The sequence below is a fragment of the Ricinus communis genome, chromosome 10 (genome assembly GCF_019578655.1).
Source record: "Ricinus communis isolate WT05 ecotype wild-type chromosome 10, ASM1957865v1, whole genome shotgun sequence".
Lineage (NCBI taxonomy): Eukaryota > Viridiplantae > Streptophyta > Magnoliopsida > Malpighiales > Euphorbiaceae > Ricinus > Ricinus communis.
In genome coordinates, this window is record NC_063265.1 from 8,996,297 (window position 1) to 9,115,409 (window position 119,113).

General features: G+C 32.8%; 24 protein-coding genes and 1 non-coding gene across 36 annotated transcripts; 12 read left to right on the plus strand and 13 right to left on the minus strand.

The window, feature by feature from the left end:
* Nucleotides 1-505: 505 nt before the first annotated feature.
* On the minus strand, nucleotides 506-4,001 carry LOC8284264 (RING-H2 finger protein ATL52). 4 transcript variants are annotated; one of them, XM_048370301.1, is made up of 2 exons: nucleotides 2,032-2,168; nucleotides 506-1,873 (listed from the first exon to the last, which is right to left on the minus strand). In XM_048370301.1, the coding sequence occupies exons 1-2, from the start codon at nucleotides 2,091-2,093 to the stop codon at nucleotides 1,264-1,266; spliced, it is 672 nt and encodes a 223-aa protein (XP_048226258.1). In that variant the 5' UTR covers nucleotides 2,094-2,168; the 3' UTR covers nucleotides 506-1,263. The 4 variants fall into 4 exon arrangements, with proteins under 4 accessions (XP_048226258.1, XP_048226257.1, XP_025013979.2 ...); XM_048370300.1 differs by adding an exon at nucleotides 3,573-4,001 and having other exon boundaries at nucleotides 980-2,137; XM_048370299.1 differs by having other exon boundaries at nucleotides 1,303-1,442; nucleotides 1,517-2,960.
* Nucleotides 4,002-4,667: 666 nt separating this feature from the next.
* LOC8284263 lies at nucleotides 4,668-15,964 on the minus strand. Of its 4 annotated transcripts, XM_025158221.2 has the most exons (20): nucleotides 15,643-15,964; nucleotides 15,297-15,331; nucleotides 14,816-15,006; nucleotides 14,595-14,643; nucleotides 14,418-14,495; nucleotides 14,257-14,316; nucleotides 14,019-14,123; nucleotides 13,248-13,358; nucleotides 12,329-12,370; nucleotides 11,232-11,339; nucleotides 11,062-11,111; nucleotides 9,769-9,878; nucleotides 9,547-9,696; nucleotides 9,314-9,405; nucleotides 8,466-8,514; nucleotides 7,621-7,691; nucleotides 7,295-7,414; nucleotides 6,571-6,656; nucleotides 5,447-5,492; nucleotides 4,668-5,049 (listed from the first exon to the last, which is right to left on the minus strand). In XM_025158221.2, exons 3-20 carry the CDS (start codon nucleotides 14,929-14,931, stop codon nucleotides 5,017-5,019), a joined length of 1,476 nt encoding a protein of 491 aa, XP_025013989.1. In that variant the 5' UTR covers nucleotides 14,932-15,006; nucleotides 15,297-15,331; nucleotides 15,643-15,964; the 3' UTR covers nucleotides 4,668-5,016. The 4 variants fall into 4 exon arrangements, with proteins under 4 accessions (XP_025013989.1, XP_015577791.1, XP_015577790.1 ...); XM_015722305.3 differs by lacking the exon at nucleotides 15,297-15,331 and having other exon boundaries at nucleotides 14,816-15,003; XM_015722304.3 differs by lacking the exon at nucleotides 15,297-15,331.
* A 4,866-nt stretch (nucleotides 15,965-20,830) lies between these two features.
* Nucleotides 20,831-33,347, plus strand: LOC8284262 (protein SCAI). Of its 3 annotated transcripts, XM_015722274.3 has the most exons (17): nucleotides 20,831-21,295; nucleotides 22,030-22,417; nucleotides 23,082-23,279; nucleotides 23,426-23,647; nucleotides 23,957-24,023; nucleotides 24,127-24,315; nucleotides 25,396-25,487; nucleotides 25,611-25,793; nucleotides 25,876-26,012; nucleotides 26,660-26,935; nucleotides 27,012-27,173; nucleotides 29,261-29,565; nucleotides 29,645-29,720; nucleotides 29,812-29,957; nucleotides 30,069-30,127; nucleotides 31,838-31,955; nucleotides 33,022-33,347. In XM_015722274.3, the coding sequence occupies exons 1-10, from the start codon at nucleotides 21,132-21,134 to the stop codon at nucleotides 26,895-26,897; spliced, it is 1,878 nt and encodes a 625-aa protein (XP_015577760.2). In that variant the 5' UTR covers nucleotides 20,831-21,131; the 3' UTR covers nucleotides 26,898-26,935; nucleotides 27,012-27,173; nucleotides 29,261-29,565; nucleotides 29,645-29,720; nucleotides 29,812-29,957; nucleotides 30,069-30,127; nucleotides 31,838-31,955; nucleotides 33,022-33,347. The 3 variants fall into 3 exon arrangements, with proteins under 3 accessions (XP_015577760.2, XP_015577759.2, XP_048236042.1); XM_015722273.3 differs by having other exon boundaries at nucleotides 26,660-27,173; XM_048380085.1 differs by having other exon boundaries at nucleotides 26,660-27,173; nucleotides 29,852-29,957.
* Nucleotides 29,375-33,347, plus strand: LOC107261640. The gene is made up of 5 exons (XM_015722275.3): nucleotides 29,375-29,565; nucleotides 29,671-29,720; nucleotides 29,852-29,957; nucleotides 30,069-30,127; nucleotides 33,022-33,347. Exons 1-5 carry the CDS (start codon nucleotides 29,476-29,478, stop codon nucleotides 33,071-33,073), a joined length of 357 nt encoding a protein of 118 aa, XP_015577761.1. The 5' UTR covers nucleotides 29,375-29,475; the 3' UTR covers nucleotides 33,074-33,347.
* A 1,257-nt stretch (nucleotides 33,348-34,604) lies between these two features.
* On the plus strand, nucleotides 34,605-39,681 carry LOC8284311 (mechanosensitive ion channel protein 10). Its single transcript, XM_002523957.4, has 5 exons — nucleotides 34,605-36,119; nucleotides 37,824-37,947; nucleotides 38,454-38,747; nucleotides 38,847-39,049; nucleotides 39,136-39,681. Exons 1-5 carry the CDS (start codon nucleotides 34,900-34,902, stop codon nucleotides 39,389-39,391), a joined length of 2,097 nt encoding a protein of 698 aa, XP_002524003.2. The 5' UTR covers nucleotides 34,605-34,899; the 3' UTR covers nucleotides 39,392-39,681.
* Nucleotides 39,682-39,743: 62 nt separating this feature from the next.
* TRNAR-UCU lies at nucleotides 39,744-39,816 on the minus strand. Its single transcript has one exon. It is a non-coding gene; the product is annotated as a tRNA-Arg (tRNA).
* Nucleotides 39,817-40,446: 630 nt separating this feature from the next.
* LOC8284260 lies at nucleotides 40,447-43,414 on the plus strand. Of its 3 annotated transcripts, XM_048369722.1 has the most exons (7): nucleotides 40,447-40,744; nucleotides 40,858-40,949; nucleotides 41,052-41,075; nucleotides 41,551-41,670; nucleotides 41,785-41,838; nucleotides 42,899-42,968; nucleotides 43,069-43,414. In XM_048369722.1, exons 4-7 carry the CDS (start codon nucleotides 41,599-41,601, stop codon nucleotides 43,116-43,118), a joined length of 246 nt encoding a protein of 81 aa, XP_048225679.1. In that variant the 5' UTR covers nucleotides 40,447-40,744; nucleotides 40,858-40,949; nucleotides 41,052-41,075; nucleotides 41,551-41,598; the 3' UTR covers nucleotides 43,119-43,414. The 3 variants fall into 3 exon arrangements, with proteins under 3 accessions (XP_048225679.1, XP_015577789.1, XP_048225680.1); XM_015722303.3 differs by having other exon boundaries at nucleotides 40,858-41,075; XM_048369723.1 differs by lacking the exon at nucleotides 41,052-41,075.
* A 348-nt stretch (nucleotides 43,415-43,762) lies between these two features.
* On the minus strand, nucleotides 43,763-45,678 carry LOC8284259. The gene is made up of 4 exons (XM_002523955.4): nucleotides 45,397-45,678; nucleotides 44,894-45,020; nucleotides 44,687-44,759; nucleotides 43,763-44,228 (listed from the first exon to the last, which is right to left on the minus strand). The coding sequence occupies exons 1-4, from the start codon at nucleotides 45,422-45,424 to the stop codon at nucleotides 43,959-43,961; spliced, it is 498 nt and encodes a 165-aa protein (XP_002524001.2). The 5' UTR covers nucleotides 45,425-45,678; the 3' UTR covers nucleotides 43,763-43,958.
* Nucleotides 45,679-48,776: 3,098 nt separating this feature from the next.
* Nucleotides 48,777-49,760, plus strand: LOC8284258 (rhoGEF domain-containing protein gxcH). The gene has a single exon (XM_002523954.4). The coding sequence runs from the start codon at nucleotides 49,129-49,131 to the stop codon at nucleotides 49,570-49,572; it is 444 nt and encodes a 147-aa protein (XP_002524000.1). The 5' UTR covers nucleotides 48,777-49,128; the 3' UTR covers nucleotides 49,573-49,760.
* A 4,428-nt stretch (nucleotides 49,761-54,188) lies between these two features.
* LOC8284257 (F-box/kelch-repeat protein SKIP25) lies at nucleotides 54,189-55,788 on the plus strand. The gene has a single exon (XM_002523953.4). The coding sequence runs from the start codon at nucleotides 54,343-54,345 to the stop codon at nucleotides 55,477-55,479; it is 1,137 nt and encodes a 378-aa protein (XP_002523999.2). The 5' UTR covers nucleotides 54,189-54,342; the 3' UTR covers nucleotides 55,480-55,788.
* Nucleotides 55,789-67,841: 12,053 nt separating this feature from the next.
* On the plus strand, nucleotides 67,842-69,117 carry LOC8284255 (probable glutathione S-transferase). Its single transcript, XM_002523951.3, has 2 exons — nucleotides 67,842-68,185; nucleotides 68,509-69,117. Exons 1-2 carry the CDS (start codon nucleotides 67,850-67,852, stop codon nucleotides 68,845-68,847), a joined length of 675 nt encoding a protein of 224 aa, XP_002523997.2. The 5' UTR covers nucleotides 67,842-67,849; the 3' UTR covers nucleotides 68,848-69,117.
* Nucleotides 69,118-71,046: 1,929 nt separating this feature from the next.
* Nucleotides 71,047-72,066, plus strand: LOC8284254 (probable glutathione S-transferase). The gene is made up of 2 exons (XM_002523950.3): nucleotides 71,047-71,387; nucleotides 71,503-72,066. Exons 1-2 carry the CDS (start codon nucleotides 71,076-71,078, stop codon nucleotides 71,848-71,850), a joined length of 660 nt encoding a protein of 219 aa, XP_002523996.2. The 5' UTR covers nucleotides 71,047-71,075; the 3' UTR covers nucleotides 71,851-72,066.
* A 28-nt stretch (nucleotides 72,067-72,094) lies between these two features.
* Nucleotides 72,095-76,113, minus strand: LOC8264375 (pentatricopeptide repeat-containing protein At3g03580). The gene is made up of 2 exons (XM_048369933.1): nucleotides 72,648-76,113; nucleotides 72,095-72,564 (listed from the first exon to the last, which is right to left on the minus strand). Exon 1 carries the CDS (start codon nucleotides 75,790-75,792, stop codon nucleotides 73,117-73,119), a length of 2,676 nt encoding a protein of 891 aa, XP_048225890.1. The 5' UTR covers nucleotides 75,793-76,113; the 3' UTR covers nucleotides 72,095-72,564; nucleotides 72,648-73,116.
* A 2,718-nt stretch (nucleotides 76,114-78,831) lies between these two features.
* Nucleotides 78,832-82,400, minus strand: LOC125371375 (pentatricopeptide repeat-containing protein At3g03580-like). The gene is made up of 7 exons (XM_048380347.1): nucleotides 81,499-82,400; nucleotides 81,168-81,395; nucleotides 80,944-81,084; nucleotides 79,442-79,664; nucleotides 79,218-79,360; nucleotides 78,945-79,017; nucleotides 78,832-78,861 (listed from the first exon to the last, which is right to left on the minus strand). Exons 1-7 carry the CDS (start codon nucleotides 82,398-82,400, stop codon nucleotides 78,832-78,834), a joined length of 1,740 nt encoding a protein of 579 aa, XP_048236304.1.
* Nucleotides 81,813-82,966, minus strand: LOC125368653 (pentatricopeptide repeat-containing protein At3g03580-like). Its single transcript, XM_048369934.1, has one exon. The coding sequence runs from the start codon at nucleotides 82,964-82,966 to the stop codon at nucleotides 82,526-82,528; it is 441 nt and encodes a 146-aa protein (XP_048225891.1). The 3' UTR covers nucleotides 81,813-82,525.
* Nucleotides 82,967-84,478: 1,512 nt separating this feature from the next.
* Nucleotides 84,479-85,916, minus strand: LOC8284251 (aspartic proteinase CDR1). The gene has a single exon (XM_002523947.3). The coding sequence runs from the start codon at nucleotides 85,877-85,879 to the stop codon at nucleotides 84,560-84,562; it is 1,320 nt and encodes a 439-aa protein (XP_002523993.2). The 5' UTR covers nucleotides 85,880-85,916; the 3' UTR covers nucleotides 84,479-84,559.
* A 1,493-nt stretch (nucleotides 85,917-87,409) lies between these two features.
* Nucleotides 87,410-89,550, minus strand: LOC8284250 (aspartic proteinase CDR1). Its single transcript, XM_002523946.3, has one exon. The coding sequence runs from the start codon at nucleotides 89,524-89,526 to the stop codon at nucleotides 88,198-88,200; it is 1,329 nt and encodes a 442-aa protein (XP_002523992.2). The 5' UTR covers nucleotides 89,527-89,550; the 3' UTR covers nucleotides 87,410-88,197.
* A 1,086-nt stretch (nucleotides 89,551-90,636) lies between these two features.
* On the minus strand, nucleotides 90,637-92,004 carry LOC8284249 (aspartic proteinase CDR1). Its single transcript, XM_002523945.4, has one exon. It carries the CDS (start codon nucleotides 92,002-92,004, stop codon nucleotides 90,637-90,639), a length of 1,368 nt encoding a protein of 455 aa, XP_002523991.2.
* A 1,330-nt stretch (nucleotides 92,005-93,334) lies between these two features.
* On the plus strand, nucleotides 93,335-93,703 carry LOC8284248 (auxin-induced protein 15A). Its single transcript, XM_002523944.2, has one exon. The coding sequence runs from the start codon at nucleotides 93,335-93,337 to the stop codon at nucleotides 93,701-93,703; it is 369 nt and encodes a 122-aa protein (XP_002523990.1).
* A 406-nt stretch (nucleotides 93,704-94,109) lies between these two features.
* Nucleotides 94,110-95,992, minus strand: LOC8284247 (aspartic proteinase CDR1). Its single transcript, XM_002523943.4, has one exon. The coding sequence runs from the start codon at nucleotides 95,538-95,540 to the stop codon at nucleotides 94,164-94,166; it is 1,377 nt and encodes a 458-aa protein (XP_002523989.3). The 5' UTR covers nucleotides 95,541-95,992; the 3' UTR covers nucleotides 94,110-94,163.
* Nucleotides 95,993-96,287: 295 nt separating this feature from the next.
* On the minus strand, nucleotides 96,288-100,018 carry LOC8284246 (AUGMIN subunit 7). The gene is made up of 9 exons (XM_002523942.4): nucleotides 99,729-100,018; nucleotides 99,291-99,376; nucleotides 99,033-99,094; nucleotides 98,547-98,638; nucleotides 98,288-98,413; nucleotides 97,848-97,938; nucleotides 97,463-97,570; nucleotides 96,970-97,068; nucleotides 96,288-96,692 (listed from the first exon to the last, which is right to left on the minus strand). The coding sequence occupies exons 1-9, from the start codon at nucleotides 99,860-99,862 to the stop codon at nucleotides 96,495-96,497; spliced, it is 996 nt and encodes a 331-aa protein (XP_002523988.1). The 5' UTR covers nucleotides 99,863-100,018; the 3' UTR covers nucleotides 96,288-96,494.
* A 4,582-nt stretch (nucleotides 100,019-104,600) lies between these two features.
* On the plus strand, nucleotides 104,601-106,167 carry LOC8284245 (xylulose 5-phosphate/phosphate translocator, chloroplastic). The gene has a single exon (XM_002523941.4). It carries the CDS (start codon nucleotides 104,746-104,748, stop codon nucleotides 106,051-106,053), a length of 1,308 nt encoding a protein of 435 aa, XP_002523987.2. The 5' UTR covers nucleotides 104,601-104,745; the 3' UTR covers nucleotides 106,054-106,167.
* A 136-nt stretch (nucleotides 106,168-106,303) lies between these two features.
* LOC8284244 (xylulose 5-phosphate/phosphate translocator, chloroplastic) lies at nucleotides 106,304-109,591 on the plus strand. 2 transcript variants are annotated; one of them, XR_007214251.1, is made up of 3 exons: nucleotides 106,304-108,421; nucleotides 108,982-109,134; nucleotides 109,201-109,591. XR_007214251.1 is itself a non-coding variant. In XM_015722254.3 (2 exons), the coding sequence occupies exons 1-2, from the start codon at nucleotides 107,161-107,163 to the stop codon at nucleotides 108,984-108,986; spliced, it is 1,266 nt and encodes a 421-aa protein (XP_015577740.1). In that variant the 5' UTR covers nucleotides 106,304-107,160; the 3' UTR covers nucleotides 108,987-109,591. The 2 variants fall into 2 exon arrangements, 1 of the variants encoding a protein (XP_015577740.1); XM_015722254.3 differs by having other exon boundaries at nucleotides 108,982-109,591.
* Nucleotides 109,592-109,951: 360 nt separating this feature from the next.
* On the minus strand, nucleotides 109,952-111,172 carry LOC8282039 (protein PHLOEM PROTEIN 2-LIKE A1). Its single transcript, XM_002523939.4, has 3 exons — nucleotides 111,020-111,172; nucleotides 110,764-110,879; nucleotides 109,952-110,506 (listed from the first exon to the last, which is right to left on the minus strand). The coding sequence occupies exons 1-3, from the start codon at nucleotides 111,071-111,073 to the stop codon at nucleotides 110,140-110,142; spliced, it is 537 nt and encodes a 178-aa protein (XP_002523985.2). The 5' UTR covers nucleotides 111,074-111,172; the 3' UTR covers nucleotides 109,952-110,139.
* Nucleotides 111,173-112,063: 891 nt separating this feature from the next.
* Nucleotides 112,064-116,962, plus strand: LOC8282038 (putative disease resistance protein RGA3). The gene is made up of 3 exons (XM_002523938.4): nucleotides 112,064-116,164; nucleotides 116,313-116,369; nucleotides 116,621-116,962. Exons 1-3 carry the CDS (start codon nucleotides 112,735-112,737, stop codon nucleotides 116,626-116,628), a joined length of 3,495 nt encoding a protein of 1,164 aa, XP_002523984.3. The 5' UTR covers nucleotides 112,064-112,734; the 3' UTR covers nucleotides 116,629-116,962.
* Nucleotides 116,963-119,113: the final 2,151 nt, after the last annotated feature.

Genomic DNA, 119,113 nt, shown 5'->3' on the forward strand with positions numbered 1-119,113 from the left:
AAAAATTCCAAAAAGACTAAAAAAAAGACACATTTTGGGCCAATGACATTAGAGTTTTGTTATTCTTTTCTACATTTTTTTTAATGATTTTTTTCTTAAAAAAAAAACTCAATCAGCAATAAATGAATCTCTTTTCCTTTAAAATAAATGTAAATGAAACCATAATTCTATGGTATGAAATTTATCACTTTATAAAAGTTATATTTATGAAATCTGTATAAATTCATAATTGATTTTTCATTCTATGGTATAGTGTAGACTAACAGTATGATTGTAGAGGATAATAATATAAAATAATTATTTAATTTTATATTTAATTTAATTTAATTTATAATTTTAATATGTTTTATTTCAATAATTCAATTTTAATTGTATTTTAATATAGTCATTTGTAAATAAAAAACTAATACTTGATAAAAAGAAAAAAGACATGACATGCCAATATCTCATCAACAATAATGATAAAAAATATAACTAAAATTAAAATTTAACAAATAAAATAAAATAAATTAAAAAATTTATGATAGAAAATAAAATGTAAAGTTGAATTATCATTTATACAATTATGGCTTGATTGTACAATTCTTCCTTCCCTAGATTCTAGTGTCTTGTACAATTTGCCAAGAAAGCTCCTCATTTTGCCATTCTTTTCTCAAAGTGTCATCTCCTTGGTGCAACTTGCTTGTCATCTTGTCGAGTATTTTTAAAGTGAAAGAGGCAAGACTCACTCCATTCTCATCATATATAAATATAGATTTTTTGTTTCTTTCTTCCTACTAGTTAGCTGGCATTGCCTTATGCTTACTATATTCCAACTCTAAATTAAAAGCAAAAGTAAAAGTGAAAATCAAAGGTAGAGAGGAATAATATAATAAAAAGAAGCTCAGTTAATACCTTTAATTGCAATCAAAAGGTACAGAATTAATTCTTCTTCTACTTTAGTATTTTACCATTAATTTTCATCCAAATGTCCTTGTAATTAACAATTGTTACTTGATCATCAAATTGAAGGCAAGACCAAAGTTTCAGGTCCCAAAAAAGATTTCCCATTTCAAGAACATAGACTGACTGACAGACCCCATTGATTAAAACTAAGGTCAGGAACAAAGTACAAGTCTCATAATCTCAATTCACTATCAATTTTATGTGCAGTATCTCTACAATGGTATTCTGTTTATGGTACAAAAGAAAAAGAAAAAGAAAAGAAAAATAATGGTTTTTCTTTCCAGAAAAGGAAAAAAAAAAAACAAAGCTAATGGCAAATCAATTAGGAATAATAGAACTCCTGCTGGCTTTATCATACCTTGAGAATATGAATCTTCCTGCTGAAATTGATCTTCTCAGAGCAAGAGGACTTCTAACCATATTCAAGATCCCTGTTCTGTTCTTATCTAAATCTCTTCTTTGGTGATTAGCATCATCATCATCATCATCGTCGTCATCTTCGCTAATTCTTAGTATGTCAGCAATTGAAACTTGGTTTTGGCAGAGAAAAGAAGAATTCAATGAAACTGACCTTCTAATTGGCTGAATTCTGCCACCACCATCACCACCCTCCTCGTCATCTCTAATTTCAATTACATTTTCACTTAATCCGAAATCTTGAATCCTTGCCTTTGGTGTATCACGGTCATCAGGATCACCGCCACCACCAACAACGACGCCAACCACAGCTTCTTCTTGACCACCACCCCTTTCTAAATCTTGAATGCCTTCATTCATCCTATATTGATGTTGAAGGGCAGACATAGAAGGGCTGTTACTGGGCTGAGGTGGTTCTTGAGTAGGCGGCGACGGCGGCGGCGGTAGCTGTTGTTGAGCTTGAGCAAGCAATATATTGGCGGATGCAATATGAGCACGGCAAAGAGGACAACTGGCATGAGATTTAAGCCAGGTATCAATACAAGGAAGATGAAATGCATGGTTACACTTGGGCAGTAACCTTAGGCTGTCATTTTCTTGAAATTCAGTTAAACAGACAGAACAGTCCATGCCTTCAATAAAGCCATCTCCTTTCTTGTATATACGTACAGTGATTGACTTGATAAGTGTCTCATCCAATCCGCCATTGCCAGCACCTTGCAGAGATTCATTACTCACTTCATACGTCATGCTATCTTCATCGTTGTTTCTCCTCCTGCAATACTTGGAGATGATAGTATAGTAACTTACCAATATGAAAGCACTTGCCAAGATACCAATAATAGCAATGATAAGAGGAGAAAAATCTGTGCCCGAATCACCACCATCATCACTACCACCAAGATTAAAAGGAGGTGGAGGTGGGAATATTATGTAGCACCATTGTGGACAATATATGCTGCAAATTCCTTGAGTACAGTCTTTATAAGTATCATATGGTGCCCATGGATTCTGGTTCCCAACAGAACCCATGTTGTATCTGTATGAATCTTTGATAAAAATCACTTGTTCTGCGACGGTTTCTTTTTTTTTTTTGTATGGTTCACTTGCCTCAATATCTACACTAGAAAGAGAGGGAGGGGCAAGTGGGTAGTACAGAAAAGAAGGAAGCAGAAAGAAAGGAGGGCTTAGATGTGAAGGGTAAGCAAAGTAGAGGAGACAGGGAGCTTGATGTGTCTCCTTCTCTCTCTGCATCCTTATGTTCTACTTTATTCTCGGGTCAGATTCAGTATGCTCGCGAGCACTGTAGGTACAAACTTACAACCGTTCGATTAAATTTAAAAATATACTTGAATTAGTTATAATATTGTCTATGGTTATACACTTTGTTTGCACTTTATCTTTATCACCACATGATTTATTTTCTTTCTAAAACAATAACAAATGTTTGAAAAGGAAAAGAGATGGGTCTGGAAAGGCTAGATTAGAAGGCTAGAATCCTAGTCATTACACTTTATTATCAAATGTTTATTATTAACAAAGTAAAACTTACCTTGTAAATAATACGATTACTATAGATTTCCCTCTATATTATAAGGAAAAAGTACAAAATAATTATTACTATAAAATTTCTTTATATTTTAAGGAAAAAGTACCACAAATAAAACTATCTTATATTTTTTTCATACATGACCTAGTAATCTTATACATTTTTCTATTTAATCTCTGTTATTTCAGGTTTTCAAATGATATCACCTTATAAAAAAAATCACATAATTCTATATAAAATTATGTGAAATTATATAATAATACTTTCTCATAGTATAAACTGCATAGAAAAGAAGAAAGGTTTTATTTAAGATGAATAGGCACCCATTTATTGCATCATTTTCTCACAAACTTGTTGGGGTCTTTTACCTTTATTTGCTTTAGTCTTTTTTTTTTTAAGAAAAAGAACAGTATATGTTATTAACATATTAGTGTGTCCCATTAGAGAAAAGAGGGAATTTTTTTATAACATAGAAAAATCACTAAATTTTAAAAAATAAAAATCTGGAACTTGACATTTTAACTTCCGGCATCTGACCACCAGACTGCTTTTAGTCTTTGTTGGTTTCCATTGAAGAAGATGGTTCGTTGACCTTATTGGGCTGTGTTTGTATTGCATTAACGAGTGAATAAGAACAAGAATAATCAAATAGGTGAAGTACCGTCCAAGCTTTTGATTGGTTTGTGGTTGGTAAAGTGTAGGTGCATCATCAGTGAGTGGCCTCTTTCTTTGCAATTCATACCTTTCAGCTAACCAAATGGGATCTTGCCACGTCTGGGGTATGAGATGAGACAATGTGGCAATTAGATTTTCTTTAAGGAAGTCTAGTCACGTGCAAGCATGTGAGTTGTCTGACGTGTACAGATCTTAGTGGGTGAAAAGGTTGCAAGGTTCTTTTCTACATTCAGATTCTTATAAAATTAGAGGGCAGGAGCAGCCGGTGAGAAATCTGTGTAAACTTGCACATTTCTCTCAACTTCAAAAACAAAAGTTTCTAACCAAATCACTGCTTTTGTATTATTTTCATGGTAATGAGATGAACAAAATTCATCAAAATTCATAGATTTTAAATCTATGAATAATAAAATCAATAGATTTTAAGAATAGAAAACTCATAATTTACTAGGGATAATTTTGGAGTAAGAGAAATTATGATAATTACTCTTCATTAAAAATGTGTGCTATTAATCTTTATAAAAGTAGTAATTTACAAAAAGTTAATTTCACTAAATTCAAAAAAGTTGAATATTTAATATGAAAAATAAAATTTAAAATAATACTATTAAATCAAGCTTCTGAGTTCTTGCGATCCTGCTTTCAAAATCACGAAAATTTTGAAATACGAGGGAGGAGCCTGATGGTCACTGCGAAACCCTAACAAAATACAAAACTCAGGTTTCTACATCACAGTTTAGAAATTGTTTTCCTAATGGCTAATAAAAGCTTCCCACGTCACACACCCTGGTTGGTAACTTGGTGGTTGACAAAAGCTTTTCTTCACAGCTACTTATGCTTCTTGAGCAAAAATAATCATATCCCATAATTAACTTCTAAGACATTTGAGATAACATTAATCATTTATTATTAATTCTCAATCAAATAATAATAATAATTTTTGCTAAGACTAATACTATTTACCTAAATCTTGACGTTATTCAATTTAATTGATATTTTTTTTTTTTGAAAAAAAATGTCAGCTCTAAACGACTACCCGAAATTGAACAACATAAAATAAACTTAGAAAGTGGGAAGAAAATAAAACAGGCAAACACATATTTCGTAATTCCTTCAAAGAACACACTGACTTAATTCGAAGGAACAAGTGTCTCAAGTTACATAGAATTGTGACAATGGTGAAATTTGGGACAAAATTGAACAAAATACACTTGTGGAATTTTTCTTATTTTGCTACCTAAAATGCTAGGTATAAGTGTGTGATCCTTTATCTACATGGACAGGAACAACAAAATTTATGATACAGATGAACAACATCAAATGAATTAGACTTACTCAAATTTATTGTCTTCTCGTCTTCGACATGACATGAATCTTAACTGAAACACTCCATATAATAAACGTACGTGTTCGAGAGGCCTGCGGTTCTTTTACGCCCTACCCTTCCTCTTATCATCCAACGCCTGTTGCATATAGTGTGTATATATATGTCATGCAGGAAGATTAGAAGAAGAGTCTTGAACAGGTATGGCTTATAGTAGCCTGTGATTCCGTAAAAGGTTTCCAAGTTTAACAACATTCATCTGATGAAGTTGGAAACCACGCCAAGCAGAGATGAGATCCATACTTCCATTTCGTACTTGGTATTATGTGTTCCCCTTTGTAAATATGTTAATAATATTCCATATGTTATTAAATAAATCGCCTTACTAATGCCGGTTCTGAGAGTATATGATATTATAATTTTGAACAAGGTAATATCACTGTGTCAAAAGGTAAATAAAACAACTTGCACAGGTACATTGTCATATTTAAAAAAAAAAAAAAAAAAAAAAGAATTTAAGAGATGAAAAAAGATACCTTGTTCTGGAACAATCTCATCGTCAAAACAAGAGTATCACGCACTCTGCAAAACAGTAAGAGTAGCATAATTTTAATTGCATTTATAAACAAAAGGAAAGACTAGTTGACTTGGGGTTAATGATTTGCTGCATGCATCAAGTTTAATAATATCTCTCACTTTTGCAAATTGCAAAAGAGAATGTTACAAATACTTGAATCAAGCAACAAAATCTCTGGTGGTAACCATCTTGATGGTATGCAATGCAATGAAAGTTAAGATACTCAGATTTAGATACCAAATAAATCATCCGAGGAGTTCCAAGTTACATTACACAATCTTGTAAAATGAAAAATTAGAGGATTGTATGATAAAGGAGATTACAACAATGCCCAACTGTTCTGGGTTTATCATTTGCCACTCATCGTAAGCTCATAATTTACCCTCAAAATCAAGATTTATTCGAAATTATTTGTTATCAGTGACATAGCGTATGCATCTTTTATAGTTAGTTTATTACATTAGTTAATTGATTGAAATGCAAGGCTGTATTATTATCATTTTTTAACCTTCATCGTGGTACCCATGTTCCCTTTTGAACCCTGTAACTCAGTTGAAAACTATTCCCCAGTAGTTGTCTAACTGTCAGGATGTTTATATTCCACCATCATGACCATACTTAAGTTTCCTCACAAATGCCACTGCCACTCAGACTCCCATTTATCCTTCCTGTCACTCTCTCAAAATTCATTTCTCTATATTTCTCCTTAAATAGACTAAACCACTTTACAGCTTTTAGATGCAAAAGAAAAGGAAAATCTAACAAGCAGTTATATGATTCTTATATCATCTATCAAGATGGCTGGACTGTATACAATTGTTTATAAGTATCACTATGAGGACACATCTTCAACATAAAGCTAACCACGCAATACAAGTGAGAGAAAAAGAGTACTGCGAAGTTCTTTTAAGCATGGGAGTCATTCTAAAAAAGGTAAGACCACCAGTAGTACAGACCCATTTGGCATGCTCCTTTACTATAAACCTATATACGACCAATCTACTTTAAAACAAGAAAAAAAGATGCTAACATGATTTCTGTTGAGAGTCCATTAGAAAAACTGAACATGTAATTAATAATTACCTAACGTTGTATGTATTGAGAGGATGAGAAGATCCACTAGAACAAGCTAACACGAATTGTGTTGAGAGTCCAGAAGGAATTTTGATCTGCAATGATAACAGTATAACATATAATACAGAATATTCTCCGAGCAAACAATTAAATATTTTATGTGCAATTGTGCAAGTATAAAAGATGCATAAATATTTCTGCAAGATTTATATAGTTCTTGTAGTGTTCTTTTGAAGACATACAAAATAAATGATCCTAAGGTGAAAATACATGCACGATAAGAATTTTTCAAGTAATAAAATTGGTGAGCAAGGAGTTTCCTTTTAACTCTGCAGTTATCTAATTAAGTGTTTTTCTTAACCAATTCAACTCACTTTTTTTAACATGCCAAATAAGTTTCATTGCTAAATTCCTACAAGCATAGGGTACTTTGGAAACACTTCAATTTTGTAAACATATTGAACAATCATAACCAAGGAATTGGATATTGGATTTGCTTGGATGTTAATAATAATGAAGGGCAGGGCCAAAACTAAAAACAAAGAAGAGGTTGAAGGTCAACCATAACCGGGAATTCTGTGATTTTATGAACTTAGCTTAGTGGAATATAATTTTTTGGTACTAAGAGATTCCATTAAAATCTAATAATAAGAAAATAGAAAGGGCAAAATTTGTTAATTTGATCTGGTACAAATTTGGGCTATGCTCAATTTCAATATAGTAACAAACGTACTGATAAGTTCTTCGAATATTTTTCTGCAATCAGCTCAATGTCATCGCTTATTGTCTTAATTTGGTAGCCTGATCGTCGCAAGATAAGAGTTGATGACTTCCATTTGTCAGAAGCGTCCGTCTATCAAAGGACATGAAATAGTTAGATCCTATAATCAGCTACAAGTCTAAAACATAATTCATATATTTTCTATTAGCTCTATCCCATATATAGGGTATAGATAAATGAGAAGTACCATTTCCAACAAAACTTTTATTTGAATAACTAACAACCACTTTTAAAAAGTTTGTCTAACATATGAGTATTGTCAAACAAGGAAAACCTACCAGCAACTGAATGCTGAATGTGGCTTCACCTTTAGAAATATACATGTCAATTGCGTGCTGCATGTCTGGGTCTGTGGAAGCAGATATTAGAAACTTGTCTAAACATCAAAACATTCAGAAGGAAAAAGCCAACGAACAAGAAGAAGAATCTTTTTATAACTAAAATGGAAATAAACACATTACAAGATTCTAAGGAAACATAGCTTTTAGCTCGATCATGATTTTATCTTTTCCTTCTTTTCTCCTTTTTGATCAATACATGAGAAAACAAGCAATGAGAATATGCTCACAGAAAGTTGTCAAGTGTCCTTTTTAGTGTTTATTTTTTTCTCTTAGTGATGGCCATACAACAGCAGGTGATCCTTCCACTTTCCATAAACAACCTCACTAAGAAGTTCCAGTGTTATATCCACAGAATATAAACATCCAATATAAGCAAAATAACATCTTAATTCTCTACAGCAGGGAATCCCAGAGCTTCCACGACTTGCTTACTAGACAGAGTGGCTGGTTACAAAATACTATCATATAAGTTTCATGTAACTGGTTTAGATAGAGAAAACTATGAACAGAAATACATACATGGTTTTCACATTATATTCACTGGAAGAGGGGACAAAGCACAGAATTATAGAAGAAAACAAAGATAAAAAGTGAACCATTCAATGTCGGTATGTTAGACAAATTGCTTAAAGCTATTCAAGCATAAACAAAAATGAAAATATACTGCTGAAATATTTTAAGAATAGTAACTAACTATTAGTTAACTTGGTCAAAGTATTTTCAATTGTTTTGAGATCCAACAAATATCTATTAGTTTCAAACACGAAAAATTAAATGCTTACCACATTTTATTTTGTTCTGATCATTTGCAAAACGTTTCACCAGTTCTCCCTGATAACAATTAAACAATTTGGCATCAATAAGAAGCAAGCTTCTCAATATTTAAATATCTAGAGCAGTTATTTATGCTTGCTGCATATATATGCAAGAAGTCAAATTTATAGAAAGTGGAAACAGAAAACCTTCAATTTGAACAAGAAAGTGGAAGAAGTACAAAGGATTATACAATGGAGCCAAAGCAAGAAATTGAGTTTTGAAGACTCTTTTCATTACTAAGGAGCATCAGATGCATATCAGGTTTAAAAGGCGTGTACAAATATTTGAAAAAAGAATTTTCTAACTGCACATCTTGGTGCATAATAAAGTGTTGGAAATCCATTGACTGACTATATTCTGTTTACAAGAGAGGGTGTACGCTAGCTTCATTCATGAGAAAACACATAGCGTTTCACCAAGACTGAGGATAATCAAGAACATATGGGAAACCAAGTCATTTCATGTCATGGTGATAGGTAAAAGGAAGCTAAATTGTTTCAAGCCAACAGAAAGAGGTCAGTACTTCTATTAAATTTTGAGTGCACTAGAGCTAGATGCTACAAGAATTGGGAAGTCAATAACATTATCCGGACTGCTTTTTGTGGTATACAAATGCATCTAGATTTTCAATGGAAAACCAGTTATATATCAATTACAGTTTGATTCCAGATTTAAATTCTCCTTTTGAAGAAATTTTTTTATTTGAAAACATTACAATTGCCTCACTAAGTATTGCCACGCCTATAGCATTAGACATTCATGCCCCAGAGAAATGCTAGGCAAGTGACCAAAGAACCACTGTTTTTTATCAAACCTGGCGGCCTTGGTCATCCATCGGTATGCACTCAACAGCAATGAGCTTATCAACATCATCAGCAGTCACAACATATTCTGGATTTGTGGCACCTGTATCAAATAATCCCACAAATACATATGTGTTATAACCTTTGAATTTAAACACTACTAATAACTTCCTTCCTCTCTACTTTGAACGAAATTTAGAAAAGCAAACAACTACCAGGTGAAAATTTTCATTTTGTTTCTCACCTTCAATGTACTGCCTAGTGCCATCCTCAAGATGACGAACCCACTGAAACATGCAGAGAGATGTTCCACGCACAGGATATCCACATCCAAGGAGTTTTCCTCCAGGTACAGCATCACCAATAATCTGAAAACCCTCTATGCCAGGGCCCTCTAAAATGCAACAAGTCATATTAGATTTTTGGACAGAGATCATGAACTTGTCTCTAGAAAGAACATCCTCACCTTCAGAAACAGAAGAAGCAATTTCATCATGTGAGCTGGAAGGATGGGGCAAGTCCATGGTCATCTCTCCTCTTCCAACTTCTCCGATACCTTTGTCAAATAATCTTTCCCTGCAAGTACAAAATCTATTGGTAATCTACAAGCTCCCGAAAAGTAAATGATGAAAAACTAAATTGTTCATTTACAAGAATAAATGTTAAAAGACTGCATTCAGATGGCTGCAAAAGAAAAGTGCGAGAAGTGTTAAAATTCCTGATAAGTTGAAAGAGTAGAACCAGACAACTATTAGGCAAGCTATGATGTTTGGCAATGAGTTCTACATGCTCAAAAAAGAGTGGAAGGATTAAGGATGTATGACAGATTTATGCAATTATATGAAAGAACTAAGATGATATTGGGTATTAACGGAAAATAAGTTAAGCGACAGGGAAACAAGAAAATCTGGCCACTTTCCAACATAGACCAGATGTATAACTACAGAAGATAGGAAATTCAGACCATATAACTAAACAAAATGAGAGGTGGACCAAAAATGGCAGGAGGCAAAGGGGTCAAAATAGACATAGCATAATTTTCCTTTCTACAATGTGTAAATCACAAATACTTCTCCTTTTCTCTTTGGAGTTTACTAAAAGAGAAAGAAACCATTTAGCCACCTGAACACAAGATGCATGAAAGGAAAAGACAACTAAAGAAAACTGTTTAACGCTCTAAGACATCTAGCCCTACATTTTACCAACAGTATAGCAAATTAAAGATGTTTTACAGTTTATAATTTGTCAAATACCATGAGCAAAGAACAATACCCATCAGAAGAAAAAGATTGTTGGACTAGATTGAATATTCCGTTGGCTCTCTCATCATTAACATACTTGGTAGATTTAAATATTAGTAGAATTATTAATCTATTAAGTTTATGGAGAATGAAAACTACAAAGTAGTATGAAACTAATGCATTCAAAGCAAGCCGTAATATATATAACTTAATATTGATAAATTATTACATAAAGAAATTTATAGTGAAGATGCAAGCTCAATACTTAATTTTCAATCAAACAAGTGATTGCTAAAAATAATATCATAATGACTATAGAAAATACAATTTTCACTTAACTTCTTTCTTTGGTTTATAAAGAATTTAAAAAAAAGAAGAATTACTATTTACTGAATAATGGGACTATTAATTACTCAATGAGGACTAAGTTGGTTCCTTAAAATTCTATTAATTAATAGAATTATTAATTTATTAACACTTAAATATAAGAGGGTTGATTGTATACAAATAGTACCAACCTAACAGGATCAAATGGGAACTCTGGGAAATTGTTGTTGCTATCTTGAATCTGCATGAGAGAAAGAGTAAAAGCAAAATGGTAAAGAAATATGTAAAATGAATGATGATGCCAAGTTTATAGCAAGAAAGAGGCGAGATAGTAAAAAGGTAGATTACGTGCCAATAGTACCTTGGATTGATGAGGAACTTGATGCATCAAGAAGCCAGGACCAGGGTTATCTTTATCTTGAGATTCACTCTCAGGGTGAACAGCCACCTCTATCTCTCTAATTCTATCCTGTGGTAAATGTAAATGCATGTTGCTAAACATTATTATTAAATACAAAAGCTATTGTCTAAGCTCGAGACAAGAACACCAATAATATAAGAGAAGCACCTCAACACTAAAATTCAAGTGAGGACACAAAAAAGCTACAATCCAGAAGCAAATAGTAAATTGTCTTCCAAGAGAGGAAAGCGATCCTTGATGCAAGGAATATGAAGGAAAGTGATGAGAAAATGTTCCATAAGATTGCAAGTAGATAGATAAATCTGCAAGTCTATTGTGCAAACACTTGAAAATATTTCAGCCCTTGGGTGGGAGAAGCATTTAACATTTTCTCAAAAGATTGTAAGAAGATAGATAAATCTGCAAGTCTATTGTGCAAACACTTGACAACATTTCAGCACTTGGGTGGGAGAAGCATTTAAAAAACTTAACCTCATGGGATGGTGAGGTACCATAGATGTATGTCTATGAAAAAAAATTAGAAGAGTTAAAGTAATATCACAGTAGGATCAAGGCAGATTGAATATATGGAAGACATGAATTACAATGATAAGATGCAAAACAAGAACAGTACAAGGAGGTATGAAAGATTGTCATTTTGCTTTTCTCTAACAGAAATTTTAATCCCCCTGACCCACAAAGAGAGTTCTTCTACCCTCTCTGGGATGCATCAACCAAAGTACCATTAAATAAAATCAAGACTCAAGTCTATCCTGCCCTAGATTTCCCTCTACTTTTATGGTGAACTTCACGCAATAGTCCATTAATAAAGCAAGGTAAACTCAGAATGAAGTGTTTCTAACAGAATGATGGCTGAACACTCTTTGTAGGACAGAACTAATATAATTTTCAGCTGAATGAACATAGACCATATAGGAAAAAAAGTTGAAGCATATGCATACAGAAAAAGTTGATATCTAATACTAAAGTCAAATATCTAATGTAAGCATATGGTGGTAGAAAGAAACATAGGCCAATATAGATTCTTGCAAGCTTACATGTGAAGTTCTGATCTTCCACTCTAGTTGATCATATAGGCCCTGCAGAATACAAAGAAAATGAAAGATAATTTAAAATTTGGTGCAACTAAAGTACTGTTGACAGAAAATTAGAACATGTGAGACATAAAACAGTCTTATATGCCTGTCTGCCAACCAACAGAGTAGTAAACAGGAGGAAAATGAAAGTCAAACTACTTAAGAATGGTAAAAAAAGAAGCAATTAAGGCTTCAATACGACCTCATGGATAAACATGGAGCATAAAACATTGCTTTTACAAAGCTTGGACCTACAAATAAATCCTAATTGCTGAGATCAATGTATATACAGATATTTCAGTTGAAAAGCTATGGTCCCTAAGGGCACAATACAGTGATTAAAACTTAGAGATCTCAGTGAGGAGATTTTAGGTCTAAACCATTAGGTTGGGGTAGGGGCAATTTATGGGATCAAGAGAGCCAACCCCATTGAGAAGGTCAGACATTGGGGAAGAAATTCCGAACAATGGGCTATTCTGCAATGTGTCTATTACCCAACAATAAAGAATATTGCCCCAACTGAATAAAAGAGACATTTATATCACACAGCAATTTAGTAATATTCCAATGAATAATTATGCATATAAATTATTTACATTCTGAAAGTTGATTGCAGATTTAAGAGAAGGCAAAGTGGATAGAGGTATAACACAGAGATGCTACTCAACACAAAAGGAAAGAGTATTTCTCATGCCTAGCAAAAGAATTAGCAAAAATGACATAAATAACCAATGTGCCAAATATAGCAGTGGGCAGGCAGAAACAGAACAAAGAGTGATGCATTAATAAACTATGTACATAGAAGCCTCAAGTTCATACCCTATACTATGAGCCTGAGTCCACTTGTCATAGACATGACCAGTGCAGTAAACAAAAATACCTTCACATTGTTGGATATGGTAGAAGCATTCATCACATGGGGCCAAACTCCATATTCAGCCAGTAAGCCAAGCATAGATGACATGAAAATATATCTCTCGTCATCTACAACCTGGACGATAAAAACACCGCATAGCACATCAATATGGAGAACAAATTTATGTACTAAATAATGGTCATTAGACATTCTATTAGGGACACAAAATACTTAACTCTTAACCATGATTGGACAAATATATTAAACCTAGATATGTAGAATGATCTTCTTTAATAAAGATCAATATCTTAGTGTACTGAATGTCCATATCCCAAAGATGTTGAATAAATCTTGTTCGTGCTCTGGCTCATAGTGACAGAGGTATTATACAGTTGAAATTTGTGAAGGGAAGGTTTCACATGCAGGCCAACTTTTTTTTCTAGAAGAGGGTATTGTGCTCTTTTCATTAAGGATAGCAAATACCAACAAGGAAGTAATAAAATAGATTGTAGTTGTGGCAATAGTCCTTCTTTCACCTAGTAAATACTAATGTAGCCTGCGGCATGGAAGAATCATCAAACCCAGTAAAGCATTGTCTTACTTTTCTCTCCTCTCTTACTCTATCTCTGTACACGCATACTTTTGTGCTCTCCAATACCACTACCCAACTCTTCTTTCCTTAGTTTTTATGGTACTACAAATGTAGCAAATTAAGGTCCATACGGCAGAGAAAATACATACAAGTTATCATAAGGGAACAGAAAGGTTAACTTGGATACAGAAACTGTAGTATACCTTCAATTCATGAGTCAATTTTAAATTATCCTCAAGATTGCCTTTTCTGCTAACCAATTCATTCAAGGCAGATGTAATGGCTTCATTTTGCTTCTCGTCAATTGCCTATCACAAAAGAAGAAATGGCATCTCAGAATTTGAGCAGCAAAAGGATAAATCAGATTCAGCAATCCAGCTAGGAACGTACAGAGGATGAGTAATGGGAAATATAAAAGTCTATATTCCAAGATAGACTAACCATTCTCAGATCAGAAAACTTCCTTTCCAAAATATATTTTTCATTCAGCAGTCGCAGCTCCTGACACCATAGAGACCCAAAACAATCCCAAACAAGTTGAACCTTAATGATACGTTTTCTATAACAATTACCCATATGAGGCTTTAAGAAACATAGCATACCCTCATACAGGCAGCTGCAATTTGTTGACGGAGAATCTGGATCTCCTCTTTCTGTGTTCTCGCTCTTGAATAAAGCTCCTACATAAACTCATACAAACGTAATGTGCAATCAATCATCACCATAAGCATAAAATCAAAATTTCTATACAGAAAGTATGAGAACTTCAGTTCCAATACCATTGCCTCTCTGTCTTCAAAATAATTGAAATTGCCATCACCTTTTAACCTACTTTGTGTAAGATGCAGTTCAACGTTATACCAATAAAACAAAACATAAAATTACTCAGAAATAAAAATATCGTAAATACCTTATAGCCAATCATAAGAATTCCAGTCTTTATCAAATTGATTAACATTCAAAGAAGAATTAATGTTTATAAATATAGTCTACATCATACCTGTTTAAAGAATCAGAGCTTGGAGTAGGAGCCCTATTATTATTAGTCCCTTGCATAGAGTTTTTAGTTGTTGAAGACACTGTTGCAGTCCTCTTCAAAACTTCCTCCGACTGCATTACTGCTCCCTTTACAATTATCAACTAATCCACGAATTGTACCTCATATTTTAATTTCACAGTCCTTGTCACCTGCTGCAGGTACAAGCACAATAATTCTTTTACAATGTTACTGCTCCCAAACGAGGTAAGATCGACTATATATGAGAAGTGCACAATCAGAAGATTCAGAACTAATATTGACAACCATTTTATCTAACAAAGAGAAGCATAATAAAGATAAGAATAGCCAAAGCTTATTTTTTATCATCACCTATGAAGCAAATAATTTACAGCAGACAATAGGCAAGAAATTTGCACATCTATAGAAAAAAAAAAAATCAAGAAAAAGAAAATGTTAAACATAAAATTAAACAAAAACGAACCAGAACTGAAAGCAATTCTCATCCCAGCTATACACCTACACACGATATATGCATTACTAGCAACAAAATCAACAAAACAAAATCAAAGTCACTCGGAATTCAAGAAAAAAAAATGCACTGCCGACAAAACAAGCTCTGGAAAAAACTTGAAAACTGCACATTCTCAAAAAAAAAAAAAAAGATAGTAGAATAGAAATTTGAAATTTTAAAAAACTTTATCACTACAGAGAATTTTAAAAGGTAAAAAGAAGAAACGACAGCAAGTACATCAAAAGACGAAATAATGTTCCGAAATACCAGAAACTGTAAAAAGAAACAAGAAGAAGAAGAAGAAGAAAGAAGATACCTGCTTATCAATTGATTGGTATTGCTGTTGAAAACGCAAACAGATAAAACTGCCACAATTTATAAGGCTCCCGATCTATTCACTAAGCACTTACGTAAGCGAGCTTAGAGAGAGAGAGAGAGAGAGAGTGAGTTTGTTATCAAGAAAGTCCTGAGAGTGAGTTCGTTGGAGGCGATTTTTGTTTTCTTTTTTCCGTTAATGGGACACACAGGGATGTTAAATTTTCAAAGCGAATGTTAAATAATTTGATTAGTCAGTTCAATTTATTATTTAGATCTGATTTAATTAGTCACAGAGTGATGAGAAAACAAGGAAGAGGAATAGAAGCAAAGAAATGCAATGTATGAAATTCAGCACTCATAAATCATTCCCACGCGTGGGCCACCTGCTTGTTGTATTCTGTTATTGAGGGACCCATTTAGTAAAATAAAATGGGAATATTTTTTTAATAAAATAATTATCTTTCAAAAAACAAAAAGTAATTAAACTGATCAGAATTATGATAAATAAATAATAAAATGAGAAGATGGCTTTAGTGCAGTAATAAACTGGTAAATCTATTCCAAACTCTTGGAACAGAATTCAATGCGCAGGCTACTCATTTATTAATTAAGCCATATCATATTTATTAATTAATAGATTTGAATTTTAAAATAAAAATAAAATAACTCAAAAGCATTTATGTAAAATGATAAAAAAATTTACTATTTTAAATTTTAAATTTTAAATATATAACGGTTTTAAACCTCTTAAGATACGACAGATAAATTATTTAGATAAATAAATAAGAATTCCATTAGGGGCAAGTGAGTGAGAGCGTGCTCATCACATGTCCACAAGCTTAAATAACGTGCAGAAAAGAGAAGAGAAAGATACTATGGGAAGAGACTTTTTGGTAGGAGACGGCGCGAATGCAGGCTAATCAATTTCCAGGTAATTGTTGTATAGCTGGCCGGCTGCGAAGTGAGGAATGATCCGACTGCTTACTCAGATAATGACGTGCGAGTGTGTTTTTCCTATTTTTCTTCTGTTTCCTTTCTTCCACTTCCAATTTCAATGTCGCATTTACATGCTCTCAAGTCAGTCAGTGCAACGTGTCTCTGCTGTGCGACTCTGCAGTTTCGCATCAGAAACTCCGTTAGCCATCAACAGTTATGCACACTGTTGCAAGACTTTCCTTTTCCACGTTGATAAATACAGTAATCTAACAGCAGTATATCGAATATATTAAAATTTTTAACATAATATTTTATTACTAGTAAAAATATTTTTTATTTATTTTAAAAAGTAATTCTATAATATGATTATTATAAATTCAGTGGTGATATATATTATTTAATAATTATTATTTACTATGAGTATTAAGATTTAATTCTAGGAATATTCTATATTTTACATTAAATAAATAAATGATAATATGTTTGATGCGACTTTGATGAATAGCAAAGAGAGAATAAAAAGGGGATTCAACTTGCAAGTATTCAGTTCCCCAAGCTGCAAGCAATTTTTACAAGGGGTCAATTATTGGAGGTTGAACTTTCATTCAAAAGGTTTTAGTTTGTATAATTTCTTTTTTTCGGATAAGTTTAATATGCATATGTTTAGAGTTAATTTATAATATGTCAAATAAGACTCTTACGAGTGGCAAAACACTTCCTCAACACTTGTAATATTTAAAGTTTGAACTCAAAATTTTAATTTATTCGCATATTTTGCACCAAGTGAAACACTAATGTATTCAATCAATCTTTGTAATAACTTCCTATGCACATTTGTATTCCCATAAATTCCGTACGTAATTGAATTGAATTTAATTAGTATTAAAGTCGTTGTCTCTAATATTATGAGATTTTAAAGTTAAATTTCATTTAGAGTTAGAAAATTTAAAATATAATTTATAATATCATCTATTCAACAACTTCAGAATTGTCTTATGCAGACTTGACAAGTATTTATTTGACTTGAACCATTTTGACAGGTGAAATCCTCTTTGTATTAAAAAACACAAATCATTATGTTCATGCATTTTGAAAAAATAAGATTGTTTATATGTGAAATCATGGAAAATCCTCTCAGAAAATAAGTAAAAAAATAAAAGTGTTGATTTTGTTGAAATTACTCAATATATTGAGCATTGACCAGAATCATTTAAAAAATTATGCAGTTGACTTGACTAAGAACTAGTTATTGTAGAAAATAAAATAAATTTAAAATTCGTATTAAATAATAAAAAGAAGAACAATCTAGATGGCTTAAAATGTAAATACAAAGAAAAATCCTCAATGAATGAAATTCTCATTGGCAAATGAGTTTGTCAAGTCATGGCATAAAACAAATAAAAATTGGCAGAAAGAGTCATAGAGTGAGATTTGGTTCCAATTTCAACAGCCTGTTTCCTATTGCACTTTGGCTGCTACATGTTTTGATTTTACTTTTGACTTTTCAAAAACCTTATCTTAATTTTAGAAAATATAAAATAAACCTTTTTATTATTATTATTATTATTATTATTATTAGCTGTCCGGTTGGTCATGTCGCAATTACACAATATATATAGCCCTCTTCTTAATGGATAGTGAATATCTTTCCTCATTTCTCATAAATAATAATACAAATAAAATTAATCTTTAATTAAATTTCTACATGTGTGTGTGATAAAATTTTATAAAGACTGCTTTATTTTTTAAGAAAAAGTTGTATGAAAATTATAAAAAATATAATTCGTTGCATTTAAGGAATTGGTTTTTCGTGATGAAAAATTACTCTGGGATCTAATTATATTTTTATTATTTTAAACTAATAATTTTTATTTTTATAATTTAATATTAATATAATATTTATTTTCAATAATAAAATTACTTATTAAATTATTTAGCATATAAATAAAATTAATATATATTTTTTAATGTTAGTAGAAATAAAATGAAGTAATTTTTAAAATAAAATTATATTATTCTCAAGAGTATATTCTGATAGTTGATTCGACGGTAAATCACCTATAAAATAATTTTATTATTTTAATTATAAATATTTAAATATATTAATTTGTAAAATAGTAAAAAAATATAAAAATATTAAATTATAATATTTCTTTATCACGAAATAATTATAGTCTTTTAAATGTAAAATCGCCTAACCGAGATACATTTTGTACTTTTCCAAAGTAATATAAACTGAATTGAACTCCTAACTTATAAGATAATAATCGTGTAAATTCTCACTCAGTTGATAGATTAACTAATTATTGTTCCTTGCTTCCTATACATGATAACGGCCCAGAGACTGGTTAGGTCCTTAAGAGCGGGCCTCATTCTGGTCCGGCCTGGCTAAAGCTTGTATCCACCAAAAAGTTATATTTTTGGATATTGTTTTATTGTTTTTCCTTTTCTTGAATCTGTTTGTAAGGGAACAATGATGAAAATACACTTTTTTTTTTTCTTTTCCTCTTCTTCTTATTATTATAAGTAAAATTTGAAAAGCTATTATGTGTTCACGCTTTTATATTTTAAGTAAATTATTTTATAAAAAAAGGTATAATTAAAATGTATAATATTTTCATCATTTATTTATAAAATAGGGTGTAAAAATCAATATTTATTTATATAAATATGTACTTAATAATTAGCATTATAATACATTATCTGAACATACATTTAAAAAAATTAACTATATATTGAATAGATAATTATTGAATAAAATCTAAATATATTTATAAATTAATAATTTAAATTAAATACATGATAAGATAATAGTTTTATCCCTCAAATATAAAGATACTGATTGACAGAAAACTTCTTATTTAACACTATAAATAAAATACAGCATACATCAATATCAATAGTATAACAATATGAGTTCCATTCAAATGCACAGTAAAAATTAAATTAATTTTAGTTTTAAAAATTATAAACCTGTCTCGCTGCCTAAGTAGCCAGCCTACCAAAACGACGTCGTTGGTAGACCATATTTTTATCTTTAACCGGAAAATGATTTAACAAATTTATGTATGTTATTGCCGGTTCACATTATAATAGATAAATCTCGCAGCATCATGCATATGACCTATTTAGTATTATTATAATTTTTATTTAGAGAGAAAAATAACTTTTAATTATTTATTATGAATTTTAATTTTTTTAAATTGAACAAAATAATTCAATTTGGTATTCAAGATATTTAAGTAGTTAAGATAAGAATACTAAATTTATTTAATTCAAAATATTTTTAATACCGTTTAATTTAAATTTCAACATTTTACTTAATTTTACTATTTATTTGTTTTCAGTTTTAATTTTGTTATGATAATGGTAGTCTTTTTCTTAACATAGATATTTATATTTTAATTATAGTAAATTTTTATATATTTTGTTACGATACTTAATTAACTAAAAGGATAAATAGAAATTCAATTCTATATATTCTTATAAACAATATAAATTTTGATACTTAAAATATAGAAAATATATATCAAAAAGTAAAATTTATCAAAGACTTTTAATGAATAATCAAATTTAGAGCTTCAAAATTTGAAAGATATTACAAATAAAATGATAATAATAATAAAAAAGCATATGAATTTATACTAGTTACAACAATAAAGATTCTATAATAAATTTGTAATAGTATAAGATATAATATTATTCTTTTCAGATAATCCAAACATAGGTAGAGTTCTTTTATAATATTTTTATATAATTTGATAAATAATAAAATATATAAGCCTAAATTAAATTATATGGTTAATAATAATTTTAATATTACAGACGTTCGATAAAAAGCTAATCTAAATAAAAACATCAATTATTCTTAAAATAGTAAAATTTACAAACATTATACTTAACTCTATTATTGTTTAAAATTTAAAATTTATTTTTTCAAATAAAAAGATAAAATATATATATTAGAACTATTTTTTTATTTTATAATATTTTATACGTATCGTTTAAGAAATAAGATTTATTTTTAAATATTAATTTTTTTATTTTTTTTATATTTCTTTCATGTACTTAAGAATTTTTCAGTTCTATCTTTTCCTCTTTAATTTTTTTCTCCTATTTTTATTTTTATATGAAATTAAATATGAAAAAACTATTTAAGAAAACAACAAATTAAGAATATTAAAATAATTTATATTCTTACAAATAAGAAACGAAAAGTAAAAATGATACGAAGCTTAAAAACTTTATTACAGTTTGTATATTTTTCTTTCTAAAAAACCCTCTTGCCTCTGCCTCAGGTAACCCTCTCAGTCCTGTTCCTCTCAAATCCACCGGAATCATTCCGTCGTCGGTCATCTTCATTTATCTCATTTCTTAATTCTGAATTCCCAACTTTTGCTTTTTTCTCTCCACTTGTGTCATTAATTAATACAATCCAACCGCTCATCGTCGATTTGATCGTATTCCAATAAACGACCGACGTAATGATTATGTGGTCTCAGGAAACAGAATTCTTGCCTCTGATTTAATTAGGGTTTCCAAAAGGAACAAATGTCACAGCAACAGCAACAGCAAGTTGTAGGTGACAACAACAACAACAACGGTAGCAGGACTGACAGTAATATTCCAGTAAGTGAAGTGTATTGGTCGCTAGTAGAGAGAGCTGATAAGAAGTTTTCTAAGATCAGAGACTTGCCTTATTATGAACGCAACAGGTTCTTTTTTTTTTCTTTTTAAATTTTATTTATTAGTTTTTCTCGTTTTTGCTGGTCTGCGTAAAACTGATGCGAAGTAGCAGTAGGATTTTACCCAAATACTAGTAGTTTTGATACTGAGTGAGAATTTATGGCGTTTTAGAGAGTTGCGGAGTCAATTAAGCTAATAATTCTTTTTTTTTATTTTTATCTTTATAGTAATTTTGGTAAGTATCGTTAATTGTATGTGGAGTTGTATATCAGTTATTATAAAGAGTGCAAATTTAGATGTTCAATTGATGTTCTAAACATATTAATTATAGAATTTTATGGAACTCATTTGTCTCAAACACAAAGTAAGCTAAGGTATGGTTTCACGGATTGAAATGAGGCTTCATAGAGTGCCATTTAAGTGGATAATTAAGTGCTTTTGGATGTATTCAACATTAACCAGGAATTCCCAGGGAAATGTATATTCACGAAAGCTATTTTGTTCTCTTTTTATCTTCATGCCAAACAAAGAATTGAGTTGTGGATAAGGAAGCAATTGCTTTTAATTTCTCGTTTTAAAAATTAAGTTATTTTCTCTTACTTCATCTTGAAATATCTATAGCTACTTTGTTATTGAGAACATGCATCATTGCTCAATGGCATGTAGCAGTTACTTGTGCTGTTTTTATCAATACCATGAGGTAGCCCAAGTGTAGGTCGTCAGCTGAGAAGTAATAATATCTTGCATTTGGTTTTGTTCTTAGGTATGATACATACTTTTACAAGGTATTCAAAGTGTATACACAATTATGGAAGTTTCAACAAGAGAATCGGCAGAAGCTTATAGAAGCTGGGCTCAAGAGATGGGAGATTGGGGAAATTGCTTCTCGAATTGCTCAACTCTATTATGGGCAATACATGCGTACAAGTGATGCAGGTTATTTATCAGAATCATACATATTCTATGAAGCAATATTAAGTCGGGAGTATTTCAAGGAGGGGTTGTTTCAAGATCTCAATCTTGCAAACAAACAGCTGAGGTTTTTTGCCAGGTTTTTAATGGTGTGCCTGGTGTTGAATAGACGAGAAATGGTTCATCAGTTGGTTAATCAACTCAAACTGTTGGTTGACGAATGCAGGAGGACATTCCAGGTCATGATTCTTGTTATTGACTTCCTATACATTATTGATTTTATACTTCATGGCTTTCTTGCTCTATCAGTGTTTTCTTTTGTTTTCAGGCTTCGTCTGGATGCTAACTAGCATCCATATGTAGTCCAGATGAAGCCCTGAAAAGATGCATATCTTGAGTAATCAATATCCATCTAGTCTTTTTATGTACCTTTTGATTTTTTTTTTTTTTAAAATTGCATTTTGATAATGAGACCTGACGATTTGAGTATTTGCTAGTTATTGTTTATGCTTTGAAAGGTTATCTTGTGAACCTTAAGTTTGCAAGGTTATCTTGTTCCCCATTTGTCATAGAGGTGACAGATCTTTATGAAAATTTTTGAGATAGTCAAAATCAATAGTAACATCACCATATAAGCAACCTTGAATTGATGATATACCACGTCCAAACTAGTTTCATTCAGCAACGAAAACAGTTGCACTTTATGAAGTTTAAAATTGATATATACCTAATATATAATGAAATTGATGATACACTATATGCTGTGGCAACTTTGCCGCATCTCTTATTTACATTTTCGGTGCTTGTCCCATCCTATGTGATGGATGTTTGATTTTCAAATAACATTTGTTTGCTCGAGACAGATTCACTGATAGTATGGCCTTGAAAAAATCTTGTCTCCAGGAAACTGACTTTAAAGAGTGGAAGCTGGTGGTTCAGGAAATAATTAGATTTTTGAAAGCTGACTCGGCTTTTATGAATATCAGGCCTTTAAGATATAGTCTCGTTCTGGACCCGCATCCAGATTCACTACTGCGTGTTGCAACAAGGAGAAACTTAAGATTACGAGATGCAATACTAACTAGCTACCATCACAATGAGGTTAGGTATTAAGGTTTTTCTTTTTCTCTTTTGTCTGTATCAACTGCAAAATCTAGCATGTGTAAATTTGGATGGAGATACTTTGGAACTATTTCCACCATATTGTTAAATGTAATGCACATTTATTAATATTTTCCCTGGATCAGGTTAAGTTTTCGGAGCTCACTCTAGACACATTCAGGATGCTTCAGTGCTTGGAGTGGGAACCTAGTGGTTCATTCTACCAATCAAATAGTATTAAATATGGTCAGAATGGGGGTCCGGGGCCTAGTCGCATTAACTACACTCATGATATAACTGATCCTACATTGCCACCAAACTCTCGAAAAGCTGTCCTGTATCGTCCATCCATTACACATCTTTTAGCAGTGAGTATGATGTGATCGTTATGTTGCAACTACTTACTTTCCTCTTTCTGAAAATGAGATCTTAAAGGAAGGTCCATATCAATATCAGATCTTGGACTAGAAGAGGTTTGGTTTGAAGGTTTAAAAATTGCTCAATATTTCTTTATTGCCATAAGATTGGAGATTTAAGTTCTGAACCCTGGATAAATCCCATGTTGGTAGTTTATTTGAATAATTTAAAAAGTGTTTAAGATTATTGTAGATAAATGAATTATTTTATTATATGACTTTGGCACCCAAGTTATATAGGCTTGTGCTTTCTCTGAGCAGGTTCTGGGTATGATTTGTGAGGAGCTGCCTGCTGATGGAGTTCTCTTAATATATCTGTCAGCTTCAGGTTGCATCTTTTGCTTTACTTTGGAGCTCATAGTTACTCAATTTTTCCTTGTATACTCAAATACAAAATTGTCATGCCTCTGACAACATCTAAATTGCTTTAGGAAGAGTTGGACAAACTATTTCATCTCCAGTTGCTGGAACTTCTATCACCACCGCAGATAATGTTGTGAGGAACTTGTACTCAGATACTGCCTCTACGTCTCCATTTAGTTCACCTAGCAATTGTCCAAACCCTTCTTCAAGGCGATGTAAAGGAGACTGCTTATATTTTGGTGCTCGTGGAAATGGAGGTAGGTACCTACTTAGAACATCATGAAGTTCCATTTTCCTGGACCTGTCTCTTTGCCTCTCCCCATTTAAATTTCTGTATGATGGACCTGTTTGTTCAAGATCCCCACATTTCCATTTCTGTTCAATTCTTTTCTTTTTTTTCCAAGTTAGTGCAGTTACATCAGTAATTCCACATTCCCTTTTTGTGGTTGCCTGTTTTCATATATTTCTGCATTTTAACTGTTCTCAACTGTAGTACCCTTAATACCAGGTTCCATTTTCGCATGTGAACTGTTATCAATTAAAGCTACTTCTGGTTCTTGTCACCCAGCTGCATCAGGTTCTGGTGGTTCTAAAGGAGTAGTATATTTTAGAGCTTATGCGAGAAAATGTGTAATTTCATTAGGAAGAAAGTAATAATATGAACAATTATTATCCCAATATTCTAATAAGAGTATCGAGAACTTTGGATTTGGAGAATCTGCAAACCAAGAAATCATATCTCTCATTGGAATTTATCTCTGATGTTGGTCAGTCCACTCCTTCAAGGCTGTATAATTTCTCACCCAAAAATCCTCATAACACAAAGCAGTACCATTGTCCATGCACAAGTAGCACCTTTTATTTGTTATCTTCACATCACTCTTTTCCAGCACACTGACAGTCTTACACCCAAACAGTGGTTTAGGCATAACCCAATGAACACAAAACAATGACTTGAACATCTGACATGCAGCTGCAAATGCAACTGAAGATGAGGACGCTGGGAATAAGATAGACTTCTATACATTTCTTTTCTTCTAGCATTGTCTTTATGCTTCTCTTCTTCTTGCTGTAATACTAGGTAATGGGTATCTAAAGAGATGTAGTTATTGGTTGATGTCCTGTGACAGGCAGACTTAATGCTTTTCTTTTGTGGATAAATGATTCCGGTTTATAGTCTCATCACTGTTATTGCTAGAATTCATGTTGTGTATTTGAATGGTCATGGACTTTCAGCTAATTTTAACATTAATGCATAGGCGTCTTGGACAGTTGTCAATTTTTTTTTTGGAGAATTGTCATTTTCTTTTTCCTAATGTTAAATTATCCTTTTCCAGGATTAAACAGCGTTTACCCCACTGATTTAGTTCCATTTACGAGAAGGCCACTTTTTATAGTTATTGACAGTGATGTTAGTGAAGCATTCAAGGCGAGTGTGTGAACTCTTTAGTCTTTGCTCTGTAATGCCCTTGTGTACTTGAATGTATGGTGCTTTCTGTTTCACAATGTGATTACCTCGTCCTCTATAATGTTGTTTTCCAAGCATTTACAGGTTATAAGCGGATCTGAAAAAGGGGAACCAGCTGCCATCCTCCTCTCTCCAAGCTGTTCAACTCCCCTCACTGCAGTCGAATCTTCTCGTCATCAGAGTGGTAGTCTATTCACTCTTTTTCTGACAACTCCATTGCAGGCTTTTTGTTTGTTGATTGGTTTGTCAGGCTCTGATATTGAAATGGTGAGAGTTAACCCCATATGTTCCTTTTGTACTTGGTAGATTTTAGTTTGCACCATATTCTAATGGCTGAAATTGGCTTCAGGATACATATAATAAGGCTGAGGCATTACTGTCTTCATCCTTGAACGACTGGGGATCAGCTTTGGCAACTTCAGACACTCTGGATCCTGTTTGGGCTCAAATTTTAGGCGATCCATTCCTTAGGCGACTATTAGTGAGGTAGCCTTTACTTGCTTCTTGCTGCTTGGTTCAGTATTTTTGGGCCTGTGCAGCGTAAAATAGTTGATATCTCAAAGTATCCACTGACAGCTATTAAATCATCCTGACTGGGAAAAGAGATGCATCAAATTTTCATATTATAAGGCAACCTGTATACAAGCTTTCTTTATTTGAACTGCAATTATTTGCTAGACTTTGCAAAAAATGAATTCCAATTTCATCTTAGGCCTATTCTTCAAATAGTGAGGCTTCCTTGTCTTCTGATTTACATACGTATGGGATTCAAAAATTAGATTTATTCCAAATGAGTGAACAACCATGTAGCAAACCACCTTTATAACAAGGTTGAGTATAGTTAGTGTTATGATTCGTAATCATACTCCTACAATTTCCAAGATCTTGTATTTCTGTATATGTACCTTGGCTTGCACTGGAATATCACGTCATACGTGGTATATTGTCTTTGTTTGTCTGTATCTCCTAGTGCTCCATGGCTCCCCATTGCTCAAGATTTTCTTTTATCTTATGCATTATATTTAGAGTTGGGCAACATTTTTTGACGACTTCTTGAGAAGTTGCATACTGTGCTTGCAGAAGTGAGCTAGAGATTTTAAATAACTAGTTGTTCATTTCCGTACCATTGTCAGGTTCTTATTCTGTCGGGCAGTATTAACACTGTTTGGACCATCCTTTGGCAAGAAGGAGTGCCATCCTGATTGTATACCTTCTCTTCCAGCATCTCTCCAGCCCACTGCTACTGCATCACAAACTGTAATTTTGCAGATGGCCAACATTTTCGGTGCAACAAAGAAATTCTTTTTCTCTGAAGGGACTGTGCTCCCTGAATATAAACACAGTGACGTAGAGATGACTTCGGTATCATGAAGCTTTATATATTATTGGAGAAATTGGATTTGAAAAATGTAAAGTTTATTACTCACCTTCTTGTTTGATTGGATTGTGATGCTCTTCAGCATTTCTCAGTAATGAATCCTGCAGAAATTCAGGCAAATGTTGCTTTGAAGTTTGTATGACGGAACAGTTTTGTGGGGGGATGGAACAAGAGCCTGACTTACTCATCCCAGTAGCCCGGGCGAGCGGCGAGCTTGTTTCTTCTCTCCTTGGGGCCTACTTCTTTGAAGTTTGTACGTTATACAAGCCGTGAGTTCTTTCTTACTTTTGAATTTCAAAGTACTAGATTGAATTTAAAATTTTAGGCTATAATCAGTAAAATAAAAGTTAGGTCAGGAAAGAAAGGGGAGTATATAAAGATTAGTGAAAGATAGAGAGCTCCCGAGGCTTATTTTTTGCAGGGTTAATAAGGTTCGGCCTGTCACCGCAGTGAGATTCGACTTTTTCATACTAATATTTTTATTAGCCTTTATTGTTAGTTAAGTACTCATAAAATTTGATCCATATAGAAAAAAAAGGAAGCTCAGCTTAGTCTTTGAAAACTTATTGTTGGGTAACAAACTCGATTGAAGTTAAACTTGTCATTTTTTTGTAATTTCAACAAATAAAAAATCTTTTGTATTGATTAAATTTTCTTTTTTATGCCCTAGACCAAAAAAAGAAAAGAAATCTAATATTCTCCTGAAAAATATGTCCTATAAACTAAAGGGAGCAGCTGCTCAGCCTTTCCACACGGTTTGTCCCCATTCTTCACCTTAGAAGTTGCATCGCATTTCAATAATGTTATGGACGTGGGATTTTGTTAAAATTTCAGTCAAGATTTCTGTCACGAAAAACAAATGAAGTACTTAATCATTATAGAACTTGGTTAGAAATGTGTTACAATAACTTTCTTGATCTCTCTAAAAATCTCTTGAAAACTCCTACACTTTGAAGCCGAATCTAGTACGAATTTTAGTGTCTAGAAAACGGAAAAGAAAAAAGAAAAAGAAGGAAATTGGTGATGGTATTGAAATTGAGTCACCAAGGATATAAGGGAATAGCGAGTTGAAGAAAACAGAGAATCAATCCCAGAGCAGTTAGTAGCAGGAGCGCAGTTTGATGCCAATAACACTATATTCATCCATGAACAAGCAAGCTAACAGGAAGGAGTCTTAAACAGAGGTGTCCTGCAACTGATTCGACCATATCATCCTACTCAAATACTTGTTACATTTACATGTGAAGCAGCAAATACATGGATAACTAGAGCAAATGCAACAGTGCAATCCTGTACTGCCCTTTTTTGGTTAAAAGGTTTTGTTAATACTGTACCACACGGATTTTTATTTGTTTATATAAGTATACTAGTTGGGCTGGATTCTTAATCCTTATATCACTACAAAGCTAACTTATATATTGAATAAAATATTAAGGATATTATTAACATCTTTTCCAATTAAAAATAATTTGATTATATTAATAATTCAGAGGTCTTTCCAAAAGAAAGAATATATTTAATTTATATTAATAATTATTTTATTCGAACAATAACAAACCTAAATCATTAATATTCACGAACGCAAATCTTACATTGTTTATTCGTACGTAATTTCCATGTAAAAAATGTTTTGGATATAGACAAAGAAAAAGTTGTGTTGTGGTGGGATGATAATTTGCTAACACGTCAGCAGCTGCAGTTGATGAGGATAGTTCTAGAGCTGTCTTCCTTTCTTCTGAATTTGGGGAAAAGGAAGTTAGCTGTTGTGAGCAGAAACAAGGGTGATGGTGGAACTAGGATAGTTGAATGTGCTCATCCAATCTGACTCTTAAAGAAGCGGACCATTCCAGGCATTATTAGCATAGTGCATTTTTGTTCCTATTGGAGTAAAACCAAACTTCTCCTTGGGAGAATTAGATGATTCTCACTGAATGTATTGTGTTCCAGACGAACTAAAAAAGCTCCTCCTATGACTATTTACCTAAAAAAATTATTCAACATAAAGTAATATTCTGTTAAAAAGAGCATTAAAGAGTCTAATTTACTCTATAACTGCAGATTTCATCAAAAGTTGAAGAACTTGTTGCAATTTGCAGCTGTCTTTTTCATTTTTTCTTAATTCAACCTGTCATGTCAGTTTGATGTGTCAATCAAAACTCACAATTTTGTTTTGGCTAAACCTAGTCCAAAGATCCAACTCAGAAGCTAAAAAGAGGAGTAAAATCATAAATTAAAAATATCATAAATACTCATATTTTTTTTATTTTTTTATTGAATTTACAGTATTTTTATTTTTATTTTTACTGTATTAAAATACTAAAAATATAATTTTTTGTACTTTTTTTTTAATTTACAGTTTTGGTTTAGAGTTCATGGCCCAAATCAAAGTAAAAACAGGCCCATCAATTGGATTCCGAAATTCCAATCCGGCTTCCAGTCAATTTCAACTGGTTCAACCTGTACAAGCACTATCCATCCACACTTTCCTCTTTCTTCTACTGTAATCTATACAGCAAAAAGAAAAAAGAAGATTTAACTGTTAATGATGTATTGATAAGCTAGTAGTAGTAAATGGCCACAAAGTATTTACTCTCAATCTGTATCTTTCATCTATTGTTAATCGCTCCTCCAGTTCTCTCCGGGTCTCGTCGCCCAATATCTGTAATTCTCTTCTCTCTCTCGCTCGCTCTCTCTCTCTTTTTTTTTTTTTGTTCTTCTTTTGATTTATATTTTAATTTAGTGTGGACTCTGTATTGAAATTTGTAGGAAACAGAAATAAGGCAAAAGAAGAACGAGTGCTATGCTGATATAGAGAGGTTAATAATACTAATTTGATTTTTTTTTTTTTTTTTGTGTTATTTACTTGTTATTATTAATTTTTGTTATTATGATTCTTGAAATGATTAGGGTTGTGTAAATTTAATAAGAATTGATGATGGTAAAACAGTGGCCTTTGGGGACAGCAATGCAAATCCTCCATGACTGCTAAAGAAAATTGTGCTTTACGCTGTCTTTCTCCTATTTGTTATCAGCTTATTTACGAGAGCGATCCGGTATTTTTCTTTAGTTCTTTTTCTTAAAATTTATATTTATGAAATTATTCATAATCACTTTGCTCTTTTTTTTCTTTTTTAATTTTTAAATACTTTTTTTTATCATTGCAGCTGGAAGAGGGAGAGAAGGATCACTCTAGAAGCCAAGAATACAAGTATTGTATGTATAAGTAAGTTCATCAACTTCTGGATTTAATAGTTATCACTGTCATTATTTTATTTTTTTTGTTGGACATTGTAAGTGTATTTGTCTATGTATGGTCAGGGTGTTTAAATTGCCAATGATGATTTTTGTTCTCATGGTCTGAGTTATTTTATAATATGGGAGTATGAATTGAACTGAAGCTATTAAGTTTGACTATGATGAAGCTTAGTGGCTTAGAGAAAATTCAGGTGAAAATGTTGTATGAATTTAGTAGTAAGTGTATGTGCCACTTATATCCCATCGACCAAGAGTTTTTAAGGGTCAGTGAAGGCTGGGTTGCAAAAACTTTAGATTACATCTGCAATATTTAAAGAATATAGTGTGATGATAAGCTGCTGGTACTGTTTTGTGGTTGGACACTATGGAATCCAAGTTATCGTTTGAAGTGGTTATGTGGGACAAAAATGCTGGGAAATTGAGAAGTAATTTGTACTTAATTTGGAATTAATTGATATTTTTGATGCTTGGGAGTGGAGGATAATAAAGGTATAGGAGGCCCAGCTAGGAAAAATAATATCTAGAAAAATGTTTTTTGATTTGTGTTGGATGGCAATTAATCATACAGGTGTCAGATAAATATCCAATTGAATCAGTCTGAGTAACTCTTTTTTGTTTATTGAGTCATACTGACTTGCAGAATCAATTTAGCATTTTAGCTGAATCAGGTGAATGAGTTCACTGTTCACCAAGCTAATGGAGAAGTGAACTGGCTATCATGTATGATCAATCATGTATCCACTGTCCACACCCTATAAACACTCAAGATTTAGAGGCTATTGGACCAACCTGGACTGATTTAAAGAGCATATAGCTTGTTAGAACTATATTAATATCCTGCTGAATAATTCACATTTTCCTCTGGAGAGTTCATGATGACATCTTCACCTTGCTAGTTATCATTATATTGGTGATAGATATTGCGGTCACATTTTTCTGTCCACTTCCCTATTCCCAACCCCATCAACAAAGGGAGAGAGAGTATCTCTAAGAAAAGTGGTAGAACTGTAATCCTGTTGGGAGTGAATGTTTGCTTTACTATATTTTGTTGTTTTCTCACAATTTATTACTGTAAGCATGCATTAATTGTATAATACTGATAGTAGGAATGGAAGTGAGTTCAGATTGCATATAGTATTTCACCCTATAAACAATCAAGATTTAAAATCTATTACCTGGAAAGAGCATATAGGTTGCTGGAACTAAACTAATATCCTGCTGAAGAATTTCCATTTTCCTTTACAGAGTTCAGGTTGACATCTTCACCTTCCTAGTCATCATGATATTAGTGATGGATACTGTGCTGTCATTATCTCTCTTCATTTCCCAATTCCCAACCCTGTTGATAGAGAGAGGGAGAGAATCTCTAGGAGAAGTGGGTAGAGCTGTATTCCTGTTGGGATGAATTTTTGCTTTATTAATGTATTACTGTTTTCTCACAATAGTTTTCACCAAGAAATAAGAATGCACTAACCATACAAGACTAATTGTCGGAATAAAAGTGAGTTCAGATTGCTTATAATGTGTAGATATCTGACAGGTAACAACCATACAAATTTTTTACTACCTTCATTTCCTACAAAAATCAATTAGTATCTTAACTCATGCTACTGTTGATGTTAATAAAGTCAGTCACAAGTGCCGTTCAACTCAAGAATAAGTTTCTTGTGGATATTAGAGACGGGTGAAAACATGATTGTTCTTTAGATGTAAGGAATGCAAGTCTTACCACTATTTCCAGAAGCAGGATGAAAGAAACTTTGGCAGGAATCGTTTCTAGGTTTGCACGCATCAAGGTCAGTCTGCTTGGAAGTGGGTTTATACTAGAGTATTATTGTAGCTATCGAGATTACTAGAGTTGTTGGCTAACTTTTCGATAATGCATTTTTGAGGGTGAAGGACTAGGCTGATTATAAAGGCAAGAGAGTTGTAGATCTAGTGTCTCATAACAAAGTATGCTGTCATGTTTGATGAGTGTAAACTGATTTACATGTTTTACATCATGGATAGAGAGGAATTTACACTGATCTCGAGTTTCATGTTTGATTTTAAGTCTGCTCTTTTCCATGCATCCGAGAACTTTTATTTTTCTCTTGGTTGTAATTGGGTGTTTTCATTTTTGGTTCTGTGATGGAAGGCTTATGGAAGCTTGTTGTAGACAGATAGGAACGGGCCTTCCTGTTAAAAACAATTGACGTTTAGCAGAATTATTGCCTGTCTTTGCTTGTAGGATTTGGAATGCAATTTATAAAACTATGATCATTTATGGTATAAAATCATTGTGCCACTCTCATTGAAAGTAACTTTTAATTAATTAACAATTTGGCGCATGACTGATGTGTCATTCCTGAGTTATGCTTTAGTGATTTTTTTGTATTGATCCTAAAAAATACAGATAAAAACAATATTTAAGTTTCAATTGCTGCATTTGCAACAGTGAAAAACATTGCTGGTCAAATCCACCATTATTTTGTTCATGATGGGTAGCTCTAGCTTTATACAACATATATTGCTGTACGAATTAGTTGCTTAACTGTTAGCAGCACTTCATGTTCCCAAATGCTTTCTGCTCTCCCATTCTCTCTCTAAAACATAATTAATATTAAAGAACTCTGTAATGCTCGATTGTGGTAGTCATCATAGGAGCTGGATGTCCCATGTGATTAAGACATGTTTAGCATTTTGCGGTTTCAATCATTCTAACATTCTGCATGTGTTGGGACATCTTTTTAGACTCTTCGTCTTCTGCTCTTCTTTTTAAAATTATTTCCAACTCGCGATGGTGATTTATGTTTGAAAAGTCTCATCACATAAAGGATTGATGTCTTGTTGATAATCTGAATTTTATTGGTTTTTCTGCAGGGATTCACTGGGAGAGTCCCTTGAGGGTATTAAGGGAGTCTTTGAGTATTAAGTTATGCAATTCAAACCAGACAGAATATTTAGCCCTAGTGGAGAATCACTTGCTGCATAAATTTAGCTGCAAAGTATATGTTTATGATAAAATATATTGGCTTAAGATGTCAATGATCTCATTATTTTCAGTGCATTAGCTCTCTAACTCCAATATGTCCTGCTCTGCTGAAAAAAGTTATCATGGCAACAAGAATGATTAGTTTGTGGTGTTGTACCAATATACTTTTTTCTTTTCCTTTTTAAATATTTAAGGCTCTGTTTGTTTTGTGAAATTGATTTACCTCAGGAAATTGTATTCCTGGATATATATTTTTTGGTATGTTTCACGAGAAGCACCTACAAAAGAAACTGTTTTGAGATAATATCAAAAAATATTACTTTGTATTTTGATTAATACAATAGTGATGAGACTGTTTTAGGAGTAGACATTAGAGATTACTTAAAATCTATTTTTTTTTTTAAATTTCTTTTAAGATTATATATTTATTTCTTTTTTAAGACTATATTCTCTTTTTTAAATTTAATGAGACTTGAAGATATTTTATTAATTTTTTTTCTTCAAAAAACTATATTATATCTTTATTTTCTTGTTGATCAATAAAAGATCAAATAGAAAATAAAATAGAAAAGTGTTGTACACGTTTTAGTTGGATAATGAAGAATGAAGGGGCCATGGCCTATAAAGAAGGAAAAAGTAAAAGTTTTTCTTAATAATAATTAATTAGGATTAAGAGGTTAAATTAATGGCTTCATGGAAAATGGTAATGCTTTACTTTTATTTTATTTAGTGTATTTGTGTAATCAATAAAAGTAGAAGGCGATAATTGCTCATGCTTTAGACCCTAGAAAGCAATATAAACCTAACCATAAGTTTAAAAATAAAAATAAAAAAGTAAATAATCATTACAATTAATTGATAGTGCTTAGACCGTCCAGTCTCTAGACTAAATATAGATTACAATGGTAAATTCTTCGATTAGGTAAGAAGTAATTACAAATTATATAAACAGCACGTGTCAATTCCTACCTTTATGTATAAAGCAATCTGTGAAACAGTGAAAGGAAAAATATAATGATACACGTTTTCTCTCTCTCTTTTTCTTTTTGTTTTGCTATTCAGAAATATATATATTTATTACCTGTAACTTAATTCACCATGTGTTTTATGTGGATCATTTAATTATTTTTTTATTTTATTTTATTACAAAAATATGATGTAACATTTTCCACTAATATTATTTTAATCGGTAAATAGAGATTTTTTTTATAGATTATAAAGTAAATTCTAAAATGTAGTGATTTAATAACTTTTTTAATATTTCTATGCGTTTATTTAATGAAATTTTATAAGATTCAGATTAAATTTATATAATTTTCTTTAGTAATTTATATGACAATCACATATTAAAATACTTATATAAATTTAATTAAAAATTTATTAATTTTTATTGAATAAATATATAAAAACATTAAAAAAAAAATCATGTGATTATAAATTGTGCCACCTTAGTTAGTTATTATTCCCAATAATTCCGTTAAGTGAGGGTTGATAAGGAGAGAAAAAGTTATCACATTTCGATAATTTTAGTCCCAAATTATTGCCTTGTGTGTGTTTTTTTTTTTTTTTTTTTAAATTGCTAACTCTTGCCTTTAATTATTCCGTCTGCCATCTTTTATAGTTGCCTTCTTTTCCAAAATACCACTCACATTCCACTGCAAGCGCTCTCATGAAGTTCCAAAACCAAGCTTTAAATTGTCAATTTTTCTTTCAAAAATCTCTTCTTTAAATATCTAGCTTCATCTCTCTCTCTCTCAATTGTTCTGATGGAGGTTCAAAACCAAGAAAACCAGAAACCAAACACAGATCAAGTAGTCCTTTTCATGGACCAGCCAACCCCAAAACTGAAAGACTCGCAACCACCACAAGCAGACTCCACAACCACCACTACAGGAACCAAAACTCTTCGCCGCCTCAAGTTGTCAAAACCCAAATCACGTTTCGCCGAATTCAAGTACCCTCCCTCTACAAAAACCATACCTGAATCGGACGAATTCCAACCAGTAACCTCGCACGAAAGTTATACAGACGAAGAAGAAGATGATGACGATGAATGGTTTGAAAACATGGGAGAAGATGACGATGAAGACGAACATTCCAAGTATCGAAAAAGAAGGAAAAGAAAGATCAACAAGAGAGCCTTAATAGAGTTCATATTGTTTCTCATCATAATGACTTGCTTGATATGTTCTTTAACTCTCGAATCATTCAACAACAAGGTGAAATGGGGGATAAAGATATGGAAATGGTGTCTTCTGATCTTGGTTCTCTTCTGTGGCCGTCTTGTTTCTGGTTGGGTAGTAGGGTTTCTTGTTTTCTTAATAGAAAGAAACTTCATGCTCAGAGAGAAAGTACTATATTTCGTTTATGGATTAAGGAAAAGCTTTCAAAACTGTGCATGGTTAGGTTTAGCCTTAGTTGCGTGGATGATCATGTTCCATGACGTCCATAAACACAACAAGATTTTGAAGAAAGCATTTAGATTCTTAATAGCTGTTCTTATTGGAGCTACCATATGGTTGCTAAAGATCGTTCTTGTTAAAGTTCTTGCTTCATCTTTTCATGTAGCCACTTTCTTTGATAGAATGAAAGAAAGTGTGTTCCATCATTACATTCTCGACACTCTCTCCGGTCCTCCATTAGACGAGGATGAGAGAGAAACACCCCACCCGCGAGGTCTCCGGCATTCAAGGACACTGCCGGCGAGGCTGAAGGATAGGCCGGTGGCTTCTCTGACACCATCAAGATCGAAAAAGTATGGACCAGGGAAAATAGATATGGAAAGATTGAAGAAGCTGAGCTTGAATAGTAGAGCAACTGCATGGAGTGTGAAGAGATTAGTGAGTGTTATAATGTCGTCAGGGTTGTCTACAATTTCTAGAACAGTGGATGATTTTGGAAATGGGAAGTCGGAGATTAGCAGTGAATGGGAGGCTAGAAGCTGTGCTCAAAGGATTTTTAAGCACGTTGCTAAGACGGGTGCCAAGTAAGTTTTCTTTTTACCACCTCTCATTCCAGGCTAAATGGAATCCGTATATTAAATCAAATTGTATAAATTTATTTATTAATTATAATATTTTTATTGATGAATATTAATAATAATAAATTAATAAAAATATAATAATTAATAAATAAAATCACATATCATTACGACGAAATTTATCTAAGAATTTATCTTTTTTAATCAATATCATTATATTTTATCAATATTTTTAACATATTTTCATTATATTTTATTATAAAAACTATAATTTTCGAAATATAAAATATAAAATTGTAAGTGCTAATATATATATTAATTAAAAAGTGAAATATTTGATAATACTTATTAAACTGACAATCAAAATAAAAAAGATGAAATGTATATAATTTAAGAATGACTAAAAAACATTTAAAAAAAAAAAACTATTATTTTAGGATGGAGAAAGTAACATGATAAGGCTTTCCTCGGATTCAAAAAAGAAAAGAAAAAAGTTTTGATCATATAAGCTGGTCGAAATCCATGTCACTAGCCTTTTCGACCCACTAATGTCCACGTCACTAGCCTCCACTTTAGGTTTGGGTGTCATTTTCTTGTGCTAATTATGAAGATTGTAAAGCCTTTCTTTTTTTCATTAATCAACTTCCACTGAGTTCCAATTAAATATGTCGCAATTTTAGAAATGCGTTGAAATAATTACGTAACTGGACATTTCATCCACATTCGATTTAGATAATTGTGTAGAATATAGTTTTGATTTTCATCCAACAGTGGCAACCCTGAAAAAGGATTAGTAATTAAAAGCAGGAAGTGGTGCACACCATTTAGACCATTCAAAAGATTAATAATATTTATATGGTAATCGTGATTGTCCTTTTGCAATCAAGAGCCTGCCTTGGCAATGGAATACCTCTTCATCTCTTTCTATTTCCTTCTTCTGATCATTGCTCGTTCCCCCATTAATTGATTTAGGGTTTTTCTCTTTATATAAATTCCTGATTGTTTTTCTAGAAAAGTATAAAAATAAAGTGTGATTACCACTAGTACCAGTATTTACATTTACATTTACATTTACATTTTGTCTTAATGAACTGTTTTCAGGAACAAGCAATAATAGATAATAGATGAGAAGATTTTGACACCATTATATATCTATATATACCATAAATAATTAAAAGCATTCTGCCTTTATATGCATTCCCATATTTAAATACTATAAATATATAGGATACGAGTAGATGATGGTATTATTTATTAGATTGTTTTTTCCTTTTTTCTTTTTCCTTCTATCTTTTGTCTACTTAGTGCAAGAACATAGATATAAGAGAATAGCACATGAAATTAATAATGGGTCCGGTGGGTGGCTGGTTTTAAAAAGAAGTAGTTTTCCATTGGTTCAATTATATGATCGGTTGTAATTTCTGCCAAAATATATGTCTTGCAAATTAGGAATCTTCTTCACCCAAAAGCAATGACAATGAAGCTAAACGATCCAATCTTTGGCCCCCTTTAGTGGCCATGCAAAAAAGTTATTGTCCTTTGGTTTATATATTTAACACAACTACAAAAGCTTTGTAATCTATGGTCTATGGAAGTAATAGTTTTGTTTCTTGAGTCTTTTTATTGTTGTGGTAATCCTTTTGTTTTCATAATATATGTTCATATATTATAAATTTATTAAGATGAATGTGTGTGTGTTTGTGTGGATAGGTACATAGAAGAGGAAGACTTACTCAGATTCTTAAAGAGAGAGGAGGTGCATACCATATTTCCTCTTCTTGAAGGAGCTCTTGAGACTGGAAAAATCACAAAATCTTCTTTTAGAAATTGGGTGGTAAGCATAACTAATATTCTCCAAATCTACTGTTTTTATTGTGGGATTGTCTTTTTCAAAGGTTTAGTATTGTCATATGTCATGTAGAAGATCAGGATTAACATATAACTAGTTGTTAATTCTGCCTTGTTATAATTATTTTTATTATAAATAATATAGTAAATTTGAGTTTATAAATAAATTTTTAATATTTTATAATTATATATGAAAATTTACAAAATAATAATAAATTAAATACTTTTTAAAAATATTTTTCTTAAATTTTTAATATTTTAAAATTTTATTAGTATAATAATATAAAAATTGATTATATATATATATATATATATATATATATATATATATATATATATATATATATATATATATATATATATATATATATATATAAACACTGCGGTTCTTTATGAGAATTCCTGAAATACAAAATAAGAAAATAAATAAACGTTTCACTTACCACTTGCTCAGCTCAAGCATAAGCTTGTTTTTTGTTTTTGAACGCATAGGTACATGCTTATGTTGAGAGGAAAGCATTAGCCCATTCCTTGAATGATACGAAGACAGCAGTCCAGCAACTTCACAAGCTAGCAAGTGCAATAGTAACAGTTCTTATAATCGTAATCTCCCTTCTGGTAATGGGATTGGCAACCACCAAAATTGTTTTAGTTGTCACTTCTCAGCTACTGCTCGTTGGTTTCATGTTCCAAAACACTTGCAAAACCATCTTCGAATCCATCATTTTCGTCTTCGTTATGCATCCTTTTGATGTGGGCGATCGCTGCGTCGTTGATGGCGTACAGGTACAGCAGTTTTTACTAATAAATAAACTAAAACTATTATTCCTTAACATAATTAATTACGTGATTTCTTAACTTTTTTTTCTGTACTGGGTGGTGAAGATGATTGTGGAAGAAATGAACATTTTATCAACTGTGTTCTTGAGATACGACATGGAGAAGATTTACTATCCGAATTCGGTTCTCCTCACAAAGCCCATAAGTAATTTCAGAAGAAGTCCAGACATGGGTGACTCAATCGATTTTACGATTGATGTTTCTACCACAGTCGATGATTTTAATGCTCTTAAAAAGGCTATACAAACGTAAGTATTTACTTGTACCATATTGGGTTAAGCTTGATTTACAATATGAACCTGAGTTAATAATTAATTATTAAATTTGTGTGCAGGTACATAGAGAGCAAGCCAAAGCATTGGAGCCCAAAGCATACATTGCTAGTGAAAGAGATAGAGAATGTGGACAAGATGAAGCTGACATTATGTGTGCAGCACACAATGAACCACCAAAACTATGGAGAAAAGAGCAGTAGAAGATCAGAGCTTGTGTTTGAACTCAAGAAGATATTTGAGAATCTTGGTATAAGATATCATCTTCTTCCACAACAGATACATCTTACACAAGTCAATATGGGCAGGATAAGTTGATCATTAATCTCATAATATATAGCTTAAAACTGCAAATGCAAGCTTGCTGTTTATACTAAAATATGTGTTTTTGTTTTGTTTACATGGTATAATTACTTCTGGTGTAATTAATTCAAAGTAATATAATATAATGAGATGAAGTTCAAGATTATGAGGAAGAAAAAAAGGAAAGTGTGCTTCTTTATAATTGCAGAACTTTTGTATTGCATATTAACTTGAAAGACAAGGTGATTTCCTGATTATATTCACCATTAACTTGGCTTTGAAGGAAGAACAAAGCTATATTATTATTATGATTTGTGCTCGAGTGATAATGAGAAAGAAGCAAAAACAAAAATTATAGCATCGCATGCACGCTCGGTGGGACTCGAACCCACAATCGTCTGATTAGAAGTCAGACGCCTTATCCATTAGGCCACGAGCGCCAGTCGATGTTACGATCTCAAGCAATATTATATTTATCCAAGACTAATTATATGAAGGCTAGTATTCAGTTAAGAGGCAAAAGAATTGCTCATTCAACTATTTTTCACACGACTTTGAAGAATTCGTTTGATTAAAAAAATCAAGAGACTAATAATATATAATTAATCTTTCTTCAGAAAAATAATAATAAATAATTAACTTATTAGATTTGTTAGGTGGTAAGATAGATTTCATCTAAATTTACAAATTTTTTGTTAAGTATTTTATATTTTATACTTTTCGTAGTTGAAACACGTATTGCACTTCAAATAAAATTATGTATATGAAATGATATAATATTTGATTGTGTAATTAAATCAAATCCATTAAAATTTTTTCAAAATATGTAAGTGATTGCAAAATTTGAAATTTAAAGAATTAAATAAATTCTACGTCGGCACAATGTATTTGAAATTTCTAATTCCATCAAAATTAATGAAATTGATATGGTTTTATATCTTTACTTCAATCCCTAATTGCTTCAATAAATTCTACGTTGAATCCTTACGTTAACAGTAGAGCAAAATTAATAACAGTGCTATTAATTTATTTTTACTTAATTAATTTATAAAAAATAAATAAATGAAGCTCGTTGGGAAGACAAAAAAAAAATCAATAAAGGATCCCACTCAAATAATATCATCTCTCTCCTCCTCCTCCACCGCCACTACCGCCGTCCCTCTTCTGCTCCTTCATCACCGCTGATGTCGTCTCCAATGGTGGATGTGCCAGCCATACTTGCAAGTCTAACAAAAAGATAAAAACAGAAACGAAGAGAGAGAGAGAGAGAGAGAAAGAAAAGAAAGGAAACACATAGAAAGAGAACGAGAAAATCTGATTTCTTTAGAAAGACCAATCGGGCAATAACTTTGCAGATTTATGATACCAGTGAGGATGATAATTGCTGCTGTTCTTTGCTATAATCTCTTGGCTATTCATCTACAGCTTCACTAACTTTTATTTTCTATTTCATAAAAACTAGGTCGTTTTTGTTTTTGCAGGAAGCATTTATCCTCATTGACCAAGTTGGCAATTTTGCTAAAAGAACACGCAAATAACGACGTTTGAAGATACGCGCCTAACGTCTGTCGATGTGAGGACTAAATCATTATAAAATAGATGAATAGGAACCAATTAAATTAAAATCACATAATACAAGGACCTAAGTATGGGTTTGGGTCCTTTTCATTTGCAGATTTTCCAATAAGAAACAGTACAGGTAAGTTTCTAAATACCGTCCCCTGCTCTATTAAAATGTTAACTTATATATATTTGCACTGTTATAAAATACTAAAAATACATATTTTATTAATGAGTTATTAACTATCATACTGGAAATACACGTAGAGATGATCATCTTATTATATTTTTTTACATATTATTAGATATTTTATTAAATAAAAATAAAATATTATCAACCGTTCTGTTTAATTTTTTATATTTATTTTTTGATATATAGGGTGCGAAATTCTTTATATATTTTCTGCAGTGTAATTTGTATATATTTCAGCTTATTGCATAATTTATATATTTTAATATGTTGATGACTAATAAACGAAATTAAAATAAAAAGTGGAATAATAAATTATTTAATTTTAACTATCTCTTTATTCATAAGAAATTTCTAAATTTTCATTTTCAAGTATGTGAAGGATTTTTATTTATTTATTATTAATCTTCCATAATCGTTGAAGTGAAAAGCTGCCAGTTGGGTAAAAACTAAAAACAGGAAAAAGGAGACTATGGCGAGTTCTGCTACCTCCTCTTCCTCCTTCTCCCCTGCTTCAGACCCCAAACTCGATCTCGTCAGAAAGGTATTCACTTGCTTTCTCTCTTATTTATATTTTGGAAAACTATTTTACTAATTTCTTTTGTCTATCCTTCTTCTTTCTTTTTCTTTTCTTTTCTTGGTTTCTTTAATATGTCAGGTTAGAAGCCATGAAGTTGCGTTAGCAGAGCTCAATAATCTTTCATCCTCTAGGGTAAGCTCTTTATAAGCTTTGAACCCTTTTACTTTCCTTTTCAGTTGTGCCAATTTCCTATGCCAAGTTTGCCTCTTGAGATGCATATACCTTCAATGCTTTACTTTCTGCTATCAGGAACTGATATCGTACAACAAAAAAGAATTGATATTGGTAGTTAATGGGAGTGATAAATTTGATTTCTTCTTTTCTATTTTTTTTCTAGTTTTGACCCTCTGTTGAATTGTTCTTTCTTATTTATAAATTTCTTGTTTGTTGCTTTGCGATCTTTTCTGTTTTGAATTTGGGCATTCTTTTATCAAAGCATATTTTCAAGAACAGGCCTATCTTGTATGTTATGTAAATTGCAAAATTGGCATTGAAGTTTTAATAATTAGTGCTGTAATTATTTATATTATGTTATTAGCACAGAGGAATGAGTTTTTTTAATTTGAAAATTGTAATGCATTATGGAGTTTTCGTACTGCTATAATCATTTCAAACGAGTCAGTTGATGAAGGAGTGGGATCTATGGTCATTTAGATTTTCGAATCAATGTTATGAGATGTGATAGTTGCCTTTCAGTTGATTCAGTAGAAAAGTTGGCAGCTTACTTTCCTCTTTTTTTTTTTTTTTTTCTTTTTTTTTTTTTTTGGTGAAGTCCTTATGTATTTGTTCTTTTTCTTTTCTTCATCTTCTTGTTTTTTGTACTCCACTTTACCAATTTGTCTATAACTCCAATTCATTGATTCCAAATAATTAGAAGGCCAACTTAGAACCCATTTTTAGTTTGAAGGAAAGCTAAATACCTTTGTTGTCTGAGGCATGTCTGTTTTCTACCCTCTTCTAGTAGAGAGCACAACATATGGCATCATTGGTACTGTCTTTGAGCGCAGAGCATATGCATAAATATGCATATTCTAAAGTGGGCACTTGAAATGCTTCTATTCTTAGGATTTTTCTGTCAATAATTTGCTATATTAAAGCTGTTATTTTGCCCTTGAGTCTCTTTTAGCATAATCTTTGTACCTTGGAGGCCTATTATACAGGAAAGAATAACATATTTTCTTCTTGACCAAAGGGTGTCTATCAGAAAAATGGGAACCTTTTCTTCCGTACAACTATTCAAAAAGCAACAGCATCTGAACAGAGTAAGCACCATATTCTGAACATTCCGCAGCCTTCTTGTATTTGCTCTTAGCAACTATAGTTACGTTGTTTCTTCTCTTCCATTTCTGGAACATTGTGCAGAGCAGCTTGATTCAGCTAAAGCCAATCTGGGAAAGCTAAATTCTCTTTGATTACCATTTAGTTCATTGCTTCAGAAATGGTTAGGAGTGCCAGAGTGATGTCTCATTATATTCTTTAGGCCTTTAACCTTTTGTATTCTATCCGTCTAATTCTCTTGCCAGCATTGTTGCTGACTTCCTGCCTGTCTTGGAAATTTTGGGTATAACCGTACGACTGATGTTTATGGTATGTTGAATATTCTGTGTCCGTATATTTTTGGAAAATGTTCTAAAAGGATTATTTTGAGCAACATCCCTTCTTTTGAAGGCATTTTTATCTAGTTCAATTATAATTATTTGCTGGTTAAGATTGGGGGGCATATTATATAGTCAGAATCTGGAATCATTATTTGAATTTTGAGGGCAAAAGAATTTTAATCTTAGATCATGAAGCTGTGTAATCACACAGCTGAGCAAGTAATAAGTTCTTAATTTGTCTGTAGCCAGCCAGCCACGATAGTACCTTGAAATTTCTATTTTATATGTTTATTTTAACTTCTGGAAATACTAGCCAAAAGAATATGGTTAGATGCAACTGAAGACTAAACGTAACCTATTATGATCGGCAGACACCATCAAAAGCAGACCTGTCTGAAACAGTAGTTTTCAGACATGACCTCATTGGATTGTGAGGACAAAACGAGAAAGAATCAGGGTAATGGAACTGGCAAGTTGCATATAAATAAAATGCCTTACAAGCTACGTATTTATAGCCATGAAAAACTAATTAACTATACCATCCAGCAGTATTATCGTCTTTCGTTATGAATCTGTAAGCAGTTCCAGCTTCTACTTCTCGAGTATGAACAAACAGCATTTCCAGCCCGTGTGGAAGAGAAGAACTGAAGGTTTCTAGTCAATCTCCTGGCCGGAAGTTTGGAACCATACGATTGCAAGAGTGACAAGGGATGCATAAATTGAAGTGGGTAGTTTTTGCACCACCTTTCCAACACCTGGGACACCCTCGGTAGCTTTCTTTGTTGCCATTGCAACGGTGGGTGCTACAACCAAAGTGATCATCAGTCCTTGACTAACAACAATGAATGTGTCTGCTGTTAGCTTCCGAATAAACCTCACAAATTCTTCATGGTCAATTTCCCCATCGAAGTTGAGATCACAGTCCTGCACCAGAGAGGATAGGAACGTTTCTCCGGTTAACTCACTCTTGTGCTTTTTAGATGCTACTTATAGGAAAACTCTTACCTAGGCTTGGTGTATACACCACAATTAATAGAAGAATGCACATATGTATGAGTGTTCTACATTTTGTTATTGTGATGATTGACACATCCTCTATCGTTTCTGTGGGTATGATGTATAGGTGGAATATTCACTAAAACCATGCAAGAATTCTCCCATATAATAATACCAAGGTCAAATCCAACTGCTATAAGTGAAACTTCAAACAACCCTTACCAGAAAGATTCATGCATGAAGGACTCAATCATATGCAGTGGCAGGGAACTTCAAGATTTCTCTTAGTTATGGTATATATATATATAAACTATTAGAAAGAAGAAAATTACTGCATAGCCAGGTTAAAAGCCCTTTTATGTTAATATGACAAAGAATTAGAGTACCTGCATCATGGCTCTGACTTGATCTTTAGAAGGTGGATCAAAATGAGGGCCAGGCAAGCGCTTATTGATGTCACTGCAATATGAAACAGCAGTTTCTTCATCATTTGAAATTTAAGAATGAAACAATCCCACAACTTGAACAAATTTATCCATTTTGAAATGGAAACATAAGACATAAGATATGAAAAGAAATGAAGAGCTAGTTACTTGTATATAAGTAGGACAGCAATGTATAGATCTTCAAAGGACAGATTAGCCCTTCCAGATTGGTTCTTGATGCGGTTATAAACCTTGTCAGTTATCACTCTTATCTGCCTTTCCCTCCATTGCTTTCCTGCAAAAGACATTAAACAAATCTGTTGCTGAAGAATTATACACAAACAAATGGAATTCAAATTATCCCTCACAAGTCACAACCTAACCAAGTTAACCCAAAAAGAAAAAGTCAGAGGTTCTATCTGGGTTGGGTGATGAAGAACATGCAAAGATCATCGGTAATCGAATTAATCCAAAAGGGTAACGAAAAGTTGGAAAGGAAACCAATTCAAAAAGGGGGAAAGAAAGAAACATGAAAAGGGTTATATATTATTAAACAAACAAAAATAGAGAAACCCACCCAGGAACCAATTATACCAATTATAGAAACAAATCCAAGAAAAAAGAATAAAAAAATTCAGAGAGAAATTGAGAAGTCTTCAAGAAGAAGATACCCTGAAATTTGCCAAGGAGCTGGCCCATGGAGATCCAATCTCAGAACTAAGAAGAATGAAATGCTAATAGATAGATACAAAGATAGAGTTCACTGCTTATGTTTCATTCATTGGAGTGGACACCACAAGGATCTTCTTTGTTTTGAACCAGTCAGTGGCTTACAAGGCAGATGATTGCTGGTGGTGCTTGCTTTAGCAATGGAGAGGGATTCCTCTACCCTCTGTTCTAGCTAAATCTCTATGCAATTCGCTGCTAATTGTGCCCACGTTGGCATTTCATCTGAACTATGTTGTACCCGAATAGAACTTGTTTTCTTTAATTCATTATTTCTTTTATAAGCTTCATATTTTTTATGACATGGTGCAAGATTCATCATTTATTTAAGAGAGCCATATTATCTTCTTTTTTTTAATAATGTTTTTGAACCAGATCCATTCTTGGAGATATCAAAATCATTAGATATTTCAATATTTATGTGAATGAAACCAAAAATTTTATTTAATAATTTGAATAGTAATTCGCATAAATTAATAAAATTTTATCATGTCGATTTGGCGTTATATGCTCATGTGTATAAATATTTGGCTTTTTCTTTTTCTTTTTTTCTCTTTCACATAGTGCTTTGATTGGACAGATATCTATCATGATGCAATGGCTTTGAGGACACGTGGCAGATTCTTTCCATGTGGCATTTATCTGTTTATGGTCTGGGTACCTGTCTGTCCGTCTAAATCCGTTGAACATTTTTTTAATATTAAATCTGTTGAAATTTGAATTTATAGAAGTTCGTCTATTTTTTTAACGAATTTGAAAAATATTATTTATTAAAATCCGCCTAATGAAATCCGATTAATCTGAAAATTATAAAAATATAATATATTTATTATAATGAAGCGAACCAACTAAATTCAAATTTAAATTTAAAAATTTTAAATTCGACCAAAACCCAATCCAGTACCAGTTTAAATAGATATACGGCGTTATAGTAGGATGCCGTGTAAGGCGTAACTATATACTGGAAAAAGGCTTAGTAAACCTTTTGATTTTGCTCCAAACAGTTAAATAGGTTAAATTTTAATTATTTCAATAAATAGATTTATTAAATTTTTTTCAATCTTTAAAATAGAATTAGCGATAGGAGAGAAAGAAGAGCAAAAGGGTAGTAGTCTACTGAAGCTACTCAATCCGCCTGCAAATTACAAATACATGAAATGAAATAAAAGAAAAACTTGCTAATTACAAAAAAAGATAAACCATTATTAGTTTAAGTTTTTTCTTTTTTTTGGTATTTTCGTTTGTTAATGTGTTGTATGTTGTTATAGTTATAGACTTGTGTTGTATGGATTTTTTGCGGTGGAGGTCCTACCATCGTTGTCTATGGCTCTCCCACCTTCTTCAACCTTTGGGGAGCTGTTCATCTATGGCCAGTGGTGGAAGGAGAAGACAATATTGTTATTGGTGTTGGAGATTCATAGCTTGATAAAGTCGATCCTGATATTATTATGAGTTCATTCGCCATTATCAAAGGTATCACTCCAGTTTGGCTTTAGCTGGTTCGATTCAGGAGATGAGTCCTCTGTCAACTCTGCCGCAAGCTTTAGGTCTCACCAGTATAAATTTTCTTAAATTGATCCAGCTGCATTTCCCATATTCTTTACAGTTCTAGCTGCTTCTTCTCTGCCACATATGGTGGCAAACGAGACGATGGGGATAGTACGAGACACACCAGGAGTTTATTTGTCATTACTATTTCATGCAGGCCTGTGGGCCGAGTTTAATGCAGGCTTTGGGCCTGTTGACTTTGTTGCTATAGGCTTGATGCTATGATCTTCAAACCCTTTGAAGGTCGGTCTTACTTGGACCTTAGGTCCATTTATGTTTTATTTAGCTGGATTTTTATTTGATTTTCTTTGGTTTCGCAGTGTTTGGATTTGCATTTTCAGTCTTATTGTTCTTAGAGTTACAACTTAAAACCAATAATAATAATTTTTCTTATTCTTTTCTCTCTTTTTTGTTGATTTTGATGTTTATCTACTAAAATCTAATTGATACTGATAAAAGATGGTGATTACGGTGAATGATGGTCAATGAAAAGTGGTGGTATAAATGTGGACAATGGTGATAGAATATCATTTTTTTCATTTTGTTTTCGTTGTCAATAAAAAATATTCGATAAATATAAAAGTTGTTGGTGTTGGGCCACGTTGGGCCCAGCCTAGAAATTGACGAAGAAAAGAAAAAGGAAAAAAAAAACCCTTCCCTTTCCTATTTTGTGTGTGCGACGTAGAGGAAGACGGAGAGAGAGAAGAAGAAGGAGACAGAAATAGAAGGTGCTAAAGAAAAAAAAAATGAAGAGAAAGATGATCTCTTTGATTCCATTGCTTTGATTGAATTTCTCCCAGTTTGTGAAAAGAATATTTTTTAGTTTTTTCAAATCTGAGATATGCTTGGGTTTGGATAAAATTGAAGTTTGAAGCAGGTATTTTTCGTAATGTGTTACCTCTTGTATTATCTGTATTATCTCTCTATTAGCACGTATATACCTCAAGTTTAAGGCTAAAACTTGAAAAGAACAATTGTATCCGTTTTGTTGGTATAGTGAAAATTTATCGGTGTACCTCGTGATTTTTTACTCTCCAAGTCGCGAGGGTTTTCCACGTAAATTTAGTATCTCTTGTGTGATTGTACTTAATTATTTACTTATTTTAGCTTGTGCACTTAGATACTGAATTTTTAGTACCAATTAATACGGTGCTCAATTTACCCATTTCTCATCGGTTAATTACACAATACATTTCTCTTATTTGCTATTGAAAGATAAAAATCCTAATAAAAATAATAATTTAATATTGTCTATCAACATGTATCACGTGGTGCTGCCATCTGTCACAAAGTCTGCCAACTAGTGCCGTGTTTCATGTTGTGCCTCATAGCAAAACCAAAAAGAAAATCAAATTTATAAGCTATTTTATTCTTTATTAATTAAATATTTATCTAATTTTAAAAAATAGTATAATAATTATATTTTAATATTTTATTAATGAATAAATTAATTTAATTATTATAATATTTTAAATTATTATATTTATTAATAAATTAAATTTTTATTTATGAGTACGACAAGTGTGAATTGTAGCTTAAATGATAAATAGTAATAATATATAAAAAAATTATTTTTTCTTTAATGATGTTAATATTTTTGATTTAATATATAAATTACATAATATAGTACTAAGAAAAAAACTATTTGCGACATGGCTTGGGTACCAAAACTAGTTTTAAGAAAGAATGTCAAAAAAAAAATATTATATATATATATATATATATATATATATATATATATAAAACTTAAAATTGTCGAATCGTAAATCATATAAATTCTTTTATTTATCTCTTTTAAAAATTGCTGATTTAGCGCAAGACAGACTGACCGTGTCACACGCGAAGTCAAGGAACGAAATGTGAGGAGCAAGCTATGATGATGATGTGGCGCACGCGGAGAGGCAACTAATGACGCCTAAATAAAGGCGGCAAACATATTGGCATTGGCTTCAAAGAAAGGGCATTATAGTAATGTACACCCTAATATTCTGTTTGCCTGACTGATAGGGCAACTGAAATCGCTTACGATCGACGCTTCAACATCTGTTCTCTGCCGCATCAAAATCAAACCAAAAGCATAAATAAGCCACGTGATCGGAATCTGAAAAGAATCGCATCGGCAGGTAGCGATGAAGAAGGAGGAGGAAAATAGGGGTGGATTAGATCTGAGGGGCATAAATGAGGCAGAGATAGCTAGTTACATTCGCAACAAGAAGGAATTACAATTTAGAACGGTTTTGTGGGAGTTATTGAATGGTGATCACTCCAATCAAAACCCAACTAAAAAATCTTCTTCTAGGCCGAAGAAGAAAATAGCTGCTCTTCCTCCCAAGAAACCTAATTTTAAAGACAACAAAAAGAAGACATCTGTAAAGAGTAGTAAGGTTAACTATGATGCCTTGAAGAAAATCCTGGATGATGATGATGAGCACCAATGTACTGGAGGCGCTGGCGATGCCAATAGTAATAGTAATAATAATACTACTACTGGAGACCAATTTCACGATCACAATCGCCAAGAGGATGATGGTTACAGATATACTGATGTCGACCATGATGATTTTGAATTTTAAATTTGTTAATACGAGATGTTTTTTTTTTGGATTATTAATATACTTTATATTTATTTTTTTGTCGATTTTGATTGGGGGATTATTCATTTATTTATTGTTTTTTCTTTTGTCAGTTTTGAAGCTCATTCCGGGCTAATTATTAATCTATTTGTTTATTTTAAAATAAGCAAAATTAATCTATTTGTTAATTATTAATCTATTTGTTTTGTGTTCTTTGTTTTTAGAGGAATTAAACCAAATACAGATATGACATAAAATTTTATAAATATAAGTAAAATATTGAATATCTCGCTATTTTTTATCCCATTTCTTACCATTCATTGCTTTTATAAAATTAGTATTCTATTTTAAAATATTCAGAAAAATTTTATAAAAATAATAGTTATCATTATTATATGAATAAAAAAATTATTTTAGTAGTTGAGTTGGGTAGGAATTCAAAAAAAAAATTTGTAGGAATTTAAAACAGATTAGAAAGTGAATTAGATAATATGTTTTATTCAAAAAAAAAAAACTAAACTAAATATGTGAGATATACTTAAATGAAATGTATAATTATTATTAACACTAGAATTAAGTTCAATATTTCATAAATCCTAATAATTATATAAAATGACTAAAATATTCATTGGGCCTTGACACGAATATGTCCAATTAAACTTCTTTTAGCTCCATATTTTTCTCTTTTTGCTAATATTCCTGAAAATAGACAATTAAGCTTAAGTAAGACAAAAACACATATTTTCACCATTTTATATATAGAAATATATCATTAAAATTTTAAAATACCCTTAAATATCTATACATAATTTGGACCGATCAAATGTATATTATATTTACTGTTGTTCTATCTTTTATAGTGCGTTGAATAATGCATCTCCAACATTTGATTTGTGTATTTAGATAATAAAATATGTTTTTGTTGAAAATATAATTTTCAATTTTTTTTTTTTATTTCACTAAGTTTTATATTTTTATTAATAACGAGTTTTGTTTATTTGGAAATTATCTCCTATTTGTTAATCCTATGACAACTAAAGCTTATGTGATAGTGTACGAAGCAAATTCATTTACCACTCTTAACCAATTCTTTATGGCGAACCTGATATTTCAATGATAAAAGAATTTCTTTGAGAAAAAAAGAAAAAGAAAAATAATAATAATTGAAAGCATCTAGTTTAAGATAACACCAATTGCTTTAAAATGGAACATAAAAGGGTATGTTGGTCAGTATATATATCCTGTATAAATATTTTATATGAAATCATATAAATTTTATTAACCTGCTTTATTATGGCCCAACTACGACTTTGATAAGATCGACTCACTAAAAAATTATTAAGAAAAAAACTTAAAATATGGTAAAATTCAATAAATACATATACAAGAGGTAATTACATAAACTCTAATAAAATAAAGTCATAAAGCGACATAGAGTAGTCATTCTCGATGAGTTCTCCAACTATAATTTTATAAACACATAAAAGAGAATTATAAAATTTCAATATAATAAATTTAACTCATTTTTTAGTTTGGTTAAGTATAAAGTAAAATTGTAAAAATAATTAATTTATTAAAATATTTAAGCGATAATATAAAAATATATTTCCTAACTAATGTTAGATATTAATCTTTTTATTGATAAATATTTATTTAATTTTATTCCTAATGTTAAGAAAAAAAAATTGTTCAAAGAAAACAAATTTAATATATTATAAACAACAAATTTTAAACCAAGATGCGGTTTGATTGATGAAAAAATAGATAGGAACAAGAAAGAAAATGGGTGTTCTCATTGTCGGTTTTAGTTTATAAAGAATTAATTAGAATCAGAATGGGAATACCTTATCAATAGAATCATTCATTACTTTATTTTCTTAATAAATTTATTATTATTCTCTTAATTATAATTAAATATTATTATTAATATCATCAATGAATTTAATCTCATTTCAAACTCAACCAAATAATATACAAAAAAAATCTTTTGTATTTTCATTTCAAACTTTGTCTTTTAAGCTACATTCGTTTCCACAATGTACAAATCGAATTCTAAAAATCTAGATACACTCAGAGGTCACTTTAAACACATAATGCAGCTCATGAACACCTCCCATATTATCCGCCAACTAATTAACGTTTTGCTTTATTTTTCTTTAAAAGAATAAATATTTTATTTAATTCATACCGAATTGTCTATTTTGATAGTATATAATATTTTTATAAAATTACTTGATTAATTAAAAAAGAAACTCAAAATAAACTTTATAAAAGTATCTACAGCCAAACACAATGTCTACATTCTCTCTTGGAAACTCTTTTCTTTCTTGTTATTATATGCACAAACTTGCTTAGTCAAGGTTGTGGTTTTTTTCTCTTCTGGAATTTTGTGGGTAGGTAAGTACTTATACTTGGAGTGGTTTAAAAGGGTAAGAAAATTATAATGAACTTTTGGTTAGTTGCCAACCAATTAAATATAGAAAACATTGTTTATAAAATTTTGTCATGAATCGATGTCTCATTTTTAGGACCAATTTAAAGTATATTCTCCGTATAAAGATAAAAATATGAAAATGTAGAAATTAATATAAATATTTTATTTTAAGATGAAAGATAAACGTTTGTGTTTTTTCTTTTTTTTAATAGAAAATTATATTTTTTATACTTATTGTAAAAATAATATATATTTTTTTTATTTTTTCTTATTTTTCTCTGTAAAGAGTGATATTTTCTCTTTATATTAATTTTTATTTTTCTTTATTAATAAAAATTAATTAGATAAATAGAACAGAAAATATTATTGAAATATACAGGCATTTCAAAAAATTAAAATAACATATTAATATTTTGGAGGGACTTTAAAAAAGCAGCAAAGAATTAATATATTATATATTTGTTTTTTTTTTTTTCTGTTGTCTTCAGTGTGAACTTTTAGCAGGAATTCTTAATTCTGTTCGAATCCTTTGAGGAGAGCGCTATAAGATTAGTGTTAATTTCTCCTTTGTTTATTTGTCTAGTGAGATGGAAAAAAAGAAATATAGGTCTCCGTAATGGAAGAATTCTTTAGTATTTTTTTTGTTGAGAAATAGATATTTAATCACGTCAAAGAAAATTTAGCTCAAAATATTTTATTATATATATGCTAATAGAAGTTTAATTTTGACAACTCGTTAATTTCATAGAATAAGGAAAAATATAACCAAATCAAGATTATATGAATTAATTCCTTCATTTTTTATTAAAAATCTTACAATTTCTAAGAAATTGAAAGTTAAATCTCCTTTCCATTCAAAATTCTTATATTTTTCTGTGTTCTTTTAAAACTCCAAAAAATTGATGAATTCTTTTCTTTAGAAGACATATAAGATTTATCACCTGAAAAAAGATAATACTTACATACATATATATTAATGGTAAAAGGTACGAATAACTCTTTAGATTTTGTGTTGAATCTCAATTAAACTCTTAAATTTTAAATTAGAACAATTAAGCCCTTAAATTAGATAATTCAGAACAATTAAGCCTTTGTATGCAACTTCATTACTACTAACGTTAACTATTTTAGTAAAAGTTAGGATAATCCTCTAAATTTTGACCAAATCTCAATTAAACCCTTAAACTTTAAGTTAGAATAATTAAACCCTTAAACTAAATAATATGAAACAATTAAATCCCTCTATGCAACTCCGTTTCTACTATCGTTAGTTTTTTTATTGATAATGGCCCCATAAAATGACAACCAATAGCATAAAGACACCTAGATTATAAATTCTATTCTTTATATTTCTAAAAAATAATACAAAATAAAAAATAATTATTTGAACAAGAAAAAGAATAAAATCTAAGTGTGAAAACTGAAAGGTTAAGATAAAATCTAAGTGTGAAAATGTAAGGTTTATCTTTTTCTTATTAAAATAATTATTTTAATTTTTGTATTATCTTTTTATTTTGTATTGTTTTTGAGAAATATAAAAAAAAATTGAATTTATAATCTAGGTGTCTTTATACTATTGGTTGTCCTTTTTTTATAGATCATTATAAATAAAAATAGTTAATGGGAGTAGTAATGGAGTTGTATAGAAAAATTTAATTGTTTAAATATTATTTAGTTTAGAAGCTTAATTATTTCAACTTAAAGTTTAAAAATTTAATTGAGATTTGGCCCTTAGGGAGTTTTCCATATCTTTTATCTAAATAGTTAAGAGTAATAGCAACGAAATTCTATAAAGGAACTTAATTGGTTTGCATTATTTAATTTAATAATTTAATTGTTCTAACTTAAAATTTAAGGATTTAATTAAAATTGAGCTAAAAGTTTCAAGAATTATCCGTATGTTTTGCCTATATTAATTATCTAATAAAAGTTTTTTTTTTTTATTATTGCTCGTAGCACCTGTTGTGTACATAAATCATTTTTTAATTAAATTACGGTTTAGGTGGTGTGCGTCATTAGGACATAATCACTTTATAATATTTTATATTTCTATATATATATACTAGTACAAGTATTGTTTGTCACTCGTAAATTACTTTTTAGTTGAATATAGATTGCGAAATTTAAGAGTATATAAATCTATTGAAAAGTTATAATTTCTTATGCAAGAAATATAGGGAAAAGATTGAAAAATTCTCCTCCATGAAAAATAGACATAAAATACAGAAAATTAAAATTCTGAAAAAAGAAGAAGAAGAAACATGCATGAATCACACCATAGGAGAATATAAAAGCCTACAACTACAACACAATCCTTCCATCCATAACCATCTTCGATGGAATCTATCCGAAAGCATAGCAAAGAGAGTATGAAACAGTCCTCTACTACTGAAGACGATACCTTACTGCCAGGCCTCCCTAACGACCTTGCCATACTCTGCCTCGCTTCTGTTCCTTGTACTCTTCTCCTCTCCGTTTGCCGTGCATGGCGGCGACTCCTCTACTCTTCCTGCTTCCGTCAACCCTTCTTCTCCCTTTTTGCCCTCCTTTCTCCATCACCGTATGATCCAACAAACAATAACAATACGACCAATTCAATTAAGTTTTGCTCATTAGACCCTTTATCTTCAGAGTGGCTTACGCTCCCTAATCCTTCAATTGACCCTCCACTTCACCTTCTCCATCATCATCCATCGTTCTTGTCAAGAAACCTCCCTATCCAATCTTTAACAGTCTCTAATCATCTAGTACTTATTGCCGGCGCTACTCACCGTCTTGTTCCTGCACTTTCTCGGCCATTACTCTTCCATCCACAGTCTAACCGTTGGTTCTTTGGTCCTCCATTCACCACCCCCCGCCGCTGGTGCGCCACCGGCTCAGTTAACAACACGGTTTACTTAGCCAGTGGAGTTGGGTTACAGTACAATGGAGATGTAGCAAGGTCAATGGAAAAATGGGATATGAAAGATAATAAAACGAAATGGAAATGGGAAAAACTGGGATCATTAAAAGATGGAAGATTTAGCAGAGAAGCTGTTGAAGCGGTAGGATGGAAAGGGAAGCTTTGCATGGTTAATGTTAAAGGAAATGCACCAAAAGATGGATGGGTTTACAATGTTGATGAAGGAAAATGGGAGAACATGCCTCTAGGAATGCTTGCCGGATGGACAGGACCTGCGGCGGCGACAATGGATGAACAGGTGATGTACGTAGTGGATGAAGTGCAGGGGAAGTTGAGTGAGTATGACGGTGAAAATGATTCTTGGAAGAAGATTATCGAGTTGCCTATTCTAAAGGGTGCCACTCAGATAACTGCTGGAAGACGAAGAGTTTGTGTTGTCTGCGGTGATAGAGAAAAGATTGCGGTGGTTGATGCGGTGGCTACTCCTGCTAGAGTTTGGATGGTGGACCCACCGTCCGGACATCAGGTGGTAGCTCTACATATATTGCCAAGATTGAGCAAGCATGATTAAAGTCGGGAAACAATTAAGATTTACTTTATTTTGATTAGAATTTTAAAACACTTAATTAGTTTTTCTTTATTTATAATTACAATATCTATGTTGCTCAAAGTAATTGTATGTGATGGTCAACGTTTGTTATTCACGTTCTTAATAATTCATAGTCTTATGGGTGCCCTATTCTTTAGGGTTAGTTGTTTCTTTTGAATTCCATGTATCGTGCCATGAAATGTATTTTTTTTTATTTTGCTTCTGTACGTGTAAAAAGCTATAAATGCCTGATGTTCATCTAAAGAATAATACAATTTCCATTCCCCTCCATTTCAAGTGTTATTTATTTTTAGTCTTTATATTTGGTATCAGAGCTCGGCAAGGGGCCTGATTGTGTGTGAAAAGTGTGTGAGCGTGTGTGAGTCTATAAAAAAAATGTCAGAAAAGTTCATGCAACCCGCTATTCCAAAGTTCGATGGCCATTATGATTATTGGTCAATGACAATGGAAAACTTTCTAAGAAGCAAAGAGTTATGGAGTCTCGTAGACGAAGGAATACCGACGTTGGCAATTGGAACCGTACCAACGAGTGAAGCACAGAAAAAAAGCGTGGAGGAAGCCAAGCTCAAGGACTTGAAGGTTAAGAATTTTTTATTCCAGGCTATTGACAGGGAAATTCTGGAGACAATTCTTGACAAAGGGATGTCGAAGGCAATCTGGGTTTCAATGCGACAGAAGTACCAAGGATCCACAAAGGTGAAGAGGGCACAACTTCAAGCTTTGAGAAGAGAGTTTGAGCTGCTTGCTATGAAAGAAGAAGAAAAGGTGGACAACTTTTTGGGAAGAACCCTCACTGTGGTGAACAAGATGAAAACAAATGGTGAAAACATGGAGCAAAGTACGGTAGTCAGTAAGATACTTAGATCATTGACTTCTAAATTCAATTATATTGTATGCTCAATAGAGGAGTCAAATGATTTAAGCATCTTAACCATTGATGAACTCTATGGAAGTCTTCTTGTACATGAACAAAGGATGCAGGGACAACAAGTGGAAGAACATGTGTTGAAAGTTGCTCATGAGGACAGGTCAGGAAGAGGAAGAGGAGGAAGAGCCTTCTTTAGAGGGGGAAGAGGAAGAGGACGTGGAAGACAATCCCTAAACAAAGCAATTATTGAGTGCTTCAAGTGTCATAAGCTGAGACAATTTCAATATGAATGTCCTGAATGGGAAAAGAAGGCGAACTATGTAGAGATGGAAGAAGAAGAGGAACTCTTATTGATGTCACACATGGATCTGCACCAAACCATGCAAGAGGAGGTCTGGTTCTTAGATTCAGGATGTAGCAACCACATGACAGGAAACAAAGGTTGGTTCTCTAATTTAGAAGAAGGTCTTTGCCAAACTGTGAAATTAAGGAATGATATGACAATGGATGTGGTAGCAAAAGGAAGTGTGAGAATGCAAATTAATGGTGTTACTCAAGTAATTTCAGATGTCTATTTTGTTCCTGAGCTTAAGAATAATCTGCTTAGCTTAGGACAACTTCAAGAAAAAGGATTGACAATTTTGATTCAGAATGGAACATGCAAAGTATTTCACTCTAGGAAGGGTCTAATCATGAACTAACATGAGTGGAAATAGAATGTTTTATGTGTTAGCCACTGCAGCTCCAAAGGACACCATGTGCTTACAAACTAAGCTAGAGAAAGAAAAGGAAATTCACCCATGGCACTGCCGGTTTGGGCACCTTAATCACAAGGGGCTCAATACATTGTCACAACAGCACTTGGTACCTGGCTTACCAAATCTGAAGTTCCTAAAGAAGACCTGCACCACTTGCTTGATTGGAAAACAACACAGAAGATCAATACCAAAAATGTAACACCCGGAATTTTTTTTATATATTTAATAAATGAGTTATTTTCTATACCCAATTAGTTTGAAATCTTAAGAAATTATTCAAGTAAATTATTTGAGAAATGATTATATTTTGGTTATTCAAAATTTTTCCAAATGCATATTTATATAAGTAAAATTATATATTGGAAAATTATGGTAGAATTGTAAAGGATGTGTTTATAAAAGAATTTTGGAAAAATTGATTATTTAATTTAATTGTGTGTTAGGACTAAATTGAAAATTTATTTTGGAATAAGGATTGAAAGTATAATGTTATTTTTATGGGGTTTTAATGGAAATTTGTGAGCTTGGTATTTTTGTCAATAAATATGTCGGTCAGGGGTATTTTTGTAATTGTGTATTTTCAATAATTCGGATTTGGCCCAAATTAAATAGCTAGGGGCTTAATTGAAAGGCTAAAAAGAAGTTTGGGGGTCAAATTGGAATTCTGCAGGTTGAAATTGTAAGTAATTAAGGAAGTTGAGGGACCAAATTGTAATAAGAAAAAGTTCGGGGGCCTAATGTCGATATTGAAAGAAATGGAATCGGGGAGAGAGAAAGGAGATCGGGAGAGAGAGAGAGGGCGATGGTAGAAGAAGGAAGGAAGGCGGCGTGCGGCGTCGGTGACTCCGGGCGGAGGCGGCGTGGCGGCGGCAGCTCCAAGTGAGCGAGAATCGCGTGTGGCGGCCGGCGGCCGAGTTGGGTGGCGATCGGCTCTCTACGGCGAGCTTTCTTTTAGCGGCCGGCGCTGTGGTGGCCGGGAGACGGAAGATCCGGTGGAGAGAGATAATGGTGGCGGCCGGCGTTTTTGGGCTTTTCCGTGAGCTCCGGAGGATGGACGATCGGACGACGTATCCCGACTCTCCTCATCTCAAGCTTCGCGATGGCACCGGTTTCGTGGCGATCGGGCTTCGTTTGCAAATCGACGGTCGAGATCGTCCGCAAATCTCTCCGGATGATCGGGTGTCAGATCGGAAAATCAGAAGCGGAAATCATCGTCAGCGCGTCGTTGTGAGTTCGATGGTGTGTTCGGATCGTCGATCGGACTCCCGTGGTGGAAGTAGTCGACCGGCGATCGAGCGTCTCGGTAATTATCTTTGGCCCGTTAATTTTAGAAATTCTTGGTTTAATTGTGTCTATTGGGTTATATTGAGTATTTGATGATTTTGTGAGTCAAAAATAATTGTCTGTCAGTTTGCCTGCCTCGTATTTTGTGCTGTGTGGCGGAGTCGGGAAATAGTGAAGTTTGGGGACCCGACTCCTATTGTTTAAATTGTTGGTTATTTGAAGTATTTTTCGGCAGTCCTGGACCCGCTTTTACGGGGTAATGTTCGTGTTGTAGGGAGGTTCTCGAATTTTCGGTAGTTCCCGAGTCGAGATTCTTAGACAGTCAGTCCTAGGAGTCTAGAACTAGGATTAATGATCGATTGTCTCAGGGTATTGATAAATTATTTTTCGTGATTAGATGATCATGCATTCGGCTCGCTCCTACCGAGGCACCGAGCGTGAGCTAGGAGGTCGCCAATCCCTGTGAGTTAAAGTCATTTAATCATTCGCTATTGCTAAGTTTGATTTTAATATGCTATTTTGAAAGTTCATGCTTAATATGGTTATTAGTTTCATAGCGTAAATAATTTCAACTGAATTACTAATTATTAAAGGTAATATAAGTATTATTATAGTAATGTTATAATAATTCCAAATATCATCGATTTTCCACCGAAATGCACTCGATGTTTTACTCTTAATTGTTAATCATTAATTTGATATGGTCGAATGACTTCATTATACAATGATATTTATTAAATGGATGATTATGTCTTGGGAAACGTGGCTTGTAGAACATGCCTTTGATGGGTTACATCGGGACCGCGTCGCACCGGTAATGATCATGGACATAAGGTTATTATGGATTTGTTTGCCCGATCGAGCATTGCTCTGGGCCGAGTTCGATTGATTGCGGAGTTAAGGTCCCCGATCGAGCTTGCTCTCTGGCGGCCGGCTTATTTGGAATTCAAGTGTTCACGGAGGTAAGGACCTGATCGAGCTTGCTCTCCGGGCACTGTTGGATTAAGAGAGCCGAAAGGCTACTAGAATTGGGGTTTAGGGTTCTACCGAGCCACTCGTCCCGTGAAAAGTAAATATATATTTTTATTTATTTATTTATTATGGTATTTGATTATAATGTGATTTGTATTTCACGTGCATGGTTGATATTTTGATTCGAATGATTAATATTTTATGTGAAGGAAATAGTAGAATGCGATTACAGTATGGTTTGATATCGATTTGAATAATCTATGTTTTCCGAGAAGAAGCAATAGTCCCTAGATTATTTGATTTTAACTCACTCTCGAGATCCTCATTTTCTTATTTTGATTTGGATTTAGTTCTCCATGACTCTTATTCAGTAACCCGACTCCTTCATCATCGGGTGACGTATCTGATTTGGTATGTAAATTGGTAAATCTTAGATTCTCCGCAGTAGTAATAGTAGATGTATCAGTTGTAAATTTTTCTGAGCTTCGGGTCTCGCCTATTTTTTCTGGCAGACCGAAGTATTTATGTAGAATGCAGCTATTAAGATGATTTGTAGTTTTAATAATATTAATTTGAGATGAGATTTGTTTAAATCAGTGAGTGTCAGGCTTACTACGGGTTTCGGTGGCCTTAAGCCCACCCATTCCCTAGTGCCGGTCACGGGCCCACGGGTGGGGTCGTGACAAATACCAAAGAAAAGCCTATGGAGAGCCTCAAAGCAACTCTAACTCGTGCATGCTGACATTTGTGGTCATCTCATGCCTTCCTCAAACAACAATAAGAGGTATATCTTAAGTTTTATAGATGATTTTTCACGTAAAGCTTGGGTTTATTTCTTACATGAGAAGTCAGAAGCATTCCAAAAACTTCAAGAATTACAAGATTAGTGTTGAAAAAGAAGTTGGTGAACACATTGCTTGCTTGAGAACAGATAGAGGTGGTGAATTCACTTCACATAAGTTTGAAGAATTCTACAGAACTCAAGGCATTGGAAGGCAATTGATAGCGGCTTATACTCCTCAACAAAACGGAGTTACTGAGAGAAAAAATAGGACGATCATGAATGTTGTGCGGGCTATATTAAATGAAAGGCAAGTTCCGAAGGTACTTTGGCCAGAAGCTGTGAAATGGTGTGTGCACGTGCAGAATCGAAGCCCAACTTCAGCAATAAAAAACATAACTCCCGAAGAAGCATGGAGCAATGTGAGGCCTACGGTGGAATATTTTCGAGTCTTCGGGTGTATGGCTCATGTTCATATACTAGATCAGAGAAGAAACAAGCTCGATGATAAGAGTAAGATGTGTATTTTCTTAGGTATAAGTGATGAATCAAAAGCTTACAAATTATTTGATCATGTTTCCAAGAAAATCATTGTAAGCAGAGATGTGGTGTTTGAAGAAGAGAGAAGCTGGGATTGGGGCAGAACCGATGAAGAAAGAAAAATTGATGTGTTAGTATGTAAGCAAGAAGAAGAAGCTGTGGAAAAAGAAGAAACTGAGCAAGAAGAAAATGAAGATGTTGGTGGCAGCTTAAGTGAAACCAAATCACCTACAAGTGAAGAAAGTAAGAAAAGCAACACTGATCAAGAAAGTCCAGTTCAAGGAAGGGCAACAAGAGCTAGAAGACAATGGATGCAAGATTATGTGACCAGGGCTAATCTGTCTGAAGAATAAAATATCATAATGTTAATAGCTGAAAGAGAAAATGATCCATTTTCTTTCGAAGCAGCACACAGAAGCATGAGGTGGAGAGAAGCTATGGAAGTTGAGATAAAGGCTATAGAGAAGAACATCACTTGGGAGCTAACTGAGCTACTAAAAGGAGTTAAGCCAATTGGAGTTAAATGGGTTTTAAAACGAAGCTCAACGAAAGTGGAGAAATAGACAAGCACAAAGCAAGACTGGTGGCAAAAGGATATGCACAACAATATGGTATAGACTACATAGAAGTTTTTGCGCCAGTGGCTAGACTTGATACCGTACGTTTAATTCTTGCACTTGCAGCTCAATGTGAATGGAAAATATTTCAACTTGACGTGAAGAGTGCATTCCTTCATGAAGAGCTTAAAGAAGAAGTGTTCATTGAGCAGCCAGAAGGCTTTATCAAGAAAGGAAAAGAAGACAAGGTGTACAGATTGAAGAAGGCATTGTATGGCCTTAAACAGGCACCAAGGGCTTGGTACAACAAAATTGAAGCATATTTTACCCGAGAAGGATTCAGAAAATATTCCAGCGAGCACACCTTATTTACTAAGAAAGAAGGAGGTAACATACTTATTGTTAGTCTTTATGTAGATGATCTCATATTTACTGGGAACAATAAGAGTATGTGTGATAAATTCAAAAGTTCAATGATGATAGAATTTGATGTCTGATTTTGGAAATATGAGATACTTTCTGGGGATTGAAGTTCTACAAAATGAAGTTGGAATATTTATCTGTCAGAGAAGATATGCTCGAGAAGTCCTTAAAAGATTTGGCATGGGAAACAGCAACTCAGTGAAGAATCCTATTATTCCCGGAACAAGATTGTCAAAAGATGAGGCCGGAGATGAAGTAGATGCTACCATGTTCAAACAAGCAGTTGGAAGCCTCATGTACCTCACAGCCACTCGACCCGATCTGATGTATGGAGTAAGCTTGATTAGTAGGTTCATGGCAAATCCAAAGTCATCTCATTGGCTTGCAGCAAAAAGAATTTTGAGGTATCTAAAAGGAACCACTGAGTTTGGCATATTCTACAAAAGAGGAGGAAGAAATACAGGTCTCATATCCTATACAGATAGCAACTATGCTAGAGACTTGGACGATCGGAAGAGTACTTCGGGCTTTGTCTTCATTATGGGATCTGGAGCAACTTCATGGGCTTCGAAAAAGCAACCAGTAGTGAGCCTATCATCTACAGAAGCTAAATATATTGCTGCTACACTTTCTGCTTGTCAATGTATTTGGCTTAGGAGAATCTTGGAGCAGCTTGGAGCTGAAGAAAGAGGAAGCACAAAGATTCATTGTGACAACAACTCTACAATTCAGTTGTCCAAAAATTCTGTCTTCCATGGACGAAGCAAGCATATTGGAGTAAGACTTCATTTTCTCAGGGACTTGGTAAATGATGGAGTTGTGAAGCTGAGTTTTTGTAGCTTCGAGGAACAGATTGCAGACATAATAACAAAGCCTCTTAGATTGGAGCAATTTATGAAGCTTCGTGGAATTCTTGGAGTAATTGATGCAGCTGAAGTTTAAGCTCAATACAGATGCATTAGCTTAAGGGAGGGAATGATGGTCAAAGTTTATTATTCACGTTCTTAATAATTCCTAATCTTATGGGTGCCCTATTCTTCAGGGTTAGTTGTTTCTTTTGAATTCCATATAACGTGCTATGAAATGTATTTTTTTTTTCTGTTTTACTTCTATACGTGTAAAAGGCTATAAATGCCTGAAGTTTATCTTAAGAATATACAATTCCATTCTCCTCCATTTCAAGTGTTATTTATTTTTAGTCTCTACAGTTTCCTTATGCATTGTTGCTTGACAATTGAGATTTTGCTTCCTTTTTCCACCCGCTTCTGATGATTGGAAAATGTTTTACAAATTAATTTTTCTGAGTTTTAGATTAGATAAGTAATTAAATAATCTGCATGAATTAACGTTGAAATGAAAAGAACAGAGGCTGAGGTATATAATGAAATGAAATATGTGATTTAAGGGGTCCAATTCAAGAGCCTTAGAGCCAAGTGATGTACCCAAGTCGTTCGCCCTATAAATTATGAGTTTATATGTTTGCCAGAAATATATTTAACGTATAAAGATATTTCATGGGACCGACTCAAAATTGGTGGCCAGTGCTGTGACCGGAGGCGGACACGGGGGCAAGTGGTGCCACCGCCCCCAAACCCTTCTTCAATAAAAATTGTTTTTACTAATATTTTTCATATCTAAATTATAACTTATAAGTTTCTTAAAATTTTCGATTCACCTTCTATAAACTTCCTAAGAATAACTTTGTTACTAATATTATTTATATTTTAACATATATCTCATATATTATTTTAAAAATTTATAGTTTATTTTATACAGTTTGCAATATAAATAGCGTATTAAATGCTTTAACACAATTTATTTTCACGCAAAATAAATTAGATTTTTTTAAAAATAAATTTTAAAATATAAGAATATCAAGTCATTTTAACAATTTGAACTAGATTTTATTTAGCTCTTAATAAAGAAGTTTGGTGGAAAGGATATTTGGGTTAAATAATAAAATAAAAAAGAATTTGTGAAAGAGTGAGACAATATAATCCTAAAAAATGGGTGTGGGCGGTGACTAATGAGAGGAGCATGTGGATAACTGGTTGGTTATTATATCACCAGCGTGAAAGTGTGCATAACAACAACTGGCTGATGGATTCATTAATGCTTCCTTTTGTACAGGGCAACTACGCATTGCTTTAACCACAAACTTGTAATTTAGTTCTCACTTCTTTCAAAAACTAAAACTAAAACTAAAATATGTATCAATTTATTCTCCACATTATTAGTGTATTTTCTTTTCTCAATTAATATGTTTATTATTTTTTAAAAATAAAATAAGTAGGCATTATTGCTTCACATCAAACGAAAGAAATTAGTTGGTCTATTGGTTAAATTTTTAAAAAGTCATATTCTCTCTTTTTATTTATTATATATATATATATATATATATAGGAAAGTTGGCTTTGATGTGTAGAAATTTGTGAAGAACCCAAGTCTCATTTGCAAAGATCAAATAGAAAAATACTCTCTCCATGGACAGCTAGAAGGCAGGAATTGACTGAGTTATTTTGTTCTACCAACTTTAATAAAGAGACAGGACAAAGTATTTTCATTTTATATTCACTTCTTTATGTATTATATATATATTCTGTTTTGTTTTGTTTTGGTTTTTTTCTTTCTCCTAGACAAAACTACTATACAAATGCATGTTGTAGATATATATTATTAGGCATTTTTACCCAAAATTCTCAATTATGTGCAATTTTAATTGGTTTGATCATATACTAAATTTAAATAAAAAAATTATTTTTAAATATTAGAATTAGACGGACTAGTAACTAGTAAATTATAAAGAGATCTAGAATTATCTGAAATTAATAAGAGAATTTTATTAATAATTCGTCTTTATAAAAGCATATTAAAAGTTTAAATGAAATAGGATATTATTTGAAGTATTAAAATTCAACTTCAAAGTATAAGTATTGAGTTAGAGGGACTAACAAATTAGAAAAAGGGCCGAGCTTGTCATTCAAATATTTTTGTTAATAATTTATGTAATTCATTTTAATTTTGTCACCTCATATATTATATAATGTACTTTATAAAAGAACTATATGGATGGATAAGGGTTGATATAAACTAGGGTGAAATATCAATAATTTATATAGTTCATGAGATAAAAAGTGGTATGATTTTCTCAAAAGAAAATTGTAACGAAAGAATTCTTTATTTCTTTTTTTTTTTTTTTTTGAAAAGGATTACTTAATCACTTAACTATAGTATTTGAACATAACATAATTTAATGTGCATATATTAACAAGATGATGATGCTTATTTATACGATAGATGACACTATTTCAGGGTTTACAAATATGGTGAAAGAGCAGTATTTTCTTATAAAAGAATTCAAAAGAAAAAGAGACATAGAAAAATTCAGACCCAAAAAAATATAGGCATAAATAAAATTAATAATAATATGAATCACTTTCACATATATTTATTCAATCTTATATAAAGTGGAAACATATAATAGATTCACTCGCAGATATAAATGGTCCAGCATGCTTTTACGAGAGACTATAAAAAGCATACCAGTGTACAACCCTTTCCTTCCATTACCTTCTCCAATGGAGTCTATCCCGAAGCATAGCGAAGAGACCAAGAAACAGTCCCTTAATATTGAAGACAATACCCTTTTGCCGGGCCTCCCTGACGACCTTGCCCTGCTCTGCCTCACTTCTCTTCCTTATGCCCTTCTCTTCTCCGTTTGCCGTGCATGGCGTCGACTTCTCTACTCTTCCTCCTTCCCTCAACCCTTCTTCTCCCTTTTTGCCTTCCTCTCTCCACCACCATATGATCCAGCAAAATAAAAAATACTGCCAATTCCGTTGACTTTTGCTCATTAGACCCTTTATCTTCAAAATGGAAAGCACTCCCTAATCCTTCAACTGACCCTCCACTTCACCTTATCTACCATCATCCATCTTTCTTATCAAGAAACCTCCCTCTCCAATCTTTAACGGTCTCTAATCATCTCGTACTCATTGCCGGCACTACTCACCCTCTTGTCCCTGCCTTTTCTAGGCCATTATTCTTCCATCCACAGTCTAACCACTGGCTCCTTGGTCCTCCATTCACCAAATGATCACGGTATAGTGAAGTAATGCAACTTTTATAAAATTAATAATAATTGAACAAGAACAATAATAATAATAATATTAATGTTAATAATATTAATAGTAATAAAAATAAATTTAATAATACTTATACTACTAAAATAACTATAATAATTATTCATTTAAGAATTATCATTTAAATATAGACATGACACATACAATAGAATATATGATTCTAATTTACAGTTTTGCTAAGTTTCGCTATCTACTTCTACGTCTTGGGTGGAGCTGGCTAGACCGACAGATTATCTATTCACAAAAATAATTAAATTAATATAATATTTTATATATATACTTACATTTTCATTCGACCATTTCCATAAATTGACACTAATTAGACTTACAATTGTAATAGAAACTTATAAAATATACCAACCACTATTAGTTAGTGTAAATTAAATCCGATTAAATAGACAACAAGTATTATAAATAAAGCTAATATAAATATAAATAAAATTGACTACTCTTTTAAAAACACAAATCTCTATTTAAAAAAATTTACCAAAATCAATATACTTGAATTATTCTATAATGTTAAATTAATTTAAATTAAATGTTGCTCGCTTGCTCACAAAAATTATATATTTACTAAATTGCTTCCGAAAAAAAATTAAAATTTAAAAATTAAGATATTACATAATATATATATATATATATATATATATATATATAATAAAAATGAGTCCTATCAATTAATAATATCAGATAAAATGATTTTAGTTTAATTAGTTTAACATGTGATAATTGAAGTGACTCATTTCTATTAGATATATGGTAGACAGAGTCTACTGTAAGATTGCTCTTAATTAATTATTATTAGTATATTATTTTAGAAAAATTTCCACATAAGATTATGAACTTCTTATTATAATTTTAACATGTAATATAAGATGTTATTTTTATATTAGTTGGTTTCTAATCTTAGTCACTCTAGTAGTAATTTACCAAACATAAATTTTGTGTGTGAGAACAAGATTTTATACATTATAATATAAAGTTTTTTTAAAAATGTCTAGCTAGATTAAGTGTGAGTCGATGTGTTTTGGAAAATCATAGCATAAATTAAGTGTTTCATGAGTTTTAAAGGATTAAACCTGATTTTGGTGGATTTTTAATGGGCTAAAAAGATGGTGGGTGTTTTGAGAGATTTCATCATCTGTTATTTGATGCAATCCAGATTTCTTCGTATAATGAAATGCATAATTTCTTATTTATATCAGTAAAATAATCATATTGAAAAAGAATAGCAGTAGAATGATTTAAATAAAAAAAAGAGCCCCAAAAAAATAGATTGACACAGTTGATTATTGTATTTTTAAAATTCAATCAAGTAAATTAATATTATTAGGGAGCTTGCAGCTCAGTATGTACATTTTTGCTTTAGTCTTCATTTGGGATTAAATAGTCCAAAGTTTGGAAGCTTTATGTTAATTTGGCGAAAAAAGTAAAAAGAAAAAAAGAGAAGGATGAATTTACCCTGTTCGAGAAGCTTGAGGGCCAAATTAGCATTTATTCCAAATTAGAAACAAGCAAACTACCAGGGATTAGAAAATATTGGGCTTTATTAATTATGGACATTGGATTTTATGTTTTATGAACTCTCTGTTAAAGATCTGAACATCTCTTGGGCTGAGCCCATCAGTGGAGACCATATGTATGCATATAATTAAAGGGGCAATTTGGAATTAAATTGAAAAAGAAAATCATCATAAAGTATAGAAAAGCTTCCAATTAAATTATGATTTAGGACCACACTAATAATTGTCATTAAACTTTGATAATCATATAATGTTTCATGATGCTTTGGACCATATTGATATTCTTCTATCATTTCATCACCTATGATGTGGAAATTCCTGTCTTGAATGAAAAGAAAATTCACAATGCCACTAAAGTTATAAAAATTACAAACTTAAAATAATCTATTTGAGAACAAAATTATTAGACAGGCATTAGCACTAAATTAATACAATTACCCAATTAAAATGTGTGTATATATATATGTGTGCCTCAAGTATCATATGATTGCAAATCAACTTATCATCATGGGAGAAGAAGTGAAGCTCTTCAACACAAGTCCAAGCCCTTTTGGTTTGAGGGTGGTTTGGGCACTGAAGCTTAAGGGCATTCGATATGAGTCAATTGAAGAAGATCTCTCTAACAAGAGCCCTTTACTCCTTCAATATAATCCCATTTACAAGAAAGTTCCAGTGCTCGTGCATGATGGAAAACCTGTTGTAGAATCACTCATCATTCTTGAATACATTGAAGAAACATGGCAGCAGAGTCCTTTATTGCCTGCTCATCCTTATCAGAGAGCCATGGCACACTTTTGGGCAAAATTCGGTGATGATAAGGTATTATGAGGCAAGACTTTCATAACTATGATTTTAAAGTTATTTTCAGTTATGTATGTAAATGCGAGTTTATCTGGATTGATATATTTAGGTCCATAGCTTATATGATTTTTTTTAAAAGTATTTTCAGTTATTATTATTATTTATGTTGAGCTATATTTATATATATTATTTTTATGATAATTTTTTTTATAGATTTTTTTATATAAAAAAAAATATCCTTTCATTCGATTATATAATAATGAATTAATTCAACCTACTAGTCAATATTAATAATTATGTAGCATAAAAGAATATTTAATTATTTTGTCTTTTGAATATAGGTTCTTCCGTCAATATGGTATGTATTTATCAAGAAAGGTAAAGAGCAAGAGGATGCTATTCCTGAAGCCCTGGAAAACTTGAAAATCTTAGAGGAAGAATTGAGAGGAAAGAAGTTCTTTGGGGGAGAAAAAATTGGATTCGTAGATCTTGCATTTGGTTGGCTAGCTAACACTCTAAGTGTATTGGAGGAAGTTGTTGGGCTCAAACTAATTGATGAAATGAAGTTCCCATTGTTGGCAGGGTGGATGATAGAATTCTCAGACTCACCTGTGATCAAAGAGAGCTGGCCACCCAGAGATGTACTCATCTCCTTATGCAGTGCTTATCTTAAGAATTAGAAAGTTGGAGCTCTAAAGTTCTTAGAGCAACTTTTTCTTTTTTATGTCTGTGAAAACTAAAATAATATTATTGATTGCCTTGATTGGAGTTCCAAAACTCGAGACCTTATCATTTTATACCAATTAAAGATACAAGTGTATATGTAATAATTGTATCAGCTAGGTATATGATTGAGCTACAACTGTGTGTACAGTATTTATATACCTAATTGGTAGATAATTATGCTTCAATTTCTTTTAAATATTGTGCCAATTAGGATTCTTGTTGGATTTCTTGTAATGTGTTTTTCTTGGTTGATTTTGTTTCCAGTTTTCAGTATTTCTTGTCTTTCTGTAACTCATTTTGTACTGAAAATAAGTTCTTTAGACTTACAATCCAAATCTTGGCGAATGGTGGACAATCATTTGATTTGAATAATTGGAACTTAAATTTTGAAATCAGTGATGCAAATTTTTCATTGAGATTAGAAGTAGGTTTGATGTCTTTATAGCCCAATTTAAATATTTATTTCTTTAGAAATTTCTTTACAGTAAAGTCTCTTTATAGTAATAGTATATGTATAGTTATAAAAAACTTAGGTTCCAATTTTGATCAGTTATATAAATTCTATATTATATAATTTTTTTAAATTTTATATATCTTAAAAAAATATTTCTCTACATAGTAATATTTGCATATATATATTTAAAAATATATATTAATGTATTATTATTTTATCTTATTAATTTTATTTGTATAATATAATAAATTATTAATATGTTTTCTTTGATTACTATCAAATTTAAAAAAATAATTTAATATTCAAAATTACATTAAGTTATAACCTCCTCGTACTCATAAATTTAAATTAATCAAATTACTCCAATTTTTCAAACTTATCATTCAATGACAAAGTGATTAAATATGTATTAAAATGCTTAGATGAACCCAAACTTTGTGATATACGTCAAAATGGGTCCCAAATTTAGGGTTGTTCTTTTTTTTTTTTTTAATCACGAAACGTACTATGTTTGTTTTTTATTGAATGAATTATATTTGTTAAATACAATCTTAATTTTTCTACTTTACTATATATTTATATAGATACCATCTTAGCATTCACATTATAATATTTAAACCTTAGGTTTGTTTAAAAAGGTATCATCTTTTTTTAAATCTTACTAAATCAGAGTCTGGATAATAATTAATTGCAAACTGTGGCTGTTTGAAAAATATATATATATATAATTCATAAATAGGAAGCTTAGTGATTAAAAAGAAAAAGAAATTGAAATTAGTACCTTTCTTGAACAAACTTTAAAGTTTGGGTACCACTCAGCATTTTTGATCGATTAAATATCTCCCTTACAATGCAAGTAACACTTTCCTCATGCGCCAACATACCTATGCTCCCAGGAAGAAGAAACCTGTAGTAATCAAATTCAAATCCTGATTTGTGTGTCTTAACTATGGTTTAAACTTGCAAAATGAAAGAGCATTTCCCATTTCAGAAAGTTCCAAAGAGCATCTCACAATTCATAGGATTAATTTTACTTAATATTCCCTATACATCATCAAGACAGACATCGATGTCCATACAAGCAAAATATATATATATATATTTTCAAGAAATTCTTTGTTACTTTCATGTATCCTAGCCAAGCTGAACTCTAGTAATTGCTAAAAAGGAAAAGTAGCTTGAAGAACTAACACATTCAAATGAATAACAGACAGGGTTACAAAATAATTACCCTAATTCATGTCAAATGTATTGGGCATATTGTAAAAAGAATGAACACGAACTATTAATGAATATTATTTGCATTATTTGACGAGTGACTTAACAATTAAGAGTCTCTATCTTTATTTATTTCAAATCCTGCTTATCTTACGTGTCATGTAATATTTTGAAGTTAAAAAATAATTTTATAAAAATATTATATATTGCCGCATCGAGTGAGCAATATTTAAAATAATAAAGATAAGATGTTTAATATTCTCGAATTTTTAATGGTGGAAAAAATAAATAGCATAGACCAATCTAGTAACGAACTTCCAAGAAAAACATGTTAAATGCAGGCCATTGTTTCAAAAGAAGAAGAAAAGTTTTTGTAGTACGAGACAGACATCCGCAAGTAGACTATTAGCTCAATTGCGCCAAACAAACCATGAGTATATATTTATATATATATATATGCATGGATAAAAAGAATAGGACAGCTACCCAAAAATTGCAGGGATTTAAATCATGACAGAAGAGGTTAAGCTTTTGAAAACATGGTCAAGTATATTTGGTTTAAGGATTGTGTGGGCATTGAAGCTCAAGGCCATCAATTATGATTCGATAGATGAAGACCTTACCAACAAGAGTCCTTTGCTTCTTCAGTACAACCCTGTCCACAAAAAGATTCCAGTCGTAGTGCATAATGGAAAACCTATTGTAGAGTCGCTTGTAATTCTTGAATACATTGATGAGACATGGCAGCAGAATCCCTTATTGCCTCAAGATCCACACGACAGAGCTGCAGCACGCTTCTGGGCGAAATTTGGCGATGACAAGGTATACAATGTTTTCCATGAACAATGATCTAATGTTCTCTTTGGTTTGAGGTATATATAATAAGCAGGCAAATCTATCTATCTAACACTCTCTTTGATACTTTCTATCAATTCAGGTAATTCCGTCAATGTGGGCAATACTAACAAAGGAAGGAAAGGAGCAAGAAGAGGCTTCTGCGCAGACCAATGAGAACCTGAAATTCTTAGAGGAAGAACTAAAAGGAAAGAAATTCTTTGGCGGGGAGCAGATTGGATATCTTGATATTGCACTTGGTTGGCTTGCCAATTCGGTCCCTGTGTTAGAGGAGATAAGTCTTAAAGTGATTGATAAAGAAGCATTTCCATTGTTATCAGCATGGATGCAAGAGTTTTCAAGTGTTCCTAAGGTCAAAGAAAGCTTGCCACCTCATGACAAACTGATCACCAAGTTCCGTGCCTATGTTGCAGCAGCACCTAGGAAATGAACCTGTTCACTGCATACATCAAGAAAATAATTATATTATTCTAAAAACCATTATATAATTAGCTCAAGTACCATAATAATCTCAGTGTCTTGCTGAATCCTGGAACAAATGTAGCAATTGTCTGATCACTGCGCATATCAGAATAGTGTGCAGAATTGCAACATAAGTTCCACTTTATGAGTTATCCAACGTTAGTGGATTCTACTTTCATATTCTTGTTCATTGATCAAGAAACACACCCAAAGAAAAAAAGTTGCTGTTTAATTCTATTTCAGTCATAGCCTTAATACATGATCGTCTTCCACCAGTCCTAGAATCATAGTTCAGGTGAAAGGCTGAAAATCTTCAGTTTATTCTCAATCAAACAATACATAATAATACACAAAAGCTCCAGAATGATTTTCAATAACTTTCGCTGTTTCGAACAGTTTCTTTTATCTTTCTATTATTTTTAATTTTTAAATCATCATTTAGTAACAAGTGTCGGGTGAAAGCATTTTCAACTCTATAAGCCTCCATGAATAATTCCAGTTTTGGAATTATCCATTCTTTCCACAATTTTCCATTTGTCTCATGCTAGAATCCGGATTCTCCAAGGCGTTTTGCAAGAAACAATCTTTCGATTGCATAGTGTAAGAGTTCTTGTAATTTCCAACTCTTTTGATGCTTAATAGAAAGCCCCAAAAATCCTCTGAACCCCGACTTTGGAATGACCTGCAAATATAACAACATTGTTCAGCTGTTTAAACAGTTACTTTGAAAAGCAGCAAACACGATATCAACTGAACTTTACTAACAATATCATGCATGTCATCAAATGTTGCACTCGATCTATAGTGTTTGCTGTGTTCAACACCTGCTGATGAGGTATAAACTTCACTCAAGGCCCCATATTAACTGATACCACAAGGAAAATTGCTACATTTTCAGTCAAGCTAACCTTCTAACACAGTTATGTAACACACTGCCTTGCCGAAGATCTTGTACCATAAAGAAATGAATTCTCACTTGATCCAGTAATCCAATCGACATGAGGTCCTTATATGTATGCTTTCTTCTCTGCTAAACCAGGTTATTGCTTACATAGAAAGGGCTATTGCTGGTAAATTATCCATCAACTCTTTGCTACTTCACCCTACTTAGCAACTTGCACATGCCCACCTTCCTCACTAAAGCATTTGTTGTTGAACACATCCAAAAGAATCTCCATCGTTAATATCTGAACTTATCTACCATATAAAAATACGTGACATATGAAGAATCACATCACCAATGATCTTCACAGCTACACGCCCCATCATGAAACATATGAAACCGATTGGCATCTCTTACCAATATATCTCGTTTTACAATCTTTGTGATGTACTTGGTCCAAGTATGACAATCCCCACAAACACGAAGATTTTTAAATACTTGCAAGGGGGTTCCTGGTTTTGTGTTTAACAATCCAAATGCTATGGCAAGCCTTTCACTGTGGCCACAAAGCAAGCTTCTCTTTTCATCCTCCTCAACATCATGCAGAGCAAAGTTCAAATCAACTGTATAACCTTCTTTGGTTATCAAATCAGCAAGTTGCCCTAAATACTTATTTACCTCTTCATACTGTATAAAGAATTTTTCTCCAGCCCCAAAAGCATGCACGCTATTTTTAATTTCAATCCAACTGCATCCAGGATCTTTCTTCAGTCCCCTGTCTCTTAAGCATTTCCGTATCTTTCTGACCTCATCCCATCTTCCCAAAGCTGCATAAACATTTGATACTAAAATATAATATCCAGGATCATCTGAATGCAATCTAAGAATATGCTCAGAGACCCGTTCTGCAATCTTTAGGTTTCCACTTGCTCGACAAGCACTAAGTAATGATCCCCATATACTAGCATCTGGCTTCAATGGCATTGAACTGATAAACTCTTCTGCTTTAGATAACTGTCCAGATCGGGAGAGAAGATCAACTAGACAAGCATAGTGTTCAATCCTTGGCTCAATGCTGTAAACCTTCATGTGGTCAAAGCAAGCCAGACCTTCTTCTACTAAACCTGAATGGCTACAAGCATAGATGATAGCAACAAAAGCGATATGATCAGGAATGATCCCAGCTTCTTCCATCTCTGCAAATGCTCTCAAAGCTTTCTTTCCTTCACCATACATCCCATATGCAGAGACCAATGCAGTCCATGTCACCACATCTTTTGTTTTCATATCCTCAAATACTCTGATACAGTACTTTAAATTGCCGCATTTGGAGTACATTTCAATTAATGCATTCCCTACTGGAACAGTCGACTCAAATCCAAACTTGAAAGTGCAAGCATGAACCTCTTTCCCTTGCCTTTTGGCAGCAATTAAGGAGCAAATGGGCAATATACCTAACAAGGTTCCCATATCTGGAATCAGTTCCTCATTTCTCATTTGGCTAATCATTCTAAATGCTAAAGTACAATCTTCAGCTTGGACACATGCTGCAATAATGGTATTCCATGTTACTATGTCACGAACTTTCATGTTCTCAAAAACTTTAAGGGAGTCTTTTACGTTTCCACATTTAGAATACATATCAACTAAAGCATTACTGACAACCAAATCTGAATCAAATCCTAATTTAGCCAAGTCACAATGGATTTCTTTTCCTAGTTCAGTGTCTGCTAATCGAGTGGAGATGGATAACAATGTCACAAAGGTTATAGAATCTGGTTTCAAGTCCATCTTCATTTTTTTGAAGAGCTTCACTCCTTCACCATAGCTTCTGCTCTGAATATAACCATTAATCAACGTATTCCACGACACAGAATCCCTACATTTCATTCTGTCAAATGCTTTTCTCGAGGCTAGTAAATCGCCACATTTTGCATATGTATCAATAACTATATTACTTGCTGTTACATCAAATTCAATACCACTTCTTAGTATATAATCATGAACAAATTTCCCAAATTCCAAGTCCCTTAAAAGACCACAAGCGCGAAGAACAGATGTGATAGTCAACAAATCTGGTCTAAACCTCTTTACCATCTCCCTAAATAACTGGATTGACTCTTCAAACAACTCCATTTGACAATATCCACAAATTAAAGTGTTCCAGCTAACATAGTCCTTAACAACCATCTTGTTGAAAACTCTTTGAGCATCCATTAACCTACCAAATTTGAAATACATAGACAGAAGTCCATTGCTCATTATAACATCAATATTCATGCCAAGCTTTTCCACCAATCCATGAATTACTTCACCCTCTTTAACAGCAAGCAAGCCACCACAAGCAGGCAAGACACTTGATAGAGTAAAATTGTCAGGTTTCAACCCAGCTATTCTTAACTCGTAATAAATTTCTAAAGCTTCCTCCCAATACCCATTAGCACTATAGCCTGAAATCAAGCTATTCCATGACACAATGTCTCTTTGGGTCATTTCCTCAAACACGTTACGTGCTTTAACCAAATCACCAAACCTAGCATACATATCCACTAAAGCATTTCCAATATACAAATCAAATCCAAAACCTATTTCCAAAACATGATTCTGGACAACATTACCAATCTCAAAATCCCCTAATGCTGCACAAGCATTAATCACAGAAGGGAAAGTATAAGTATCGGGCTTAACGTTAAAATCTTTCATTTTGAAGTAAAGGTCAAGAGCTTTAGAGAACAACCCATTATGGGTTAGTGCTCTAATGACTGAATTCCACTGATAAACATTATTTTTAGGTGAAAATTGGTTAAAGATTGAAAGAGAAGAAATTGGGTCTTTAAACTGGGCATATTTGCTTATAAGATTGCCACAGAAAAAAACATATCTTCTCTCAAGGCCTGATGTAATTATGAGAGAGTGTACTTTGTGAAGTTCCTTTGAGTTTGATGCAGATGATAAAGCTTTTGAAAGGGAAGAATAAAGGAGCTGTTCTCTGCATTCATTTACAATTGACAGCTTGGCAGTTTTCATGAGACACTACTCAAAACACTTTGCCCCAAGAAAACCGATGAATGGGTAATGATATGCTTACTCATATATAAGATAGTAGTTTCCTTTTGTTTTTGTTAAATTCTTGATCTTGTCGAAAATCTAAGATTGCAGAAATTGTGTTTTATTTATTTTATTTTTTTTCAGTTCTATTTTTATCCGCTACATAGATGAATAAACAACATGGCGTTTCAGTGAACAAATAACGACTTTCTTTTTTAGGAATGCTATACAGTTCAATCTCAATTGTTCAAAAAAAATACACATCATGAATTTTGGCCAAATCTCAATTAAACCCCTAAACTTTAAGTTAGAACAATTAAGCCCTTAAACTAAATAATATGAAATAAATCTCTATGCAACTCTGTTTCTACTATCGTTAATTTTTTATTGATAATGACCCACATAAAATGACAACTAATAGCATAAAGACACCTAGATTATAAATTCTATTCTTTATATTTCTAAAAATAATATAAAATAAAAAATAATACATAAATTAAAATAATTATTTGAACAAGAAAAAAAATAAAATTCAAGTGTGAAAACTGAAAGGGTTAAGATAAAATCTAAATGTGAAAATGTAAGTTTTATGTTTTTCTTATTGAAATAATTATTTTAATTTTTGTATTATCTTTTTATTTTGTATTGTTTTTTAGTATAAAAAAAATTTGAATTTATAATCTAGGTGTCTTTATGCTATAATGAATTAATTCAACCTACTAGTCAATATTAATAATTATGTAGCATAAAAGAATATTTGATTATTTTATCTTTTGAATATAGGTTCTTCCGTCAATATAGTATGTATTTATCAAGAAAGGTAAAGAGCAAGAGAATGTTATTCCTAGAGCCCTCGAAAACTTGAAAATCTTAGAGGAAGAATTGAGAGGAAAGAAGTTATTTGGGGGAGAAAAAATTGGATTCGTAGAGCTATAAAGTTGTTAGAGCAACTTTTTCTTTTTTATGTCTGTGAAAACTAAAATAATATTATTGATCTCCTTGATTGGAGTTTCAAAACTCGAGACCTTATCATTTTATACCAAACTAGGTATATGATTGAGCTACAACTGTGTGTATAGTATTTATATACCTAATTGGTACATAATTATGCTTCAATTTCTTTTAAATATTGTGCCAATTAGAATCTTGTTGGATTTCTTGTAATGTGTTTTTCTTGGTTGATTTTGTTTCCAGTTTTCAGTACTTTTTATCTTTCTGTAACTCATTTTGTACTGAGAATGAGTTCTTTAGGCTTACAATCTAAATTTTGGCGAATGGTGGACAATCTCTTGATTTGAATAATTGGAATTTAAATTTTAAAATTAGTGATATAAATTTTTTATTGAGATTAGAAGTAGGTTTGATTTTTTTATAGCCCAATTTAAATTTTTATTTGTTTTATTGCATATAGTAAAATTTCTATATAGTAATAACCTCTGTATAGTTATAAAAAATTCAGATTCCAATTTTGACTAGTTATATAAATTTTATATTGTATAATTTTTTCAAATTTTATATATTCTAAAAAATATTTCTCTACATAGTAATATTTGCATATATATATATATATATATATATATATATTTAAAAATATATGTTCTTGTATTATTGTTTTGTCTTATTAATTTTATTTGTATAATATGATAAATTATTAATATATTTTATCTCTGATTACTATCAAATCACCAATAAATTAAATATTAAGAAAAAAATTAATATTTAAACTTTATATTAAATTATAACCTCTTCGTAATTATAAATTTAAATTAATATAATGACTGTAACTTTTTAAATTTATCATTCAATGACAAAGTGATTAAATATGTATTAAAATGCTTAGATGAACTCAAACTTTGTGATATATGTCAAAATGGGTATCAAATTTAGGGTTATTCTTTTTTTTTTTAATCATGATATGTATATGTTTGTTTTCTATTGAATGAATTATGTTTGTTAAATACACTCTTAATTTTTCTACTTTACCGAGGCGGCATTCACTGGAAGAATATTTCAACTATATCTTTATATAGGCATTCATATTATAATATTTAAACTTTAGGTTTGTTAAAAAGGTATCATCTTTTTTAAATCTTACTAAATCAAAGTCTGGATAAAAATTAATTGCAAACTGTGGTTGTTTGAAGAATATATATATATAATTCATAAATAGGAAGCTTAGTGAATAAAAAGAAAAAGAAATTGAAATTAGTACCTTTCCTAAACAAACTTTAAAGTTTGGGTACCACTCAGCATTTTTGATCCGATTAAGTATCTTCCTTACAATGTAAGTAACACTTTCCTCTTGCGCCACATACCTATGCTCCCAAGAAGAAGAAACCTGAAGTAATCAACTTCAAATCCTAATTTGTATGTCTTAGCTATGGTTTAAACTTGCAAAATGAAAGAGCATCTCCCATTTCAAAAAGTTCCAAAGTGCATCTCACAATTCATCGGATTATTTTACTTAATATTCTTTATACATCATTATTAAAGATAAAAAAGAAGAAGCCTTACCCAGTCCAAAAACTAGTGTCTAAAGGACAAGAGACTTAAGGACCAAGGGGCATGGCCTCAAGTCTGTACAGCTTTCAGCTGTAGAGACAAGTCATCACAGGCTTGTAAAAAGAAAAAAAGGAGCAATCTTTCTTCCCTAAGAAAGAAAGGTCGCTTCAACCCTTCCAAATCAAGAAGTTAACATTGACATAGATCATAGGAGCTCACTAGGTAGCTTGAAGACCGTTACAAGCTCAACCATGTATATATCAAAGCAAACTCACACTGTAAACCTCAGAATTCTTATTTGTAAAGATTCATTATTGATCATAGAAATATAAACACAATTTCTACATGGTATCAGAGCATGTTTAACCTGTCATCATCTACCCCCATCCTCAAACACAGAATTTCAAAATGTCTCACAATGATATTTCAAAAATAACCAACATTGTGCTAAAAGGCAATCTGAATTATTTTGAGTGGTCAAGGTTTGTATACATCAGTTTGAGTGGTAGAAAAAAGTTAGGGTTCATCACAGGAACCAAAAACAGACTAACACCAACCAAAGAAGAAATATAAGAGATTGAGGAATGACAGACAATAGACCACATGATCATGTCCCTCCTCACAAATACCATGGAACCATAGATCTCCAGACTGTGCATGTCACTCGAATCCTCACAAGCAATTTGGAGAAAAATGAAAAGCCTATACGGCCATGAGCAAAATTTTGCTCATATTTTTAACCTAAAACTGGAGCTTTCACAAATCAAATAAGGGAAAAAACCAGCACAAGCTATGTTACTGAAGTTCTAACCAGGTGGGAGGAGTTGCAAAACAACCTCCCACCCACCACAGATCTAGAAGAGGTCAGAAGAAGAGCCGAGCAGGATTTAGTTTGCACTTACCTAGGGGTCTGGATTCCAGTTACGAAGCGTTGCGTTCGTAAATTCTTTTGTCCAACACCTTTCCAAAGATCGACGCCGTCATAGCCATCTTCCAACAGGAAGAGACTAGACGCATCACAATGAACACCTCCAACCTCGACAACCTAGATAATCGGGCATTTTTCTCTCGCCAGTCAGACCCCAACAAAGCGCTGCGCGCGAGGGGAGCGCCTGCCTCTGTTGACAGGTGCAACCACTGCCAAAAGTAGGGCCACACCCATGACAGATGCTGGCATCTCCACCCTCAACTGCAGCCGCTTCACAGTCGGGGTGAACGAGGGTCTCATGCAACCAACAGAGGTGGAGGCGGAGGAAGAAGGGAGAAGGGAGAAAAACGATTTGGAGGCAGCTGCCTCGCAAACTCTAGAAATTGGGATAATGACGAGAGCGAGTCGATGGGCATAAACCCTAGAAGGAGTGCAAATGACGAGAGCGGGTCAATGGGCAACATATGCAGCCTCATCCTCGGGTCGGGACAGCAGCCTGGGTTGGGTATTTTTAAAGGATCTGAGCCCACAGACTTCACTCGACCTGAGCCCAGTAACCTGACCCGATCCGGCCCAAACAGTTGGCCCAGTACAGATCCGACCCGATTTTCAGTAGCAACTCGACCCGACCCAGCTGAACATTTATAACTTTTCTAGCTTAATTCTCAGCTCCAATCGCTTGTAAATCAACATCAGTCTCATGGGTCAGGTTCAGTTTCTAACTCTAAAAATTATTCTAACTTATTTCACTCTAAAGACTGGATTATTAATTCTGGTGTTACCGATTACATGACATGGGACGCAACAAAACTACAAAATTTTGCTCCCATTGAGTCTCAACATGTGATCATTGCAAATGGTGGCCAAGCCAAAAATTATGCACTCAATCTGAACTTTACCAACTATATCATGCATGTCATCAAATTTTGCACTCAATCTATAGTGTTTGCTGTGTTCAACACCTGCTGATGAGGTATAAACTTCACTCAAGGCCCCATATTAACTGATACCACAAGGAAAATTGCTACATTTTCAGTCAAGCTAACCTTCTAACACAGTTATGTAACACACTGCCTTGCCGAAGATCTTGTACCATAAAGAAATGAATTCTCACTTGATCCAGTAATCCAATCGACATGAGGTCCTTATATGTATGCTTTTTCTCTCTGCTAAACCAGGTTATTGCTTACATAGAAAGGGCTATTGCTGGTAAATTATCCATAAACTCTTTGCTACTTCACCCTACTTAGTAACTTTCACATGCCCACCTTCCTCACTAAAGCATTTGTTGTTGAACACATCCAAAAGAATCTCCATCGTTAATATCTGAACTTATCTACCATATAAAAATACGTGACATATGAAGAATCACATCACCAATGATCTTCACAGCTACACGCCCCCATCATGAAACATTTGAAACCGATTGGCATCTCTTACCAATATATCTCGTTTTACAATCTTTGTGATGTACTTGGTCCAAGTATGACAATCCCCACAAACACGAAGATTTTTAAATACTTGCAAGGGGGTTCCTGGTTTTGTGTTTAACAATCCGAATGCTATGGCAAGCCTTTCACTGTGGCCATAAAGCAAGCTTCTCTTTTCATCCTCCTCAACATCATGCGAGCAAAGTTCAAATCAATCGTATAACCTTCTTTGGTTATCAAATCAGCAAGTTGCCCTAAATACTTATTTACCTCTTCATACTGTATAAAGAATCTATCTCCAAATTTCCAAAAGCATGCACGATATTTTTAATTTCAATCCAACCGCATCCAGGATCTTTCTTGATCCCCCTGTCTCTTAAGCATTTCCATATCTTTCCGACCTCATCCCATCTTCCCAAAGTCGCATAAACATTTGATACTAAAATATAATATCCAGGATCATCCGAATGCAATCTAAGAATATGCTCGGAGACCCGTTCGCAATCTTTAGGTTTCCACTTGCTCGACAAGCACTAAGTAATGATCCCCATATACTAGCATCCGGCTTCAATGGCATTGAATCGATAAACTCTTCCGCTTTAGATAACTGTCCGGATCGGGAGAGAAGATCAACTAGACAAGCATAGTGTTCAATCCTTGGCTCGTCGTAAACCTTCATATGGTCAAAGCAAGCCGGACCTTCTTCTACTAAACCTGAATGGCTACAAGCATAGATGATAGCAACAAAAGCGATATGATCGGGAATGATCCCGGCTTCTTCCATCTCCTGCAAATGCTCTCAAAGCTTTCTTTCCTTCACCATACATCCCATATGCAGAGACCAATGCAGTCCATGTCACCACATCTTTTGTTTTCATATCCTTAAATACTCTGATACAGTACTTTAAATTGCCGCAGTTGGAGTACATTTCAATTAAAGCATTCCCTACTAGAACAGTCGACTCAAATCCAAACTTGAAAGTGCAAGCATGAACCTCTTTCCCTTGCCTTTTGGCAGCAATTAAGGAGCAAATGGGCAATATACCTAACAAGGTTCCCATATCTGGAATCAGTTCCTCATTTCTCATTTGGCTAATCATTCTAAATGCTAAAGTACAATCTTCAGCTTGGACACATGCTGCAATAATGGTATTCCATGTTACTATGTTACGAAATTTCATGTTCTCAAAAACTTTAAGGGAGTCTTTTATGTTTCCACATTTAGAATACATATCAACTAAAGCACTACTGACAACCAAATCTGAATCAAATCCTAATTTAGCCAAGTCACAATGGATTTCTTTTCTTAGTTCAGTGTCTGCTAATCGAGTAGAGATGGATAACAATGTCATAAAGGTTATAGAATCTGGTTTCAAGTCCATCTTCATTTTTTTGAAGAGTTTCACTCCTTCACCATAGCTTCTGCTCTGAATATAACCATTAATCAACGTATTCCATGACACAGAATCCGTACATTTCATTCTGTCAAATGCTTTTCTCGAGGCTAGTAAATCGCCACATTTTGCATATGTATTAATAACTATATTACTTGCTGTTACATCAAATTCAATACCACTTCTTAGTATATAATCATGAACAAATTTCCAAAATTCCAAGTCCCTTGAAAGAACACAAGCGCGAAGAACAGATGTGATAGTCAACAAATCTGGTCTAAACCTCTTTACCATCTCCCTAAATAACTGGATTGACTCTTCAAAGAACTCCATTTAACAATATCCACAAATTGAAGTGTTCCAGCTAATATAGTCCTTAACAACCATCTTGTTGAAAACCCTTTGAGCATCCATTAACCTACCAAATTTGAAATACATAGACAGAAGTCCATTGCTCATTATAAAACAATATTCATACCAAGCTTTTCCACCAACCCATGAATTACTTCACCCTCTTTAACAGCAAGCAAGCCACCACAAGCAGGCAAGACACTTGATAGAGTAAAATTGTCAGGTTTCAACCCAGCTATTCTTAACTCGTAATAAATTTCTAAAGCTTCCTCCCAATACCCATTAGCACTATAGCCTGAAATCAAGCTATTCCATGACACAATGTCTCTCTGGGTCATTTCCTCAAACACGTTACGTGCTTTAACCAAATCACCAAACCTAGAATACATATCCACTAAAGCATTTCCAATATACAAATCAAATCCAAAACCTATTTCCAAAACATGATTCTGGACAACATTACCAATCTCAAAATCCCCTAATGCTGCACAAGCATTAATCACAGAAGGGAAAGTATAAGTATCGGGCTTAACGTTAAAATCTTTCATTTTGAAGTAAAATTCAAGAGGTTTAGAGAACAACCCATTGTGGGTTAGTGCTCTAATGATTGAATTCCACTGATAAACATTAGTTTTAGGTGAAAATTGGTTAAAGACTGAAAGAGAAGAAATTGGGTCTTTAAACTGGGCATATTTGCTTATAAGATTGCCACAGAAAAAAAAAAGACATATCTTCTCTCAAGGCCTGATGTAATTATGAGAGAGTGTACTTTGTGAAGTTGCTTTGAGTTTGATGCAGATGATAAAGCTTTTGAAAGGGCAGAATAAAGGAGCTGTTCTCTGCATTCATTTACAATTGATAGCTTGGCAGTTTTCATGAGACACTACTCAAAACACTTTGCCCCAAGAAAACCGATGAATGGGTATGATATGCTTACTCTCCTTTTGTTTTTGTTAAATTCTTGATCTTGTCGAAAATCTAAGATTGCAGAAATTGTGTTTTATTATTATTATTATTATTATTTTTTCAGTTCTATTTTTATCCGCTAATAGATGAATAAACAACATGGCATTTCAGTGAACAAATAACGACTTTCCTTTTTAGGAATGCTATATAGTTCAATCTCAATTGTTCAATATAGATAAATCTCATGAATTTTGCAGATATAATTGGACAATTGAAAAAATGGGCATAACTTTTAAGTAAATAAACTAAAATCTGAACCCAAAAAAAAAAAAGCAAATACCAATAAATGGATTTGTGTATCCCTTTTATATGTATCGTAAAAAAATGGATTATTTTTGTTTTTAAGGCTGAAACCTTTTCTAATTAAGTGCTTTTATGCATGTTTATATGAGAATAAAATAAGTAGGACATAAAATTTAAATTGTTGATCATATTAAAAGATTAATTACGGATTCATAATAAGAAATCTAAAAGGAAACCTATTGTTTTAAAGTCTTATGATCAAGAAAATCTAGATTTATGTGATTGTTTATAATTTAGACAATTCCTTTAATTTTGATAATGATTCAAATTATAAACTTATTACAATTTGGATTAAGTTTCAATTTAGAAATCGATCAAAATTATCAATACTTTTATAATTCGGGTCATTTTGCCAAATTTAGAAAAGTTGACAAAAATTGCTGAAGTCTTAGGCCTTATTTTAACCAGAGATTGACATTTGACTGCCAGTTTATATTTGCAGGGGTGTACACTGTAATCCAGTACTAATTCTATTCATTTTTGAGATATATTAATGGTAAATATCTCAACTTCCAGATTGGATAACATGAAATGATTTATGTACATGAATGAAATATTCTGTGTTTTTTAACCTTATTTCATATATGGCATGGCATGCTTGATTTATTCTTTCAAATATAGGGTTCTTGATTACTGTTTCTTGTTCTTGTTCTGTTAAAATTTTTATGCAGTCAACTTGCTTTAAAAGAAACAGTTCGTTTGACAAAAACAATTCTATGTACGTAAGATCATAGCCCATATTGTCGGAAGAGAAGAAACAAAGGCAGACACTTTTTGGACGTTCATAAGAAGCTAAATTTCAAGAACCCCTAAACAATTTTCCCTTTTATTATAAAAAGAACCTGAATTTGAACTAACAGTAACCCATTAATTTAATCCTGTGTACAATCAGTTGGTTTAAATGACACAGTCTTTCCTTCAAGATCATACCCAACCAAGAAATTCATCTGTGCCAAGTTACCAAAAATTGCACCAGAATTAATAGGATTAAAAGCAAAACATAAAACAGTGTCAGAAACCTGAACAAATGTGTTCAAAGGATTCAGCTTCACATCTGCACCATCAAAGTGGGCTGTGATTGATGGAAACTTAAGATCTGCATCAATACGATAGCAAAGACTAAGAATACCACTCGGGTCTTCGACCGGTGTTCCAGCTACCGCATCTTGAACTGCTGAAGACAGTTCTGAGAAGAAATCTTCAGGAAATAATGTCAGTGTTGTTCCAGAATCAATGATAATATTTCCCTCTGATGTTCCAAAAGAAGAACCTGGAAATTTAATTCTTTCGCTTCCTACACTTACTGCCTCTAGTGTAAGAAAATAGAAAGTGTCGGGATCTTTAGAAATTAAAGGAGTAGATTGAACTCCTCCGCCTGAAACAATACCATTACTTCCAAAATTCAACTTGCTTGAATTTGTTGCATTTGATGAAAGAGGCACCAAACAGTAAGAGAATTTTCCATCAATTGTAGAACCCAGTTGAGAAATAAGTGAAATGGGGCCACCGCCAAGGCCAACAATACCTGAACCTTTTTCAGTGAAACTTCCACCATTGTTATGTCCACAACCAATAATAGCTTTGGGTAATAAAACAGGTCTGCCTGATGTAGAACCTAAAGTGATAGTATCAGCAGCAACATTTCCACTAGTGAAAGATCTGTCTCCATATGAATATGAATAGTGGCAAGTCTTGTTACCTTCACCAGAACAACTTGCTCCTTCTTTCAGCAAATCACATTGTTTTGTGGAGCAAGAGATATCTCTATATGTACTTGAAGATTTTGGATCAAAAAGAGGAGCATCTTGTTCATAACATTGATCACAAGGCTTACACTGTGTCCAAATAAGATCACTTCCTGTATCAGCTATGGCTAAAATGTCAAAAGCCGGTGTGCCAAGTGAAAATTTCATTAGATACTCACCTTGATTGGAAATCATCTCAGACTGTGCAGTATCAGTAAAGATATCAGAGTTTTTGGTTGGGCTAAAATGATGAACACGACTCATCGAACGACGAACTGCACTCACTATACGTTGAGTTGGTGTTTCACGAGGGTTGTAGAAGGGTGATTTTGGTGAATCTCTGTTGATCAGTTCTACAGTAAACCCATCTTTGGCTGCATCAATGGGGACCAATGTACCAGAAAAAATAAGTGTAACAATGGCTAGTAAAGAAACTGAGGCTGCCATGACTAAATTAAGAGATAGAAGATGATGAAAATGCTTATATGGTTAGGCTATCTATATATAGATATAGAGGATATGCATATTAATTGAGAATCAAAATGAGAGACACAATTGGAGTGATTTGGGGTATTATATATGTAAAGAAAAGCCAAAAATAAGTTCTTCCCATTTATGTTACGTGATTATGAGTAATACTAAGTGAAAATTAGTTGTACATATTTGAAAAGTTCATTTCCAGTTATTAAGAAATATACCATTATTTCGTCTACAGAAAAAAGAAGAAGGAAAATACCATATTTCCTTTTCTGAATTTTTTAGTGGCAAAATGAGCCATTTTATCATATCCTTATTTAGTGGAAATTAATCCTTTTTACAAGATGTGAATGTTTTTGACCTTTCCTTTTAAAAAGAAAATTGAAATTAAAATAATAATAGTCAAATTGAAGGCCTTTCATTATTACAGATGAGAATTTGGTAGCTGCCATGTTTAGTTTTGTAGCTTGAATTTTGACCTCTTCATGTGAATGGTACAATAATGAGCTTTATATGTTAGCTTGCTGACTTTGACAAAATTCCTCATTTCTAAATGGAGATCTTTTGTTCCAATATTGGGTGTTCTTTCCCTTTTCTTTAATTATAATTTTCTTTTTTTCTATATCATGATTAGATAAAATTGTTAAGAAGCAAGACATAAGTAATATTTAATATTTAATATTTTAAATTTTGTATTGTTTCTTTACGAATATAAATAATATAATAATAATACACGCACAAGTTAACTAATTTAGCTAAATACTTTATAAGAGGGTCATATAAATTATGATAAATAAAAAATAAAAATCCATCAAATAAAGTGACTTGAGTTTGTTTTGCTCCTTTGTAAAAAAAAAAAAAAAAAGAAAAAGAATTGGAACAAATGAATGTTGATTCTAGATTTTCAAATCATTATTTTTATTTTGTATTGGTTGTTATCATTCTGCCAAGTAATTTTGCATCGATGATAGATAAAATAAGATGAAAAGAAATCAGAAAAAAAAAAATTATCATGGACTACCAAAAGAACAGGGTACCTTAGTTAAGGTATCGATTATAATACTAAAATTCATGTGCAACTAGAAAAGAAAAGGCAAAAAAGTAAAATACAAATTAAAGAAAAATAATTGATGCAATGAGTTGTTATTATATTCATTATCCATTCTCCAAGAGTAATGAATGTGTCAAAAAATTATGAATTGAAAAAAGAGAATAAGTAAAATTGTAAAACAAAAGAAAAGTGTTGAAATAATTGAAGGGTATTACAAAAGTATTATTTTTTTATATATATATTTAAATTTAATTTAGAGTATTGCCGGGTATATGATTTTTATATATGGTAAAGTACTTCTTCAAGAATTTTAATGAATTTAAGATTCGAATTTGAGATCTTAGTTAGGTTCGTAGAGACCTTTACCATCTCATCCACACGCTGACTGTAAGCAAAATGCATTTAGTGAACGGAAGGGTTAGCTTTGTTTGGGATGAACTCACAAGGACTTTTGATTACTTTCCTTGCGTATGTATAAGACCGAATCCATTCGATTTCTAAAAAGGATTACTAATCCTTAACTTTTCGAGGAATCCTTCATCAATAAATTATGTGAAGGTACAGAAAAAGAGGGATTCGAATCCTCGGTAAACAAAAGCCTACATAGCAGTTTAATTTTAACTTATCAAGATATTGAATGTTGGGTTTATATTAGCTACAAAATCTATCAAGATAAGAAAATGCAATAGTAGATACATAAGGTGATTCTCTCTATTTTGCTAGTATTTTTCAGGGCCCTGAATCTATGATCATGTTGCCTTCCATATCAGAGATAGATACAAAAGCGCATGATTAAACACCATAGCGGCAGCCATAGATTAATTCTTTCAAGAAAATTAATGAGGTCGGTGTGCATATATATAAGTAAGAAGCAATAGTGAAGGGATTAAGAGAGAGACAGTGGCTTGCCAAGTTAAGAGCCAGAGCATTTCTTTTACTTCTATGGCAATGCAGATAAGAATTTGGCACTAGAAATCTGTCTGTCTGTGATATAATCTGTTAGCTTCTATTATTTGAAGTTTCCTTACATAATTCGGATCTTGGGTGATTTTTAGAATATGTGATTCTGATCTGTGGAAATGATGTACAGAAAGGTTACTATTTTTCTTGTCTAATTTGTATCCACAGAATCATGCCATGTGCTTAAGGTTCACAGCCAAGTAATTAGTCACAAGGTCATCATTTGAGGATAATTAAAAGACAAGAAAGGAACTTATGATAGCAAAGAGGACCTAGTTTAATATTTGGTGCAGTCTGTTTTCAGGAAAGATAAAAAACCTGCATCAAGATCATAGCCTATCAAGAGGTTCGTCTGTTGCCAATATCCAAAGACAGCATCTTGCTCAGAAGAAGAAGTGGCGAAAGCAAGGCAAACAATGTCTTCAGTCATTCTTATGAAGGAATTTGAACTGCTTAATTCCACACTTCCACCTTCGAAATGCATCGTGATCGTTGGAGGACTGAAATCAGGACTATACCTGTAGCAAAGTCTCAGTCTTCGAGTAGGATCAGGATAAAGAGGTTCCTGTTGAATTGCATATCGAACGTCATATTCTAATTGACTATAGAAATACTCTGGAAAGTATGTGAACATAGTCCCTGAATCAATGCCAAGGCCATTCATATAATAATCACTACCGATACCTCCAGCTGATATGCTCTTGTTTCCTACGCTAATTCCATAAAATGAAAGAGTGTAACTGTATGGCCCCCCGGTCATATCTAATCGTGTCGAAAACATCGCACTACCTGAAACTACTGCTCTGTCACCAAAACTTAATTTACTGGTCTGGTTTGATGAGTATGGCACTATACAGTGAGAAAATTTTCCATCAATTAGATGAGAAATCCTGTTTAGTAAGGAAAGTGAGCCATGTCCAAGGCCAAGAATGCCAACTCCGGGATAGTCTCCACCAATGCGATTACCACAAATGAAACCTGTGTTTGGAAGCATAAAGGATTGGCCTGTAGTGGAATTTAAGGTCAATGTGTCCATAGCAAGGTCTCCATCCGGACAGGAATCCTGATGCCTAGGATCACATGAATAGAAACAGTCAGAAAATTGGCAAGTAGCTGCATTTGTGATCTGGCATCGATAGGAATCGCATGGAACGTTCTTGTAAGTTGAGGATTCCATGGGATCAAAGAAACGAAGATCGCAGTTATGAGTACATGGTTTGAAGGATAGGCATGGTATCCATACAAGATCACTACCTGTAGCTACATTGACTAGTAGTTCAGTTGGTGGTATGCCAATTGATATTTTCATGAGAAAATCACCATTATCCAAGATTGATGGAAATTCAGCTGCAGTAATAGAGTTGGAAATTAAATCATTAAACCGATTGACTCTGTCAGCAGAACGTTCCACTGCATTTGCCAAGCGAATATCAGTAGTTTCTGAAGCATTGAATAATGGAGAATTTGGCGAATCTCTGTGAATAAGTTCAGTAGTGAAACTTAACTTTTCTGCTTGAACAAGAGAAAAACCTGACATGGAAACTGTCAAGAAAATTATTGATAACGCAAAGGAGAGAAGGGTACGGTATGCCATAATGATTTCCATGACTTCTTCAGAAAAGCATATGCACTGACAGGACTATATAAGGATAAACATTTTCCTAGAAAATGGTGGAGGTTGAACGATGAATCTTTATGTGAAATCAAAATAAGCACGTTTAAAGGTCGCAGCAGCAAAGAATGACAGCCAGGAATACTGAAATTCTGTTACATGCAGGCACAAATTCCATGTGGTGCAGCTTTTATTTTTTCTTTTTTCCTTTTCCAACTCTCATTTAAATTCGTTGCAGAAAAAGAAAAGATTATTTACAGTTTATTGGACTGTAATTGTAAACATTGAACCTGAAGTACGAGTCCATCAAGTGCATTCAGCCACCAGGATGATTGGGGGCCTCTCATTAAAGATTCAAGCAATCAGGATGCACTGCTGACTTTTGATAGCAGAAGATGCAAAAGTCTATTGTTTGTCCGCAGGCAACAAGTCATTTTGATTAAAGATCATATGCCTGTAGAAAGAAATAGTCGTTTATAATTAGAGTTGCTTCTCCCGAATCTATCAGACTTGTCGTTCACCATAGGCACTAATTTTAACAAACGAGTAATATATCAGCTAGATTGAATTAGTTGTCATCTATTTTTGCATGATATAATGATCTGAACGACAGTGCAGTTCAGAACTAGAAGTAGAAATCATAAGAGTCGTTCGAGTAACAAAAGGAACTGAATAACATATATTTCTGAACGACTATGTCGTTCACAAACAATTCAGAACTACCTATAGTTCAGGTGGTAGTCAAAATACAACCTGTCAACATGATAGTTTTTAACTTCCATGTTAATTTTATGTTTCATTTTATCATCAGGGTTGAAATACTGGAAAGAAGCTTATCAAGTACTTGTATTTATTGCAACTTGAAATGAAAATCAGTGTTGTATAAGCCTAACATACGACTGAATATCACTGAACCTTTTGGACATGGATACTTGGTATAAAATTTCACATTAGAGTTAAGGAACTTGGATTACATAAGATTCATAAAGAATATATATAAACAACCTCTCTCATTTACTCACTTCAACAATCCATCATTAAGTGGAAAAGGGCTACTTAATTTTCACTTGCTAAGGTGTCTATAATAACAAGCGCTACTGCTAGCTAAAGTTTGGAGCAGTCAGTTCTCTTGAAAGATACAGTCCCTCGTTTCAGGTCATATCCCAGAATGAAGTTCATCTGTTGCCAGCTTCCATAGACTGTGGATTGCCCAGGTTGAGTTGCGGCGAAAGCAAAGCAAACAACATCTTCAGCTACTCTTATGAATGAATTATCATCACTTAATTCAACGTCCGCGTCGGTGAAATGAATTGTAATTTTAGGAAATTTGAGTTCAGGATAATACCAAAAACAAGGACTCAGTTTCAGAGTATTATCCATAGAAAAAGGGAAGCGGCTGTTGTGAGGGTGGTTCTGGGGGTTCTCAGGAATTGCATAGCTAACAGTTGACCATAAATAGTCATAGAAATCTTTTGGCAAGAGCGTGAACATTGTTCCTGAATCAATTAACATGTTACCGACAGGCGGAGCAAAAGGATCATCAACATAGTATAAATCTTGTCTCTTTTCTCCGACACTAATTCCTTCTAATGTAACATAGTATTTGCCACTATGACGATGATGTCCTAAAGTTGTAGAAACAACTTCAAGATCATCATCTGAAATGAAACTTTGCAGACCAAAATTGATTTTGCTGGGTTGCTTAGAATAATAATCTGCCAGACAATAAGAAAATTTTCCATCACTCAAATGATACAGTTTTGATGTTAAAGAAAGTGCACCACGGCCAAGACCAATTACACCAACTCCTGCAAAGGTTTTGTAGATGGAGTTTCCACAAACAAAATCTGAATAAGGAAGAGGAAAAGGTCGGCCATCGCTAGAAGTTAAGGTCATTGTGTCTACAGCAATTCGTCCATTTGGGCAGTTAAGTTGATGTTTTTCGTCACAGCTATAAAGACAAACATTATCACTTTGGCAAGAGGAACTTGTAGTCTCACATTGATATGAATCACAAGGGGCATCTTGATAAGTTGAGGAAGCTAGAGGATTAAAGATGGAAGAACTCTGATTAAAGCAATCTTTACAATTTATGCAAGGTATCCATATAACATTGCTACCTGTATCTATAGCAGCATGGATTTCAGTTGGAGGTGTACCAATCAATAATTTCATGAGGTAATTTCCATCACCAGAAAATATACTAGCATGGACTCCTTCGTCGGAATTCGACAGCGGATTCAAACGTGCAACTCGATTAGCAGAACGCTGCAAGGCCTTAGCCAAGCGATGAGTGGTGGTTTCTGAAGCATTGAAGAATGGAGAATTTGGTGAATCTATGTGAATGAGTTCAGCAGTAAAGCTAAACTTGTCTGCTTGAATAATAGCAAAAGAAGAGAGAAAAACAGTTGATAAAATTATGATCAATGATGTGAAGGAGATAAAGTTATGGTATGCAACATTGGGTTCCATGTCTCAGAAAATCATGTGCATACTAGAACATGACAATGTTGCCAGAGAAATAAAAATGGTATATAAAGGAAAACGATTTTTCCTGAAAAAGAAAGATGGTAGATAAGTGATGCACAGTGAATGCTGTATGAAACCAAAAGAAGCAGGATCAAAGGTCTCGTCCAAAATGAGTGACAAACAGAAATACTGAAATTCAGGTAAACTTGGGCATCTGTTACAACATATACGAGCATGTTAGTTGGTCATTTAATATTAGTTCCTTAAATTCATAATTCATGCTTGTTGAAACTCGTCACAAAACTGAAATCAAAGACACAACTTCCCTTTCTCTTCATGCAACTTGTGAGAAGAATTAGTGAAATTTGATAAACAATTTAACATTGTAAACTAAATTATTTAAAAATTGAAAAAGATGATTAATGAAATAATCTCCATCACAATTCACAAGTTTCCAGCCATGGAGATTAGACACTGTTGACATCATATATGACATATAGGTTGTTTCATTCTTTTGGCTTAAGCTTGGAGGAGACAGTCTTGACATGCTTGAAAACCTCATCAATCAAACTTTGAGCATCAACCCTGTAAAACCTTCCCCTTCGAGCTGTAATAGTTGATTAAAAATAAACATTATGTCGCCCTTTCATATATGGTGTCAAAATCATCATCAACCTTTCCGTAATTCCTGGTGAGAAACGCACCTCCAGAAGGACTTGTAAACCCTAGCAACACTTTTGCCACATTGGATACACTTTTCACTGCCTGAACTAACCTGAAATAAATATCACAGTTGCAATTGCAGGGGAAGCAATTGAAGTGGATATAAACTTGTTACGGGCCTGCAGCGCATAGTATCCCTTTGATACTTGTACAGATATTGTGACGCCAATTCAAATCCTACTAGGACAAAATTTCTACTGAAAATAATTATGCATCTTCAAAACTCTTTTTCCTGATTTTTTCCGTGGACTGACATGATCCTTGCTAGATATGAAAAGCCACCTAAGCAATTAGTACGAATCCTAATGTATAACATAATAACAATTAAAAAGGAAACAAATCCTAATGTAATAAAAACAAAATGATTGTATAAGGTTAAATTGACAAGTTTTCAGTTCTACACTAGAATTCCTCGAAGCATTTGGATTCTGTAATACTTGGGCTATATATTGATACACAGGTGCTCTCCTCTACGTTATAGCTTCTTCTAACTGCGCTTTCTCCATTGTTTTACAGTTTTCTGCTCTCATTCTTTCAACTTCTCTAAATTCCTGGGGAAATCACATAAAAAACCAAATCATAGCAAAGAAGTTTGAAAACTCAAGAAACCATGATCCGTTTATCAAGATACATCTCCCGGAAACTCAATTCAGTCTTTAAAAGAGATTCTAAAACCTCAGACAACCAGCGTCTTATACCAACCGATGATCAGAATATAAAATCTAGGCCTCTTCTACCAGTAGATGATAAGAATGCAAAACCTAAGCTAGCACGGAAAGGGCACGTAGCTATGTACGTCGGCGAAGAGGCCAAGCGATATGAAGTTCCCGTCAAGTTTCTGTCAACAGAATTATTCGCATCTCTTATACGATTGGACCAAGAGGATCCTGACGGCAAGATTGAAGGGCCAATCAAGATTTCATGTTCGACTGTGATTTTTGAGCGCCTGTTGAAGCTTGCCGATATGCATATTAAGTAGATAGATGTAAAGAAAGCATTTATACTTTATTACGACTTAGGAGAACTGATTATAATAGAGATTGCCGGGGACAGTGTTGATATCTCTTGTAAAGAAAGACCCCTAATTCTTTAATTACTCATGACAAATTCTATAGATCATTCACTCTTTTTTCTGCACAATGGCTAATTTTTAGTTCATGTGTATTGATCGTTGCGTGTATTCTATTCTTAATTGCGAATTTTCTTTTGTCAATGAGATTAGATTAATATTTCAGGGTTCCAGTGTTTTTTGCTAAATTACTTATCCAGAATTTATACAGTCAAGATTATTTAATCTAAACTGGTATTTTTGAGGAAAACCAATTAACCAAATCCTACAGGAATGCTGATTTTGTTGCCTAGTTCTGATAATAATCTCTTTCCTGTGTTCGAAAAGAAATGGGTTTAAGGAAAAATTGTACATAGAAAGTAGAAACTAATTAATACAGGGTGCAGTCAGCTTGCTTGAAAGATACAGTGCTTGACTTGAGGTCATAACCTACTATGAAGTTCATCTGTTGCCAGCTTCCATAGACAGCATGGGTGATTCGTTTAGTAGCATTGAAAGTACCATCAAGAAAAGCAAAGCAAACGACGTTCCAATCCATTCTCACGAAGGTGTTCAAAGGACTTAATTGCACATCTGCATTGGTAAAATGCATTGTGATAGGAGGAGCATCGAAATCGTGATCAGATTCTGACTTGTAGCAAAGTGACAGCTTTCTTTCGTTGTTATAATTTATTGGTGTCAGGTTTATAGCCTTTCTAACTTCTGCTTCTACATTCTCATAGAAATCATGTGGCAAGGATGTAAAAGTAGTCCTCCAATCTATATAAATGTTAGACTTTGGTGCAGAATAGAAATTATTTGCTACTCTGTTGCCTCCTACACTCATTGCTTCTAGAAAAAGGAAATAAGCGCCCGATTCGCCATCGTCTGCTATAGGTGTAGAAACTACTCCTTCACCTGAAACCACACCTTTCAAACCAAAGTTTATTTTGCTGGATTGTTTTGAAGAATACGGCACCAGGCATTGAGAAAAAGTCCCATTTATCAGATGCTTCATTTGGGATGTCATGGAAAACAAACCGCGACCAAGACCAACAATGCCAGCTCCAATGTAATGCCAATTATCAATGAATGTTCCACAAATAAAATTAGTGTTAGGATAGGAAAGAGCCTGACCGCTGCTGGAATGAAAGCTGATTGTATCCATGGCAACTAAACCTTTATTTGTACAGCTAGATCGCTGTTGAGGAAGAGGACCACATAGGTATATGCACATTTTGGTCTGGCAGACTGCTCCATTTGTAATCTGGCACTGATATGATTCGCAGGCAGCACTTGTATAAGTACTGGATTCCGAGGGGAAAAAGGTAAAGCCATCCTTAGTGCAATCTTGACACGTTTTGCACGGTAGCCATGTCAGATCACCAGTTATATCTGCAAGGGCTAGAATTTCAGCCGGTGGTGTACCAACTGAAATCTTGATGAGGTAGTTGCCCTTAGAAAAGTTTAATTCAGATTGGGATGCATAGTAAGAGTCTGACATCAGATTGAAGCGACCGATTCGAGCATCATAATGTTGCGAAGCATTTGTTGAGCGAGTAGCAGCGGCTTCCAAAGCATTGTAGAAGGGAGAATTTGGTGAATCCCGACGAATAAGTTCAGCAGTGAAACCAAAATTGTCTGCTTTAACATGAGCAAAAGCAGACAGAGTAGCGATTGATAAAATTATCAATAACGCAAAAAATAGAAGGGTATGAAATGTTACAACGACTGTCATAGTTGTGTATTTCAGGATCATCATATGCATACTAGGACTTGGCAATGGATAGAGAATCTGAAAATGGTATATAAGGGGAAATAGTTTCCTGAAAGAAGGGGGAGTATAATGGATGCTGAATCTTGTGTGAGATCAAAACAAGCATGATTACAGGTTCCAGGCAAAAAGAGTGACAACAAGAATACAGAAATTTAGGCAGCGTGCACATGCTACGCTGCAGTTAGGTCTGTCCTTCTCATTTTTATTCCATTCTACTTCTTTCAAGGTTTGTAGACTACTGTAAAGAGAGATAGAAAGGCATATTAAGTTAGTCCTTTTCACACCTCCGTTCTGCCCAAAATTGCAGGCCTATGTTCTTTGTTTAAAAACTGAGAGAAAGTGTCCTAGATTGGATAATGCATCATTCTCAGCATCTAAATTGACAAGATTTGTATAGTAAATAATGAATTTTCAATGAAAATAGAAATAATCAAGAGAAAGTACATTACTAAGAAAATTGTGAGTTAATTTAATACCTCAGACAAAAGACCATCATCACCCAACACAATGGACATATATATCATCACATGATATCAAGAAATAGGCAGTACATAAAAGAGGTTTGGAGACATTTTTTTGTGTAGCTATTTTGCTCTATTTATTGACATTTTCTTAGCGTTGTCAAAGTTGCCATTGCTGTTTGCACACCTTATTTTCGAAAAACACTCCACACTCAAAGAATAGGCTTAATACAACATCCAGTTCTCATTACATATAAGATTTCAGTCATTCACGTAATTCAGAAAGATAATATGCTTTTTGATAAGGAACCATACAATCCGTACTGAACATTCCACACTAGCACAAAATCGGTTTTTACTATGAGAGTCAATTCAATCAATCTTTATAAACTTTAAAAAAATAAAAATAAAAAAGAGGATTCTAGTGGCAAATATTTCACTAAGAAAGAGAATGCTGGTATTTTGCTATTCTGAAATACATTCATTAAAAGTTCACAACATTGCCTTGCTCCCGTGCAATTGAAGCCGAAAGGACTCCAAGATCACGATTTAAGAAGGTCAATGCAGACTCGCATTCTGAAATTATTCTTGTAACAGATGAGGGCTCACCAGCTATTGTTTCAGATGATCCAACAGCAAGAGCTGCATGTGAGTCTCTGAGATTCCTCAAATTCCCTAGAAACTGCCACAAATTGCAGAACATAGCTATTTCCCATGAGAATAGAAGTGAAACTTTAACTCAGTCCAAGAATAGAAGTGAAACTTTAACTCAGTCCATGACACAAGATCACATAAAAAGAAAATTTGGTCAAACTGTCAAAATTAACCATCAATATTTCTTTTTTACTATTCTGAAGAGAAGCAACAAAAACAAGCAATAGAAGGAGTTCAACTGGAATGCTAGATGCATTTGATCTGCTCTCTATACTATAGATGGTAACGGGTTTGACATGAATTACCTTTAAAAGCATCTTATATGCCTCCAACAAGCGATTAGCAGCTGGCCCAAAGCCATGAAGCTGCGGCACCTCCATCATGTGTGTCCATGGGCGAATTTCCTGCAAAAGAAAATAAAAAATCTTTTAAAAAAATTGTATTATAAATGTAACAGGATAATTTCTCGGACTCGTGCACATATGGAAGCATCAACTTAGATATTTGTGTTTGAGATTGCGAAAGTTTTAAAGCAAAGGACTCTAAACCAAAGAGTGACAGCCATACAAGCCAAATGAACATAGCAAAAAATTAGGGAAAATCAAGCTAATTCATCATGCTGAATTACTATAGGGATCCACCTCTTCTTCTTCTTCTTTTTTTTTTCTTTTTTTTTCCTTTTGGGCATAAGCAACAAGAACAAGACAGGGAGATTGATGCATAATAATAAGAGATAGATCCTTTGCGTGGCTAGGTTCAAGTAAACAGAATGAAATACATTTTAGGAGGAATGCAGACCTTGGTGTAAATCACATTGAATTGTCTTGCAGTTTCAAGAAAAGATTCCAAATGTGCCCGCAATTGGGATTCCACCTCTGTATATTCCTCATCTGGATTGTAAGCATGCTGCAAACAGCCACAAAGTGCACAAAATTAACAGAAAGGAGAAGAACGAGAGGGAAAAATTACAAACATGATTGGTATTGGTGGTAGAATAAAATTTAATTATGGCGCAAAAAGGAATTTGGAAACAAAAGAATAACAATATTGGTTTTTGAATTAGTTGGGAAGTTCAATTTCATTTCTCCACGAATAAAAGGTGAGGGGGCCTGGGTGGGCAGGCTGGGTTTTGAGAGCATGAATTTGTAAATCAACGTTTCAATGCTAAGGAACTGATATTAACCTTTGATGCCAAATCATCGACTTTCTGCTGAAGATTCAAGAGTACCTTTGATTGTTCAGAAAGTTTAGTTTCCAGCTCAGATACATCAGGCCTGCAATGTACTTTGATGAAAGGAACATAACATCACTCCATCTCATGGCACGGAAAAGTAATAATCATGCAGTAGATTTTCGGAATCATGTTGTGACAGTGGCTCCAAATTTATTCAAGGAGATTTATATTTTCTGAGGTACTGCAGTGGTGTCCAAGCTATATAAATGGCCAACATTCATGAATAATTACTGACAGTTCTTACTGTAACATTTTAAGGCTTGCCTAGATAAATTATATAGAGAAATTTAAATACATAATGCATCTATAAAGTATGATACACGTGGCACAATATTGTTTACAACAAAGGTTGAATAAGAAAAGTTGGAAGTACAAGAAATTAATCTTACAGGGGATATATAGATTGAATCTGCACATCTGCAGGGAACAATTTGCATTCCTCTGAGAAAATTAGAGCTTGTTTCTCAGCAATAGAATCTATCAATTGTATGTCTTTGGCAACCTGCTCATCAACGCTGCAAAAGGATACAAATGAAATATTTTAGTGAAGAATGACATAAGATATGAGTGCAATAGCGTATTGTAACATTAAAGAGAAGAGATGATCAACTAAAGAAATGAATTAAAATCCACTTATGAACGCTCAACCTCCATTCTGGATTATCGGCAGAGATGCTAGCCTCCACAAGATCTACTATTAGACGAAGCATTTCAGTTCGATCTTCATAGCTTCCTCTCCCCTGAACCACAAAGGCATTCCACACACTTAAATTGGATAGTCTAAAGTGGCAATTCAATGATCACATAACTTATCACTTAGCTTTTGATATTTCCACAATTATCAGATAAGAGGCGCACCTCCACTTAACCAACTACATATGTTAGAATATAACAGTTGTCACAAAGAATACAATTGGTGATAAACATGTGCATTGTTCGTATAAAACCAAACAAAATTGAATTCACAAGTTACCCAATTACCCAATTGTTGCTATTGAAACAACAGATTATAAAAGAATACCAGCAGACTCTAATTTGGTAAAAAGTCAACTATGAAGTCACACTAAAACACATACATAACAAGTCATTTATCAATTTAATGAGTTGAAATTCACAGCAGAGTAAACAACTTACTTGAATGGCATCAGGATCTATAGTTGTAGTGATACCAAGAAATTTGGCAATCTCCGCCAAATCTGCAATGAAGAAGTTAATAACATCAAAATCTCAATACTTGTAACATACTTGCAATTTACAAATGCAAATCGCATATTAAGAGTCTATTCTCACTAAGATGTTAAAATTCTTTTATCAAAAAATTGTACAACACCTTTAACTATTTCCAAAGGCAGTATAGATTTAAAAAGAAAAAGAAAAGATCTTAGTAGTTACATTGAATACGAGCAGTCTCTTCATCACGATCCATAGCATCTCCTTGCAAATTTTGCTGTGAAAATGGTGATTTATCTCCCAATAACCTACAATTCACATAATTGAAAATTTTGAACGTGCACTCAACCACTAATAAATTGCATAAAAAACACACAATTGCACAGTCAAGCAATGAATCTGCTTATATTAGATTCTATACTACTTCCTACATCTCATCACTTTTTTTTTTTCTTAAGCAATGAATCAATTAAACAATATTACTAAAAAACCAACAAAATTACAACCCTAACTAATAAACAAAGATCAATTCAAACTTAAAGCTAACTTAATTCTGACTGCAGAACAATCAAACAAACCCTAGTAAAGCATCAAGATTTTTAACTACAATATTAGATTCTAAACGAATAGCTAGAGAGAGAGAGAGAGAGAGAGAGAAACTTGAAGAAGAGCCATTCGAGAAGAGCGTAACGCTCCATGCCGGCAAAGAGAAGAGACTGAGCAGGTGCACTGGCTCTTGGATACTTCAACTTCTCTAATTTTCTTTGTATCTCCTCCATTTGCTTTGCTGCCATTTCTTTTGAGAAATCAAATACAAACTATCACTCACTCACTTGTGTGTTAGATCTTAATTCCCACTTTTCCCTCTTTTCATTTCTGTTTTTCATGTTTCTTTTCTTAATTCTTTTTTGAAGTTTTCTTTATGTTAATTTCTTGAAATAAAAATCAAATTTTTTCTTATAAGTTTTATTCATTTTTGTTTCTCCTCTTACATTTATGTATAAAATTTCAAAACAATTTTCAACTTTTGGATAAAATGAAATTTCACTTAAGAAAATATATTTTTCTAAAATTTATAAAACATAAATAAATAAAAATAGAATTTAAATCTGAATTTGAATCGAAAGAATATGAATTTTCAACTTTTAACTTAAACTTATAAAATTGAATTGATACTATTTCATGAGTTAGTATTAAAAGTTTAAACCTAATCAAATTAGCCAATATTAACATTCAAATAAAATTTATTTAAAGTGTATAAAAAATAATATTTCAAATAAATTTATATAATAAGATTTAAAGTTTTCTCTACGGTAATAATGATATTAAATTTATAAACACTCTTCCCGTAATAAGAAAAAAAGAGAATGTATTTTTAATTACACATAAATTAAAAATATAAGTTATTTTAGTTGTATTATTAATTTATTATTATTTTTTATAACATTTCTATTAAACTTTTTATAAAAATTATAATTCTAAAATATATAATATAAATATTAATTGTATGTAATTATATTTATGTTAATTAATAAAAATACTTTTGATAATTATTTACTAAAATAACAATTAAAAGAAAAAGGAACTATCATTTAAAATAAATTGAAGTAAGAAAAGACCTATTACTTTTGAGGGAGGGATGGAGTATTAGATGGTTTTTGAATTATATAAAAGTTTATTTCATTTGAAAATAGAATACGAGATGAAAATAAAATATAAATAATAAAATTGAAATAGATATTTTAGTATTAAGAAATATATTGATTTATTAATATATAATTTTTATATTTTATTAAAATTTAACTTAATTATAATTAATTTTATAAAAATTAATTATATAAAATATTAAATTAACGTTCATTTATTATATTAAAAATATATAAATCTTAAACTCATAAATAGAATTCTATAAATTTTATAGATTTCAACCGGATATTATATGAATTATAATTTAAACATAAAATCTTAGAAATCAATCACAAACATCCAAATTCACTAAAAAATCAACTTCCATTCCATTATCCGACATTCAATTTCTCCATTTTTTGATGATCTTTTCTTAATATTTTTTATAATTTTCTTCACATATTAATTTTATATTAAATTATTACCCTATATTATATAGAGAATAACAAATTACATTTATATAGTGTCTAGTTAAAATCTAAACAATTAATTTAATTAATTTATGAATTTAAAATTTTATATATTTTAAATAAAGTGAAAGATAATTTAATATTTTATATAATTAAATTTGTGTAAATTTATTTATAACTAAACTAAATCCTAACAAAATAGATAAATTTTTTAAATGTATTCTACATTAATAAGTCAATATATTATATAACACAAAAATATTTTTTAAGATTTTATTATTTTTATCTTACTTTATTTATCATATATTCCTTTAAATAAAATAATTTTTTTTTATAAATTTTAAATAAATATATGTTAATATAAAAAAAAAGAAGAAGTCAATTCAATATATGATTTGCCTTCAATCAAATGCTCCCACTCCTCCAAATTCGTATAACTTATACCTAGGCAATTGCAAGTGGGCCGTGCTTCAGAATAACCATAGTAGGAATTATTTAAATTGTAACACTTATTTCAATTGTTTATAATGGTTAATATAACACAAAGTTGCTAGGTATATTAGCCACATTATCAAATACTTGTTTAGTTATATTTATTTTAGAGTTAATTACTAAATAAATCAAAACCTTTTAGGATTTTCTTAATTTTACTAAAATCTCCTAATTTCAATAATTTTATTCTAATTTCAATTGTGTCTAACTGGTTAAATTGAAAACTTGACTTGTGTACGTAGTTGACGTGTTTGCCAATTAAAAAAAGAGAAAAGTATTTTCAATAATACCATTGCTTACATGACATGTAACACAAATCCCTCTTATGAAGTTTCAAGCTACTGCAATCCTCCCTCAATTCGTGATATTTCTAGAAACGCTATTCTTTATTTTAAAAATTAGAGATTTAAATTGATAATAAAAAAATTTTAAATTATATACTGTCTTTTATTACTTTCCATCTCAGAAATAACATAAATAATTAAAAAAGTTATTACTAGTCCATCTAGCAGATACGTCAACCATAAACATAAGCCAGTCAATTTAATTCGATTGGATATAATTAAAATCAATTTTTCAAATTATGGTAAAATTGTCAAAATTAAAAGGTATGGATAAATCAGAAAAAAATAAAAAAATATTTAGATTTATTTAGTCTTAGCTTTTATTTTATTAACGAATTTAGATTAAATTTGTAATATAAAAAAGTTAATATACTTGGCATGAATAAATGGATCGGTATATTTTTTTTTTTAGTTTTAAAAGGCTAAATAATTAAACTGAATTGAATAAAAATAAAAATTCAATCTGAATATAAACCAATTAAGGGCGAGTTTCGCATTGAATTTAGGAAATATATTTTTTAATTTTAATTGACTTTTTAATTTTAAAAATTACTTTTGCTAAAAGCAGGTCAATAGACATTTTTCTAAAAGTAAATTTAAAAAAAAATGTTTATGAAAAGTTTAAAAAAGTAATATATTAAATAAAAAAAATTAAACCTTCTTTTTAAACACTCAATTGCACTCTAAATAAGTTTCTTTCTTTCCCAGTCTTTGTGAAGATTATTTTGACAGTTCCATCTCTTTGATTGATAAAGAGAGGATCTGTAGCTTGAACAGGCTTAGATTGAGATGCCTGAAGCTTTTCGTAGTTGGTGACCCACTCAGTCGGGATTAGCTTTTGAAGGTCTTCCTTTTCCAGCTGTCTGGGAGCCTGGACAATAGTGGGGATCTGGCTAGAATCGGCCATGATGAACAACGCATCAGAAGTGGCTTGAAAGCCTGGGATCTGCAGGTTAAACGCATGATCCTGTAGTCTGTAGACTATCTGATGGTGTAGAGTTACAGAGAGAGCGTTATCAACCTGATTCGCTCTTGTTATTTGGACTTGAACTTTTAAGGCAGTGGACAGATAAGGATCATTAAGGGATAAATTAAAGTTGGGGAAGAAGGCTAGGACAACACTTCCTGTGTTGAGTGTTGTGACGATCGTTCCGATTACTGCATGCTCATACTTGAGATATCTTGTGTCCAGTAACGACATACGGGCTGTGACCGGTAAACCCATCCTTCCATGATAGGATATGACTAGTCTAACTGCTCCAAGATGGAGGTGTGTGTAGCCCTGTTTTCTCCACTGTTCTATGAAGAAGGTTGGGATTTCGAGAGTAACGTACTGCTCCTGTGTGGTAGCAATAAGAGAACACTGAGAAAGAGAAGAAGATTGGACATATTCTTTTACTGTAAGGGGTTGTTTATGGATAAGCTGGTTAAAGGTTTTTCTGACAAAGTTTTGTTTCTTGAAAATATTGTAAGGGTTCATAATAGGTACTAGGGTGTTTTCTATTTGAACATTTTCTGGTATATGGGAGATCTCTACAAGATGGTCTATCTTGTTAGATATGGTTTTCTTACATGAAGGAGAAAGTTGTAGAACAGAAGTGTGGGTAGTAATTTCTGTAGTCATGGTGTTTAGATTTCTCTTCTCTGTCACCAAGGCTCTGATACCAAAGGGAGCCGAGAGCTGTTCATGGTATAGTCCTCATGCTGTAAACTCAAGGCATGTGAATATCCTCAAGCTAAGACTACAAAGAGGCACCTCGCCATGGGGAGTCTTTCTGCTCTTTTGGATTTCGATAGCCGAGTTAGCCCTTTTGGATCATACCAAAAACAGATCGTAGCAACTATTAGCTCATTGCCATTGAATCGAGGAGAAGAGAGGAGAAGAGTTTAGAAGGCCATGAGAGAGTAAGAAATTGCAGAGAGTAAGAAATTGCTTAATGGAAACTTGTTTGCCCTTTATTCAGAATGACTTCTCCCTATACAGGAAGGAGAGTCTCAACAAGAGTATAAAAGAAGGCTAAGTGGGAATCCAAAAATTATTCAATTAATATGATAATTGATTCGATATTATATAATATTGAAATTATAAACTGTTAAATTTTTAAATTTAATTATGACCGTTTAATTACTAATTATTTATTTTACCAATTACATAAAATATTGGTGAATATTTTTATAATATTTATATTTTATTCCATCAATTATAAAATTACAAAAAATAATAATTTTGTTTTATTAAAAATAAAGTTTTCATGACGACATAAAATAAAAAACTATTAAATCATACGATTTGAGTTTATATCCAGGCTCTAACCTGACCAACTAGCAATGAACACTCCTACCAGGCTGCCTAAAAAAGTACAAAGAACAACAAAATGCCAATTCAAGATATTTTTGTGTGCATCTCATGGTATCTGCTGATCCTGAATTATTTGGTATAAAATATGGGACCGTTACAAGATCCGCATTTATTTGGGCACCTAGATTTTGTCAAGTATATATTTTCCAATACTTGGAAAAAAGAAAGAAAACATGCACAACAAAATGCCATCATTTGATTTTCCAATTTTCTTAATACTTATTTGTAAAGTTCCGTTGCTTTTAAGCAAACTTGGATTCATTGTTTTCGCTTGCTGCTCCAAAAAAAGTTATACTCAAAAGTCCATATCTTTAGCTGCCTGCAGAGTCTATTCTGCACTCTCTCTCTCTCTCTCTCTCTCTAATATCAAAAGCTAAGTGCAAAAAATGCTTACCTTGAATCTAGCCCAGTCCTCTCCAGTCACTTTCACTAAATCCAACAATCACAAGTACCCCATAAATGCTTCTTCTTTCAAAAATCTTGATATTTTCAACAGAACTCAAAAACCAACTACTCTCTTTAACAAACCCATCTCTCAAATTGGTGCATTAGCAACTAAAGTCTCTAACTTTGGCCGGATTAATGGCTATCCGGTTGGCCTTTCTTCAAGATTCACTGCTCAGATTCATGATTCAAGCAGATTCCATGAGCACCCATCTGGGTTTTGCTCAAAGTCCAGATCTTTGGTCACAAGAGCAGCAGCAGCAGCTGAATCTGACTCCACTCCAGAAGAAGAAGGCGGTGCTGTTACAAAGCCTCAGAATAAAACGCTCAAGCTTGCACTTGTTTTTGGTTTCTGGTATTTCCAAAACATAGTGTTTAATATTTACAATAAGAAAGCATTGAACGTTTTTCCATTTCCATGGTTTCTTGCTTCTTTTCAGCTCTTTGTTGGATCCATTTGGATGTTAATCCTATGGTCATTGAAGCTGCAACAATGTCCTAAGATTTCAAAACCGTTTATTATCGCTCTCCTTGGACCTGCATTATTTCACACTATAGGCCACATATCAGCTTGTGTTTCATTCTCTAAAGTTGCCGTCTCTTTCACTCATGTTATTAAATCGTCAGAGCCTGTCTTCTCTGTTGTATTCTCTTCAATTCTCGGTGATACTTACCCTTTAAAGGTCTGGCTCTCTATTCTTCCTATTGTTCTTGGTTGTTCCCTTGCTGCTGTCACTGAAGTGTCTTTTAATTTCCAAGGCTTATGGGGTGCTTTGATAAGCAATGTTGGTTTTGTGTTTAGAAACATCTACTCAAAAAAGAGTTTGCAGAGTTTCAAGGAAGTAAATGGGCTTAACTTGTATGGCTGGATTAGTATAATCTCATTAATCTATCTGCTCCCTGTTGCGGTTTTTGTTGAAGGGTCCCAATGGATTCAGGGATACCATAAGGCAATTGAAGCTGTTGGTCGATCATCAACATTTTATATATGGGTGTTGCTATCTGGTATTTTTTATCATCTTTATAACCAATCATCTTACCAGGCACTTGATGACATTAGCCCCTTAACCTTTTCGGTTGGTAACACAATGAAGAGAGTGGTGGTGATTGTGTCTACTGTCTTGGTGTTTAGGAATCCGGTTAGGCCTTTGAATGCAGTTGGATCAGCCATTGCGATATTGGGGACTTTCCTCTACTCTCAAGTAACTGCTAAGAAAGCCAGCAAAACTGAAGGAGAAAAGCAGAGTTAGATATAAACATTTATAACCATAGGCTTGATAAGTTTTGCATTGCTACTTTGTTTACTTTGCTACAGTTGAGGATATGCATTTCTATCTTAATTTTATAATCTTTGCTTCTCTTTTCCTTTTGTGTTTATGGTTTTGTGTTGTCCCCGTGATTTTATTCTGTTTCTACTTATATCAATATGCCCTGGATACTTGCTTACGAATTGAGAGGAGGTAAAAATGAGTTGGCAATTGTTTGTTCCTTTTTATTCTACTCTATCTTGTGCAAATATATGCATTCTGGCGGAATATTATTGCCATTTAGCTTCTGTAAGCTGCAAGTCTGCTATGAATTGACAACTATTATATCAATAAGGTTCTGAAACCTTGAACTGTGGTTTAGTTTGACATTGAACATACTAATTTTTCAATGTTGGAATTCTTATAAGCATTTTATTCTTAGAATTGGCGAAATTGTTGGGTTTATGTAAACTCTGCCTAGTCATCAATTCAATCTAGCATGTAACTTCCTTGCAGACTAATTCTACTGGTTGAGGATGAAATACAATTCCTTTGGGAAGTATGGCTCGATATTGGGGACTTCAGGTGTCTGCTTATAGAGCTAGCAAAAGAAAAGAATGGACAGGTTTAGTTGGTTCATATCTAGGTCCTGATAATATTGGGCTCAATAAATTTTACATTTCTACTATCATTTCTGTGTCAAGTTACTGGTGCCTGCCTCCCCACAAAAAATGAAGTTGATCTGCAGATGCTTATTCATATGCTCCTTTAGTTCCCTTTGTACTTGGTAAATGCAAGTGAGCCACTGGCCTTGATAATAGCAGAAGGACCCCAGGAGTGGGTCAAATGCCACTTACTGTTCAAGATTGTTGGATCTGATGTCATCCACTAATGATAAATTGACATATTTTGTCCTGTCGGTTGGCTACTAGAAGAGTAAAGAGCATATATTCACATTTTATCTGAACAATTATTTAAAAGAAACAGCAGCAACAAATCGTCTCAAAAGGCTCCTGTTTAGCCATCATGGAGCCAAAGTCCATATATTGCTGCCTTTTGCTTGAGTAGTCTCAATCTTTCTCTTACATATCAAAAGCTAGAAAAAGAAAAATGTTTATTTTGAATCTCAACTCATTCTCTCTTGTCACTCTGTATAAATCTTCCCACTGCAAGTACCCCATAATTTTTTCTTTCCCAAATCTAGATTTGCGCAACCAGACTCAAAATGGAAGTACTCTCTTTAATAAACCCACCTCTCAAATTGATACACTGGGCACTAAAATCTACAACACTGGACAAATCTATGACTGCCCAATTAACATTCAGATCCGTGGTTCAAACAGAGTCCACAAATACCAATCTGGGTTTTTCTCAAAATCTGTATCTTATGCTGCTAAAACATCAGAATCTGAACCAAGCGTGGAAGGAGAAGGTGGTGCAATTTCAAAGTCTAAGGATAAAACTCTACAACTTGCACTCGTGTTTGCTCTCTGGTATTTCCAGAACATTGTGTTTAATATTTACAATAAGAAAGCACTGAATGTTTTTCCATTTCCATGGTTTCTTGCCTCTTTCCAGCTCTTTGCTGGGTCTATTTGGATGTTAATCCTATGGTCATTGAAGCTCCAACCACGGCCGAAGATCTCAAAAAGATTCATTATTGCTCTTCTTGGACCTGCTTTATTTCACACTATAGGCCACATATCAACCTGTATTTCATTATCTAAGGTTGCTGTTTCTTTCACTCATGTCATCAAATCATCAGAACCTGCTTTCTCTGTTGTGATCTCTTCAATTCTTGGTGATTCTTACCCTTTAAAAGTCTGGCTCTCCATCCTCCCCATTGTTCTTGGTTGTTCTCTTGCAGCCATCACTGAAGTGTCCTTCAATTTCCAAGGCTTATGGTGTGCTTTGATTAGCAACATGAGTTATGTGTTTAGGAACATTTACTCAAAAGAGAGTTTGAATTGCTTCAAGGAAGTAAATGGACTAAATTTATATGCATGCATTAGTATTATCTCATTGTTTTATTTGTTTCCTGTTGCGGTTATTGTTGAAGGCTCTCAATGGATTCAAGGATACCATAAGGCTATTGACGCTGTTAGCAAATCATCAACTTTTTATAAATGGGTGTTGCTATCTGGTATTTTTTATCATCTCTATAACCAATCATCTTACCAGGCACTTGATGATATTAGCCCCTTGACCTTTTCGGTTAGTAACACCATGAAGAGAGTGGCAGTGATTATTTCCACTATCTTGGTGTTTAGGAATCCAGTTAGGCCTTTGAATGCAATTGGATCAGCCATTGCTATATTGGGGACGTTCCTGTACTCACAGGCATTTGCTAAGAATACCCATAAAACTAAAGGTGAAAAGAAAAGTTAGATATTTTTACATTTCTACTTGTCTACTTTGCTGTAGTTGATTCATTTCATATTAATTATATTCTTCTTGTTTCCGTTTTCCATTTTTGTTTCTGATGTGTAGCTTTGCATTGTTTATTATGATTTACGTCTATCAATATGCCTGGCATACTTGCTTGAAAATAAAGAAAGAACTGAAAAGAATTGAGAGCCAAATTTACTGTATATTGTTTCTTCTACAAATTGTAGATTCAATACAGTTGGTTACAGCAAGTATCCATTTGAAAAGGTTAGCAAATGATTTTTGGTTGAAAAACAGTGCCATTTATCTTGTTTTTGCTGCAGTTGTTTTTTATATTGACAACTACATCAGTAAGGTTTCTCAAATACTGAAGTTAGACTTAATTTTCTTAACATTAAACACACTAATCTTTCAATGGTGGCCTGCTTACAAGCACATAATTCCTTAAAAGTGGCTTAATTGTTTGGTTATATGCTTCTGTGCAAGTTTTTTTGCTTCCTGTCTCTAGTTATTAACTAAGGCTAATATGTAATTTCATTACAGATTGATCCACTGTTTGAGGATGAAATGTAGAGTGTTTGAAAACTATGGCTCAATATTGGATTGTAAGACTGGGATGCAAGAGTGTGAGATGTCCTTACCTAAAATCTTATCAATCATTCAAGACAGTAGAACTGCTTTATGGAGCAAGGAAAGGTAAATCTCAAATGTGGCAATAACATTGTTAATTTGGAATGGACATAACATTTTCAGTGGTAACAGACAAACCAACCAAAAACATAACACTAGAGCTGCTCTCCCTAAACCTTCCTTCCAGCACAGCCATTTTCTTGGTTTGAAGTTCTTGGTTTCAGAGGGAGGAGGATCTCTTCAATAGGCAAAGGTTATATCTTCTTAATTATTTTATGGTAAAGCTTGGGTTCAAGAGCTTGTATAGCTTTTGGGATGTTGGTTGAGCACTAATGATAAGCCTTTCAACCCCTCAGTGAAGATCCTACATCAGCAGGAGCACAAAGAGGTAAGCCCAAATGTGTTTTTTCCAACTTACAAATTGATTACTACTTGTAAATCTCCTAAAGAATCAAGTCAAGTGTGTACAAATTTCAATAGTTGATCTTTGTGCTTAAGAGTTCTATTTTGTTGATGAGTTCAATACCCTTCACCTCCACGCTATCATTACTTCCCTCGTCATTGGGCCTTCCTCTGTAACTTCCTCTTGGGCCGTCTCATCACTAATCATTAGCTGCGAACCTCCTTCCATCGGCTGCAGGCCTTCTAAGTTTCCCAGGCCTTTCTGGTCATCATCCAAGTTCCTGACAGCTTAGGAAAGAATAAAAAGACGGACTATTCCATTTGTTAATAGTTGCATTACTGTGTGTATTTAACCAGAAAATCGATTATCTACTCAGGTGGCAAAGTGTAGATTTCATATTCTATGTCCAGTAATAACTTAATTATAGCTATATCAATCGCAGAAATAGATACCGAAATAAAATTTTCAAAAGATTTTACATTTAGTTCCTTAAAAAAAAGGTGCTGTTGTTATTATTAAAGAAAAGAAAGAAGACATAAATTATTACACCAAGACCTCACACCAAGTCACCAAGTTTAACATTAAAGCACACACAGTACATCTCTCAAAAACAGAACAATACAAAAATGGATTCTTTAATTTTAATTAATTTCTAGTAAATTCTTGAATCAATATTTTGGCCTGAGAATGGCACCTTTAACAATAAGTCCATTTTTCCAGTGTCCTCCATGCTCAAAAACATCAAAGCATACTTCCCCTTTATCTCCTTTCTTTGTTAAGAAGTTGCCTACGTTGAGCTCTATCCATTGACCTACTGGCTTCTGAAGCAAAACAACTTGCCTTTCACGAACTTCTCCATTTGGAAGTGACAGTTTCAGGGTTATGGGAAGTTCCCAGCCTGATGCTCCTTTGGTCAACTTCACTACATAAATAACCTCATAGGCAGTTCCTGGTGACAGATCAGCCATGTTGAATTTCCCTCTTACGTCTAGCCAACACACATGACTTAATTTGGCTACTTCTATGTTCTCTTCCCTGCAAGGTGAAACATAAAATATTTCATGTCATAAAGAAATTCAAGCAAAATTATTAAAGTTCGCCAAATGTTTGGATTTTCTTTTGATCACAAGAGAATGATTTAGAATGCATGTCTTTGTACTGCAAAAAGATTGAAATCCAGGATTACAGATTCCACATGTATGCTGCATGAGCTGGTGAAGATACTTTTTGGATTGGAATCCACCATTTGAAAATATTGTAACAAAAGGGAAATTGAAAAGAGAAATTCTCACCCAGTTTCCTTGAAACAATTCCAAGACCAGTATTCATGACCACCCCAAGTGATGTAGAGTGATCTTGGAAACAACATGAAGCAGTCATGGCCAGACTTTCTGTCAACCCATTTCATCTGCATATACGTATATGCAAAGTAAAGGAGAAAGAAAGTTCATTAGGTCTTTATATTTACTATCAACAATAAATCAATAAATAGATTTACTGACAGCAATATATACAGTAACATCCGAAAACAGAATATCAAGAATTTACCTTTCTCTTGTTCTCTAGAAAGACTCGAGAGTCGTCTTCTTTTTTAAGTATCATGGTGTTGTACTTCCAGATTCTCTAAATGAAATTATTGTACAGACCTCTGTCCTTCTACTCTATCTAGTAAGAGTATGTATGTATATATATATATATATATAGCAATTCAAATGGAATCCATTGAAGGAGTACTTTCCTGTATATTGGACTGGAAAGAAGAATGAGAAGATAAAATTTGACGAGGCTTGGTAAAACAAAGAATGAGCGTTTCTCTTTCTAGAATCAATTTGTTGACCAAGTCTAATAAGGATCTGCTCTAATTAATGTTAGCTCCACCTAAGTCAATAAGAAGAAAACGAGGAAAGAAAAACTCCACTAGTTTCATGCATACAAAGAAGCAACTACCAAGAAAAATGAAACAACCTGCAAACAGTAAAACACTTGACACGACACTCATTTTAATTAATTAATTAATTACTAGATTTCAGGGTAGAGAATAGTGTTCCTTTTATCTATTAATTTAAAGTAATTCAGAGTATATGGGTAGAATCGTTTATAGCCGGTGAGATACTGTGAAGAAGAGTAGTTACATATTCGAGGAAAACTTAGTTAAATTAGAAGAGATTGGAATAATTCTTTGCTCGGTTCTCAGGAGTGGATATCGGATCCCTTCCATTTATTATTAATGCATGTCCTGAATTTTGATTTGCAGCAAACTTTGTCCTTTTAGTTTATAAAAAGAAAAGGAAAAGCAAAATTAAATATTTCTATACGATTCGTTACCACGTCCCCTCGTACAATGAGAATGTATTTAATGAAGAAGCCAACTTGGTCTACTTGCCCTTCTTGTCATCATAACGAGTTGAAACAAAATTTGCACAATATTAATTTCCAGTTTTCTGCAATTTTCATATGAGGTTACATGTCGTGTCATGACCACTTTTATTATACGTGGTGAAACCGTGTTAAGAGTGATGGCGTTAGCTAGAGTAGAAAAACTGAAAGAACAGAACCTTCTCACTTCAGTCTTGACCATTTCTTACAGTTTGTTTATGTAATATTCAACTGGAAGAGAGTATGGATGGAAAAGAAACTTCGTCTACCTGCCTATATATGACCATAAACTACTTCTTCACCAGGGTTGACGCAGAAAATTCACCACAACGCGGGATCCCATGAATTCACATAGAAATTAGAAGAAAATCTTGAAGTACTCTGATTGATACTTGGTTGTTTCCTGAAACCTGTTTATGTAACATCTAGCTATGTGAACTCTGGATAATATATGAAGAAAAATATAGGACTCCATCTACTAATCTTAAGTGTCTATTTTTCCGTTAGCACAACACCGCGTTCTTGACTTGGCTTGGATTAGGAAGCTCAACTTGTGCCTCTGACGTTGATTCAGGAAGGAGACTTTCAAAGAAAATCAATCTTGTTTTGGAACAGCTCATCTATATATAAATAATGGATATATGGGACTTGAGATCATAGAAACTCAATCTTAAAAGACTTTGAGTGTTTGAAAGAAAAAAAAAAAAAAAAAAAACATATTTTCTTGTCCTGTTACTTCTTGGGTGTTCAAATTTGTGTTTGAATTTCTTGTTCTTTCTTGTGGGGGTAAGCATTTTGTTTACATCTCTTCTTTCTTCAGTCTCGTAGTTTATTTCCATTTCCTGTTGTTCTTTGTTGGTATCTTAAGAATCACTTACGAAGGTACTATGGTTGCTCTGGCTTTACTTGTAGTTACTCCTATTATTAGTGAGATAGTTAAAATTACCAGTACATTGATCCGAGAAGAGTTTCTTTTAGTTTCGGATATTAAAGATGATGTGGAGAAGCTCAAAAGCAACCTAACTGCTATACAAGCCACACTGAAATATGCAGAGGAGAGGCAACTTGATGCGGAGCATTTGAGAGACTGGCTCAGTAAACTTAAAGATGCAGCCGATGATGCAGTGGACATACTGGACACTTTACGAACAGAAATGTTTCTTTGTCAGAGAAAGCATCAGCTGGGCAAAATTCTGACTCCTATTAGTCCAGGTCCAGCACATAAGATTAAGGAAATTTTGTCGAGACTGAACATAATTGCTGAAGAAAAACATAATTTCCATCTCAACATTAATGTCAACGATGAGTTGTCACGATCCCACGAGCGTCAGCCGGTAGGTGATTTTGTGGACACAAGCAATGTTTTCGGTCGGGAGGAAGATAAAGAAAAAATTATTGATTTGCTGCAATCAGATAATTCTGATGATGAAGGCACCCTTTCTATCATTCCCATCGTTGGGATGGGAGGACTGGGCAAAACAACTCTTGCTCAACTCATCTACAATGATGAGAGGATAGAAAAGTCTTTCGGTTTATCAAGGATGTGGGTCCCTGTATCGGTTGACTTCGACTTAACAAGGATCCTTAGAGGGATAATGGAGTCTTACTCCAAAATGCCTCTTCCTCCTGGCTTATCCTCAGACCTAGTAATGTCTCGTTTTCGAGAATTCTTGCCTGGAAAACGTTTTCTACTGGTTCTAGATGATGTCTGGAACGACAATTACATGGACTGGAGCCCGCTCCTAGAACTCTTGAAAACTGGTGAGAAGGGAAGTAAAGTTATACTTACCAGTCGAATCCAACGGATTGGAACAGTTGTAGGCACTCAGCCTCCCTATCTTTTAGGTTATTTGCCTGAAAATGAATGCTGGTCACTATTTGAAAGCATTGCATTCAAGAAGGGTGGTAGTCTATTAGACAGCGAGAAAAAAGAATTGGAAGATATAGGCAAGGAAATCGTTACCAAGTGCAAAGGTTTGCCTTTGGCAATAACAGCAATGGGGGGTATTCTGCGTGGTAACACCCATGCAAACAAATGGAGAAGAATTTTGAGAAGCAACATGTGGGCAGAAGACCACAAGATTCTGCCAGCTTTAAAACTGAGTTATTACGACCTGCCATCTCATCTTAAGCAATGTTTTGCGTTCTGTTCCATATTTCCAAAGGCCTATGCTTTTGATAAGAAAGAGTTGGTCAAACTTTGGATGGCTCAATCTTTTATTCAACTCGAAGAACAAACTAGCGAAGAGGAGATTGGAGCTGAATATTTTGATGAGTTGCTTATGAGGTCCTTCTTCCAACTACTGAATGTCGACAATAGGGTGCGGTACAGAATGCATGATCTTATCCATGACTTGGCAGATTCGATTTCAGGTTCCCAATGCTGCCAAGTGAAAGATAACATGTCAAGCTTCCAGCCTGAACAATGTCAAAATTGGCGCCATGTGTCCTTGCTTTGCCAAAATGTTGAAGCGCAAAGCATGGAGATAGCTCATAATTCGAAGAAGCTGCGCACACTTCTGTTGCCTCGTGAGCACCTGAAGAATTTTGGTCAGGCCCTTGATCAGTTGTTTCATTCATTGAGATACATCCGTGCCTTGGATTTGAGTTCAAGCACGCTTCTTGAATTGCCAGGCTCCATTAAAGAATGCAAGCTGTTGCGCTACCTTGACCTTTCCCAGACGGAAATCAGAGTACTTCCCGACTCGATATGCAGCTTGTACAATTTACAAACTCTGAAACTCTTGGGGTGTCATTCGCTTTCTGAACTCCCCAAAGATCTTGGCAACTTGGTTAATCTGTGTCATCTCGAGATGGATGATATGTTCTGGTTCAAATGCACTACTTTGCCACCAAATATTGGGAACTTGTCAGTGCTGCACAATCTTCACAAATTTATTGTTGGCTGCCAGAATGGATACAAAATCAGAGAACTGCAGAGGATGGCATTCCTCACAGGAACATTGCACATCTCAAACCTTGAAAATGCAGTATATGCAATAGAGGCTGAACTAAAAGAGAAGGAGAGGCTTCACAAGTTGGTCCTTGAGTGGACTAGCAGAGAAGTTAATTCACAAAATGAAGCACCAGATGAGAATGTGCTTGAAGATCTTCAACCTCACTCAACTCTCAAGGAGCTTGCAATTTCTTACTATCTGGGCACTAGGTTTCCACCTTGGATGACTGATGGGCGACTGCGAAATCTGGCCACTATTTCCTTGAATCATTGCACAAGATGTAGAGTTCTCTCCTTTGATCAGCTACCCAACCTTAGAGCTCTCTATATTAAAGGGATGCAGGAGTTGGATGTATTGAAATGCCCCTCCCTGTTCCGTCTAAAGATTAGTAAGTGCCCCAAATTGAGTGAGTTAAATGATTTCTTGCCCTACCTGACGGTTTTGAAGATCAAAAGATGTGATTCACTTAAGTCTCTTCCTGTGGCCCCATCTTTAATGTTTCTGATACTTGTTGACAATGTTGTTCTGGAGGACTGGAGCGAAGCAGTAGGGCCATTTATTTCTAGAAATAATCAAGGTGAGCATGTAATAGGACTTCGTCCTTCTTTTACAGAACTTTTGGAGATGAAAGTTCAAAACTGCCCCAAGCTGCCAGCACTCCCACAAGTCTTTTTTCCACAGAAACTGGAGATCAGTGGATGCGAACTGTTCACTACCCTCCCAATCCCAATGTTTGCTCAGCGTCTTCAGCATTTAGCACTAGGTGGAAGCAATAATGGAACATTACTGAGGGCAATACCTGCTTCCAGCTCTCTATACTCCCTGGTCATTTCCAACATTGCGAACATAGTTTCTTTGCCGAAATTGCCTCACCTTCCTGGGCTCAAGGCTATGCACATCCACAATTGTCAAGATCTCGAGTCTTTATCTGAAGAAGAGGAAGCACTTCGAAGCTTCACATCTCTGAGATTATTATCCATTCAAGGCTGTCAAAAGCTTGTGACATTGCCAAATGAAGGACTACCAACTCACCTGGAGTGTTTGAGTATCAGCTCATGCAACAATTTGCAGTCTCTAGGCAACAAGGAGAGTCTGAAGAGCCTCACCTCACTCAAAGACCTTTACATTGAGGATTGTCCCCTGCTCCATTCCTTTCCTGAGGATGGCCTTCCTACTTCTTTGCAACATTTGTACATTCAAAAATGTCCTAAACTGACTGAGAGATGCAAAAAGGAAGCAGGACCAGAATGGCCGAAGATCGAGAACATCCTTGACTTGGAAATTGATTTCCCAGAAGCATCTCCAGTCCCACCATTGCAAAAGAAGAAACCTTGGTATCATTACTTGCTCTGTGGGAAAGGTTAGTGCAACTTTCTTCCATTCTTTTAATCCTTCATTGGCACATGCATATTTTGAAGTTCAATTTCCAACCTGGCATTGAAGAATTATGTTAAAAGTGAACGAAAATTTTCAATAGAAACTAATTTTCAATATCGTTTAATTTTCAGGGATAAATTCTAAAACAAATATGGAGCTGGGAGAATCATCTACTTCACTAGAAAATAGTGAGTGCCCAACAATATTTTAGGATGAAATGAGTTTATATCCATACGATCTTATTAAAATTTACACGTTTATCAGCTTTTGCCAATCCATACAAGAAAAATAAACATTCCAGATTTCACATAACCAAAACCTGATGAGATAGATGCATGGATGCTAATTAAGAACATACGAGAAAATTAAAATCTTAAAATTATTTTGATGCAGTAGAGTAGCTTTCAGCATTGAAATAACATTAAATTGCTTAAATCAGGTCACTGAAGTCGCATGGATAAGGATCTAATGCAGAAACTATATGCAGCAACAACGATCAAGCAACTTATGCCGATGACTCTGGCTTGGAAGTTGAAACCATAACCATACACGGGTGTGTTTATACTGCAGCCTGTTGCTCCTCCTAGCAAGCTCCTTGTTGCCTTGTAATTTATGTTTTCTTAGACGCCACAGGGGTTTGCTTGTGTTTGTGTTCTTTATTATCTTTTTGTTTTGCTCTGATGTTCTGTTACTGTTTTTGCCCAACTGGATTTCTTGTATTTCTGATCTTTCTGCTTGTAATTCTTCATTATTAAAAGGAGCTTGAAATTTTGGTGTTTGATCCTATTGTTTTTTTTTAAAAAAATTTTCCCAAGCATTTTAAGTTTCTTCAAAAGAAAAATACATCAACAGCATGTCCAGTTATTAGATTTTTTTAATTTATTTAATCTTTTGATGACTAGATTTTCTAATTAACAACTTATCTCAATCTACTAATTCCATTAGCTAACATATAAACCAATTCAAAACTAATATATCAATTTTCGCACTTGATGATTACATAACTTTTCTTCATTATTATTGAAGGAAACATGTTAAATCTGTAATGCCTTTGAATTGATTAGTTGTTCATAAAATTTAAAAAATATATCCTTTTAATATAAATAAAGTGAAAGGGGTTCAAATTTGAAAATTCATTCAAACCATTAAGTTAAGCATTCTGGTAAAAATATTTGTTTTAATTTACTAAATAAGCATTTTCAGGTACAATCGGATTTTGCAAAAATTTATATCCATAAAATAAGAAAAATTAATATTAAATTCATTATCGACTTGGCTGAAAATAAATTGAATAAAGTATAATATCATATTTGAGGTTGGACCAGAAGTTTATTTTTTATAATAAAAGTTAATTGATGAACCTATTTTTACTAAGTTCACAGAGTACAATTAATTGTCATTGAATAAGGTTACATTCGGCTTAAAGGCAATTCGGCCCCGTAACATATCGTACTTATACAGTATTGGACAATTTATTTTATTTGTATAGCTTTGTACACTTACAAATATATCCGGTGCCGTTTTATTTATAAAAAAATTTTATGTCAGCATTTGATACGTGCATCAGATATTTACGTGTGCCATACGTTTATATAATTTTTTTGAAAAAATAATTTATATTCATTAATTTTTTATTAAATATTCATTGACTTATGTTCATTAAATATATGTTGAATATTTATTATTTAAACGTAAAATGTCCATTGTTTGTTAACTTAATTCTTTTAAAAATAAATGTACTATAATATAAATATTTATAAAATAACTTTAGTTCGATGTTTTTCTTTTATTTACCAATTATGTAATGACGATTTATGTTATATTTATATTATATATATTTATTTGAATGAATTAGTGATATAATTTTTATTAATGACGAATGTCTATTGATAAATTAATGAATATTATGTTTATAAATGATGAATATTTATATCAATCATGAAAAACACTTCAATATGCATCACAAAAATAATAAAAGCTTTCATAAATAATCAATCTTTTTATTTGAAAATATTAATGAACATTATATATATAAACAATGAATATTGCAGTATTAGATAATGAACATTAATATTAACACTAATGAATAATATATTAAACAAAATGAACATGAACATTAACGATAATGAATATTAAGTTCATAGATAATAAATATTTAAATATAAAAAAATTAATTATTATAGAATATTATATCTAATGGATATTATATATATAGAAAATGAACATTTTAGTACAAGTAAATGAACATAAAAATATTAATATGCATCTAGTCTAATAAAAACTTTTTGACATGTATTACCATTATTCTAATATATATGATTTTTAATTTTGACATGTGTACTTATTATTGACACGTAGAATTTAAATTTATGTATAATTTTATAGTTTTTCTATTAATTTATTCATAATTTTTTTATTTTTTATTAATAAAATCTTAAAATATAAAAAAACTAACAAAAACGTTAAGAATATTCAATTTATTATTATTTTTAAATATTTTAATTAATTATAAAATATTAAAAAAATTGTTTAATTTTATATATAAATTTAATTTATATGGTTATTTATAATCAAAATAATTATGATGCTTCATACAAAAGGAGAGTAAATGAGTAGTTTTCATAAATATATAACAAGATATATTTAAATATTATTTTAATATAAAATAATTGATTAAGTTTAAAATTTTTAATTTGCTTAACAATTAATTTTAAATTAATTTTATTACAATTTTAAAAATAAGAATTCTATGTGTTAAAAATAAATACACATGTTAGAATAATTTTTTAAAAAAATAATAACAATAAAATAATTATAACAGTCATATAACATGTAAATAAATTATTAGTTTTTATAAATTAATAAAGATTAATTCAATATATAATTTTAATATAATATTAATTTTATAAATTTATTTTATTATAATTTTAAA

Coding starts and splice junctions, on each gene's coding strand:
- LOC8284263 (XM_015722305.3), bottom strand. CDS start 14,931: ATGCAGTCGGAGGAAGTTTTGAAGAGGACTGCAACAGTGTCTTCAACA. Junction 9,697..9,768: donor TGCTTCTTCTGTTTCTGAAG/GTGAGGATGTTC, acceptor GTTGCATTTTAG/AGGGCCCTGGCATAGAGGGT. Junction 5,050..5,446: donor TGAGATTGTTCCAGAACAAG/GTATCTTTTTTC, acceptor TATATGCAACAG/GCGTTGGATGATAAGAGGAA.
- LOC8284254 (XM_002523950.3), top strand. CDS start 71,076: ATGACAGAAGAGGTTAAGCTTTTGAAAACATGGTCAAGTATATTTGGT. Junction 71,388..71,502: donor CGAAATTTGGCGATGACAAG/GTATACAATGTT, acceptor CTATCAATTCAG/GTAATTCCGTCAATGTGGGC.
- LOC8284262 (XM_015722273.3), top strand. CDS start 21,132: ATGTCACAGCAACAGCAACAGCAAGTTGTAGGTGACAACAACAACAAC. Junction 24,024..24,126: donor AATATATCTGTCAGCTTCAG/GTTGCATCTTTT, acceptor AAATTGCTTTAG/GAAGAGTTGGACAAACTATT. Junction 24,316..25,395: donor TGGTGCTCGTGGAAATGGAG/GTAGGTACCTAC, acceptor ATCCTTTTCCAG/GATTAAACAGCGTTTACCCC.
- LOC8284258 (XM_002523954.4), top strand. CDS start 49,129: ATGAAGAAGGAGGAGGAAAATAGGGGTGGATTAGATCTGAGGGGCATA.
- LOC8284247 (XM_002523943.4), bottom strand. CDS start 95,540: ATGCATATGATGATCCTGAAATACACAACTATGACAGTCGTTGTAACA.
- LOC8282038 (XM_002523938.4), top strand. CDS start 112,735: ATGGTTGCTCTGGCTTTACTTGTAGTTACTCCTATTATTAGTGAGATA. Junction 116,165..116,312: donor TTACTTGCTCTGTGGGAAAG/GTTAGTGCAACT, acceptor TTTAATTTTCAG/GGATAAATTCTAAAACAAAT.
- LOC125371375 (XM_048380347.1), bottom strand. CDS start 82,400: ATGGAGTTCTTTGAAGAGTCAATCCAGTTATTTAGGGAGATGGTAAAG. Junction 79,361..79,441: donor TTTTGGCAGTGGTTGCACCT/GTCAACAGAGGC, acceptor CCGATTATCTAG/GTTGTCGAGGTTGGAGGTGT. Junction 78,862..78,944: donor TGGAGATCTATGGTTCCATG/GTATTTGTGAGG, acceptor GGTTGGTGTTAG/TCTGTTTTTGGTTCCTGTGA.
- LOC8264375 (XM_048369933.1), bottom strand. CDS start 75,792: ATGAAAACTGCCAAGCTGTCAATTGTAAATGAATGCAGAGAACAGCTC.
- LOC107261640 (XM_015722275.3), top strand. CDS start 29,476: ATGGCCACAAAGTATTTACTCTCAATCTGTATCTTTCATCTATTGTTA. Junction 29,721..29,851: donor TGCTATGCTGATATAGAGAG/GTTAATAATACT, acceptor ATGGTAAAACAG/TGGCCTTTGGGGACAGCAAT. Junction 29,958..30,068: donor TTATTTACGAGAGCGATCCG/GTATTTTTCTTT, acceptor TTATCATTGCAG/CTGGAAGAGGGAGAGAAGGA.
- LOC8284311 (XM_002523957.4), top strand. CDS start 34,900: ATGGAGGTTCAAAACCAAGAAAACCAGAAACCAAACACAGATCAAGTA. Junction 37,948..38,453: donor CTTCTTTTAGAAATTGGGTG/GTAAGCATAACT, acceptor TTGAACGCATAG/GTACATGCTTATGTTGAGAG. Junction 39,050..39,135: donor CTTAAAAAGGCTATACAAAC/GTAAGTATTTAC, acceptor ATTTGTGTGCAG/GTACATAGAGAGCAAGCCAA.
- LOC8284249 (XM_002523945.4), bottom strand. CDS start 92,004: ATGGAACCCAATGTTGCATACCATAACTTTATCTCCTTCACATCATTG.
- LOC8284245 (XM_002523941.4), top strand. CDS start 104,746: ATGCTTACCTTGAATCTAGCCCAGTCCTCTCCAGTCACTTTCACTAAA.
- LOC8282039 (XM_002523939.4), bottom strand. CDS start 111,073: ATGATACTTAAAAAAGAAGACGACTCTCGAGTCTTTCTAGAGAACAAG. Junction 110,880..111,019: donor TTCTAGAGAACAAGAGAAAG/GTAAATTCTTGA, acceptor ACGTATATGCAG/ATGAAATGGGTTGACAGAAA. Junction 110,507..110,763: donor AATTGTTTCAAGGAAACTGG/GTGAGAATTTCT, acceptor TTCACCTTGCAG/GGAAGAGAACATAGAAGTAG.
- LOC8284248 (XM_002523944.2), top strand. CDS start 93,335: ATGATCCGTTTATCAAGATACATCTCCCGGAAACTCAATTCAGTCTTT.
- LOC8284257 (XM_002523953.4), top strand. CDS start 54,343: ATGGAATCTATCCGAAAGCATAGCAAAGAGAGTATGAAACAGTCCTCT.
- LOC8284251 (XM_002523947.3), bottom strand. CDS start 85,879: ATGGCAGCCTCAGTTTCTTTACTAGCCATTGTTACACTTATTTTTTCT.
- LOC8284246 (XM_002523942.4), bottom strand. CDS start 99,862: ATGGCAGCAAAGCAAATGGAGGAGATACAAAGAAAATTAGAGAAGTTG. Junction 99,377..99,728: donor CTCGAATGGCTCTTCTTCAA/GTTTCTCTCTCT, acceptor TGTGAATTGTAG/GTTATTGGGAGATAAATCAC. Junction 99,095..99,290: donor AGAGACTGCTCGTATTCAAT/GTAACTACTAAG, acceptor TCTTCATTGCAG/ATTTGGCGGAGATTGCCAAA.
- LOC8284260 (XM_015722303.3), top strand. CDS start 41,599: ATGGCGAGTTCTGCTACCTCCTCTTCCTCCTTCTCCCCTGCTTCAGAC. Junction 41,671..41,784: donor AACTCGATCTCGTCAGAAAG/GTATTCACTTGC, acceptor TTAATATGTCAG/GTTAGAAGCCATGAAGTTGC. Junction 42,969..43,068: donor AGCAACAGCATCTGAACAGA/GTAAGCACCATA, acceptor AACATTGTGCAG/AGCAGCTTGATTCAGCTAAA.
- LOC8284255 (XM_002523951.3), top strand. CDS start 67,850: ATGATTGCAAATCAACTTATCATCATGGGAGAAGAAGTGAAGCTCTTC. Junction 68,186..68,508: donor CAAAATTCGGTGATGATAAG/GTATTATGAGGC, acceptor TTTTGAATATAG/GTTCTTCCGTCAATATGGTA.
- LOC8284259 (XM_002523955.4), bottom strand. CDS start 45,424: ATGGGCCAGCTCCTTGGCAAATTTCAGG. Junction 44,760..44,893: donor GCTGTCCTACTTATATACAA/GTAACTAGCTCT, acceptor TTCATATTGCAG/TGACATCAATAAGCGCTTGC. Junction 44,229..44,686: donor AAGTCAGAGCCATGATGCAG/GTACTCTAATTC, acceptor TCTCTGGTGCAG/GACTGTGATCTCAACTTCGA.
- LOC125368653 (XM_048369934.1), bottom strand. CDS start 82,966: ATGAAAGATTTTAACGTTAAGCCCGATACTTATACTTTCCCTTCTGTG.
- LOC8284244 (XM_015722254.3), top strand. CDS start 107,161: ATGTTTATTTTGAATCTCAACTCATTCTCTCTTGTCACTCTGTATAAA.
- LOC8284264 (XM_025158211.2), bottom strand. CDS start 2,616: ATGCAGAGAGAGAAGGAGACACATCAAGCTCCCTGTCTCCTCTACTTT.
- LOC8284250 (XM_002523946.3), bottom strand. CDS start 89,526: ATGGAAATCATTATGGCATACCGTACCCTTCTCTCCTTTGCGTTATCA.